This window comes from Gouania willdenowi, chromosome 3 (assembly GCF_900634775.1).
Source record: "Gouania willdenowi chromosome 3, fGouWil2.1, whole genome shotgun sequence".
Taxonomy (NCBI): Eukaryota; Metazoa; Chordata; class Actinopteri; order Blenniiformes; family Gobiesocidae; genus Gouania; species Gouania willdenowi.
Window position 1 is genome coordinate 17,946,517 of NC_041046.1, and position 144,179 is coordinate 18,090,695.

Sequence of the window (144,179 nt, forward strand, 5' to 3'; positions counted from 1 at the left end):
TTTCTTTTTTACCAATGTTAAGTTGGTTATGAAACTTGTAAACAAGATCATTTTTGTTTGGTTGTTTGTAAAATACCAACGAGTATTCTTTGTCAAAGGATATCAACCTATTCTGCTACCCTTTTAAAACTACTTCAAGAAAATAAGAGAAAAATGGAACAAAGAGTGTAAGTTGTCCCTTTGCTTTAATGTTTAGAAGCAAGCCATTTTTCAAGTTTGGCCAAATTTGTGTGAAACCAACACACCTTGATACATACTACTATGAGTACAGATCTATGCAAAGTAGAAATTGAAGAAACCGGGATGATAATATGGGAGAAGAATGTGAAACATAGCACACTATGTAACTGGTTAGTAATTCTGAAACCAGATAATGCCAATTTCCCTTATCAAGACCCAGTAACCAACATCCAGACCTTTATTGTTGGGTGTCACATATTATAAATAGATATGCACCCCAGTATTATGGTGCTAATCAACACAGAAAGAACAATTCAATATATCTGTGACTGAACACTTTGCTTCCTGGGTTAGTTGTTCTTCAACCCCCCCTGCAGCAAACCTGTAGTGATCTGTGGATATATGAAAAAAAAAAAAAGAAATGTAAAGGAACTAAAAATAAAATAACAAGAGTTACTGTGGAACCTCTAGATCGAGACTGACAAACCGGTGATGGCCAACCAGCTGGTAATAGGTTCTGTGGACAAATAACAGAAGAAGGCAGTCAAAACAGATATCACACTCCAAGATGAAGGTGAGAAAGAATAAATACAAAAACCTGGAAAAATAGAGGCTGAAGGAGGATCTGGGGGAAGATATAGAGAATGAAGATAATAATAGTCTTATGTTGGTCTGAGACAGTAGTGGGTAGCGTAAACAACAACTGTACTCAAGTAAAAGTACCGATAACTTCATAATATAATTACTCAAGTAGAAGTAAAAGTACTATATTTATATATATATTAAAAAAAATGTAGCCAGCCTAAAAAAACGGAATGAACGTAATAAAGTGTGTATATCAGTGGTTCCAAACCTATTTCGGGTGATGATACCATTCTTATATCACAAATTTCCGGTGACCCCAGAGACTTTTTTTCTCTAAAATTAGTTTTTTGATCATATTTGTTTTACTGTGTTACAAATACAGAGTAGTAAGGATTAGTGCACAGTGACAATATGAGCGCTCAATTATTTTTTTTTATACTGCATTTTAAACTGAAATATATTTATATTAGAGAAAGTGAAATAGAATAGTTGATTGAGATTGTTTGTGGTGTTTTAATTTGAAAAAGAATAATACATATTTAAGCTCTTTGCGCTTTCTGCCTCTTCCTGCACTGTATGTCTATTTCTGTGATATATTGTATTGTTCTTTTAGTTTCACAAAATAGATAAATTTAAATAAATAAATTATTTTTTTTATTTTTTTTTATTTAGAAATATTAAATGTATTATTTTAATCAGTCATTTATTTCATTTTATTATTACTAGACGCTTCGAGGGATCCCATTTCATTTCCAGGCGTCCCCACATTGGTTCATGACCCTAAGTTTGAAAAACTTTGAAGCGGTCCTTTATCCCCTTGATGATAAGCCTGTGTAATATGGTATGTGTTTATTCCTTAGGTTCTCTAGTTTCACATGATATATGTATCTCCTACATTGCTTTAGATCTGGGACCGCTACACCCACTAAAAGGTGGTTTTATAGTTAAACCAACAGAGGTGGGTTGTGCAGCAGTTCTCATAGTGTTAATGTGTTGTATATATATTTTAAATCACTCCATATTAGATGATTAGCTTTGCTATCATGAGTAACATTTCAGCATACTTACCACCATGTTTTCTCAGATTTGAAATGGAATTTTTAAAAGATTTCCACTGTTTTTGGCTGACAAAGTAGGAAGTGCATTACATGACGTTTTAAGGGCAAACAGGGTGTAACTGCACATTTCCTGGAGGAGACGCCAGTATTTATTGAACTACAGTGAAGTGAAGGGAGGCCGTGGAGGGGCGGGGCCACACTTCCATCCTGCTGTGCTGCTGCTGCTACTGTGATTGGTTAATACTGTCTCTGACAGAGAGCTGCGTCTGAGCTCGTCTGAATTCATTTTTAGACAAATTAATGTAACGACGTGCATGTAGCCCAAAGTAACGGAGTAAAAGTACATACTTTATATTTTCTCACAAATTTACTTGAGTATGAGTAAAATTACTCTGCAAAATGACTACTCCTAAAAGAACAATTTATCAACAAAAAAAAATACTCAAGTACGTGTAACGGAGTAAATGTAACGCGTTACTACCCACCACTGGTCTGAGAGTGAATGCAGCAGGTTCTGTGACGAGATACTGTGTGTGTGTGTGTGTGTGTGCGCGTGTGCGTGGCCAACGCCAACAATCAGCCATTTATTGCTGCGATATAGATGAACTCCAGATTATTCCTCTTGCTGCCTCAGAAGAATGGCTCTTATGTCCTTGCCACCATGTCAAATGGCTGTGTTTTGATGAAGACCTCAGTTACAGCCTCCTGGGTGAGACCGCAGAGCTCATTACAACCAGAGTTGTGAACAGGAAAGAACAGAGCAAAGCAAACAAGTGTGTGCGTGTGCTGGACCAAGTACATGATGTAGAGTGCAGAGTAGTAAAAGTAGTAAATATGTGCAATGAAGAATGCCCTTTGTAAGGTGAAATAAGGGACACTCGGGGACTGAGTGTATAGATTGGACTTGTCTTATTATTAAACTCTTTTTTTTTTTGTGGTCTTACTAAACTGTCAGCAATTGCCTGCCTACTCGGCCTTTACCTGTAAAAGGCCATTGGATTCTTGACAGGCTGCCAAGATGGAACTGTGCAGAAATCATAGTTGCTGCTTTTTCTCCATTTCTACACAATGTCAGGATAGAACTGTAATACATAGTGTTTGTATTACTGTAATGTATAGTGTTTGTATTACAAACTCAATTTTTCAATTGCAAATCCACTTTAGAGTAGTGTTTCTTAATAGCTTACTTTGTCTTTCTGACTCTCGACGAATGTTGTCGTATTTCTAAGATCATCCACAACATTATACGCCTATTCTTGCAGTCTTTTCTGTATTTGTGTATTTTTGTAAACCAATTCAATTTTCTCGTGAAATATTCCTTGCTTAGCTGAGCATGTGATTACTGACATCATTTGTGCGCAACTTAACGCGCTGTGCAACAAGGTTACTTATTGTTGTGGTTTAGTTGGAGTACTCGTAGCATTTGAGATGCAATCTTTTCACTTTATGTTTTTTTTTCACTCTCACATATTGCTTGACACTCCTCCGTCGTGCTCGGTCACACCAAATTTGAAATTGACATTCTGAGAAATTCCTATTACTGGTCTGATAATGTGATGAAAACACCAACTTATTTCCCCTCTCTTCAATACAGTCTGCTGGTCAAGTGCAATGCTTCATAAAATTGTGCCTGTGGTGTTTAATTTTGGACTCGATGTAACAATTTGAGGAACATTATTCATTCCAAAGCCAAAAATAATAGGACACCCCATTAGAAAACAGTCATGTTTTCAAATCTTTTCAATGCAAAATGTTTTAGTCTGTAAAATAATCTTTTATGCAATGAATTTGAAATTATTTCCAGTGAAAGGACATCGAGACAAGAGAAATACACAGGCTAACGGCTAACAAAAGCCATAGATCTGGTGGCGATTAGTTGGGGTGCACGGGACTGGAAGAATAAATACACTGTATATAGTTGTTAGATTTGTCACTTGTTGCTTTTTGGAACAAAATTGTGGTTTCTGAATAGATATTAAATATAGCAAAAAAAGTTGTTAAGTTGGTATGCAGTTAGGGCCAATTTAACATAGTCAAAAACTAATCACTGATCTTTATTAAATTTGACAGGTTGGTTCCAAAAATACCAAACCGATTTTAAAATGGCTTGTCAGGGTAGCCAACTCAAAAAAAAAAAAAAAAAGCAATATAGTGTGATTGTGTTTCCGGTGAGCCTTTGTACAAATAAAAAACACCTCAATTGTTTGCTTGGTTTAATCTTGTTACAATATGGTTTAATAAGAGCCATCATTGTGTTATGTCATGAATTAATTGTATCCTCTTTTAATTTAATGTGGTAATCATACACTGATTGTGCAATGAGAGTGATGAAAGTTACTGTGTTCCCATTACTAATACTAATTGTTTACCAGTTTCCCCCCTCTTGCAACCACAGGCCCTGTCCTTTGTCACCTTTGAAGGTCTAATGTTATCTGTGACTCTTGCATGGCTCTTCATTAATCTCCACCCCTGCCCAATCAAATGGTGACCGACGGCGGACTCGGCCTTGCTCGGCCATCCTCAGGTTGTGGGAGTCTTGGAAAGTTTAGATTTATTATTTTCTTGCTTGGTTATGTCACATTTTTTTTTTTTTTTTTTTTTTTTGCATCTACTGAATACAGAAAGAACACTTTGTGCCATTTGACCCAATGCTAAAACTCCTGCACACACAAGTTCTATTTCAGAAAGGTCAACCAAACCTTTAATGTAGTGACTGAGATTCCTGTTTGTACTGTAATTATATTTCCAACTATTACTCTGTTTATGGAGTGTGATTTGCTCATTTAGTGTTTTCTGTTGCACTTTTCAATCATGTAAAGCACTTTGAATGGCCTCGTGCATGAAATGTGCCATAAATGTACATTTGCCTTGCCTTACCAGTTGTTAGCTTTCTTGAGACATCATTTTCTTAATTACCTTATTGCATTAAATGTCATATACACTTTCTTTTCTCAATCTTTGTGTCTTCAATGTGTGACCCAAAATAAATAAATAAATAATAATAAGTTGCAATGAAACGAGTGGCTGCAAAAGTCATAGATCTGTTATATATATATTTTTTTATTCCAAATGCCTAAAATAAGATTTTTGCCTATATTAAAAGCAAGTAACGTTAATAAATCAAAGTTTCTGGACTAGGGGAGCAGTGCAGGCTCGCAGGAAAGGGGTAAATAAAAGATACAGTGAGGTTTAAAATGTAATACTTGATCTTTGTCAGTTTGGAATAGTAGGAAATAATAAACGCAATCAACTTTACACATCAAATTGCCACATTAGGTTTGTTCAGGAGCGATCGCGGCTCAGGACTCTGAAACGTGAGGAGATGAGTAGTGTAGATGGAAAGACATCCGTTGAAACTCATCAGAATACAAGTGCACATTTTGATTGGCTTAGACATTTGAAGTGCTCCCCCATCAGCCAATAGACTGTGATCTGTGTCCCAGAGCGATCTTCATGTGGATTTCTCCAGGAATATTGTACATTTCCTGGAAAGTGGCCAATACAGGGGCACCCTCTATACCAGGGGTGTCAAATTCATTTTTAGTTCAGGGGTCGAATACAGAGGAGTTGGATCTCAAGTGCGCCACAGTTTTTATGCAAGATTAGTTATTTCAACATGATTTTGCCATAGTCTGCACTTCTACGTATACATAAAATACAAAATTTATAAGAAACCAAGCAATAAGTGACAGATATCACTTCAAATTTCCTAGATTTTGTGACCAGTTTCTATTTAATTATGGGAAATATGTCATTATTTGAGGAAAATTGAAGGATTTTTGAGTTTTTTTTTTTTTTTTTTCCCAACTGGTTAATATTTAAAATGACTAATTATACAATATAAGCATCAGAAAAACTGTGAATCCCCTGCAAATATTGTTTGAGTTTTTGCTGTCATTTTTACTTTCTCCTGTGGGCTGAATTGGATGCTTCAAAGGGCCAGATTTGGCCCCCGTGCCATGAGTTTGACACTTGTGCTCACAGTAATTAGCCACTGAATTGAAGAATTCTCTTGGATAAGATGTGAACGTGTGTGTGTGTGTGTGTACTGGGAGTAGGCTGACTGTAAAGGAAAGGAGGCAGATGAGGCAATAGAAATACTTCACTCTTGTAGCAGCAGAATATAAATCGCAAAATGATGAAACAAATCAACCTTGGGAAGCCCTCGCCCTTAACCAATCCATAGTAATCAGTGGGACTGCATTGAGCTCACTGCACCATGGACTTTTACCAATCAACAGAGAAAACAGAAATCTGTCATACATTTTCCACTGCCCTCTCTTATGGAGACAATGGCTAAAATAAAGTGGACGGGTATGTAAATGGACTAAATGGACTTGATTTTATATAGTGCTTTATCCCCACACTGAAACAGTCTCAAAGCGCTTTACATATCAGCTCATTCACCCATTCACTCTCACATTCACACACCAGTGGGACAGGACTGCCATGCAAGGCGCTAGTCGACCACTGGGCGCAACTTTTGTCTTGCCCAAGGACACTTCGACACATAGTCAGGTACTGGGATCGAACCCCCAACCTCTCGATCAGAAGACGACCCACTACCACCTGAGCCACGGTCGCCTGCGTGCGCATCCCAGTATTTTGCAGCACAGTCACCTTTTTTTAAAGTAGATTTTTTCTCAGTATTATTTGCCAGTCACTCAGCATTCCCCCTCTGGCTGTGATTAGAGGATTGATCAGAGCTTTGAGATAATACACGCCCTCCACTGATGTCAAAACACAGATGGCATGACTCACTGTGCAGCCTTCTAAAAGACATTTTGTTTAATCTTGTCTCTTGAGTTATTCTGGCCAAATGACTTCCAGTGGGATGTCCAGAATCTATTTGTATTGATCTCTATTAATTGCTGTGACAGTGAAATATGACATTTTCCATGAGGTGAATTCTAATTCTGAAATAAATCACTAAAGCCCTCATAAGACGTCGGCGGCACAAAGCTGTCAAGATGCAGACGAGGCAAGTCCCACACGAACCTGTGATATGTTTGGTATGAAGGAGTGTAATAATTGTCCTCATAGGCAGATGATTTGGCAATAGTGTGTTCAGGTTTTCATAACCTTTGGATGAATCCCATCTTTTGCCCTACAGAGAACAGAGGACAAAGCTCTGCCCTATTAGAGATGAATAATGAGCCCGATGGCAAAAGTGACGTTGCTAATGTTTTGTCCAAATATCTCAAATCTGTCCTCAATGATAATGTATTCTACTCCAATGCCAAATAGCTCTATATTTGAGCAGGTGATTACATCCTGGACATGACTTGTAAAATTTCCCATCAGAAAATAAACATAAAAGCATAAAAAAAGAGATTAGTCTTTTCTTGTAATTGATGCTTTGCTGTTGAGTTGCATAGACTTTTTTCTATACTAATGCCTGTGGTGACCTGTTGTTCTACAATATAGCAGGAAAATGGCAGTCAGTTTTTAATCATATATTATGTTCTGCCATTTATACACTATAGAGCAGGTCACCAACCTTTCTGAAACTGTGAGCTACTTCATAGGTACTGAAGGGCTACCAGTTAGAAAAGTGCTTCTTAAATACTAAATGTTTACGGTTTCACTTTAATTAGAGGATAACAGATAATATGAAAGACTAGCAGTCACTTAAAAAAAGTCGGACATGTTTAAGTTTCAACATGCACCACTTCTGTTGCAGTTTAATTTTCATTCCATTTCATAGAAATTTATCATTTTCCTATTTTACTAGTTACAACTTTTAACTAATCTTATAACATTTAGCATTTGTAGAATGTAACTGTTATGTCATTTTTTTTATGAAAATCCACCTTGCGTTTTAAGAAATGTCTTTTATTATACTGTATGTAACATACCACAACCCACACACCATATCTGCAACACCTAAAATCCTAATATTAAATCCTTATCATGTGCAGCAGTATTTAACTTCAGTAATAACTAAAGTTATTACTCATTTGTATTTATCTTTGTGAGTTTGACTCCTGGTAAATAAATCAGATTTTAGATGGAACTCATTGGTGACGAGAGCTCCTGAGGGCCCCTCACATGCTCCATGTGGGCTACCTGGTGCCCGTGGGCACCATGGTGGTAACCGTTGCTATAGCAAAGGTTGTCAAATGTCGCTATTTGAGTTGTGTGTCATATTTCAGTCTGCTTGACTGTGTGTCTATTTAATTGTCACATGACTTGATCAAATGTTTCCTACTCCGTTCTTCTGTACACGCATGTTGGGAATCACTGCTGTATTGCATATGTTGCCAGACACTGCCCTAAAAATAATTATTTCTTAAGCAAAATGCCAACTTACAACACTGAATGCAAATCAAACAATTTGACAGATTCTCATTCCAATTTTGAGTGTTCCTTGTTGTGTTCCAATGGTTCTTGGCTATAATTAGACATCCTGGATGGCAGCGTGTTGGTCCCAAGCTCTATGATCATTTAGGTAGATAAGCACACTGTTTTTAATGGTAATGGAACGAGATAAAAACTGTGGTGCTATAGAAGTACGTTTAAGGGTGTGATGGGGCATTTATGCAGCCATGAAAATGATTAAAGGTCCCGTTGCAGCAGCTGTGATTCTGATGATGCTGGAACAGTTTGCCCAACACACGGCCCTTACCTTGCATTCTGAGAGCCATGTCTTCCAGTGTGTGTAGTGAAACATACGTAGGACCATCCTGTACATGCATACCGACCCAGCAGCTCCTACAAAATATCTGTACTGAAACTGTACCATGGTAACAACAAGGTTTTGGACACTCACCACACTTTAATACCATCATCTTACCTCATAATGTATAAAGTGTGCTTTATTTGTGTATGGTGGAAAAATTGCAACTGTTTCTATTCATGGTTGATTCCGCATTGTGTGCTCAAAGCCTCAAAGGTCAGCTTCAATGAAGTCAGCAAACATTTTTCTTTTTAGGATCAGCAACATTTTACTTTCTCTAATCAACCCCCTTAAGGGTAAGAGACCAGGCTAACAAAGCTGTTCGGCAGGGGAAATTATTGCTTCAAAGAGAAAAAAAAACTCAAAAAAATAAAAATCATTGAATGGGAACACTTTCCTCTCAACATCAGCATTCACACTTGGAAGCAGTTTTTTTTTAAAATGTCAATTCTGTAGTTCTAATTTTTGTTCTGCTCAGTGTAAGTAAATAGATCTGACTGAGTTTTTGTTCCCAGATCTCAGGAGAATGGCATGCACGCTCAGCAGAGAGACCTCTTTCTACAACCTCCCTCTAACATATTGATCAGGAATGGCTATTGGCAGCAGTGCGGTGAATAAAGCGCTGCTCTGCTGTGTTGAATTCCCCACTGGGCGACTGAATGAAGAGACAGAACCTTTTAGCACTTTTTTTTTTTTGAGATTGCTTTTTAGCTCACATCCGAAAGCTAATAACGTCAGCAGCAAACACGAAGAAGGCTAGAATTTAGAAATGTCACTTTGGCAAACACTTTCTGAAATTACTTTATAGGCTTATTTTGTCTATGTATTTCATTGTGTGTCTCAGTGTCTGCAGCAGGCCCAGGAGAAATTATATTATATGAGATGTCCTTTGAAAATAAAGGATGTTTTGTTTTGTAAATCTTTGCTCGGACTTTAATCAGAGGCTCCGGCTTGATGCGTACCTCTTAGCACCTTTTCCTCACGAAAAACTACAACCATCTTAATATTTGAAACAATTGGAACATGGAAAAAGATAATGTTCATCCAGAATGAGCTGCATTATGGACCTAGACTATATAGAATAAAACATTTTCCATCCTTTTGTTTATTGTTACAAACTTGTGAATGCGGTCTAGGGCTTTCTCTTTCATAAATGTTCAAGTTCATTGTCTAAAAAGGCATTTTCTTCTGATTTCTGTTCTTATTTTCTAAGGTGCATAATACATCCCCTGTATGCTCAGTCGCTTCATCCCCCCCCCAACCTCACAATGACTTTCGAGAGTCATAAGGTTTCCCATATATCATTTATTTATTTAGTAATTAATTTGTGTATTAATCTATGAGCTATGTAATTAATATTAAATAATGCACAGTCCATTTCATGGGATTTGCAAGAAACTTCAGGCTTTTTCAGTGGTCCTTTGATTTCTGTTTGGTTGGAACGTAGGGCAGTACCGTTTGGGTGCTCTTGTCAGAGACAGTTTGTGTGCTGCTATTTCGTAACAGTTTTTTGCGGCAGCTGGGGTTTAGGAGACCTTTCCTGGGGAGTGTGTGAGCCCCTATTGTCCCTTTCACAGGCGAAGATATGTAACAAGGATCCAGACAGTTATGATAGAGTGAGTGCTCAGAGGAGGAACGTTTGGGGGCAACAGAGCTGGTCAGGAGGCAGGGCTCAGATTCACTATCTGGTGTAGCACAACCACTCTTGTCCTCTTGTAAGTCCTCTTGCTCCTCCTCCTCGTCATCGTCGCAGCACAGCGCGTGGTACAGTATTTTGTCACTGAAGCGAACTCGTTCTCTTGTGCCAGACGTGCGAGAAGTCTTGTGGCTGTGTGTGGAGCTGCTGGCCTCTTCACTAGATGAATCCGGAGTAATAATGCGCGGGCCATTAGGGATGGGCAGACCCCCGTTCATCTGGGAGTGTGCTGAGGCAGTGGTGGGGGGTGGGGTGGGGGTCTGTGTCTGGGTGGGGATCGTATCGCGGCCCAGCTCCAGCTGTGGATCCCCTGCATGCTCGCAATATCTGCGAGCAGCCGCACCAGTGGCTTCTAGGTAACTGCAGAACTCCCAGCTGTCAGAAAGCACATCTGTATTGAGGAAGTCCAGTCTGTAGGCCTCTCCCAGTCCTCGCTCACTGCTGGATGTGCTGCTGGCTGTGGCCACTGTCCAGTCATCAGGATCCAGGTCAAAGTCAAAGTCAGAGGTTAGTTGATCGATCTGACCCACCACCTGGATCAAACGATTAAACAAATGAGAGGAGAGAAAAAAGAAAAAATTAGATTTTTTTTTACTGTTAATTTTATCGTTCTTGGGGGTCAGTTGTTGGTTCGGACCTTTACCCAACCAATCTTTTCATACACCTGACTGAACTTTCTCTTCCTGCCCTCAATAGGTTGCTAAATAAAGTTTGATTTGATTTTCTGTCATAGATGTAGATATGTTAAGACAATGGTTCCCAACCAGGGGTACGTGTACCCCTAGAGGTAACATTGATGATTCTATTTACAACATGCTGAGTCAATATTATGCCTACTTCAGACATTGTACATGCTCATCCAACGTCTTTTTCATCCATTGACAATAAATGGCATTAATAGAATGAACAATATTGTGGCCTTACTAACATGTTATGCACATTATACTAAAAAATAATGCAGACAAAGCATTTGTGTTCTTCTGATTCGGTGCAAAGATTTGATTCTTTAACCTGGGTGATGTCTCCATTTTCTTTATTTACTTTAATTATTTGAACTGTGAGATGGTCTGAGATGAACAAACTGCTGACCATCACACTATCACAGAGTGTTGGTTCTGCCATGATGAAATGGAAATGCTACATTTTTCCCTGGCATATTTTGCAAACCTTATTTTCCAAATACTCGATTGTATTTACATTTTTAAAACACATTTCAATCTAACTCGGTTTTTAAGTGTTACTGTATCAATATTATTATTGTATTTTAATATGATATACATATTTAATAATTGTAATAGTTTAAATATTAAAATCACATTACTTATAATATTTAAAACCACACACATGTTCACTCAAATGCTCCTGTTAACCTGGCCACGGTTACCTTGACTCATTTGATTACTGATTACAAAACACTTTAGTAGTTACATCTACCAGCTGCCGACAACATCACCTTCCACCTCAACATAAAATGACAACCACTTATGACAATACTCACTTTAATGGAAGTGCTTTTTTAACAATGAGTCAAAAGTCAGCTTTATTGTCAATTATACTGTATGTACAAGATATGTAGAGAATCAAAATGATTGTTCTCTCTGCCAAACACATGTACAACCACAAAAACACGACAATGTAGAATATATAGATTACAAAGACGGGACAAGAACACAACGATTATTAACAGTGGGAGTGCAGATGTGAATATGAAAACAAATATATATATATATATTTAACCCTGGTAGGTACAGCCAATATGTTACTAATGCTAATAAGCAACTAATTAATGGTTAATAGCTGTTCCCTAAACTAAAGTAATACCCTATGGGATATTACAGTAGTACAGAAGTATGAATGAAGGTGCAGAGCAGTCTGACGCTGCACAAAGTGGCTGGTGTTCAACCATGTACAGTATCTCCTGACAAACTTAAACATGTTTTCATAAAAATAAATTAAAGACTTTCTTGACTTCACTTAGCATGAATACTTTTTTTTTAACGTAAAACATAAAGAGTCTTTTTTGACCTGACATATTTTGTCTGTAGCTTTGACTGTCAGGTATGTAACACGTGACTTGTCGCATACGTGAGTCAAATAGCGTAAATAGTGATGCACAGTGACTTGGATAAGTAACTGTAATCTGATCACTGGTTTGGAAATAGTAAAATGCCTCGTTACTAAAATAAAAGTGGTTATTTTAGAGTAACACATTACTTAAGTAACTAGTGTACTGGCATCTATATGGAATCAGAACAGTATCATAATGAATGAACTCTTGTAGGATTTTTCACAAATGCACACAATCTGTTTTGCAAATATCTATTTTATACAAACTTGTAATATAAATTTTGAAATGCACACGCTCCACTTCACAAATATTATTTTGAGGCACGCTTGTAATATAAATGTACGGATAATGTGAATTGCTGAATGTGCATTTACAAAACTGCTTCTGCTGTGAAACCTTTGCGTATTTGTGAGAGAAATCTGTGCGGTGAATTTTGAGAATGCCCTGACATCACGGGTCAACGAACGTCACCATTGGCTGATAAAAACTGATTGACAGATTCATCAGCCAATTAGGTGTGTTTGCTTTCAGCCAATCATATGGCTTCTTACATTGTCTCCACACTTTGAAACCAATCACAGCCCTAGCTGACTAGTCAGGATTTTTGAGGGACGCACTTAAGGTTACGGGGGAGGGGGTCTGCGTCTACGGCCGGGGATTTTACGCAGAACCTCAAATCATCCTTTAAGTCTCTCCATGCTGTCTCTTCTGTCCGCCATTGTAGTCTAACGCGTCTTGTTCTTGTTTGAACACTGAGCATACGCACATATCAGTAGCAATCAACTACAATTGTAATCATGTAAATGACAATTAGTTACAATCATGGCATAGCCTAATTATAATCCTATTGAAAAAAATTATAGCCATTGTAATCCTAATTGAGTTGTAATTGAGTTCAGATAATTGACTTTGTAATTGTAATTAACATGGGAATTATATAACAATTGTCAATTATAATTGAATTAAACACAAAACAGTTATGTGGCTTCAACATATATTTAATATTAAAATATGCATTACATTAAGTTTTCCCACTACCTGCTGTGAATCTTCACACTCATACTGGTGTTAAGGGTTTGAAGGGTTAGTGGGTTAAAGTTAGGATATAATAGGTTTTTTTTAATAGGGATGGTACAGTTTTACAGAGTAACAATACTGTGAATGAAACTGATGTTTACAAAGAGTTTATGGATATTGCTATATTCCAACTGTTGTCCCCAGTTGTACTTTTACATGAGATATTATAATCAGTCTACTAAAATGTAAAGATGCTAAAACAACAACTCTACATGAATAAAAGTTAGTAAAATTGTAATTGAACTTTAGTAATTGAGAATGTAATTGCAATTCACTTTCAGGAGAAAAAATATTATTCTAATGTATTTGTAATTGGAAAAAAATACTAGTTGCCATAATCATAATTTAATTTTAATTGTAATTGACCCCAACCCCGATTATAGTTTGTGTTTATTGCATTTTTTGTTACAAATATAGAATATAAAAAAGTCTTTTTGCACCAAATGCTATGTTAGTGACCTTTGCTATAAATCTCTAAATTCAGAGAGTTTTAAAAAAGTACAAGTTTTTGATGTTTGTTGGATTAAGTGATTAGATTACTTCTGGTCTCCCCCCAGGTGATTCAAGTACAAGCTGTAAAATATCAGCATATTGGATATCTGCCAAAAATCCAATATCGTGCATCACTAAATAACACCTATAGTCAGTGTAGAAAAAGTCATGAAGGAAAGTGTTGCACTCTGAGAAAGCTTATAGAGAAACTAAAGGAAACAAGCACCACTCTTATATGAACACTGAACCACAATGCATTTCACTTTTTGACTTTCTATTTTGTTACATAATTTTAATCTCCAAAAATTGTATTGCTTTTTTTTTATGGGTTTGAAATTGTTTTTTTTAATTCCAGTAAAGTCTCCCATGTACAGGTGAATTCACTTAATACTTTATTAAAACAAGGTTTCAAGAAAAAGATTTTGAGATAACAGTGACATAAACCAAAACTAGAACAATCTCCGTATTTAAGGCTATAAAAACTTTTTTTTTTTCTTCTTTTGTTTGCCTTGTAGCTACTGGAATATACAAGACAAACCATTCCAGGCTTTACAGTATGCAGACTGGCATGCTTTTTATGCTGTGACTTTGATGTTTTAGTACCATTATAAAAACCCATTTCAGACAATGTACCTCTGCTCTGAGTATGTATCGTAGGAAAATTGTTTGATTTATTGTGAGATCAAAATGAACCTCAACGCTTCAGTCATCAGCAGGCAGTGTGCTGAGTGTGTCGTTAATAGAGGGCACTTGAATTGAAACGAGATGGTTTGCTGACACCTAAAATTCAAAAATTCCATACTTGACATTTTTGACTCTTTCAATCAGCATGACATGCTCTCACCAGCCACCTACTGTGTTGTGGAACAAAACACTCAGCATTCATATAGCTTGTAAACAATACAAATGGAAGAAATGTTACGAATAGTGTATCATTGAGTACAAATATCATGATTTGAAGGTTTGTACAAATATTGTCAATTTAAAAAAAATGTATAGGGCAAAAAAAACCAATTGCCAATATGCTTCAGAAAGTCAACTCGGGGTGTGATTCATAAAATTGTATTTGTCATTTTGAGGTTATTAGAGAATAGTGAGAAAATTGTTTATTGGGTATTAAGTTAAGGGGCAGACATATAATAGATTTATTCTTCTTGCTGCTCTTTCCCAATCATGGAAATGTTTCATTTGGACTATGATATTATTTGATGTGGTAATCTGTGTGTTTGCAATTTCATGAAAGGAACACATAAATGAATAAAAGTTTAGACGAGTTGCATTAGAGCAGTGTTTCTCAAATGGGGGTACGTGTATCCCTAAAGGTACGCGATGGCACTACAGGGGGTGAGAGAGAGCGAGAGAGAGAGAAAGAGAGAGATTCACAAATAAAGTGTCAGTCTTGGTCCCACCCCAGGCGTGAGATGACCAGAAATGGTAAAAACTATCAAAATAAATCTATTCATGAGCCACTTAATCAGTGTTTTTCAACCTTGGGGTCAGGACCCCACATGGGGTCACCTGAAAATAGATTTTTGAATTTTTTTTAAAAATAATTAAAACACAATCTTAAACAACTGCATTTCTGTACTTTCACTTTGTGACCCTAGTTCAGCTAAAATGCAATAAAACAAAATAAATCTGAGCTCAAACATGATCAAAAACTAATTCTAGAAAAAAATGTCTTTGGAGAAGAAATCCTTGATATTAAAATGGGGTCACAACTAGGGATGGGCGATATTGACTAAAAAAATATCCTGATAATTTGTGGTATTTCTCACGATAACAATAAATGTCACGATAAATAAAAACTGTAAATAAATACGTAAATAAAATAATTCCTAACCTAAAGTATAAACAGGTTCCTTACAAACACAAGTACATTTAAATACATCAACACTAGACACATTAAAATAGCTGCTGAATCAAAAAGCTCATGAGCTGATATTTTATGGAATATATTAGTGCATGTGGGTCACTCTATTAGTGTTATTGTATGTAATTCATTTATTTCCTCACTTAAAATGAAATCATTTTCTAAAAAAAGCACATCAAAAGCAAAAATAACTCTATTAGTGTTTTTACCGCTGGTGAATCTTGTTTCATTTAACTTATAATGAGTTACATAAAGTTATGGTTAATAAATAACTTTCTGATTTCCTATGATTAAACCAGATCAAGCTGATGATTTAATCATTCAGGATATTCTGGTGTAATAATCATAATAGTTACATTAGTTTAATGGGACCAGCTTTGTCCGTCAACACGTGAAATATAATATAAAAGAATTGTGGGACGGATGAATAGTGACATGATTATTTATGCTAACATTTATTTCACACAACCTTTCATACAAAAGTTCAATTTGACCATAAACAAATCGATGGCTCTCTGTGGTTTTATGACGGTAAGACGTGTTCTTCTTACTTGGTCTATTATTCCTTATATGGAGTGGTTAGCATTAGCTGTGTGTCGGTAGGTTAGCTTAGCATAGTTAGCTTTAGTTGAGTTTCCAGTTCATAATCGTTTCTGCAGGTTCATCTCTGTCCACGTGTTTGTGGAACTTTGGGTGGACATGACGGAGGAATTTGAATTGGTTCACTTTGTTGGATGTTTATCTGGTTTTAACCAAGTAGCGGTCCATGGTGTATCGCAGCACGGCAGCTTCAGGTAGCCGTGACGAGCACCTCTGTCTCTGTGTGTGTGTGTGTGTGTGAGGGCTTGGGGGGGGTGCACACCGAGGCGGCTTTGCGGCGGAGCTACCATGAACAGCGCTCCGCTCCAGAGAATACGAGGTTGTTGTCAACAAACTTGTGGGCAATTTTGGCTCCTGGAACAAGGTTTTTAGGGACATTCTTGGCTAAATTGAGGAACAAGTGGCCCTTGCTAATTTCCAATATTGGTATTTATCGTTTCTATCGTGGGATTACATATTCTTACCGGTGAGAATGTTTTTGACAATATATTGTGAGCGATATATCGCACATTCTTAGTCACAACCTGAAAAAGGTTGGTAAACACTAACCACTGCACTAAATACTGTTTCTTTCCAATTATTAACTAAATAAGATTCTTTGAAATGTGTGTTATCACTCATTCATCTTATCATATTGCTCTATAGTTGTTAAATAGTTTTTTAAGCGAAATGTTGCAGTCAGTCAAAGGGGGTACTACATACAAGTATTGGAGTAGATAATTTTAACTTTAATTTGTATAAACATGAATACACTTCTTTCTATCACCTCTAAGTGACAGTGCTTGGTGTTGTTGTGTCACCAGAAGCTCTATTGTATGTGTAATTAATGATGTGTACAGATTACAACGTAAGGGGCTCTTGCATTAAAATAGGTTCAGTCATGTTAGTTTGAAGTCCAGGTCATTTATGCCGTAATTATAGCATGTCCATGTCCAAACATAAAAGGTGAGGTCATATGCTCATAAATCAAAGCAAACCACCTCACATACTGTCACAGTATCAAGAGCCAATACATGAAGTGATTAATGTTTGCTCCTAAATAAACAATCAATCGGTAGTTTAAATTGTATCTACAGCTACAGATTATTTGTTTTATAAGCTTCCTTCGCCTTCAAATCAGATTTATACATCTGTGCACTGCATCCAGGATAGATTTTAAATGAGCTCTGCAGATTAGCCAGATGTGTTATTGTGTAACTCATAAAAAAATACTCTTTAAAATAAATAAATTCATTAATTAAAAACAGCAGGCTGCCAGAAGGTTGCTAATTTAAATAAGAGGCTTGATTACATTCTGAATATGTTACAATCGTGTCTCCATCAGTATAGTATACATTGAGCCTGTGTGAAATGGAAATACGGACACACACAAGCATGAAGGCAGTTGGAATGAATTAGCACATTAATTTATTTCACAAATGTAGTCAGCATGCCAATAAGTAACAAAACAAATATGAAAAAAACATGTTCAAAATTTTAGTAATTCACCAATTTCACCATTTATAGTGCAAATATTGGGACTAACAATTAAAAAGCAGAAAATTGAATACAGACATAAACAATTACAGTTAAATGACAATTTTTTTCTTCTTCCTTTGCTTGATTATTTAAACACCAAAGTTTCCAAAAATAGATTTTTAGTAAGCTCCACTGAGACAGGCCACTGAGTGTGTTTAACCTGCAGGGTAAGAAAAAAAAAATATTTACTGCTGCACACCAACGATACTCAATATGCATACTCATGCATACTAAGTGGAGCATTTTTAAACAATTTAGGATCACTGTCAGCTCCATCATATCCACAAGAACTCACGTTACTGGAATTGTGTTGCTATTATGGGTACTTATACTTTGTTGAGTAGGTTTCTAAATCAGTAATTTTACTTGTACTGAAGTATGTTTTAAAATAAGTAATTTGCTACATTTCTACACCCAACCGTTACTGATCAACAGACATTGTGAAACTACAAAAAATGAAATGACCAGACAACAATCAAATGCATCACATCATAGCCGACCAATCAGAATAAACGTAACGCACGACGCCAAAACATCAGTAAATGTTCATAAATGTAGCTATACTTAGTCTTAGAGCCTGAGAATTTTTTTTTAATTATGAGTTGGTGTTTCATTTTAAAAATCATTGTACAAATGTTGTACAATTTTGAAAAACCTTTTATTTTGTACAGATGCCTTTGTGAAAAATAAATTGAAAGTAACTAGTAACTTTTACTTTGTGTAGTATTTAATTGAGCTACATTTTACTTGTACTGGGTCCAATTTCATTCAACTGTTCTTCTACTTGAGTAGGATATATCAGTACTCTTTACACCTCTGTGTGTAGATATTTCCATCTGTCCATTTTCTGCGCCTTCTTCCGGCTCGCGGGGGTCTGCTGGTGATCTCCAGCTCTCATTGGGCACTAGGTGGGGGTACACCCTGGACATGGTACCAGTCCATCGCAGAAATCCAAAAAAGGGATCTTTAGCTAAATGAACAAGTGTGCTGGGAATGGAAGCTCTACAATAGTAATAAAAAAGAGTGTAAGTTACAAAAGACACTAATTTGACAACTAACACATTGATTTGACCATAAATCCCAGGGTGTCAAAATTAAACACGTCCCTTTGGAAAATGATCATCTCTGAGCCTCGGTGTAAAGCACTTTGAACAAAAGAATCAAAATAAATCTAATTAAAGAGCTGGAGAACTTGGTTTGGAATTGAAAGCAGGCAAATCAACTGTCTTTGGAAGCATTTGGAGTGCAAGTAAATGTGGAGGTAGAGAAAGAATGAATGGTTTTGGTGGGGGCCAGAGAAGATTAGCTATATATGTGTGTATATGTACTGTGCTATGTATCATATTTCAACCTTATCAAACATATTGTAGATTGGACGTGGGACATTGGTGATATGTTATGAAGTCGCTTGCTTCTTTTTACTTTATATACTTTTATCAGCCAGTTCTTCTGCCTATCCAGGGATTTGAACCACCCAAGCATTATTCCACCTATCTAACATTTAGACCATCACTGCTTTTAACTCTCCCTGCTCATGTTTTATACTCCGAGCATCATAGACCTGATATAATTTTTGAGGTCACCATACAGAAGACGCTTAATGAGACATGAGGAGATGCAATCAGCCCTCAATCAGAAGGTTTGTGATGAGATGATTTGGAGGGCATGAGTACACGAGGAGCATCATTACCACTTTGATCAACGTGTATAAAGAACAACAAAGTTGAAATATAAAGTTGAAAACAGGCAAGAGCATCAGGACAAAAACCCACAATATGCTAAACCCGGTATGGTATTTGTTTTGGTATGGACGAGCAAAAACAAAAATACATATACAATATTTTTGTTTTTTCTTTACATTTCAAGTCAAGGATAAAATGTTTTCTTGTAGTGAAGCTGTTTATCCCATGGATGTTAATGCACCATCAAACGACAAAGTTTATGATGCTTTTCATTGTAACTAAAAACACTATTTTCGCTCTTTCGAGTGTAAATACTTTCCTGTGGAAGTTTATTTTTTCTTATTTGAAATATATCTTATATAGGTTTTGTTTATTCAGACAAGTTTTTTTCAGGAAATTTTTATCTCCTGACATGTTATGACTGTCAATGGCCAGTCTTTCTCCAGAGGTGATTGCTTTGATGTATCCTTTGATACATCAAAGGATACTACCTGAGAGTTCTCTCAGGTAGGAAAACAGGAAAGCCATCAGAAGATGCTTTGATGTTTTCCTTATGATAGAACTTGTAGGGATATATCAAAGCAATCACCTCTGAGGAAGACTGGCAGTTGACAGTCGAAACATGTCGGGAGATAGAATTTTGTGAAAAAAAACCAAAACAAAACCTTAACATATAAAACAATCATACTTTTTTAATTTCAAGGTTTTTGTCAATGTGAACGAGGCCTGTGTGTATTATTAAAACAAACATTTGCTATATCACAAGAGGGATGTAGAAGATAAAGTAAAAGCATTTATTTCACGGTGTATAGTGCTGTGATTGGTGCTGTATTGGTGCAGTCACAAGTCAACTGAAGTCATTGCAGATGATCAACATGGAGTTCAATCTTTTTAGAGCTCTCAGATGTGCTTTAACAGAAGCTGGCTCGGCAGCATTGGCAGGGCTTTTATTACACTACTTCAACACCTGTCTGAGATGATTGGGTTGGGTAATTGAGGGTCAGGGTAAAACAAAGCCCTTGGAGTCTCGTCTGTGACAGAAAGCTAAAGTGAGGATAAAAACAGGCAAGATAATCCAATTCTGATCATTTTAGTAATGTCAAAAATCTTCTAGAGTCTTCCCATGCGAAGCAGTGATCCAGGTAAGAGATCCAGTACTGTATCCCCTATTAATACAAGGGTCCTTCTCCTAGAACCCCAACATCAACAGTGAACAGCTCTCGGTATGTTATTTCACACCTGGTATAAGAATTTGTCTCAAGTGACCACTCGCAATACACTTACAACATCTTATTTGCAAAAAATCACTGTCTAAATATGAATAAAGATTGTGTGTTCTTTGTTTTTACTGTATGTAAAGGAAACTGTTTTTGTAGGCAGTTAATTCCAGTTTTTTTTTTTTACAAATGGTGGCATTGTTTTTTCCTTTCAGATTCTAACATGTTAACTCTCTCTACCCTCCCATGTTGTTTTTGTTTTTTTTCTAGTCGACTAGATGCAGCACAGTGTGTGTGTGTATAGACCATTAACACTCTATCATGTAGACCAGACTCACCAACCTCTCTGAAACTGCGAGCTACTTCAAATGTACTGAATAGTCCAAAGTGTTACCAGTTTGATGTACTTAAATGATCACGGTTTCACTATAATTGGAGGGTAGGATAATGAAGTAAAATTGGCAGTAACTTAAAAAGTAAAAGTAATATAGTTAAGTTTCATTATGCACCACTAACAACTTTTAATAATTGCAATTGATTGTTTTTTTTAAAAACATATTATTACAACCTATACACCAAATCTGTGACCTCAATGTTTCAGTAAAAATAAACATTTAAAGATGTTACTTTAATACAAAAACGAATTAAGTGAAGCAGTATTTAAACCTACTAAGACCATGTTGGTGGGTTTATTTGAAAGGATGTCATGATGACCATATATTAACTGTGTGGTTCTTGTTTCAGACTGACAAAAATTGTCAGTCTTGCAGTAGCACTGAGTAATAATAATAATAATAATAATAATAATAATAATAATAATAATACAAATAAAATATTGACTTTGTGTCTTCATGTCGTATCATTCACGTGAACCGTGTATTGAATTGTCTTGTAAACTCAGCATTTCGCCCTACCCCTGGTGGGCAATGTTAATTTTGTTAGTCTGAACTTAGGCCCTGTTTACACAACCACGTTTTGCTTCTGTTTCCATTTTTGTTTCAAAAATGTTTTGCTTTCACATGGCAATGTTTTCAAAACGATCTCTGCTTACTTGAGACCGTGGGTAACATAATAAACAATGTAGTATACATGCCAGCCCAATAGAAGATGGTGTGATTTTGCAATGAATCAAATTAAGTGAATGCACAGAGAGACTTCCTCTGAACACAAATAAGAGTAGAGCTTAAATCGGACCTACCAAGTTATACCTGACCGGGCCCGAGATGGCCCGAATCCGTCCAAATCCTATTAAAGCCGATTTCTCTTTAAGCCTGAAATCATTGCTGCAACACTATTCAAATCTGTACGCATGTAACACACACAGCTGAGAGAGCTGCGCTCTACATATGTGACAGCTCCACAATGAGTCAAGAACAAGTCGTTTATGCATTTTTTTTTAACATCATTAATTCCTGTACCAGAGGACAGCCATCCATTTATCTCCTCAGCATTCATTTGTGCGTCTTTCTCGCGCTAATCGAAACACATCCGCTGACGGTTCATTTACCGTGCAGCGCCCGAACCGAGTCCAACCAGAGCCTGTGTTAAAAAGTGTTAGAAAGAAATTACGCCCGACCCCGGGTTCAGTCAAATACTGTATTTTAAGTAGGAGTGCAGCACTGTGATTGTCTTCAGAATCTGATGCTCCTCTTATCCAAGTGATAGTGAAGTAAATAAACACTTTGTTGGGGAAGTTCAGTTAAATTCCAAAGAGTGATGGACATGAACAGTGTTCCTTACTCTGAGGGTCTGTTGCCGCAGTGCACATGACCATGACACAGGAAATATTGTTTACCTGTTTTCAAAAACCTCCACTCTGGAGCCCATTTTTAAAATGCCGTTACCATGGAAACAGCCGTAAAGCAACAAAACATTTGCATTTTCACTTGAAAATGTTGTTGTGTAAACGGGGCCTGATTCTCTTCTGTTTTCATCCATGTATTTTGGTTAATTTATGTTTGTAAAATGGTGTAAACTAATCAGAAATGATGCTTTACTTTCATGTAACACTCTATTTAGTTGCCTTTAGCTGCTAGTCTAGTTGCACACCCTTAAAACATTTCAGAGAGTTTAGGAAAGTCCACTGAAGTAGTTGCCCATCACCAAGCAGCTACATCTCCTCACCCTGTCATTTGCTCTCCAAAATTACCTCCTCCAACCACCCTGTTCCAGATCAATCTGTACGCAGTCAGCGGATCAGCCATTTCCTCTAAGCTATCAGATTACACTTTTCAATTATTTACACTGATATTTAGAAACTTCGAATGTAGAAGCACTGCAACAAGGAACACACTTACTGCGACAAGGTGTGCATGTGGGTAAAAATCTAAGTGCAATCTAGCAATTAAAACTTCTTTTTTCACGTATGTGTCAGTTTCTGTGCTGTAAAAATCGGGTTCTTAAGTTATCACTTTTAAGAAGGGAAACTTGCTGAAGTCGTCATGGCAAGGGGTAAAATTACAGCTGAAAAATGTTATGATACCAAGCTCAATAAGAAATAACACAACTTGGACAATGATATAACATTATCTAAGACCAAGCCAAAGCAGATGATAAATGATGCAGCAGTTATGGATTTTATTTGTACCGGTACGTATGAAAAAAACCAAACAAATAAAAAAATTATTCTAATGTTAGTCTGCCTAAAACCTCCTCCCTGTATGAGTTCATTTGAAGTACACACTTTATTATGCTGTTTACATGCTCTCTCTCTCCAAGCATCTGCTTCTACGCCAACCACTATTACACGAGTCGTATTTAGAGAACACTATGGGAATTAAAGTGCTGTTCCTTAATTATGAAGCATATAGTGTTTAGTATAAGTTTTTCTTCTTATTGATTTCTCGGAATAGCTCCAAATGACACTTTTTCATGGATCTCCAGCCAGTCTTTTTGTCGTACTAGTAGCACTGGAAGCAGTTATTGTTAGTGGGGAAGTCTCAGCAATTATCAAAATGGCCTGCCATGCTGACTTTTTAAGGAAATTATTCACAAATATTGCTTTAATGAAGCTAGCTCCTGCAGCTTTGTAGCTCTTTCTTCTCAATTCATTCTCGTCTTCATTTTAACTCTACACAGAAAAGGAGAAAGCAAAGATGCTCAGATTACAATGATAAAAGTTTAAATGCGATCCAAAGCTATATTTTTTTTTTCTGTGATGGAACATCCCAAGGGCAGACCCAAGTTCTTGGTCCAAAAAAAACTGTAAATCTACCAGCAATTAACTAACAAGTGAAAACAGCAATACTTCAAAATCACCATTACTTTCAAACACAAACTATTAAATGAGAAGGAGATGTTATATCTGAATATTCTAGATCAGGCATGGGCAACTGGCAGTCTAATTTTGTGTGACCCCAAAATAAATCCTAAAAATTGTATTTCAAGAAGTTAAAAGAAATATAAAGCCCAACATAATACACCAAATAACTATCAAAACACACAAATTGACAGCAAAATGCACAAAATACACAAAAGCACAAAGATTTCCAAAAATACACAAAATGACTCTTAAAACACACAAACTGTCAACAAAATTTCACAAAATGACAGGAACATACAGAAAACAACAACAAAAATACAGAAAGTGACCCCAACAACTCTGACTGAAAAATACACATAATTACAACAAGAACACAAAAAAAACAAAAACACATAATGACTCACAGATTTTTGTATATCTGTGTTATATTTGTACATTTGTATATTTGTATTTTTTTTTTTTACTGTAATGTGTGAACTTGTATTTAATCCTTATTTTATTAACAGTTTTTTTTTTTACTTAATTGTGTATTTCTTTCTTTCTTTCTTTCTTTCTTTCTTTCTTTCTTTCTTTCTTTCTTTCTTTCTTTCTTATCCTTTTTATTTGTAATATATTTTGAGCCTCTGTAACACAAGTAATTTCACCCTTGGATAAATAAAGTATGATTGTGAAAATGACAGAAAAATACACATAATTACAACAAGAACACAAAAAAATAACAACATACAGAATGACTCCAAAAACGCACAAAATGGCTTCAAACTGAGAAAACGTCTAAACAGACAGACAAAAAAAGATGGAACCTTTCCCCCCCTGTATTAATGATCTGATTGGTCATTATTCTAAATACTGACATAAATGTTGATAATATGGCCCTCGGATCAGATACAATCACATTGGTGTGGCTGTGATAGGGTTGCCCATCCCTGTTCTAGCGGCACACCTGAATGAAATCAAAGTGTGATTCTCAGGCCTGTAGAAGCCCTGCTAATGAGCATCAGATTCAGGTGAGTTCAATTAAGGAGTGATGCGCGGGGTACACAGAGCGGATTCTTTCATATGGACCAGCCTGCTGCACACAGACCATTTAGGATCTATTTCAGCTGCTATCATTACATGATTTCTACCAGCAGTTTTCTGTTACCGTTCCTGTTTTCATGCAGTCTATGGCTGTTTCAGCTTGTTAAAAGTCTTCTTGCTTTTAGGTTTTTCTGTGTAATGTTCCAAATTGTATCAAAATAAACTGGTGGTTGACTATTGACTGTGTTGCTGGTGCAAGAAAAGCAATAGATAATAGGAAATTCACAATAAGAGACTTTAACAATACCAGAGGTGTAAAGAGTACTGATATGACCTATATATATATATATATATATATATATATATATATCTCCTACTCAAGTAGAAGTACTGTTACTTTTTTGTACAAGTAAGTCATACATAAAATACTCAAGCACAAGTAAAAAGTAGCTGAATTAAATGTACTAAACGTAAAAGTTACTAGTTACTTTTATCCACCACATTTATTTTTGGTAATAAATCGTACCACAGTTCCCTTGCATACAGTAAACATCTCATGTATAAACCTAAAAAGGACAAAAAAGACAAAATCTTGCACAATTGGAACTTACTTTATTTTCCACAAAGGCATCTGTATAACATAAAAGGTACAATAATTTTTTTTTAGAATAAAATAACACCAATGAATTCAAAATAACCTCTATTTAATGCTGTTTTGCTGCCGTGCATTACGTTTAATCTGATTGGTCGGCTGTGATTGTCGTCATTTAATTTTTTGTAGGTTCACAATGTCCGTTAATCATTTTAAAACAAAACATATTTTACTCAATAATGGTTGGGTGTAGAAATGTAACAAATGACATTACTTCTTCTAAAAGTACATTCACTGATTTAAAAATATACAAAAAAAAAAACAAGTACCCATAAAGGCAACTCATTTACAGTATTGTGAGTACTTGTTATCCATTACTTTCACCTCTGAACAAAACTAATTACACAGCTTTTGTAAGGGCAGTAAAAAATAAATAATAATAATAATAAAAAAAAAAAAAAAAACACAATCTACCAGAAGCCACGCCTCTACTTTTCTGCACGTGCATTACGGAACATAACAATGTCATATCGAGTCACATTGATATGACTCTATGGGTCAGGTTTGCTGTTGTGACACGCGGCCTTGTTTCCGTGCACAGTTCAGCATTTACTTTGATTGACAGTCTCGAAAACATGAAGTCAAAGCATATTAGATGGACGCTGTCGGTGATCGTTTCCATTTGTATAGGGGTCTGTAGGATGAAGGAGGGACTTATGTGCATGAATGTATATGAATGACCACTGGCAGTAGACTGTAGTAAAAGACTAGTTATGTATTTTTTTGCATTTCAAAAGAATCATACATGAACAGATTTCTCAGAAACTCCAGATATCAGCTTTAATTTCTTGTTTGATATTGTAAATTTGCACATCACCTATTAAGATACAATGGAATACTAGAGTCAATCGGTTTATTACTCCAAAGGAAAAAAAGAAGGTTTTTGTACTCAGTTTTAATCTGGTTTAGTCTACTCCGTGAGTTCAGTTACTAGATGGGTGGAGGACATTGGAGAGAAGCCAGAGAGACCTGATTTAGGTCAGGCCATCTTGATTGGTGAGATGTGTAACGTTGTGTTTGCAAAGGGATGAAGTGTGCTTTGAAGTGTTCGCTGGAAGCATTTGGTGTAATTATCCTGTCATGAGAGGGGCATAAGCCTGAGACTTCATTAGGCACATGCCTGCTGCTTTTTCATCTTTTCTCAAAAAAAAAAAAAACCACAAAAAATGAAGCTTATTTTTATGAAGGCCTAAAAAAGCCAAACAACACTGTGATGAGTACAGGCCCAATACCTACTGACAACTAATCAAAAGCATCATTACAATCTTCAGTGCATAATAGGCTCTGTTTAGCCCCTTGGGGCTTTAAGAGGTGAGCATCTGCAGTCTCTGAGGTCTGAGAAATCAAACACTTAGCCAAAATTTGGCCATTAAATTAGCCTCACATTTTTAGGGGTTACTGCCACCAGCCCGGAGGCCCATGGGCCATACAAACAGCAAGGAATCAAGCTGGGAAGTTGGGTTTCCAGCAATAGAGGGCTCACAGAGACAGCCTGTTTAGAGTTGGCAGAATGCGGCATTACAAGGTTTCCCTTCGTTGCGGCGAACAGTGTTGAGTGCTGGCAATGACCAGCAAAAGATGGTAAGGCCATGCTAGAGACCTGCCCTCTGCCTGTTTCCATGAGATAGTAGGTGGATTAGGTCTGCATAAAGTGTGGTCACGCTGATCTCATGCCAGGGAAAAGGTGCATGAAAGAACCCAATTTATTTTCCCACACTTTTTTTTTTTTTTTTCGCATAAGTATCGCATAGATACTTGCTTTTCAGAGCAAAACCATGTTATTGGGTTCAACACAGTTGTTGCCCTGATTGACGGTTGAATTCTTTACAGAGTGGAAATTCTAAGTCACCAAAAATTCTCGAGCTGTATGTTAGAGGTCTGATGAGATAGCATTATAAAATGAACTACACAATTGTACCAGACATGGGCAACTGGCGGCCCTCGGATTAATTCTGTGCGGCCCTCAAGACAAATCCACCAAAAACTATAATTCAAAAAATTTGGAGTAACATGAAGCCTGACATAATACACAAAATATCTCCAAAAACACACGAAACACCAGCAAAATCACAAAATGTCAACAAAAATACACAAAAACAACAACAAAAACACAAAAAAAAGACTCCTAAATTCAGAAAACAAGAAATTCTAAATGACACCAAAGAAACACAACACTAACAATTACACCAAATGACAAAAAAAATACCCAAAATGAAAAAAAATACTGCTAAAATCCAGAAAATTAACAAAATGCAAACATAACATACAAGAAATAACTAAAACAGTGACTCAGAAAATACACAAAATGCTAGCAGAAATTCCAAAAATGAGACACACAACATGACAAAAAATTTGGTCAAAACTACACAAAAAGACAACAACGATGAAAAACCCTTTTTTTCTTTTTTTTAATAATGCTCAGATCGGTCGTTATTCTTAATACTGGCATGAATGTTGATAATGTGGCCCTTGGATCAGACAATCACATTTCGTGGCCCCGCTGTGATAGCAGTTGCCCATCCCTGAACTACACTAACAAATAAGTGCTAATGTAAATCCTATATATCAGGGGTCCTCTTCCAAAGGGCTGTGGACCGGTACTGGTCCAGGCAACATTTGCTAACAATGAATACATGAAGATCCAACGGGATGGATGTGGTGGTTACAAATCATGACGGCTACATTGGAAATACATTATTTTTTCTGATTTATTTATTCACACTAACAATGATTGGCACATTTTCTATTTTGACTGTAAACAGATTCAGACATTTCAAAGCATCAAATTATGGCAGCGTATATTAAAAAAAGGTTGTTTTTTTTTTTGTTTGTTTTTTTTTAAGCCAAAGCCTGTTTGCAATCTTACATTGTGTAACAGTGACAATACTGACTGATAATAATACAAAAAAATATCTAATTACAGACTGGATTATTATAAGAAATGAATTGGTCTATGCTTTTTGGTGTGTGGGCCATTTATTTAGTTTTATTGACATGAAGAGTTATCCATCAACTCAACCAGCACTTGTTAGTTTAAATTGGTCAAAAACTTGTTAAATATGCCATATAATGTTCTTTAAAGGTCGTTGGCGTTGAATGTTCGCCGCTTCTTCACCAGAGTATATGCCACAATCTACGTAGTTTTGGCATTCAATGGCATTCACAGAGCACCAAAAAAAACTACTCAAAGTCTCTCACTGCAGCTCGGTCCATGTTCTACTCCAACATCATTAACAATAACACTGGAAACTCAAAGCAGCTCTTCACCACAGTAAATACGCTTCTTCAATCTCAGGCTTAGTAACAACACTGACAAACAATGTAATAAATTCATATATTTTTTCTCAACCAAAGTGGGAGATATCCACTCCTCCTTCTGCCAGCCTGTTCAAACTTCACTGGCCGCTGCATCTGGACCTGTACATCACTTCTCTGAGTTTGTAACCATCTCACAGAGTCAAGTGGATCGCATCATCCAAAAGATGAAATCCTCCACCTGTTCGCTGGATCCTATTCCCACAGCACTGCTCAAATCAAACTCTGCCGCCATCAGTCCCTTCATTACACAAATCATAAACAGTTCTCTACAGACCGGAATTGTTCCACCCATGCTAAAGACTGCTTTAATTAGACCTATTTTGAAAAACACCCACCCTGGATCCTGAGACGCTATCTAGCTACAGGCCAATTTCAAATCTTCCGTTCCTCTCTAAAGTTCTAAAGAAAGCTGATGCTGCTCAATTACTGGATTATAATCACTTCCTCAACCTGTTTGAAAAGTTCCAGTCTGGTTTTCACTCAGCCCACAGCACAGAGACAGCCCTGGTCAGGGTCACCAACAATCTCCTGGTGGCCTCTGACCAGGGCTCACCATCACTGCTCATCCTGTTGGATCTTACAGCCACATTTGACACCATTGACCATCACATCCTCCTTCACCGTCTTCATCATATCATCGGACTCTCTGGAACTCTCAAGTGGTTTCACTCCTATCTTTCTGGCAGGACTGAGTTTGTGACCCTTGGTCATTCCAGGTCTCATACACATTAAATCACTTGAAGAGTATCCCAAGGTTCTGTGCTCAGCCCAACCCTGTTTAGCATTTACGTAATTTACAGAACTGCCCCATCATATCTCACAGAACTTCTGTTCCCCCACACCACCACCAGAAGACTCCACTGCACAGGCAGTCACCGCTTCCGCCCACCCAAAACCAATCTCCGCACCATGGGAGACAGGGCCTTTCAGATTACAGTCCTGTGGCTCTAATGCCCTTACAGAACATTCTGTAGACTCTTTTAAAAAAAACTACCTAAAATTCTTATTGAGGTAATGCTATTACTGACTTTTAAACCATAGGCTGATTTTATTCTTTTTGGTACTCTTTGTTTTATTGCCTTTTTACTGTAGCACTTTATATTTGACTAGCAAATCTCAAAGCGCATTATAAATAAAATGTATTATTATTATTATTATTATTATTATTATTATTATTATTATTATTATTATCCCATGAAGTCAATACAAGCCCACAAGGTGGTATAACTGCTACTAAAAATGGAACTTGATTCTGACCGCACACGCTGCGCAGCAGGGAAGCAAACTCTCAACTATCGGCTGAGTCAGCTGTTTGAAACATGAGATGTCCTCCAGTCCTCTTATGACCACAGAAATAGTCCATTTAAGACAATAGTCCATTGTTTTGTCCAACCGCTGCATCGCATTGGGTTACATCCCATAAAGGCGATACAAGGTGATATAACATCGACTAAAAGTGAAATTGTTGTGAGCGCTCTCCTGTTTGTCTATATTCTGGATTATCTATAAACTGAACGTAAAAACCTGCCTTCGCTATGTTTGTTTTACCTGTGAGGTAGTTTGAGAGGGAGGAATTCACATTCTTATGTAGAGTAGGAGGAGCCAGGGTGGTCAGGGGAAGGAGTTTTTGCGTTGTTATTTCACAACACGAGAGAAATCCAACCCGCCTGTTTGGAGCTGACTTTCTATAAAATGTGGAATAGCGAGGGAGGAAACAGAAGTTTTTCAACTTTGGCCCTCTGAATCAAGGATGCACATCACTATGGCAAAATTATTGTAAAGTAAATTTTTCATAATACTGCCCCTTTAAGCCAAGAAATTTTTTTTAAATAACAACAATCTGGTTATAACACATATTTTTATCAGGGAAAGAAAGCAATTCAGGCTTAATTTATAATCTATCCATATCTTGGTGGGCAAAAATTGCCTCGAGTCAAATCTTGTTCAGCATTAGAGTTGATTTGAAAATTCACACAGTGATGTTATCACTCAACACCCTCACTCTCTGTCTTCCCGTCCTACACACACGTCTCTGTACGCACCACCAATGCCTTTGTTATACAAGTGGATGAAAGTGCAGGCAACCATATCAGCAAAAATGTAGTTGCTGTATTCAGCAACAAGTCTGTATCTGAATTTAGGATTTGTGTGAAAAAATATCCATGAATGAAGTTGTACCTGCTGCTTTGGTTATTAAAGCTAATATCATCATTTTAATGTTGTTTCCTATTCCAGTCCATTGGTATTACAACATATTCTACTGTGCTGTAAATAGGTATGAAATAAAATTGCACACCCACCACAACATTACTTTAATGTGTGATTGTATGATAAATAATCTGTTAACACTTCTTTACACGTTTGCTTGACTGTGCGTCAGCAAGTCGCTATCTTTGTTAACACTTCTACGCTATTTTGTGGCAGGTAAAAAATAAATTCTTACTGATTGCTTTCTTGTGGTTGTAATTTGCTGAGTTGCTGCTGATTAATCCAATAAAACAGAATATCTTTACAAGTTCTGCAATAAGAAATGCCTAACAGTCTCCATTGTATGTACTTTCTTCGCAAGACTCTCTCCTTGTTGACCTATAACAACCTTAAACTGCCTGCTGCTGAGTAAGAACAGCCATTACTTCCCTAAACTCAAAAGGTCAGTGGTCAGCAAAACATGTACAAAGGTGTTTGAAACAGTTGTAGGGCTGTGGGTGAAACCAGCATCTACAACACCCAGTACACTGCATCTACTCCTGTGACACCCCATCTACAGATAATATTCCAGTGTTGAGAAGTCACTCTTACTTGAGACACAAATGTAAAGTGTTGCACAGCTCTCTACCATACATTGTTAATGCTGGGCATTAAATGGCACAGATTATGTCTGTCTTTACTATCAAATGTCAGTCATGACTCTGCTGTGTCTGACTGTAACTTCTTTGCAGCAGTAGTGATGTCTGAGTGAGCAGGATCTGTTCCCCTACATAATTCATTAGCTTTTAAAAAGGCAGTAAGAAAAATGTAACCCATATCCATTATCAACGCTAAAACACTGAATTCTACTGTCACCAATAGAATGTTGGATAGCCAACCAATGTAACTCAGACTCAGAGTCCTCAGGCTGTCATGCAATACGGTTACAGGCTGCTTTAAAACTCATATAGTACTGGACTCAGGCTAAATGGGTCGAAAACCAGCTGAAACTTAATTTTTTTGTAACATTTAAACAGAAATGAGAGGAAGGAAGAGGGTGTCATCTATTGGTCAAAGCAAGCACAGACATTCTGCCTTCTCTTTCTGCTTTTTCACAACATTCAACATTGGAGCAGCAACAAATTGACATGCCTCTGGTGGTTTTGATGTTTTATTGCACGCCAGACCACCCAGAACGCCGCGCGCTCTACAACACTTCCTGTGTTTGATCCAAGACATCAGCATTTGTATTTACGTTTCAACTGAAGCGTTCTAGACTTTCGATTGGGAATGCTCCAAGTACCACCAAAACAAACCTTCTACAATTTTCCTGATCTGCTCCAGACATAGATTGCGTGTTCACACCATCCAAACAAAGCAGACTATCTGAATAAACAAATTTCAAAGCATTTTAAATGAAGGTGGGAACAGGTCGCTGCTTCTCAAGTCTCAAGTCATGTCACTAATGTCCCTAGTCAAGGCTGCTCAAGTCCAAGTCAAGTCAAAAGTGCTTCACAAGTCTTAAAAAGTCATGAGTACATAATGTACCAGAGCTAGTTCCATTTTACAGAGTAAGTACCCAATATAAACAATGAATTACTTGAACAGAGAACATATTTGTCAAATAACAGTGATATAATCTGATATAATGCTTTTATAAACAAATCAATCCGGCATCTAGATCTTTCTAGATTTTAAAATTCCCAGAGTTCTTCTGTTAACTAAATGAACAATGGAAGTGGAACAAGTTATACTTTTTCCAAATCAATTATTAATCATGGTATAAGCTTTAAATCCAAAGGATATCACTATTGGAATAATTTTGTCTGTTAGTGCACGCACGTCTCAGCTCAGCTTGATGTTGTCAGCTGCATCCTGATTGGCTGTCAGTTTGTTTAAAGGTGGACTGGTCACTCAAAGTCCTGTTTGGCTTTGGATGGCAGTGTGCCATCCAGCAGAGGTTTGAGCAGACTTATTGATCATTAATTATAATTGCATTTTATGGAAGGGTAGGAAGTCAAATCTTCCTGAGTCAAAAGACTCAAGTTGTCACGAGTCATTTTTTTTCAAGTCGAAGTGGAGTTGCAAATTTTTTGTGATTTTGTCAAGTCGAGTCTAAAATATCAAATTTATGACTCGAGTCCAAGTCATGTAACTCAAGTCCACAACTCTGGTTCTAAATGTTAATTTATGTACACCATAAAACATAAATCACCTTTACTTTTTCCTGTTTTTAGCCACAAATCTGATATAAATGTTAGTTAATAATCCATGAACCGATGCCTCACTTTACAATTAATTAAAATATGTATACAGTATATAGTTTTCAACTGATGACACAACATTTTAGTGAGAATACTTCTGTATTTGGTGGTGACCTCAACAGCCCGCTTTGCAATATAAAGCCTGAATTAAAAGCCAGACATCATTAGTGCAGTGGAAGATCTATAACAACAGCCCCGAAGCTGCACTGCTCAGTGCACCTCAAATGTCAAATTTCAGCTTGACAGCACATGTTCTATTTCCTTGCTGCTTTTTGTTGTCAGAGCACAGCTCCAGAAGAACTGTCCAAGCTTGAGAGAGCAGCAGCTATCCTTACTATTAATACAGGTCATGCCATCAATATACCAGTGGCATTTTTAGGTTTCCTATAGCTGCAATGCTCATTTCAGCTACCTACTTTCTCTAGATGTGGCAATACATACATTGTTTATCTCAGATATGTAAAGAAAACAAATTACATAATATAATATCAATATAATATTTGTTAAGGTTGTATTATTTTTCCTGAATTTTAATTTACATCAATTTACATATAGAAATACTAAATTGCTGTGTTTTTCCACCATCCTTATTGTGTACTTTTTTTCTGGAGGGCAATTATTAGCAATTTTAGATTCCCAGCGTCAATACTTTTCCTATGCTTAACAACTGAGGAGCACTGGCTGTACATTACTGTGCAGAATATCTTGATTGGAAAGGAAAATTACTCCTTCCTTTCATCCCTTTCATTACCTGAAAAACCCATTTGGCCCATGGAGCATTTTGTCGCTGAAAGATTGTGTCCAAGTCAAGACGCATGTGATCAGAATAAGGATACATCATTTGTAGCTTTGAAAAGCTTCTTACCATGCATGGCAACAAATGAACCATAACCCTCAATTTCAGATAATGGCAAACTTCATGCAATGTTTTTTTTTTTTTTTTTGTTGGCACAAGCACCCACACATACAACACATTGTTGTAATCCCTTTTATTTTCAAAGCCACTGCACTTGTTGCTTACTTCTAGCCAAAATTGTCTTGAATAGGTCTCCACTGACCTTCCATCAGGAAAGCTTTTTCACCCTCAGCCCTCAGCTTGTGATTTACAGTCAGCTGTTGACCAGGGACTGGCTTTATCTTTATATGGTGATAAATACGCTGCTTTTAATTTAGGTTTGTGTTAAATTGGTAATAAAACATTGTTGCGATGTTGAGTTTAAATTAGGTTTTAACTTGGCTTTCTAATAAAAATCTAACCTCACTTTTTGTGCTAAAGTCTCATGCCCACATCCAAAATAGTATATTGTATACATGAGCCTTTATTAAGCCACAAATGATAGGAGAATAAAATTGTGGTGGCTCAATTAAAAATAATTGCTATTGTTTGGTCTTACTTTAACTTAATACAGTGATCACCAATGCTCAAATGTACCTTTCAAGGTTTGTGTGGGTGTCACAAATATCTTGAGTGATGCTACCCACAACACCTGGATGAGGTAGACAAGACATATAGGTGTACCTTTCTATTTCTCACTTCTTTATCTCAAACAATTTGTCTTTGTTTTCAGGATTCCGCCAATTCTAAATCTGATACTCTATAGGACAGTCGTACCAGAGGGTGACAAAACATGTCACAGTGCATCACTCTCCGTCTGTCCCTGTGTATGTCTCTCTACCACTCTCTCTCTCTTTCTCTCTCACTAGCGAGCGGCAGGTCATCTTTGTGTTGGCAGCACCTTTATCAGATTTGGCACTTGGTAAAGCTCTGCCTATAACAGCAAGCACGTCGGAGGAGAGTGGATGACTTTACAGGGAACTATTTACAAACAAAATCGCTTGGAGACATTCCCCACAAGGGACCATCTGGCTGCCACATACACCTGCCTCTATCAGTCCCTTGCCATCACTGGCATCTATATTAATAGATGCTCACTTGTCCTCCATCCTACACACTGAGATGTGTTGGGGGAAAAAAAATGCAACCAAATTCTGTGATTAGATTATCTAAATTTCCACCAGGTGATTGGTCATCAGGGTTACAGATGTCAACACATCTCTTCATAACAATATGAATTAATAATCACCTCCATCTTTGCAGACCCCGTGAGTACGGCACTGACCTGTCTCTAGGCTTATTTTTTAGCTCCGTGTTGGAGTAAGTTATTAGATGAGCATTGAAATAGTCAGATTCACCATAGCTTAGCAAGGTGAGCTTTATTATTATTTAGCCTTGTTCACCAGGCTGCTGTTTTTGCAAGGAAGCTGTCGGCATTCATTGGCCTATCAAAATTATCAATAAAGCAATTAGTTTCTCATCCCGAAAGAAAAGGCTTCTGTTCTGAGTGTTTCTATTATAATATTGAGTGTGCATTCCCGAGCGAGGGAATAACATGAAAGTGCCTGACACTGACATTAGCGTGTAAGCATGTCAGACATTTGCTGAATTTTGATGGTGTTCAATGACATTCTACGACACTGAAGAAAATCATCACAATGGATTACAGTTTAAAAAAGAGACATTAAAAAAAAAAGAATTCAGGGGCTAAATATATAGCTGCATCTCTAATAGATCTGGATCCAATCAAAATAACCCCCATGTTTATATGGACAGCTCTTTGTTTCCATTTTAGTTTGTCAACCTAAAGCCAAACGTAAACTTTTAGAAAACTGTAGTTTGAAATGCGGACTTTGAATCTAAAATAGTCATAAAAATATTCCAGATGTTCTCCATTTAGAATGTTTAACAGCCACTTTTGTTTTTCAGCTTTCCCTTCATCTCTTTTTGGCAAGAGTTCATCATTCATCGGGTTGGGAGCACAATCACTCAATGCACACCAACAGTTTCTTCAATTACAGATTGAAAATCCTTTCATAACCTAAAAAAAACATATTGATTACTTGCCTGAAATTTGCTTAGGACACATGCATGTTCCCTTCTAAGCAACATTATCACCCATTTTCCTCTAGACAAGACTCTTGATTTGATTTTTGAGCGCTCTGTGTTAATTCCTGGATGCGTATGTATTGCACAGTTTGGCAGGGTAGCATGCTGTGCCTTGCAAAGAGCTGCTACCTCCGTGGCAGAAGTGCTTCTGGCATGTGGAGCCTCGGTAAACAAATCGCACCAAAAAGAATGAAGAAAATCTGTTTATCTGGGGCAGCATCTTAACACATGATTTAATTCATGCTCAACCTTTTTTTTTTTTTTTTTTTCTTTCCCATAGTGTGAATTATCATAGGTCATGGTTTCTTATATTTTATTGTTTTTTTTTTCTTCACACAAGTCACATGCTGTTTAAGGGATATACATTTGAAGGTCATAGGGCTGCAGTAATGTTTATATCACATTATATTATGTCAGCTATTGTAAATCCATCAGATTGTTTTCTTCTATGCACAGTTGCTCTGGCTGCATTCACAGGGAACATAAAAAGCCCAATTAAATCAGTACTGCAATGGTGACGAATGGAAGGGGCAATTTTCTAGCTATTCTGTTTCTCACTTCATGTCTTGTATTCACACTTTAAAGTGCCAGAACACTTACAGTGGGCCTTTTGTACTGTAGTGTTGATTTAAATTTGAAAGGGTAAATAATAGTGAATAATTGTTCATTGTAAAGCATTTCATCCTTTCAGTATGAGGTCTGTATTGCATCGAAGTATATATATATATATATATATATATATATATATATATATATATATATATATATATATATAGTAGGGAGCCATGCACAATCAGCATTGTGAGCTATGGTACGGATGCTTCCTCGGGCCATTTGAAGGGAAAGTTGATGTCTACAAAATTGCATCACTGCTGTCTTCTTCTTTCCCTTTTACCCACTAGAAAATTATCCTGCTCGATTATTAGTATTGTGCCTGAGTCAACAGTTGGTGTTTGCGTAAGATGCCAGGCTTCCTCTTCTCCCGCACGACTTTGGTTTGCACTACTAACCAGAAGAGACACCGAACTTAAGGTGAAATTCTTTGTTAGTGACTGTTGTTGCTGCTGTCAGGGTTTTTCTCAGGCAATAGCCAGCTGTTATTGATAACAACAGAATGAGTGGTGAAATCCTAGAGCTGGATACAAAGAGAACTGACTGAGAATGACTCAGTTTGTAGGAGAGTTGGCCTAGAGGAAGACAATGCGACAGCATTGCAATAGAGAAAGAGAGAGAGTGAAGGTATCGTGAGGTAAATGAGGCCTTGCGGTTTGGTAGCGTACATAGCTTCATCATCCTTGCCTCATATTTGAGAGTCAAACATGCCTGGACAAATGTTGGTTTATTTGAGGAGAAAAACATCACGGAGTCAAAGTGATGTGACCAAACACACAGCGGGGCCTCGCTAGCAGCATTCTGTGTAATCAATCTACTGTGGGAGGACGGGAAAACAACACAAAAACAACAGGCAGCAGCACACACCCACATCCAGCACAAACCACACAACCCTTAATGCACACTGCTAACCTCATATCTTGTGGCGTGTAGTTACACACCCACACAAACGTGCATAATCACTATCGCTAACAGAAGAAAACTTTAGACAGAGTCGTGCTGACTTCCAGGCTGTTTCAACATAGTCTGATATTGAAGGAAACCAGTAAATGTCTGTATAGCGGCATGTGCATTACACCAGAGGTAAAAATGATGGATTACAAAAACTTGCGTTACTGTAATTGAGCTGCTTTTCAGAGTAGTTTTACTTTAAGTATATTTTTAAATTAGTAATTTTACTGGTACTTAAGTATGTTTTAAAATAAGTAAAGTAATTCATTACATTTCTACACCCAACCGTTCCTGAGTAATTTTTTTATTTTTTTTGTTAAAAAATGATCAACAGACATTCTGAAACTACAAAAAATGAGATGACCAGACAACAACCAAATGCATCACATGATAGCTGGAATAACAACGTTTGTTTTAATCTAATCTAATTTAAACTAATTACTGTTTACACCGTTTCAACGCCGTTAACGTTACTGAACGTTAAATGCGGTGCGTTACATACATGATTGAATAAACTGTTATCCGAAAGTAACCCTGGCTTCTTATGCAGCTGAAGTGAGGATTAAAAACAAGGTGAGCGATTATGATTGGCTTAGGCGGCTTCATGTGTCATGGGAGCCAATCAGAGCCATTGTTTTTACACATGTGCCAGCAGACACACACACACACTACAGATTTGATGAAGCAGCAGAGATGGCGAGCGTGGAGCAATCTGACGAAAAGTTGTCATTTTTAAAGGAGACATATCATGCTTTTAAATCCTTCCTTTTTTAGATATAAATCATACAGTTGTGGTCTATATAAAGCGGAACTGCAATGCTTGGGTCTGAATTCCTCATTATTATAGCTCCTCAGGCCCCTTTTCTACCCCTTTTCTGATGTGCTTCTGAGAGCAACTCGTTTTGGTGCTGTCTCTTTAAATGCAAAGGAGACACTTCATACCCCGCCCCCTCTCCAGGTTGCACAAGTGACACTCGGTTCAACTCCACCCTGTTCGGCCATTTTTGTAGTTTGATAGAAGAGATACGGCTATGTAGCAGTGCAGAAAACTTTTTATTCACACGTTATTTTCAAAATGTCCACAACAGAAGACTTGTCCATCCAGCTTTACATGTTCGAGCCAGAGTCGGACCCAGAGGAGCGAGATGAAAATGATGATGAACCTGCAGAACAATGTCTTCATATGGATGTTAACAAGTGAGCTAACGCAAGCGCCGAGCTAACGCTAGCGCCAGCTAACGTCACGAAATGCATTTTAATACAGTCTTTTCGGAGACAAAAACGGCAAAATAAAATGACTAATGAAAACTTTAAACTTAAATTAAATCACGTAGGCCATATCATCAAGGATCTAAAACGAGCACACAGCGCGAACATATGAAGACGGTGCAACTGCTAATGCTAACAAAACAATGACAGGGACGTCTTATCATCACACTTTTTAGCGTTATTTACAGCTTACCGAAGTGCTCTGTTCGTCGTCTCCAAAGATAGAAGGAATTGAACCCTCAATCAGACGGAGTCTTTCGGCAAATCCTTCTTTATACTGGTGGAGGTTGATGAAGCAGTCATCCTTGAAGTGCTTCGCGCACACAAAAATGACCTTACCCACAGATGTGGGTACATTTCTGTGAAAAATAAAACTCAACCAGGCACTTTGAAAAGGTTCTGATGCTGGGAGACGTTGTAATGAAGCGTGTGGGTTACTACATCCAACAACCAAACATTTTGACTTATCCTCTCGTAACTTCATACATACATGTAGATGAGCCTGAGATTTTTTTTTTCATTATGAACTGAATTAATTGGTGTCATTTTTTTTTAAAAAAAGGTATTGTACATTTTGACTAATCTTTTTTTTTTTATTTGATACCTTTTGTGGAAAATAAATTAAGTTTCAATTGTGCTAGATTTTGTCTCTTCCACTTTAACTTTAGACATGAGATGTTTTCAAGGTTTATTACCAAAAATAAACGTGGGGGGTGAAAGTAAGAGTAACTTCTACTTTGAGTATTATTTAATTAAGCTACTTTTTGCTTGTACTTTTTTGTTTAAATTACATTTTCCCATGTTGTTGAAAGTCCCGCTGCAACCACGTTCACTGTTTTGTAGTTTGTTCTGCTATCGTGATTCCACAATGTTACGATAATTTTTTTTTTAAACAAATGTTTTCATTTATTTTGAAATGTAAGTATAATTCCAATTATAAAATCATACTTATGAGTTAAAAATGTAGACTTTTGAAACATTGATTTAAGACATTTTAATGACAATTAAGGCCTTATTTTTAGATTCTTGAATTGAATGCCTGTTAAGACTTTCTAAGGATCCGCGGGAACCCTGTTGAGTATTTTATCTATGACTTACTTTTACTTGTACTCAATTATAATTACAATCAAGTAACAATACTTCTGCATGAGTAGGATATATCAGTACACTTTACACCTCTGCATATCACCTCTGGGCTTTATTTTTAGGCCACCATATCTCTTAAAATGTGTGTAGCAGCTTTTGCTTCTTTTATGACCGCAATCACGTAAATTCCCTATTGTATGGCCTTGAATTTTAGGCTGTGAGGCAGCTACAGAGAGATGGTGCAATGCGATCAGGTTGGTCACGGTGGAATAAATGCGCCCCCATCCCCTCCTCTGTTGTAGACATCATTCATTTGTCATGGGGACTTTTGTCACAAGGTGATGCATTAACTGTAATTTCAGAGTGTTGTTGAGTGTGGTGTGGACACTGAGATTGGAGGGAGGGGGGGGGGATTTAAATTTGGCGCGTACACCCGTTTTAAATAGCCCCAGATTTAATCTGCAGACAGCAGCAGAGTTCTGACAGATCCTGCCTTTGTGCCTCCTCCCACGAGGTGACACATTATTTATTTTTTCCACTCCTCCACTATGGTATTCACTCCATGAAGCAATGGCCCCTCAAGCTAGTATCAGTTCATTTCTCCTTCCATGTCTATAAAAACAAAAATGGATTTACAGGGCTTGCTGTTGACCCCTCCCATTTTTGCGTGGATGAAAGTGGCAGAATACTTTTTCTCGGCTGTTTCTCTTTGTGATAATTTTGTCATTCATCCACCTGGGTTGATGTATTAACTATAACATGTTGGTATATCTAGCTATATCTATGTGTCTTGACCTTTGTTCAATAAAGTGCTTTTTCAACATAATTTTAAAAAGTTATGCAGCTTTCACCTAAAGCCTTTTTTCCCTTCTTTCTTATGTGGGTCTATTTGTCATTTCACATATTCACAAACCCATCACTTTGTCATAACAGTATTTACAAGAACTTTAGAAAACGCTATTTTTACATTGCCGTTGGATCATCAAATTCAATTTCCTCAACATTTGTTTGTAGCAGTTTTGAAAAGCAGTGACTAACAACCTCATGCAGTGATGGGGGTGTCAGGTCTGCTTGTTGTTTTTGAGGGTGGAGAATATTTCAGTCTATTTGTAGTACTGGACCTGTGCTTCTACAGGAGTGTTCCACCCCTCACACCAGAAGGCAACTTAGTCACTGTAATGAATATGATGGACGGAACAGGAGGAAAATCCAATGATTGAAAAAACATTAAAAAAACTGTCAGATATTAACATCACAATCATGGGAGCAGGAGAGAGAATAAAGTAACCCTGCAAATATTTTAGACATCCTCTTTTACCTGGATATGTCTACCAAAATGTGTTTTGTGCAGTTCATCCTGGTATTTTAAATACAGAAGGATATCAGGTTTTTTTTTGGTATTTTTTCAAGGACCATTAGACAATTCTTTCAACTGAATGACACTTTGTACAGAACACTGTTACTTTTTGTGTGTGATGTAATTCCCAAAAGCCCACTCCAGCTGTACGCTATTGAAATTTTACCAAGTGGTAGGTGTGCATCTCCTCTCCTTTTCCCAGGTGTCGATCACCTTAGAAAACCCAGTGCATGTTTGCATTCACATCAATATTTGATGAACCATCTCTGTCTTCGACTCTACCGATGTGTCCGAACCCACAATCACACACCAACACCAGCTGCTCAGCTTCCCACAGATGGAAACAGATCAGCAACACAACGACACACGCTCAGACACTCGTTATATCACAGGCGATCATGTGTGTACGAACATACTGCACTATGGGTACTCTCATGCACTCAAACCTGTGTCCATATGAGCAAGCTCAACTAAGCAGATCGTACACATGCAAACAACCACAGTGTAATACTACACCTGATCTAATCAAATGAATTGACAAAATAGAAGTGAGAAAACCAATGGGTTGCTGAATCTTTTTCTACCTTGCTATCCTTTCCTAAACCTTTTTAAAATACAATTATTTCTATTAATTGCTTGTTACCTCTGCCAATGAATGAATATTTCCACCAATGTTGATTAATTTATTTGTTTTTGTCTATTGGTGACAGGTAACGCAGGTAAAATTGTTAAATTAAAGAAAAACAAAAAACTTAATAGAGATAAAAATTTGACTCATAACATGTCATCCAAAGAGTCCACCAGTGTCTCCCGTAAAGTCTTTAAAATGAGCTCTTCTTAATGTTAGATCTCTTGTTAACAAGTCACTACTAATTAATGATATTATTTTGACACATCACTTGGACTTTTTACTTCTTAATGAAACGTGGTTGAATGATGGTATCAATAATACTATTCTCAATGAAAGTGCACCACAAGACTATTTATTTCAATAAGTACTTGCAGGAAAGGTGGTGGAGTTGCTGCCATCTTTAAATCAACATTTCAGTGCAAATAAATAACATTTGGCGATTTTATCTCCTTTGAATATATGTTGTTCTTACTGAAGGGTGATTCAAGAGTTCTGTTTTTAGTCGTTTATAGACCCCCAAAATATTCTGGAGAATTCATGGATGAGTTTTCTGAACTGCTGTCAGTTGTATGCACTGATTACAACTTTTCACAGGGGACTTAAATATTCATGTAGACAATAACATGGACAATACTGCCAAAGAACTGTATGCTTTAATGGACACTTTTGGTCTTATACAACATGTGACTGGTCTGGCACTCGGGTTGGGCATCATTTGGATTTTAACGATTCTGACTCCGATTCTCAATTTCGATTCCTGTTCTAAACGATTCTCGATTCCGAGAGTTGTGCAGGTCAACAGGCCATTTTTATTAATTAACTTAGTTGATACAGTTTAATTTGATTGCTGTAATGTAACTAGGGTATTCAATTAAAGCCCAGGTAGATGTGAAACTAAATAAAACAAACTCAAACCCTGGAGCAGTCATGTGACAAATCAATCAACAGTTCTTATTGAGAAAGATTATTATTATTCTGGATACAGTGGAAACAGAAACAATAAAAATAGTTATATTATGAACCTATTTATATTGTAGGGAACATATTATATACAAATATGTAATTGGAGTCTAAAGCAACAAAAAAACAACACTTTAAAATGAAAATAGACTAATATAAGACCTCTTTACTCTCATTTGGGTCATTCTGCGCTTGTGCGTCTTGCGGCGATGACGCGCTGGTGACTCGGACTACAGCCGACACTATTTAATAAAAGCCTTAAAAGAGTGGATGGAAAGAGGGATAATCTTGCAGACTCTCACACGGACACACACGAACTTACTAAATACACACGGACCTCGGTAAACGGACCAGGCTTCACTGGACGGCAGGCACAGGGAGTAAATGTGTCCCCCGTACTGTAATCACAGGCCATAATATCACCAGTTTATCAGTTTACCAGTTGTTAGAGCTACTATATTTACCAGGGAGCAATTATTTATTCCTGGTTATTGTTTTCCGGAGTTTTACTGGGCTTTTTACTGGTGATTAGTTTCTATCTCCCTTCCAAACTGAAATCGTGGCCGTGCGCGCACGCATATACATTGCATCTTGTGAACGCATCTTATACAAACCCTGAGGAAACAAACAGAGCAAGCCGTGGAAAAAAACTAGCGCGGGCATTTAGGAATCGAAAAAAAGAATTGAAATGCAAACAACTTCGTAACGGTTCTGGAACCGGACGTACCGAACCGGTTCTGATTTGGAACCGGTTCTCTGTGCCCAACCCTATCCGACACACACTCAAGGTCACACTTTGGATCTGGTTATTTCTAAAGGTGTTGATATCTCTGCTGTTGACGTAAGAAACTTAGCTCTATCTGATAATTTCTGTCTCTTTTTTGACTTAAAGACTGTAACATCTGTTCCCCTTACGTCTGTGTGTTTAAAGAAAAGGTACATAAATGACAACACTTGCACAGTTTATGGAAGGCATAGCAATGACACCAACCTTGAGTGCTGAGACAGTTGATAATCTTTTGGATGAGTTTAATACAAAAATCTGTAATGTCATAGATGTGGTGGCTCCAATCAAAACTAAGAGAAAACCAAACACACAGAAAACACCTTGGAGGATGACTGAGATAATGCAGAATTTGAAATCTGACTGTAGAAGAGCTGAGCGTAAGCGGAGATCAACAAAACTTCAAATTCATCTAGAACTATACAAAATAAGTCTGCGAAAATTCAATGATGGCTTGTTCAATGCGAGGCAGCAATACTTTTCTGAAATTATTGCCAAAATGTCAACAACTCTCGCACATTGTTTTCTGTAAATGAAAATCTCACACCCCCTAGATCAGATAGCCCCTGAATTACTGTCAGCTGGAAAATGCAATGAATTTGCTGTATATTTCAATGAAAAAATACAATCAATAAGGTCAAACATCAGAACAAACCAGAAAAATAACAAAAAGCTTGAAGAGCTTCAACCACTGAGGGATGAATTACAGTGAACCCAAAAACAATAGAGAAAACTGTTCAGCAGCTGAATCCATCAATGTGTTGCCTTGACACAATACCCTCAAACTTCTTTAAAACTGTTGTAAAGTCAATTGTCACTGATTTTTGCCAGATAATTAACTTCTCATTCCAATCAGGCACCGTACCAAAATCCCTGAAAGTATCTGCTTTGAAACCTCTGTTAAAAAAGAGAACACTGGATGCCTCTATACTGGCTAACTATAGACCAATCAGCAACCTTCCATCCATAGCCAAGATCATTGAGAAGGTGGTCTTCAACCAAATGAGTCAATTCTTAACATTCAACAAAATATTTGATAACTTTCAGTCAGGTTTTCGTTCTCATCACAGCACAGAAATTGCTCTTATCAAAGTGATCAATGACATAAGGTTGAACACTGATTCAGGAAAAGTATCTGTTCTCATTCTATTGAATCTAAGTTCTGCATTTGACACTGTAGATAATACAATTTTGTTGCACAGATTGCAAACATGGGTTGGACTAAATGGAAAAGTAATGCATTGGTTTAAGTCATACTGGGAGGAGCGAAGTTATTTTGGAAGCATTGGAAACTTTGAATCTGACAGATTACCAATGTCATGTGGGGTTCCTCAGGGATCTGTTCTTGGACCCCTTCTATTTAGCCTTTATATGCTTCCTTTAGGACAAATTTTACAGAACTGTAAGGTTGATTATCAGAGCTACGCAGATGACACACAACTATGTCTATCACTGAACCCAGATGACTAGGGTCCCATTGAGATGTTGTGTGACTGCTTTGAAAAAGTAAACTGCTGGATGAGTGAAAACTTCTTTCAACTAAACCATGACAAGATGGAGGCGATTATCTTTGGTAACAAAGAAAAGAGGACTGCTGTCAGCAAGAATCTTGAGTCTCGATTTTTAAAAGCTAAAGACCAAGTCAAAAACCTTGGTGTTCTGATTGACTCAGATCTTACATTCAGCAGTCAGATCAAATCTATCACAAAAACATCCTTCTACCATCTAAAGAACATCTCCAGAGTGAAAGGTTTAATGACTCAGAAAGATCAGGAGAAACTGGTCCATGCTTTTATATCCAGCAGACTGGACTATTGTAATGGTCTTCTGACAGGAATCCCCCAAAAGAGCATCAAACAGCTACAGCTGGTTCAGAACGCTGCAGCTCGGGTCTTAACCAGAACAAAGAGGTCAGAACACATTACTCCAGTTTTAAAGTCTTTACACGAGCTCCCAGTCAGCCTCAGAATAGACTTTAAAGTTCTGCTGCCGGTGTATAAATCTGTGAATGGGTTTGGTCCAGAATACATCAGTGACATGTTAGTCAGGTATGAACCCAGCAGGTCTCTCAGATCTATGGACACAGGTCAGATAGTGGAGCTCAGAGCTCACAGTAAACATGGTGATGCTGCTTTTAGTTGTTATGCTGCAAAGAAGTGGAACCAACTGCCAGCAGAGCTGAAGTCAGCATCCAATGTGAACATTTTTAAATCAAAGTTACTTGTTTTCTCTACTGCATATGATTGAGAGATTTTGGGTCATGTTGTTGATGTAATGTGTTTGTTGATGATTTTAATTGATTTTACTGATGATTTTAAATGTTCTTATTGATTTTAAGCTGTTGAATGTTTTATAATGTAAAGCACATTGAGTTGCCTTGTGTATGAAATGCGCTATGCAAATAAATTTGTCTATAGACGGGACACTGACTTCCTGCTCCCCGCATGGTGACGTAGGGTCAGAGGACGACCCGCCCTCCTCCCACCCACTCCATAGCCGAGTTCATGCTGCTTTATAAACATGAGACAGCGCGTGGGGGCGGGGCGTTTGCTGGTACATACATAGACTGTAGAAAATATATACATAGCACTGCGCGAAAGACGCTGAAATGCTCACCTTTGTGGGCGTGTCTGTTTACATGACAATCATGGCAGAGAGCTTCCTGGAGGCGCTGCTTCTCCAGCTCAGTGCCGCGTCAAATTCGTCATCAAAATGGGAACGCGTCATCAAATTGGAGCAAGGTGTTTTCGGCTCACCCTGCAGTAAGAAAGGAGCAAATGACCCTCTGACTAACATTAGAGGGAATCAATGAAAAAAACACTTTGGGCGTGTGTATGAAGCCCTCATAGCACTTTATGATGTTTCAAGCACAGAAAAGTAAATTTAGCTTAACATGGGCCCTTTAAGTGTTGTTCGTTACCCTAAAGCTACATAACCCCACTAGATCCCTCCCTCCACCTAACATTGAAAATGTCAACATAACTCCAATGGTGTAATAATTTAGTGAACGACACTTAATCACAGCCTTCATGACACCATATATTCACACTAATGAGAGGTGTAATGTCAACCTCAAGTATAAAACTTCAAATATTGTGTTACCGCTATGCCATGTAAGACTACATTACATTTTGGAGGGGATCCAGATTAATAAACTGATTCTGGATCAGTTTCAAAACTTGAAAAATCCCTATCTCTTTATTGGCGACATTTCAAAAAATCTTATCTTTGTTTGGAATTGACTGATCTTTGTGAATTTTTACTTCGTTACATTGGGTTGGCTCGAACTACTGTATTGTAATTAATTGGGATGGAAATTTCTTTCAAGCTTGTTTTTTTAAGTGTGAGTAATCATGTACCATGATCAGGATCACTGATTCAGATAACTGAATATCTGCCAGAGGAGATTTGGCACTTGGTGGAGGTTTCCACTCTCTGAATGCTCTCGTTTCACAGTTTTATCTTTTTTTCTTAAGTTTTGTTATTTTTTTCAAGTCTTTTGGTAAATGGTAATGCAACGAATCAATGCCCATCACCAGATATTTTTTGATTTAACTAAGAAGTACAATGCTTTCTCATTTTCATAGAATTTTCAAAAAATATCTTGATTTCAGATAGATTTATGTCTCATTATTACAATTATAAGACAAGCGTATATTTTGTGGTTGTATAGTTTCATGCATTCCAAACCGATATGACAAGATATTAACTAACAAGGGTTCCATACAATTTTTTTCTCCTCCCAAGACAATTTCATGGTAAAAAACACAATTTCTCTGTGATCTTTTAAAATCTTTGACAGTAACTTTCAGTGTGTGGTTCTGTCTCTTTGGATGAGTATCCGTTCCTGTTTCACCTCACAGCTTAAATGTTCAGGCATTAACAACCAGTAGAGCAGCATATGACTTCAAAGCCATTGTATAATCCTTAAGGCACTAGTCTCATCATATGTTGGCATGTATCACCATTTTATGGAAAATTCCACACATTCCACAACATTTTTTTTTCCACTGACAAGCCTGGAATTTTGCTAATATGTAATTCCGCACCATATCAATGCAATTTCGTATTCCAAGGGAGGAAGCAGCAATGTGGATATCCTGCGACGAAAGTAATGAAAACAGGAAATATCATTTTATTTCACTCTATTGTGTGATGGCATTTTGGAATCCATTTGTATAAGATACTGCATTCGCTTAGCCCCCACACTCCATGTGCAATTATTTTGGTACAAGCTAGGAGCATAAATCCTTCATGATTATGCTGTTTTCAGTACAACAGCAATGAAAATTTCCATTTTCTCATGAGTCAAGAACACCGAGAGAGGTATTGGCACGTTTTTGCTGCATCGGCAGAATTTATCAATTTAAGTGTGTGTAGCCTGCATGTGATCATGTGCTTTTGTTGGTTGGGGTATCATAAATTGGTTAAAGTTGTTATAAATATGCACTATGTGTATGCACAAGGAAAACGAGACACTTTTATGCAATGGTTTCTCAGTTTTCGTCAATGGATTAGTGTCAAACGGAGCCTCTTGAGCTGTCTGAAACTACAATAGGAACATATCATAGAAAACAGCTTTGCTTTCTCGCCCTAAAAAACACAAGCTCAAATAAAGCACCATTGTTCAAACTGGAAAGGAGCCAGTTGTTGTGACTTAATAGATGGGCTTGGCTAGACATCTGTGAGGTAACTGCTAGCTGGCAGCGCCAGCTAGGAAGGTTTTGCAGATTCTAAGTAGACATGTACTTTGCTTCCTTCTGTGTGCAGTGGTCAGTAGAAATGATGAAGCACCTTGAATCTACTGCATTCCCTGTCAGCAGCTCCACCTTCCCAACCTTATTCTGACTTTCAACACACGTGAGGACCATCCTGCTCGGGCCCCTAAACCCACACACTCAAGTGGATTGTCTTGACTAGTGCTAAGGGGCTCAGGGAATAAAAGAGAATCGAGAGGCAAAGTATGCCAGCATGGGAATATAAATCCAAAGACAAGACCATTTAGTGGCTAGCAAAAAAAAAAGTGACACTAGCTGTTTCCAATACCCTTGGAAATGTGCAAAATCTAAATTGAAAAAAACTGGTGATGGAAATTAAAAAAAAAAAACAAAAAACAAAAATATCACTAAAAAGTTTTTACGCTTTCATGAGGAGGAATTTCAGACATTTTGATATCAAAATGTGTCAGAAAAGCGCTCTACTGAATACTTTTTCTGCAAATTATTGGCGCAGTACGTGCAAACAGAAGAGGAGACCGAGACATTTCTTAGCATAAGACTTAAAAATGATTACTGCCACACTAGACGTGAAACAATAAAGGAATATGGAGTGTTATAAGGAGGTTCTGAGCATCCATTTTCCTGCAGCGAAGTTTCGCAAGATGAGATTTCACGGGAGTTGCGAGGCTCCTGGCCAAAACAACGTTCAATGGAAACACGTTCAAAGCACAATTATACTTTGTCAACATTTAGAAATATTGGCTTTTATTTTATGAAAATCTGTAATGGAAATTCAGCTAGAGATGAAACCGTGCACCTACCGACATGGCTTGTGATCTTAACCCTGAGAGGGAAATCAGTTCCTGACATTAAATGGCATGCTAAAAAATGTCCGTTGCTCTAAATATTCACGCACCGTGTCCTAGTTTTTGCTAGTTCTTCTTTCACTACTGCTCTGCTCAGTGGTTTCACATTGCACCTGCTCTCATTTCCCAAGCAGAAAAAAAAAGAAAAAAGAGCGGAGGAGGATAACTGGAGTTTGTATGCTAAATCATCCATTACCATCTTTCTTGTATTCTTTTCTTTTTCTTTTCAATGTGACTGGTGTTGAACAGAGACTTTGGTCAAAAATAAGCTTGAAAAACTCACCGGCCATATTTATCAAAAGAAGCTAGATTTGCTTTTACGCAGGCAGAATATATTTAATCAATGAATGTGTTTTTGCATGTTTTTTTTTTTTTGGAAGTGACTTCTAGAACATGTTACACCTGGTTGACTATTCATAGATTCAGGGCAACGCTTTGGTATAAAACACACCAAAATTGTCAATATCAGCTAATACTGCACAGAGTGGACAAAAAAGCTTTTACTCGGAAATGTGATTGATCAGTAAAAAGTACATGCGTAGTTTTCCATCTGCAACTCCAACTGTTCAATGATGTATGCAAGTATACTGTACCTATTCAATAATTAATGTAGTCAAACAAATGAATGATTGAGCCAAAGAACTCTACTCGCTCTCTCTAATGCAAAATGGAAGGAAATTGGCGTATGCAAGCAAAGCAATAAATAATAGGTAATGTTAGCAGAGCTTCTGATAGATCCCATCAAGATTCACATGAAATATTCATTTAATGGGTCACACTTTATTTAAATAGTCCAATGGTGAAAACTGCATCCCATTAGGTGACCTAAATGTGTCACTAAAATGTCTGGGGTGTTTCAAAAGCTGCTCGTAATTGTGACAGAAGCAGTCGATATATCAGTGGGTTACAGTTAAATCTTGTGACTTCAAGCAGTACAATGTCCTAAAAGCTAGAAAGCTTTAATGCAGTGCTAAAAGGAGAGGAAAATGGGAGTGGAGTATCTCACAGCTCCCTCTTTGGCTTTTCACCGGCCTGATTAGTATTCTATCTGCAGCAGAGGACACTTGGTCTATATTTAAACCAGCAAGAAAAAAAGAGGAAACTGGACTCGCCCATACCTCAATTTCTTCTACAAATGCTTGATGACCAATGTTTGTTTTCTTTTTTCTCTATAGTTATAATGTTAAGGCATTAGAGAACCACTTGATTTAGTGCAATATTCAACTTTAAAGCTCTCAATGCCATTATAACAACAAGTATACTAAAGAGTTTATTGCCTAGAAATATGTTATTATGGAGAAAAAGGATAACAGGGGTGAGTCCATTTAATATTGGGATAGATGGATGGATAGTGTATTATCCTTAAGTCTTTATTAGGCTACGGCATCAAGAGGAAAGACGAAAATATATTGATTTAAAAAATAAATAAATTAATAAAAGATTCCTTGTGTGACACTGACAAAGTAACTAAAAAAACAAGAACTCTAAGAGAGTCAATCCTACGCCGAGTGCCGAATTTCTTTGCCAGATAGTGGCACTTCTCTTGATCAGTTTTCCTGTTCATAATACCGTGATCATTCATACTTAAAAGCCTTGTGAGAAAGTTTTTTCTCCATTAATAACCATACAATAGGCCCAAATGTATGGGTACAGCAATTTTTGGAAAAATCAGGATGAAATGTGCGGTTCGGATTTGATCCAAGCTCGGTAGAGTAATTGAGGAACCAATTCACTGCCCTCTCTTTTTATGTCTTCCCTCTGATAACGTTTTGCTTCCCCTTCCTTGGGGAAGACTGGTAATGGTCACATTTATGCAATAAAATAAATGTTTATTTCATTGCAATAATAAAACATGCATAGTTTTTGTGAATATATTGCACTAGATGCAGTGTTGACCTTCTACAGCATGTGCAGACACGGAAAAAAAAAGAAGAAAAAAAGAGAAACCTTTGGGCTGAGATTTGTGCCACTAGAAACTGAATTTGAATGGTTGTTATTGAATTTGAACGTAACAACTTGAAATTGACTTTACTGTTTTGAAACTAGTGGCACAAATCTCAGCCCATAGATATAACAGAGTCAAATGGAATAAAGATCAGTTAATTACGTAATGAGATATACATTTTTGAAAATTTGCCAATAATAAGGGGACATTTTTGAAACTGATCCAAAATCAGTAAATTAGATCATCTTCCAAAATTTAATTAATCTTCTGTGGTGTAAGGTCTATATTTGGTTACAATTTAGTCAAAATCCATGAAGTACTTTTGTAGCCATACCAGCCTGTCATTGCACGATCTCGTTAGATCTCTGAAGCTAAGCAGGTCTGGGCCTAGGTATTAGTTGGATGGGAGACCACTGAGAATTCCTGTTGCCACAGTGGGGGACAGTCGCTCTAGTGGTATCTGTCATTGTGTCCTTGGGCAAGACACTTCACCCATATTGGCTAGTATGAATGTAGTGTGTGAGTGAGTGTTGGTGGTGGTCGGAGGGGCTGATGGTGCACTATGGCAGCCTCGTTTCCGTCAGTCTGCCCCAGGGCAGCTGTGGCTACAATAGTAGCTTAGTGAAAGAATAATGCCTTAATTCTGTAAAGCGACTTTGAGTGTCTATGAAAAAGCGCTATATAAAATCCAATGCATTGACTAATGTCATGCTAACAGACAAAGACAAACAAACAAGCAAAAGTACTGTATACATAAACCCCTGTGAAAATACAACCTCTTTGGCGAAGGTTAAAAAACCCAGAGAATAAAAAAGAAAATTCTTAAAAAGTAAAATCAAAACAACTCATAATAGGAATATAAGCCAGAATAATAAAATTGGTCAAAACATATACTTGAATGATAGAAAAAACCAATATGCATCCATCAATTATGTAAGTTGGATACAGAGGTAGGAATATGATAGAGTATGGTTGAGGTTAGCTACGTATGACAGAAAAAGGTTTGCTCATCATATCCATCACATGATTTTTACTCCTGCTGAGCATCTAGTTCAGAGAACTTCCCAACCATGAGTCATTAGATCTGAGGTATATAAAATGAAGAGAAAGGGAGTTTGTACAGTTAATTTCCTCAGGAAATGTGTCTTCGGACACGGATCAAAGAAGCATTGCAGACAGGTGTCTCCAACCACTTTTAAGAGCAGTTCAGGTGCAGCCTGAAACTAAACACCACCTGCCGCGGCAGCCTGAAAATAGGAAGTGAACCAAATATGAAAAAGAGCCCAGTTTCCTTTTGGATTGAAAGACAAACTGCTTGCAAAACACGTACAAAAGTACCTTGTCACAGTTTTATTTGAAATTTTTAAAGTAGTATTTGCGATAATAAATCAGTGTGAGAAAAAAATCACTATCAGTTTACCAACCTCTAACTGCTACTGCTGATACCACCCAGGCAGTTTGTTCATATCCATTTCAAAAAGTGAAACCCCAAGAATAGGTTGGATTAAAAAGCATTCACCCTTAAGCAGAAGCAGATAAAAGTAACCTGATAGTTTGAGAGGTGGGTGGTAAACACAGAGACTGGAGTGACTAAGGTTTACTGCAACACTGCCTAGAGCTTTAATGCCCACTGTAACATGACGTCTCAGAATGAGAATCTTCTTTAGCTTCCTGTGGTACGGTAATCAAATAAATGGTCTTAGTGAATCAAACTGGTACAAAGTAGCATTTCCTACTTGAATGTACTTAATTAAAAAAAAAACCTCACATTTGATCTTTTGTTTTTTGGAAATTAGATGCTTCTGACAGTAATTATGACAATGTGCTAAGGGAGCAAGGTAAGTAGTGAGTGGGTGGGCACAGCAACAACATGATGGCTTGCTAGCGCTCCTTTGTTTTGTAATTGCTCAATAGCCCTAAAAAGAAGATATTTGAGACTGCCAAGGATTGTCGTTTCTTGGTCTTTCTTTGAAGGTTGAAAGCCACATAATAGTTGTCTCTGTTTTTATCATCATAATCTTCAGATAACATTACATTGCACACCTCTGTAGAATGTTTAAAAAAACTACTGTCATTCATTTGTTCAATGTTGTGCTATTGGAAAAGGCTGCTCCAGCTTATTCATGAACCACCACTTTACATGTATTTGTGAGGCCCATTCCGGGGGTGCAATTTCATAAAATTTGGAAGGATGATATAGTTTAGTGAAAAATGTACCGTGTAGTTGATGCAATTTTAAGATTTGATAGCGCCAACTGGAGTTTGTAACTTTTGACTGGTTTAAATTAGCTGGATGGCATTCAGTAGGTATACTGTATGCAATGCATGACTAGCAAAAATCTAATTTTGACCTATAGCCTAAGTCCAACAGGTAGTCTGGTTTTTTTTCCAAACTGCTTTTTTCATTTTGGTCTTTTTTTTTTAAATTCTTTCCAATCGTCCCGTATTGTTATTGTAAGCCCAGTATCGTATATCGTCTTGTGGACTTTATATATCATCCCACCCATAATGAACGTACAAATGGAATATCCTTTCTATTGAGTAGTCCGGTAAACCAATTGGCGCTCAAAAAAAAAAAGCTATAGCTTGTGATGGCTTTGCTGCACTTGCCTATATTTAAACTCATACACGTACATATATATTGTGCTTGGACAGATAGGCAGCACTGGACTGCATGTATGTCTAATTCCCAGATCACCAACAGTTACAGTCAGAGTCAACTCTACTTTTCTGTTGTTTAGCATCCTGTATTTCTCAGTCTCTGAGTCAACCTGTTTTGAGCCCCTGTGGAGGCGGGACAAATGACCCAAATACACACAGTGAGTAGAGACCACAGCCAGCCTTGTGCAATGCGTCAATCAGGCAGAGACTGTCTCAATGTATTTAAGCGCTTCAAGGCGTTGCTACTTCTTCTGCAAAGTTTGGCAGCAGTGCCGTTTCCCATTTGCCAATGCTTTGTCCGTGCAATTAGATAAAGGGGGAAATAATAGTGTCACTCTCTTCTGATTGGATGGTCAAGAAGAGGAAAGGGGAATTGACAGGGTGAAAATTTCTCCAGGGTCAAAGCCAACACAATAAAATGAACAAGTCAGCTGCAGGCATCAATTAGAGAAGTTGAAAAGCTTTGTGTGAGATTTGCATTCACAGCTATGTAATATGTAAATGTCATGCTGTCTTTTATGCAAAGATATTTGGACATCATTATTCCTTGCGGGTCCTCTTATCTTTATTTTTATTCAACTGAAAAATAACAGATTAACACTTTTAGATCCCCCAAATATATTTTAATAGCAGTGACGGCAAAATGAAGGCGAATGAGTGGTTTGCTGTCCGTACAATCAACACAAGAGCAACTTCAGGGTTTGTATGCTCATCTGAGCAGTGTTATGATAAACACAGAATGAGGCATCCCCTATTTTATTTTCCAAACTATTTCAGAATCATTATTTTGTTTAACAACCAGAGCTTTACTGAGCATTAAATAATATTCAAAATTTGAGTGAAAAAGTACTTCAATTAAACCAAATATATAGAAGCTGCTCTTTCTACACTCCTGGGGGTTACTACAGTATAGATGACAAACATTAAATCAGATCAAATAAAGTAAAAAAAAAACCATCTAATTTTCCTTTGAGTTTTGATTTCTTAGTGGTTTTGCTGTTGTTTTTGATTTATGAATATTTATTAGAGTTCATCTTCCGTAAGGAGAATTGTTACGAGCATGGGGAATAAGATTTCTCGGATTTATTCATTTGTGTTGTAAATTATCTATTGAGTATACTTATGGGTTGTTCAAAGTCACTGGAACTTCCAACACAGACTTGGCTGGATGTGGTTTCTTTAATTTGGCAAGCCTTATTTACCATTAGGTTATTATTATATCATATAAATCTGTTTATTGATACAAAGGCCTTGACATTGATTGTTATAATTGAAACAGTTTAAATGATCAAACTTTCACGTGTAACTTTGTGTGTCTATCACAAAGGTGTAAAAAGCTTTTTTACCTTAGTGGCCACATACGGTCCAATTAGATCTCAAGCAGGCCAGACCCAAAATAACAGCTCTTTAAATAAATGGAACTATAAATGTATGTCTTTGTTTTAGTCATATCATACAAACATGTTAGGCTTAGATGTTTAGGTGACCTATTATCTCTGATACTCTCGGTTGTTATGGCGACACATCGGTCCGTCACATCCTCAGGGTCTTAGGAGTTAGTCAGTTCTGAGTTGAGTTCTATAGGTAGTTGCTGCCTTATGTGTGTTACTAGTGTTTTGATAATAACTATATATATATATATATATGGGTGTTGCTCTTGAAGCAGGAAGCTCGAAAACCAGCATTGATCTTTTAAAAAGAAAGATTCTCGATCCCCTCGATTTGCCGAGCATAAAACCATGTGGTTCTCAGAGTTCGCCATCATTACATTACAAACACACGACTGCCATGTCTCTCCAGGTTATAATTCAGGGCAAGACTTCCATTTTAATGTTGCTTATAAACTGGAGAATTCTCGTAACCTTTAACCTCCCTTTAAAGTGTAACTAAACCCCCAGTTTTCTGCTGACATGCAACTAGAGGGCAAATTCAAAAAATGTATCCCAACATGAAATGCACACCCATGCACAGACAAACCCATAGACCCTTCCAGCCCTGGAACCCCACCTCACACACACACACACACACACACACACACGAACCAAGAAGACGCCTACACACCAACAAAAAGTAAACGTGGGGCCAACACTGACAGTTACTGACGCACAATGGTCGAAATGACGTCACATATTCTTTCCCAGCCAATAGCAAAATTAGTAGCTTTAATAGCCAGCTTTCAACCCTTAGAGGGAAGTCACTCTGACATTATACAATATATGCAAAATTAAAATGCTTTTACTGAAATGTCAAAAATTAGACTAGGATCAATCAACAGCACTCCTAAATACCCCAAATACATTTGCATTCAGCAGAAAAAAGTGGGTTTTGGGTTTAGCTACTCTGTAATTTTTTTCCTCCCAAATAAATTCTGGTTTACAATTTCCCAGGGAAGGCTGGTAATGATTGAGCAGAAATAATGAAGTTTTTAATTTATGTTTTGCTAGATTAAAACATACATAGCTGTCACAACAAGATTGCACTGCTTGCAGACATGATAATAATAAGATATAATTAGAACAAATATATATATATATATATATATTACTTTGAGAGAGATAATAATTTCAAGTGTCAGTGAGATAATTGTATACTATAGATTGAGAACTAAGCAAATATAGTTTAAAGCTGAAATTCGGAGTTTCCGAGAAACATCTCGATGTCCCGCCCTCAACAGCTTCATTTCCTCCAACTGCTTCTGCAATCTACCAGAAGCCACGCCTCTACTTTTCTGCATGTGCATCGCGGAACATAACAAGGTTGTATTGGGTTGCATTGATATAGGTCTATGGGTCAGGAAAGAGCCAAAATCATATTTACTTGTTTGCTGTTGTGACATACGGCCTTGTTTCCGTGCACAGTTCCGCATTCACTATGATTGACAGTCTCAAAAACAGGAAGTCAAAGCCTATTGGCTCTTGTTTCCATTTGTATAGGGGTCTATAGGACGAAGGAGGGACTTATGTACATTAATGTATATGAATGACCACCGGCAGTAGACCATAGTAAAAGACTAGTTTGGTATTTTTTTGCATTTCAAAAAAATGATACATAAACATAGATTTCTCAGAAACTCCGGATATCAGCTTTAAGTAGTACGATCAATAAAGGATAGATACATTTCCATATAATTTCCTATAATTTTCCCAACACTTTATTTATAAGACTAATTTAACGGAGATACTCACAAATCATGTATTTAACATGACAATCTCCATGTTTTTTTGTTTATCAAAAAATATGAACAGCAAGGAAACCCTGTGCTCATATGTCTGGCTTTCCCTGGATCTTGAGACCAACTTTTCATATCATCAATCCCTTCCACAAAATCTCTTTTAAAAAAAAAGTGCTAGGTGGTCTCATACATCTACTTTAAGTGTATTTTACTGTGCTGCTATCTGTTCTGATTAAAAAAAAAAAAAAAAAAAAAATGGCAACATTTTTTCCTAAATAAACACCGTGGCTTTTAAAAAGGCTGCATTGCTCGTAGGTTTAAATCAACTCTATCTACAATGTCGGGTGACTAAGAAAACTGATGACAAACCCTGTTCAAATCATATCTGTTTATATCAAAATAATAAACACATCTTTTTCAATATTTCTTCTACTCTTACAAGAACCAGCTGTCAGCAGTCAAGTGTGTAACACCGTGCAAATACATGATAAATAACCAAATAAAGAATAAGAATAATATTTAAAATAAACAAAATTGTAGAAAAAAAAAAAAAAAGTTATAGGCTATTCTGAGGTGTATTAATCTCTCTTTTGCATTTAAATTTCACTTAATGAAACTAATATTTTCACTGAAGTGTGCACTTAAATTTAGCAACACATTAAGGAGGTCATAGTGAATGTCCTAGACCAGTGTTTCTCAAACTACCTCCTTTCTCTTATTTCTGAATCAAAGTTCCCCCTTTGTCCGATTACAACATTTTGCTTAGGAAACTATTTAAAAACAAATATAGATCCTAATGATCGAATAAAAGTGATATAACACATTTTAAATAATTTCATTTTATAAATAAGTGGAAAGAAAAAGTATTTAATGCAGTGGTTCCCAAACTTTTTTGGATAGTGACCCCATTTTGATATATCAAGAATTTCTGGCGACCCCATAATTAGTTTTTGATCATATTTGCACTAGAACTAGATTCACAAAGTGAAAGTATAGAAATACAGTTCATTAAGATTGTGTTGTTTTATTTTGAATAATGATTAAACATTTTTCACAAAAATCTATCTGAATTGTTCTGAAATTTCAGGTGACCCCATTTACGGTCCCATTATCTCACGCCTGCGGTGGGACCAAAGCTGACATTTAATTTGATAATTTTCAACTCTCTCTCACTCGCTTTCTCAAGTACCCCCTTTAGTGCCATTGCGTACCCCTAGGGGTACACGTAACCCCATTTGAGAAACACTGTCCAAGACTAAACATTGTCTTAGTTGCAATAAATCAATATGCTAAAAGTAAAGCAAAAACACCATTAAAAAAAAGAAAAAAAAAACCTCCAACTGGTGGGGGAAAGTCGGATAAAGATGAATGTTGCATGCTGTTTAGGCAACCTTAGTAAATACACTTTGACAATCAGGAGTTCCAGGCATAACTCACAACAGCAAAGCTGCACATGCCAGAGTGACAGGTGTTAAATAGGTTGACCTTTTTTTTCTTCCTACTGTTGTGCATCTCGCAACACATTTGCAGCTATATAATTATTGGATGAACTGCTGACCTTCTGGCTGATGTGCCCTAAAAAAAGAATTTGGTACCATTCCCCCGGCAATCTGCACACAGCACTGAAAACAAACTGTTGTCTGCAGGCCAAGAGATAAGCCTCTTTCAGCCTGACTTTCTTTCTTCCCTTTTAATCGCCCCTTCCTGGCTCCTCCTGTCTCCTGATTTCTCTTTCACACCTCCACCTTTTTTCTATTTCATATTTATGTTCCGAAAATATTTTTTCCTACAGACACATTCTCACAAACACCCACAGACAGGCACACCGATATAGACTGCAACTTTGTTACGCCCTGCTGCACTTTATATACTGTATTTGTTTTGTGCTGACAAGCCCCCGCTAAAATCCAACAATAGATGACCTGTGTGTCTTCACCCTCACCCGAGTCCGAAAGTCCTGACTGTGGGCAAACCACTCCATCACGCTGCCCTCTTTGCCAACGTCAACACCTGATTGTACGAGTTATAATTCCAGCTCTGACCTTGACAGACCCTCTTAAGGTCACAGTTCTTTCTCCATTCTTATCACCGTCGCTTCTCTTTTCCATCTAATTTACGTCAATGTCTCTGATGCCAAATGAGGACAAGCTCTAAACATTAGGTTAATTAGTTACGTATTTTGCTTTTTGGCAAGCAATAGATACAGACAGAATTTGTAATAAACCTCAAGCTGAAGAGCCAGCGCTATGATTTATGTGGTCGGGCCAGAAAATTATGCTCTGCGAGTGTCATTGGAGTCATGATTAACCTCATGTCCTTGGTTGGACACAAATCACACCACCATTTTTTTTTTCTTTAGACTGAGCACACACATTGGCTGCATTGGACTTGAATTTACAGGCGTTCCTTTCACACACCCTACACGCACGTAGACCAAATTAAATTAAATGGACATTCATCCTTGGGCTGCTTAGTAGAGCCTTGAGTAGCACTGCTGACAGCTATAAGGTCAAAGAGTTTATTCCAGGTTGCAACGGTTGAATCCAAAAACATGTAAAACAACTGATTATTAAATTAGTCAGAGGAATGAACATTTGAATGTGCATTTGCAAATGCGTATGGGATAAACTAGGGACTGGTCCTAGGTGTAGCCTGCATCCAATTTAAGATTAAATAAATTCCTGGACCAATGGTTTAGATCAGTGGTTCTCAAACTTTTTTGGCTCAAGTACCCCCTTTCTCTTATTTCCGAATCCAAGTGCCCCCTTTTGTCTGACAACATCATTTTGCTCAGAATTCTGTGCTGAAACAACTATAGATCATTATGATGGAATGAATGAGTGATAACACATTTTAAAGAATCTCATTTTGTAAATAAGTGGAATTAAACAGTATTTAGTGCCTCCTGAATAGATTTAGTTCTATAGTTTTTATCATTTACGGTCATCTCCCTCCTGATGTGGGACCAAGACTGACTTTTGTATTTTTAGTTCATGTTCCAATCCACGATAACTTCTATCATCATTTTGTGTTTTTTTGGTGTCGTTTTTTGAGTTGCTGGTAATATTTAGTATGATTATCGTTTTTAACTAAAAATAAACAAAAAAAAAAAAAAAAAAAAAAAAAAAAATAAACATTATAAAACCAAATATTTTCAATGCTTTTACTTTGTAAATTTTTCTCTCTTTCTCTCAAGTACCCCCATTTGAGAAACACTGGTTTAGAACAGTGACATTACAGTATATACTGTACGTATGAATTTGGCTTTAATTTATCATAGTCATCAAGATTTTTTGTCATTTTCAATCTTCAGTTCAAGCTACAAATCTATAATCTATTTTTTTGAAATTTCGCTTCATATGAGGTATAAGGATTTTTAGATTATTGAAACTGATCCAGATTCTGGATGTTGAGACAAATCATCCCAAGAAAAACCAATTACATCTGATGCCTAATTCGACAATTGAAGTTCCACAACTTTTGACTGATGGCTGATTGGATATTAGTATTAGAGGTAAAAAAGTGAAAAAGAATACACAGTAAATCTCTGTCACTGTCGGTGTGAGTGGAGATTATTGTCCTGATGAGCTTTAAAGTTAAACTTTGAGGCTGTTTGATCGCACACATAGAGACTTGGTCTCCAATTATTGAATCGTCTGTTAGGCAAACAATATGGAGAGTAAAGGTGACAATTAGCCTGATTATACATAACACAATTTTATTAATACAGTTATCACATAATCTGGGACCATTCAAAAATCAACTTGATTTGCAAAAAAAAAAAAAGCTTAACAATCAAAATAGGTCTACATTGGTCTCGTGAACTCCCAGTTGTACAGCATATAGTTGTGTCTACATCATGATGACGAAAGGACAGTTTGCAAGTGGAATTTTAATTAAAATAAAACCAGTAAGAGCACTCATTAATTTCTTTATTCAAGGGACTATTAGAGCCTATCTAAGCTAAGCACCCTGCTAATCCTAATCAATCAATATCATGTATAATGATATATTTTACAGAACAATTTTGACAAGGACGAAGGTACAGAATACAGAAGTGTGAAATGCAGGATCACCAGACTGAGGAACCCCCTCTTTCCCTTTGCCATCAGACTCAACAGCTGATAAACTGAATATGATTCACAATGCACAATACACTTTATATTTGACTTTTTATCTTTTCTAACTTGTAAATATATATCTTTGATGATAATGATGATAATTATTGTTACAATTTTCTTTTATTTGTTTGGTTTTGTTCTTTGTTTCAAATTACTTTTTTTGTGTTTTTTTCTGGCATCCAGTGTGGACAGCAAAGTAGGAATTTAATTGTGCAGGAAAACATGTTTCTTTACTGTGCAGATGACAATAAACACTTTGAATCTTGAAAGATGTAGTGGGCTATAAAAGTATAGAAGTGTTTAAACCTTGACATTTTAAAAGTGCATGTTATTGGCAAATCTCTTTCCAATCCTGTTTGTGTGTGCAATCAAAAAATAGTGTTTTTGATATATTTATCTTGTTTATGGACCCCATAACACACTTTTTTTTAAGCTTACATTATTATAGTTCTATTCCCAGGAAATAATGCCATAAATCGTCATACATATATATGGTAGCTATATTGTCATAGCTACCATATTCACATGCAGCTTCACTACCTGCTCTAAACTTAGTGTTGTGCAGACCATCCTGCAGCTCTGGGACATATGACATAACCAGTCCAAAGAAATGAAAACACACAATATTTATCCACAATCCCTGTGTGACATTAAACTTATCTCACAACAGCAAAATTCATCTCTTTAACTGAACAAAACATTGTATCCATTACATTGTTTTTAAATTCTTAAGTTTGGTTTACGTCATTCTTTTAGTTTATTGAATAATGCAGCCATCTGCGAGGCATTTACACATTTTTGTATTCCATCTATCTATACTATAATTCAAGGATGGTCTGTGTGTGTGTGTGTGTGTGTGTGTGTGTGTGTGTGTGTGTGTGTGTGTGTGTGTGTGTGTGTGTGTGTGTGTGGAGCAAATATCTCCCCGACGCGGTGCGAGTTGGACCTGAAACTCGGTCGACGGGTTCCAAATACCCCGAGTGTGTGTATCTGTTATTTTGGAGTAATTTGCTCATTTCAAAATGTTTATTTTAATTTTATTTCACTTCTGGACGGCCCCGAAATGAAACCTATTCAGATTTTGACCTCAGGGTGTGAGGGGGCGCTAGCGCACCATCTATATCTATTTCACAGCACAGCTCACTTCCGGTGTGTGCATGAGCTCCCGTGGACTTCTCTTTTCTCTTTTGAGGAAAAATACTTTTTTACTGTTATTCATATGGTGATGACATTTCGAAACGTTTATTTTCATGTTAGTTTGACCGTTCGCTATTTAGACCGGACGGACCTCACCCGGAAGTTGTATAACGGACCACCATTTAGTCCGGTTACAGTCTGTGTCACGACACACGTCCGTAGCGTGGTAGTGAGCTCCCGTGGACTTCTCTTTTTACTGTTTCTTATTTGGTGATAATGTTTCAAAACGTTTATTTTCATGTTAGTTTGACCGTTCGCTATTTAGACCGGACAGACCTCACCGGACCACCATTTAGTCCGGATACAGTCTGTGTCACGACACCCGTCCATAGGGTGGTATTGACTGTAGTGTTATGCTCTGAGTCAGATCTAAGTGTTTACATGTTGCTACATAGTGAAGGTCACCTGATTACTGCAGCTTCTCTCACAACACACCTGCCACTACATCTAACTACTGACAGTAGAGAAGTTTATTGAAAGTTAGGCAGGTACACGTGGATGGACTGGTGCGCATGAATTTAGAATGGATTCCCTCCCTCCGCCCCCCAAACACACACCAAACAACAAAAATATGAAAATGACTCAAAATACACAAAACTAAATGTTTAAACAATGTTTAAACAACAATGGTGGAATAATGAATTCCAAGTTAAAAAACATCATGTAACCGTGGTCAATGTGATGTCATGACATTGACAATAACAATAAAAAAGGCCCAAAATAAGTTTTCTAAAACACGTCCCCAAACCCTTTAGCTGGGTTAAGGTGCATCCCTGTTGTGTGGGTTAGCCTACACTGCTCTGAGCACCATCTTTAAATTCAAAACAGAGTTTCAGTTTCTCTTTAAAAATTCATTGACTTGTTGAAATATACCTTAATATATTGCATGAAGTATTTCTGTATGCTTAAAATTCTAAGCCAGAGCAGTCAGACTGCCTAATATAGAGAAGGCTGTCCCTCTGCCAATACTTTGACACAATAAAATGATGGAACTATTCTTAGAGGCTGCTTGTGCTCTTCGATGGATGTCATTTTTCACACCATTAACTGCACCTACTGGTTTTATTCACAGGAAAGAGATAGGCTAAAACAATCCAAAATACGCCCACGAATCAGTGCAATTGCAACAATTGATCTAAGCTGTTCCACCCAGTCTGTCGTAATTCAATGTAGCAGAGATACCATTATCTCCATCCGCCCTTCATTTCTCCCTCTCATTTTCTGTCTTGCGCCTATTGGTTGTCCTTTTATTCTGTGACTTTACCATCCCTCTCTTCTATTTAATTTTATTCAGGTTTTTTTATTCGCTTGAGACAGGCCAAAACACAAAGTATTGCATGCTTGTTCAAATAAGCTGTTTTATTTGTGAGTAGCTCACAGTGTGTAAGTTGGTTGATAAAAATCAATGAGCACAACAACGGTAATTCTTCTGGATAGTTTAACGCAGCAGAGGTCTAACCTGAAGCCCTCATTACAGTCTGTGCTGAGTGTGGCGTTCTTGGAGGAAGGCTGAGCTCAAAGGGCCAGCTAATCCAGCGGGTCTTACAGGCATGATGGGCTCGTCAATTTGCTGGGCCTGCATCCTTAAGATGCCGGAGCTCCACAGGGGAGCTTGGTAAAAGAGGCTCAGGGGAATGCAAAGTGTGATGCACTTCTTATTCTTTACCCAGCTCTCAAGGTTAAATGCTTTGTAAGTCTTTACTTGTTGTTTACCGGTCATTCCCCTTTTTCTTGAATCTTCTTTCATTTTCTGACATATAGCCTCCTTTTAGATATTATGAAATAAATTTTTGTTGCAACTGTATGCTGGGCATTTTGGACAAAGTTCAAACCCCCTGTTTTAGTCAGATAATAATAAAGGATTACAAGGTATTCACATCTTAATCACAAACCGGCCTCATCAGTCTTAAGAATAACCTCATTCCTAATTCATTCCGAGGATGAGTGAGTTTAGTATTTGGAGCACAGCTAAAGGCAGCAACGCAGGTGTGAAAGTTGGAGGTGGTGTTTTGTATGCAGCAAAGAATAGATAAGGCTTCAGGTTCTTTGCGTTTGTTTGTCTAGCGTGCAAAGAGGACTCTGCTCAAGGCACGCCACTAGGTTTAATTCAGGAATTTAATTTTCTCTCACTAAAGAGGTCAGACAAGGAGGAACAAAAAACAAGACACAGCCGGGTGGATACTTGTTATTTCCCTCTAAATAGACTTTTATAAGAACAAACCCTTGTGCCTACATGTTCAGGTTGAAGGGTACTTTGCACCATGTGTGTTTCAGAAAGCATGAATAGCCTGACTTGGACAGGTTGGCCTGTTCATGTGTCAGATAAAGGGCCAAACCCTGCTTTGATCTTCAGTGAATGGATTCTGTATTGGAGAACAGATTCAACTATCCCTGGTGGAGATTACTGGGCCGTGGTCAGCTGGGCAGTGAACGCAGCACTGGGTGCCAAATCAAAATAATCGCTTTGTTAAATATGATCTATGAGAACTCTGCTTTGTGACCGATTCTAATTACTGATTGTAGACATTCATTTAAACAAACAGGACTGTATTAAACTGCCAAGCTTGTCTTTCACAGTTACCTTTTCAGTCACATTTTAGCTAAATCAATTGAGCTATTAGGGTCCAATCCGGTTTACTCTTACCCTAAAATCTACACATTTTAAAAAGATGTTGTTTTAAAGACAGACGTTATATTAAGCTTAGCTTATTGAAGAACATTTTAGAAAGTGCATGGCTGAGAGGGAAAATCCTGTTTTTCATGGTCATTTGAATAGTTCTTCTTCCTAAATGAAAGCCGGTGCTAAAACATCCGGTTCTAGTTATAGTTATAGTTAGATGCCACTATTTTTTTTTCTCTGCACATCAACAGGGTCACTAGCAGAAAGGTGACATGAAACAGGTTAAGTCTCCTTCGGGAGAAAAAATGGCCATCATTTTCAGTTGACTCGTCCTTGGACTTCCACTGACTTGTGTTGGAACAGATGTGGTTCACTACTGTCCATGAGCAAATGCCCAGTTTGGATGTGTCAAAACCAGTTTCACTCTTGATCGAGAGACACCAGTGGCTTGTTCAATTGCCTGCAAGGCTTGACTGATCTGCTGCCAGGTGTTTGGAAAGCTTTCAATGCACAGAAGGCTTCCAACAGTTCAACAATTTAAATGCGCCACAGGCATGAAAGAATTGGTGCTTCACTCATCAGTTATTTATCCGAGAATTTACTTTAACAGATACCATTTAAACATAAATCCTTCAATTTGGCGAGCAACCCATTGAGATCATGTGGGTGATAAACAAGAATTGAATGGACCACCCAGTCATGCCACAATCATCTGGCAGTTCTTGGTAGACTAAGCTTATAGAGGAGTAATTCCTTTCAAAAGCAACTGTAACCTTAAGTTATGGATAAAATCTCTCATGGTGATTCTATTGTTGTAATACATTTCAGCCTACTTACAAAAGGTGACTTTTTCATTTCATTCAAAGGTAAGGGGACACTAATGTTTTGGTTCCAGCTTTGCCCTGGTTATTTTTAAGGGTGTGTGTAAGTAAATGTCCAGTAGCTATTCATATGCAGAAGATGCAAAAAAAAAAAAAAGAGAGAGAGAGAAAAAAAATGTACTGGTCGCTGAAAGAGTCCTGCTCGAGTTTTGTGATAATTGCCCCTTGTGCAGCTTTTATCTGGTCTGCTGTCTCAGATCTTTAATTTTAAGAGTCTTGATTGCCTTCCTGTGCTCATTTGTCTTGAGAGGAGCACAGACACGAAGCTTTTTCTGCTTGTACTATCATTCTGCATAATAACTACATTCACATAATAACAGTCCATCATTCCTGTTCAGTTTAATATAAAGATGTGTAGCTCAGTGCCGACCTTCTACCTCAAGTCCATACTATTCCGCTGATTCTCTCTCTTCCAGTTTTTTTTGCCAACCTCTCAGCGCTTCATTACATTTTTTCAATTTACCTGTCTGAATCCCTCTGACCAACATCAGGGCACTTTTGTATTTGTTGCCATAGCTGCCTTTTTTTTATTTGCAGTTCCGTCTTTAGTTAAGGTGCCAACTTTTATAGGTTACTCTGAATTTTGCTTGGTTGCTATTGTTTTCCTGACTTGTTTGTCTTTAGACTTCCAGAAAGTCCAAGGTTGACACCATATCCAAATGAATTATTTCCTTTAGAGTTGCCACTCTTGACAGTATTATTATTACAAATGGAGTAGTTTATCAGTATATTACCTCCCAACATCCTTTCTTTTGGTTTTTCTCATTTTAGCTGTCATGAAGCCAGTAATGGGATATGCAAGTAAGACAAGCTGCATTTGACAGTAATGGGCGGGGATGGAAGCAATCTTGAAAAACTGCCTGGGCTCTGTTACGTTTTTCTCTTTCACATGCATAGAGGACTTGTTGACTGATATTGTGCTGCAGCTTAGACTGGAACACTGTTTATCTACATAAAACTGAGTGCAAAAGTTATATAATTATACTCATATCAAGAGGTTGGTTGATGTTCTGTGTATCATAAAATGTGTATGGCCGTAGGTTTTAAAGAGGGCTCTAAGTAAATAGAAAGTTTACAAATGCAAAAATTAGACAATTGTTGGTTAGTTATAGTTGTTTACATACAAATGCACTAATATTCCATTTGCTGGTCCTTAATTTTGACTATTTTCTTTCTTCTATGTTTTTACACTGAATACCATTTTGTTTACTATCCCTTTTGTTGTGATACATAATGCCTGAAGATTTACTGGGTGTATCATACTGGCTGTTTTGTTTTTTAATTCAGGCTAACTTTTAAAATTATATGTTCTTGTCTTTTGCATTTATATGTTAACTTTTACATGCTACATTTTAGTGATTTAATGTAATTTTAGTATGTGTAAAATTTTCCTCTATGATCTACTTTGGTTCACTCTGCTAGTACAGAATGTTTCTATACTAAATAGTATATACCTATACTATATCATATCTTCTTGGCTAGATGTTCTGATAATGCTTTTGTGTATCTCCATCAATGTGACGAACAACAATATTGCTTGAGGGGCAAAGTGTACAGAGCTTGTTCACTTCAAAATAATGAATCTTCAGGTATTGCTTTTTCTATTTATTTTTATTTTTTATTTCCATGTTTACCTAGACTTTGACTTGGGAAATTGAATTATTAGAAAAACATTTCTCTATTTCTGCTGCTGTTGTAATCATTTTGAAAGCATAGATTTGGATTTTCTTGCCATTGTCCTAACAGACTAAGAGTTTTCTTGCTGAATGTGTTTAGACTTACTCAAACACACAAACAAAACAGTGAGGAGGGTGAGATTTTTTTTGGTTTCATAAGCAAAAATATTTCTTGATTTTACAAACTCATACTACATACTAGGTAGATATAAATATAAAAGCACTAAGTGTAAACCTATGAAGTCGATAAAAGCTACCACTTTATGATGTCACAAGAGGATGATGAGGAACATTTGCTACGATTCCTCTAACGTGGTAGAGGGTCTTCTTAAAATGAGTTGGCTGTTATGGCGCTGACTTCGGTCATACAGAAGTTTTATCAGTGCCACACATGCTGAGATGAGGTGCCTCCATGGTTACTTTTGAAAACAGTGCATGCCTGCATTGTCACGTATTACCTCAGGATCTCTTTTGCTCATGTGGGTCATTTTAGGCCGAGATGGCTCGACACGAGCCATAGAGAGAGAGCGGAAAATTAACAAATAAAGTGTCACTCTTGGTCCCAGCCCAGGCGTGAGATGACCGGAAATTATAAAAACTATAGAAATAAATCAATTCAGGAGTTGAATCAGATTTTTTCAACCTTGTGGTCGGGACCCCATGTTGGGTCACCTCGAGTTTAAATGGGGTCACGTGAAATTTCTGAAAAATTAAAATAGACTTTTGAAATTTTTTCAATATTATTATTGTTTTTTAAATGAAAATGACGCAATCGTAAACAACTGTATTTCTATACTTTCACTTTGTAAATTACTGATAGAAGACAAATTTAATGTGTAATATGAGTACACAAAAAAATATTTCCTCAAAAAATGTAAATTGTGCATTTTAAGACCTGCTGTCTGAATGTAGCCAAAGTGTCTTGGGCTTGACAGTAAATCCTAAATTGCTCCCAATGGTATATTAGCAACTTGTATGGCAGCCATGTCACCATTGGTGTGATAATGTGAATGTGTGAAATGATTAGGGAGGTGGTAATTAAAACACTATTTAAATCATTGTACACGTCATCGATTTTTGCTCAGCATTGTTTCTCTAAGCTTCACTTTTAACTGCTGAGGGCTTTGCAGTTTGTTACGAATCCTAAAGACAATGTGGTTAACCATTTACTGCTTCAGCATGTTTTATACTCAATGAGTGAGCACTACATCATTTGCATGACAGTTGTACTCTAATGTGGTTTCATCAAACTTTGGCCTTCCGTTTCATATGTACCTATGCTAATTTTGGCTGACAGTCTGTAATCTCACAAGTGATTTAATTGCAGGTTGCTGATGCACGTGTCATGTTTGAGTGTGTTTGTGAAATTTTAAGAGTAGAAATGTTACTTTTGTAATAAAAGATGACCTTTCAGCCTCTTTGTTGCTTCCTCATCATTGAGGTCTGATCATAAGTATGGCATACCCTGTGCTTTCTGTTTATAAATAACTTCAGCCAGTATTATTCCACTTCCACTCGTCCCATAACAATCAATCATTCCTGCACGGTGACCAGTTTGTCCTGCTCACCAGAGAGAAGGTTGCCTTCCGAGCTGTGCCCTTGCGCCTCCAACTGTGCTACTACATAAAGTGGAGCATATAGTCAGTGTGATCCAGGGAGAAGAAAAAGGCTTTTTGTGCTGTACTAGAGTGAGCAATGAATGGCCGCTTTATCCCTGGCTGCCTCTTTGCCATGTTTTTCATTTACATACAGTATAAGCATCTCTGATCAGAGGAAGGTAGTAAGGTAATCATGTATGTTTGGAGGAGGATGCACAATGGTTTCCTCATCCTTCATTTGTCTCTGTCGTACTATCATGCCTTCATCTCCTCTTGCAATTCTCCTGCGCATGAAGAGTTTATAGCTTTAGGGGAAAATCCCCAAGAGATTTGGCTCTTTCACACATGTACAGATGTACTCTGATTACCAGTCATCTAGTGCACAAGTCTACTTATTTGTACATGGTGTAGCGGAACATGAGTAGAACACTTACACAACATTGACAAGTAATCAAATATGACTAATACAGCATAACTTAAGCTGACTTTTTAGAAATGGTTATTAAACAATCACAACACAAAGTGCAGTATCGAAATATGCCTTCTGTCTTTTGTATGAACCCTTCACATATGCATCCCACAAGACACCACTAAAGACATAAAGGACATTTTGTAATTGCCAGTAAGGGAATGTTGAATGTAAATGGAAAACAGCTGCACCTTAGTGGAAATCAACCATATTGCCCCTCAGACACACACACAGAACCAAAGAAGTGAGATCTTATCTTGATCTCTGCCTCAAAAAATTATTCTAAAGCCCACTCTCCTTGCAATACCTTTTTCCTCCCTTACTTCCTCTTTTTCTTGCCCTGATGCCCCGCTAAGCCTTTTGCCACAAGCCTTATGCGTGTAAGCCAATTTTAACTCTCACCTCCCGGAGTTCCTTGGCCACATCTTTGAGCTCTATGAGAATGCCTTCCAGCTGGTCAATCACCATCTTCATGTGCCTGCGGATGCGTTCTCTCGGGCTGGGGGTCTCAGAGGTATCCCGGGCCGGAGCTTTGCTGAGGGACATCCTTTACAAGGCGACGTGGGGCCAGTGGCCAATAGGCTGAGGGCGTGGGGGAGCCGAGTCGGGGTCCATGGCTTTGGCTACTGGGAGCCTCAGTGCTACTGATCCGAACAGGGGCCACGGCCACGCAGGGAGACCTCAACATCTTAAAAGCACCTGTGCAGCCAAAACACCTTGCCTCGCCCGCACACTCGACATTGGGTCACGCTCCGGCATCCAGGTCTCCTTGTAAACGCTTCCAAATATGAAAATGTAAGCGTCATGGGATGAGTAGGATGTGGTAAATCCATTGAGAAAGAAGAGGCAAGATGCATGGGTTCAAGCTGGTATGTGACTTACATAATCAAGTTGAGCCAACTCATCTCATGTGACAGTGTGAAATGGTTCAGAGAAGACGCAGTTTAAATTGTCAGTCTGTTCATAGCAAAATACTCTTTTCCCTTCTTTCTCTTGTCCTTGACACACAGACTTTTGAAAAACATTAACACAATGGCAGGCTAGCAAACTGAGTAAAGGCCAAAAAGGGGGTCATTTGGACCATGATTAGAGGAGGCTATCTTACATTGATAGAAAAATAAAACTCTTAGCCACTGCTAGAAGATTGTTCTATTTTATTGGTAGCCAGTGGGGACAAGATTTTCTTTCTAAATATAGTCCCCTAGTGAGGACTGCCATTGTATAAGAAAAAAAAAATTGACTGATCTTGCTGAAGAAAGGAAATACTCCACTGTGCTGTACAAGGTTTCTTCCTCATGGGAATAAAAAAAGATCCTCAATAAGAACTTGCATTAAAATAAGCTTTATATACTTTCTTTTGCAGAAGATAACTTAAATCATCATTTGTTTCTCTTCAGTTGAAAACGGGGGAAGACATAGGTGTAGTTTCGTTCAAAGATTTAGATTTTAGAAGGTGCAAGATCAGCATAAACCGATCTCTGAGCCAGCTGAAGATGACTTGTCAGGACTTTGATGATTAAAAAAAAATCATTGTGCAAATATGCACTGTGGAATCAAAAGGGAGCTGGGAGGTATAACAGATGCTCTCACTGAAATTATGGCTCCTAGCTTGTCTCATGCACCATGGTTCATCTTATCGCCTTGTGGAAAAATGAGATAAATTGAAAACTGACCCACATCAGTCCACAGGGGTGTGTCCAAAAACCAAGACAGTAGAAAGAAAAGGTTTCTTCTCTCTCTGTTGTTGCTAAGGGAACCCGGTCTGCCTACTTGAGCTGTTATTGGATAATTATTTCACTTCTCATCCATGGATTGTATGTTTCCTCAGTGGACTTTTACAGAGCTGCAAAGAGCTCTGTATCATCAAGGAGGATGAGATAAATCCCAAAAAATCTTTCCATAGGAGCTCCAGAGAAATAGCAGGGTGGAGAGCTTCCCGTCAACTCCAGGGTGATGCTGGTGCTAGTGTGCAGGCCAATCACACATGGCACCTAGATAGAAAGGGAAGGGAGGGAAAAGCAATCACTTATCTCTCATGTGTCATTTCTTTTTTTTTCAGTTTTTCATCAAAACGGCAAGAAAAACTACACACACACACACACACAAAGCACACAGTTGCTGGGACACACACTCACTTACCTTTCCCTTGCACTTCTTTCCTGTTGCTATGTTCAGAGCTCACTCAACAGACACAGCACAGTCATTTAAGCACCACACAACCAGCTTGTTCATTACAAGTTCCACTGTTGAACACACACTAATGTCCTCTCTCTTCTTGATGTCTTGGTTTTGTCCTCATCTCTTTAATCCTTTCACTCGCATGCACACACACACTTTCCCATCCCCTACTTACTGTCTTGACAGAGAGAGGCTTCTATCAGCTGGGTTATTTCACTCTGTGGCTTTGGCTCATCACAGGAGGAGTAGAAGTGTAGGATGAAGCAGTGTAGGAGGAGGAGGCATGAGATGGGAACAATGAATGGCTCCTGATAGCACTCTTTGGAGGTTGAAGATGACTAAGAGCCAGAGCAGCGAGGAGAGCTCCAGCTTCAGATTGCGATACCTCTGCCACCGTCTCAGCTGCTCCCATCACTCAGATAACTGCGCTGCCAAGAACACTCCACCAGTCATCCCCCTCCTGTCTGCAGTTGCCCGCATCTAAAGGCAAGCAGACAGACAAAAAGAGGCTGAAGAACTGCTGTGCAGAAAGAGCTGTATAATTTTAATGACAGCCTCTCCCTCCTTTTCTACTGGGCTGTCTCACTCTGTCCTCCTATCTCTTTCTCCACCTCTGTATGTCACTCTTTCTCCATCCCTGTCTTCCTGCCCCTGCGCCCTGACTGTGTCCTCGCTTACTGCCGGATGAAAGGAAGCTGATGCCAGAGTTTATCGTGGAGCTTAGGCTCCTGCCAGCATCACTCGGCTCCTCAGCGCTGCTCGGCTGTGTGGAGGAGGAGGAGCGTGGCGTTAAAGGCACAGTGTTTATCGGCCAGTCCCTCCTCTCGTCTCACTGCTCTCCTCTCCTCTCCGCTGGCATCGACACTCCCTCGCTATCTCCCCACACACTGCCTATCTAGCCTTTGTCACAGTTCTGTTGGGAGCGTTATCTCTCTCTTAAATCAAGATGAAGTCTTCCTCTGCCGCCAGCCAAGCAGCATTCTCCAGGGACAGGGTGTCCAAAGAATCTTGGCTGTTACATCACTAATATACAAAGTAGGTTGGTGCTTTGATGACCTCATCTGACTGAGAAGCAAAAATATGCGTGTCTTTCTTTTCCCCTGTCCTCTTCATTAGTACAACACACAATTCTCTAGAAGTCGTACCTTGATTCAAATTAAGTGTCCCAAAGCACATCTGAAATGCAAACTTCCTTATAGCATGTGAGAGAGGTTTTAGTGAGCTGTGGTTTGGGAACATGGTAAAGAGCCAGGGGCAAAATACATTCCTCTGCATAACTGTAAAGAGAAATATGTAATGGATTCAGGTTAGATAGGTTTCTCATGCAGATGAATTTGTTCAGGGTTCCTCTGTGGTTTCCACTGCCTGATCACAGACACGCTGATGCTACAGGGCTAATTAGGAGAATATTCTGCTGTATAATGAATTGTCTTTGGGTTATTTTTTTGATTAATAAATGATCAAGTTTGGTTTAGAAAATATGGAGATGCATTATGTTATATGTTCTCAAAACGTTTGGTCACATTTTCAGGCTGAGACCTCATCCCATTTGTAGCTTGTCATCACACAGTAAAACCCACTGTGGCTCCATGCAGAGTGAGAGGACTGCCAAAGGATGCTGTGTCTTTCTTGCCTTTACACATGGCTGCAGTAGAGTTGCACTGACAAGGTGCTTTAAAAAAAAAAAAAAAAAACATTGCTATAAGAAACGGGTGTCCTTGAGCATTTTTTCTTTGTAACTTCATTGCTTGGCATCTATTGGAATCATCCTCCTTAGAGCAAGGCAACAGCATGCCACATTTTTAGCACTTGATTTCTTCTCTGTGACACATCAAAAAACCAAAAAAATAAAACATTTAGCAGAGCTCTGTCTCTAAGATGGATTGTAAACTAAATGACCTTTTGGTTGACAAGCCCAAATAGACAGTACTGACAGACAAAAGAATTCCCACCAACCAAAGCACAACTTTGTAAAGCTAAAGAATTTTTGGATTTTTAAAAAAGCTGGTGTGGTATAGACAAAATGCGTTCCTTTAATATTACTTTTCTATACTTGCTATTGTTTATTTGTGGGAAAAACTTTACAGAACATATTCCTTTTCTTGTTATGAACAGGCGGCTAAAGCACCAAAAAGCATAAATACAATATTACATACAGATAAATATCAGTATGGGCAGTCCACCTATTTGTATTGCAAAATGTGAACTGTACTTATGTTTTATGATGTTGTGTAGAGCGGTGAGCAGCAGCAATCGATATATATAAACACACACTCCATTCGCCCTCTGTGGACACAGTACACACATGCCAGATTACATGGCTTGGTAGGTTGAGCTGATGTGTTCTGTGCATTTATAAGCAGGCTCCTTCTGTCAAGTTTTGTAAAGAAATAAAATCATCAAGGATTGTAAATACAATATGAATTAAAAACAAACAAACAAAAAAACATATATTTATGTGAACTAAATTGAAATGCCATTTATGGTCAACATATTATGAGTAAAATCAATATGAATAAAATCACTGTAAACAGAGCTACTGATCTTAAGCAATTATTTTTGATACAAACATCTGACAAAAAAAATAAATTAATACATGTTGAGTAACATTAGCTACAAACATGTTTACTATACATGTTTCTGCAGCAAAAATAAAATGTAAATTAATGTCTAAGGCAAGGCAAATGTATTTGTATAGCGCATTTCATACACAAGGCAACTCAATGTGCCTTACATGATCAAAAAGTGCAACAGAAAACATTCAACACCTTAAAATCAATAAGAACATTAAAATTGGCATAAAAAAACATTTAAAATCATCAGTAAAAAAATGTAAAATTATCAAGAAAGACATTACATCAACAAACAACATGCCCAAAAATCTCCCTCTCAATCATACACAGTAGAGAAAAAATAATACCTTTGATTTAAAAATGTTCACATCGGATGCTGACTTCAGCTCTACTGGCAGTTTGTTCCACTTCTTTGCAGCATAGCAACTAAAAGCAGCATCACCATGTTTACTGTGAACTCTGGGCTCCACTATCTGACCTGTGTCCATAGATCGGAGAGACCTGCTGGTTTCATACCTGACTAACATGTCACTGATGTGTTCTGGACCAAATCCATTCACATATTTATACACCAGCAGCAGAACTTTAAAGTCTGTTCTGAGGCTGACTGGGAGCCAATGTAAAGACTTTAAAACTGGAGTAGTGTGTTCTGACCTCTTTGTTCTGGTTAAGACCCGAGCTGCAGCGTTCTGAACCAGCTGTAGCTGTGTAGGGAAACAAGCCCCTTTCAAGTTGAACTTTAGCCTAAAGACTCCTCTCTAACAGAATGTACCAAGGACCCTGTTTCTTTGTCACTAACTGTTTACAGAATGCTGTTCCAGTAACTTTGAGGTGCCTATCTAACCCCACTATGCTTCCTTTGAATCCAATAATGGAGCCAAGGAGATTGGCTCTAACACTTTGCACTTTTCGGTTCAAACTCTTTTTATGACTTCACACAGGGGGAAAAACCCTGTTCTTTCCCCCTTCCACAAACAGGTACCTTTGGACACTGTAAGATTACAAAACTTGTCCCATTGATCCCTGACCACCTGTGGTGAACTGTCCCCTCGGACACATCCCAGGCCTCCCCTAAGAGACTGGGTGGAGAAACACTAATTGTTTTTCCCTCCAAAATGAGAACAAAGAAACTGTTACTATGTTTGGAAAGTCACAAAAGAAAACATTATTGGAATGGTTCCTGCAGAAATTTAAATTGCAAATATTGTCTGTCCTATGCCACTCTTTCCAGGTAATTTTGTCCCCAACAGAAAGCTATTTTAGATGTTCATCATTTAAAAAGTGCTTAAAATACCAGAAAACATCACGGAAGTTTGTTTATGGTATTAAAGGTTAACCATATAGCAAGTAAAATATGAACTTGATGTTTAATAAGAATATTTCACTGTTAAAACTCACAACTTGGGATGTAACGATTCACTCAACTCCCGATACGATTCAATTCACGATACTGGGTTCACGATACGATTCTCTCACGATTTATTTTACAAAATGGGACTGTAGACATATGACTGAAAAAAATCCTTATTTTGTATTATTTTCCTTTTATTTTTCATTGTCAAAAGAATCCCTTGATAAACTATTCAAAACAATGCAATTTAACTAAAAATAAATCTTGAATGAAATAAATAAAGGAATAATACAAATGAAGAAGAAGCCTATTAATTTAAATTCTGGTTCTATAGTAAACAATGCAAAACTACATAATAGTTATTTTTCTTTTTAAAAGTGCAACTGAAAATGTATTTTGTGCCTTAACAATTGGACTTTAAAAAAAAAAAAAAAATGTCATTGCACTGATTTACGTCAGATACTTGTTTGGACCAGCAGAGGGCGCTGGTAACCCAGTGGTCGGTTGGCATGCAGAAATTCTTGCAGTGAAGAAGAGATGCTATGCTAGCAGACAGAGCTAATAGAAAAACGTGACTTTTACAGATATTCACGTAATATTACAGATATTCTTTTGGTGCTAAAGGGGTAAGGAATCATTTATTAACATGTTTAAGTGTAGAAGGTGGCCAGAAGGAAAGTAGTAGCAGATTCCGCCCGCCGGTACACTGCTGGACAAGAGAAGGGATAAATATATAGCGCCCTTTGCTGTTTAAAAAAAGTACTGCGATTCAATTTTCAAAGTATCGATGTCAATCGTGATACCTATGAATCGATTTTTAACTGGCTTACGATTAATCGTTACATCCCTACTCACAACCAATTTCTTCAGCAATACTTTGGTACTTCCTAGTGATGTTTGGTATCAGTGTCCCATAATACATTATATTTCAAGATATGATTTTGGAAAAAAAAAAATCATTTGAAATACGTGAAGTCATTATGATTCATGGGTTATATTTTAGAGCTCCCTTTGTTTGTTCATCACATACATATGCACTCAAAACACGCCCACACGACTGGACGTTGACACCATGAAACAGATCACCAAATCACAGAAGTGGTCTTTGAATAATTAATAAAACCCATCCTAGAATGGGTCTGATCCAACTCTCTAAGAATTTTGCGTCCTCCAGAAAACTTTAGTTTTTGGGCATTAAAGAAGCTGCATTAACTCCATAAGGCCCCAACTTTTTCTGGTTGTTCCTACAAATATAGGTATTGCAGTCCAGACCCAGCACACATCAGACATGTGTCGCTCTAAGTTGCGCACAGCTGGCTGTTTGGATCATGCTCTTATCATCCTGAGGAGAAGAGTGATCCTGGGCCTGGTATTGTCGAGGAGGGATGGGTGGTGCTGATTGGTTCTTTAGGAGCGAGAAGATGGGACCATGGTGGGGTAAAGGGTGGGTTGTCAGTCTTGTGCCAGCAAGAACCAGCTTGTTCATCTGGGCAGTTTATTCCAGGAAGGCAGGGGTTGGAGAGAAGCTAGATGAGGTGGAAGTAGGTGAATTTTGGGGTGAAGCAGGTGGGTCTTCATTTTGGTGATTTTGATTTTCATTTCTTGATGGAAGCTCATCAACGTCATGTTTTTTTCTTGTCGTTTTGTTCTTCAATGGTACATGTTGTCCTTTGTCTTTATTGGGACTGATAGCAATGTGACTGGTGACAAAAAATAAGTTGAATGTGAAAAATTTCACTCCAGCCTTGTTTAGACAGTCCATCTGCTCTAAAAAGATGACGACATTCCCAAAAAATCTGAAAATGTTCTATCAAATTTAGTGAAAGGGCAGCACAAACCGAAGACAAAAATGTCTTCAGTGAGTAAATCCTTGAGAATTTCAGATCTCCTTTGCGGACTGGAGGTATCGAGCCACTGATGAACACTTCACTTTCACATTGCTGCTGAACATCTTCTGAGCATCTTTAACAGAAACGTCTCCCAGTATCAGTGTGTGAGGTCATCATTTTGGCTTACCATGTAGCTTTTGTTTTCCTGAAGCGCTCTCAGTCCTCACAGTTCCAGAAGGTTATGTGTTTTCCTCTTTAGAGCAGGAGCCTCGGTCATTCAGCAGTGGGGCAAATCGATTGTCCAGTTCTACATGAAACTGCCTTTAACAGATGTCCACTTTTGTGTGTGAACAGACAAGGAAGTTGAAGTCGAGGCTCCGGTCTAAAAAGAGACTAAATTCCAGTCTATATCATTACTGATATCTGGGCGGTTTGCTCGGTCCGTTAGCCTTTGAAGTGAATATGACTTTCTCTTAGGTTTAGCTCCAATATTTTACCAGGGAGGACTCGCACCTGTTGGCTTATCAACAGGAACAGGACCCCCCCTAGCTCTGATAGCCTCCCCGCTGTTTTGAAACAGCGGCACAGTCGTTTCATTCCCATATCCACAGTGTCCATTAATCTCTATGTTTTGTTGTATTCCTCGCACTGAAGTCTCCAGTTCAGTAATCTTTTGGAGAAGGCTGCTGTATTCTGTTGTGGAAATAGCTATTCTTCTGCTAGTTAGCTTGCTACTTGTAGCTAGTTAGGTTGCTACTTAGCTTTCCAGTTGAGCCAGCAAAGAAAAAAGGAGTAGATGACTACCTCAGAGCCAGTCAGATGGTAAATGATAGTTTGTTGTGAAATGAAGTATTGTATCCTTTCTCAGAAAAAAAAGTTCCTGTTTAGTAAAAAATTTCCTGTGTGTGCTCAGCTCTGCTCTTTTGCTGCCGGAAGTACCTAAAACAGAGCAGGATTACTATTGCAACAACACATCATCAGTAGGGTAAAACTAACCTGTCTGTTATGTTGTATTTAGCCAGTAGAGCGTGGTATTTAATACACCTAATTATTCATATATTGATTTTATATTGACTTGATATATATGTGTAGGCTATATATTTAAAAAATGTATTACTGTAATACACATGCTGTGTAGATCTACCAGCCTGGTGGTTGTAAATGCATATTTACTGGGTAATATCAAGACTATACAAGTTGACTTAACGATATGTTACATTAAAGAAGGGATATTTGTTGGTTTACTGGTGTTTTGATGAAATTGGCATACTTTTAAAGCCAAAGTGTTCACTGAACGGTTGAGTCTTCTAACATCTCTTAAAAGTAAAAAAAGGGACAGTGTGGATCGAATTAAGTTGGGTAAATCATTTCACCATTTAGGAACAACAGAGGGCGAAAGTCTAACTCGAGATTTAGAGCAATGCTTGACTGGAAGCACCAAGAGTTTTTCACTGGCATAGCGTAGCAGGTGAGAGGGAGTGTTGGTTTTGAGGTGAGAGTCCAGGTAGGCAGAAGTCGCTCTTGTCACTATTTTGTATGCCAGGAGAAGAGTTTTGAATTTGATTTGAGCTGCTACTGGAAGCCAGTGAAGAGAAATTAACAGCGAATTGCTGTTTTGGGCTGGTTAAGGACCAGACGTGCCGCTGCATTTTGGATCATCTGCAGACGCAGGGAGGTCTGCCAGAAGGGAGATGGCATAGTCAGTGAATGAAATCACAAGAGCCTGTACCAGAAGCTGTGTGGCCTATTGTGTCCTGAGGTTACAGAGGGCATATTGACAAGACCTCAAAATTTACCTTAAATGACCCTGAAAGGTCAGTTGGTCATTAATCATGACACCCAGATTTCTGGCAGGGTTTGTGGGCACAAGTAGATTGAGCTATGGTTGAACTGTGGGACAGGCTGAAAAGACAATGAGCTCAGTATTGGACAGATTTAGTTGAAGGTGGCGTTCCTTCATCCTTGTGGCGATATCAGCCAAACACGCTGATATCCGAGTTGTGACCATCAGGTCATCAGGTGGGAAAGCTCGGAAAAGCTGATTGTCATGAGCATAGCAATGATAAAAGAAGCCATCGGAGCAGATCACTGTACCATTGTTTGAATATGATCATTGCCTTGTGCTCTACGATCTGCCCTTCTCTTCAGTTCAAAACAGTAACTTTTCAGATCCCCCTTGAGACTTTTTTTGCAGTGACTTTTTCAGAAAAAACTATTAATATACATGTAATGTGACTACTGTCCAGTGTAGTAACAGTGTGGTAATGTAGTAACAGTAATGAAATTGTTGTCCAGTTACATTACTGTGCTGGATGGCCCGTTCATCAGAGCCAATATATTTCTATCTATTGTTATTGTTAGCCATCTTTGTTGTGAATTTATTTTGTCTGGTCATTCATTCATCCACTAACATGCCCAATTTTTGATCGGAAGACAATCAGTGATTCCAATGATTACATAAACAAGCAACTAACCCTGCTATCTGGAAAGTCTAGAAACTATATATATCAACAAAAATATATATATTATACTTTAGTGCATGGTATGCATGTGTGAGCTAAAGAGAAGACAGAGAAGCTAGAATTAGACTAGGTTTGGACATAGTTATCAACTAAAAGCCAGAAAATGTTTGCATGGATCTTCAAAAAGTTATTTTCAAGAGATGCTCTAAATTAAAAAAAAAAAAAAAAAAAGTTTATTAGACTTTTACAATTCTGTTTCTGAAAATATAATATTTTGTAAAAAAACAAAACAAAAAAAACAACTTTGCATTAAAATCTCAATGCAATGTTGAAATTGAAATCTCAAATAAAAATAGGTTTTCACCTACCATTAACTCTATCACATTATTATTATTATTAAGTTGACAGTGACATCCACATGATGTGATGAGGTAAAGGGTACGCTGTGGTTTAGCCGATCTTATTGTAGGTCACAGTGGTTTTCACTTGCTATGAGGATGCAGTAGATAGAGATGAGCATAGAATACTGAGACACACTGGCCTCCATTACATTTGCTTTCACTGCCTTAAGGATGGGCACCCATGTGTGTAAAGAATCCTGAATAAATTGGCAAAAACTGTCACTTGCTGATGAATCACTAGGAAATTGTATGTAACTTTTTGCAAAGCTATCTTACAGTGGACATCCGAGTCAGTCAATAACTAATATATATTAGTTACAGAAACAAAAAAATAATGAGGTGGGAGGAGCATCCATTGAGGCTTCCTATTGGCTCCCCTGTCCAAAATGCATGTGTGTGCGCAAGATAACTTGAAACGTTATAAACGGATTTGGATGAAATTTTCAGGAAAATTGATACATTTTGTAATTCTGTTTTAATAAGCCGACCCTAAAAAGACTCCAGACCCTAAACCGACTCCAGATTGTACAGAACGATACTGCCAGACTTTTAACTGGTGCTCCCTAAACATCCCACATCACACCCATTCTTTCTACTCTGCACTGGCTTCCAGTCAAGTTTCGAAGAGAGTATAAAATCTTAGTTCTGACTTTCCGAACGTTACATGGCCAGGCCCCTCAATATATCTCGGACTTGTTGTGCCCCTACACTTCGGCGCGCAGGCTTCGATCTTCAGGCCAGGGTCTCCTAAAGATCCCAAGAAATAAATTTAAAACCAGAGGAGAGCCGGCGTTCCAGGCTGTGGCCCCCCAGTCTCTGGAATAACCTGCACCAGTCTCTCAGGGAGCTCAACTGTGTGGACATTTTTAAGAAACTGTTGAAGAGTTTGCTTTTCAGAAAAGCTTTTAGTTAACTGGATTTTACATTATTTTTATCCTTTTATGATGCTGCTCCTATGTTGTATATGCACCCATGTTTTATGGTGCTTTTATGATGTTGCACTTGTATTAATTTCCCCACAGCTGGCCAAATTTCCACTGGTACCTGTAGGTCAACAGCATCAATGGTGTCATTTGAGTGATTTGCATGTTTAGTTTGGAATAGGTTCTATGTTGGATCTCCTTCCTGCATTTCTCCGGGCTTGGGAGTGACACAAGGAAGACACTGGGCTGTGCCCCCTTAAGGCTGCGTTCTTTAATTCCCTTTTTCAATTGAACTTTTTTTATATAATATCAATTACAAGAATAAGTCATCTCAGGATCATTTTAAAGCATCAATATGGAGATGAAGGTTGAGATAGAGTGAAATAAAGTGCTCAGTGCATGAGAAAAGCTTCCCAATATCACCTGAATATGATTAGTGCGTGGTTTATGTATTGTTAATGTTATCAATCCTAATGTAAACCCACATTTGCTCTCTTTTCTTTTTTTTCATTGAATGAATGTTAAGGGTCCTCTTTTTCTCATCATCTTTTCAGTTCAAGCTTTAATTGATTTAATGCCTTTGTGACAATTGTGGAATTTATTTCATTTTTATATGACTTTGTATTTGTTTTTCTTTCATTGTATGAGCCCCAATAATAATTATTCAATTGCTTGTCAACTACCGTGCATGCTTTCAAATTGCTAAATATTCACTAGGTCTACTTTTACAGTTTGGTCTGTTAGTGTGAGATAAGTTATTCAGCTGCTTCTCTACACAAAATCTACTAAGTCTATTAACTGACCATGTTTTTAAATGTCTATCTCTATTTTATTTGTTAGCATTGTGCCCTCTAAGTCTCCTCATAAAATGTTAGGGCAGTCTTTTACCCACCCCTGTTCTTGGAAACTATAAAAGTCTTTAGTGTCCTGTTTGCCAGGAGGTATAAACAAATGTAATACATCTGCAGAGGTAAGAGTCAAAATAGAAAATACCTCATTTTCAATCACTCCTAGCTACAGAGCAGTGTACTAACAAGCTCTGCACCATCACTGCAAATTCCAAGTTGCATCAAATGTGGGTCATTTCAGAAGTTGTTTTTTTTTCTTCTTGTCCTTTATATCCAGATACTTTTTTACACACCTGTTGCCTTTTTTGACACTCAACATCTGTCTTAGAGGCACTGTAGTTGAAAGGTGTGAATGTTAGGGTGACTGTGTGAAATATGATGGGTTTCTATTACTTAAAGGTCCAGTATTATGCTATTTTTCACATTTCCATTTATCATAAGAACCCCAAAAACACAGTATTTGAGGTTTATTTTCCCAAACTAGCCGCTTTTCTGGAGTTGTAGTCCTCTTAAAAGTCACTTTCATGACGCTTCTAAAAACAGGCTGTTTTGGGTCCTTCATGCATATGCATGAGTGGGAGTGTCAGTAGACGTTGACTCCATACCACAGCTGATCACTATAGCAATTTTCTTTTGCTATCCACATATTCTTGTTATTGTTTTCAGTCAATAAACTGCACATTACAGTAAAACACATGGCTATTTAAGCGGCTATTGTGACTTTGAGTCAGACAAATGCTGCTTCAGGGTGTGTGTTTATCACATCAGCAAACACTCACTGGAGCTGCTACATCGCTTTCTTGTCATCCTCTCCACTACTGATTACAGGAATAGTCCATTCAAGACAATAGTCTAATGGTTTGTCCTACAATTGTGTCGCATTGGGTCATAAACACATCAGATCATCTTAAAGGTGAAAAGAGGCAGTATAACGGGTACAAAAAATTGAACTGATTGTAACCTCCCCCTGGGTGCTACACCATGGTTGCCCACTGCTCCTCAGAGAGGGGTTAAATGCAGACGACACATTTTTTTGTATTTAGCTATACATGTATGATCATTAAGTATAACGTATTTTCTATATTAAACCGCAGTGTTTGTTTAACCTGTGGTAGGGGAGTAGCTCACATTCTCAAATTCTTATATACTGTAGGGTAGGAGGAGCCAGGATTGTGAGGAGAAGGAGTTTCCGCGATGTGATGTCACAAAGCGAGAAAAATCTAACTCACCGGTTTGGAGCTGACTTTTTATGAAATGTGGAATAACAAGCGAATAAGGCTAAAGGGAGGTACAGTATATCACTGTAGCAAAACCATTATAGTGTTTTTTTTTCATAATACTGCCCCTTTAAGACAGTTATTTAAATTACCCCTCCCCCAAACAAATAAATAGATAAATAGAAATGTATTAGTGTGAGCAACAACCGTAAAGGTAACATTTTTTGCACTATGGCTTAGTGACCAATCATTGTGCTCCTTTGACCATTGAGTACTCATTTATTGTCATTCAAAATAAACAATTTGTAAAACATTAATTCTCCAATAAAACAATGTTATTTTTTAAAAAGCATTGAGATTGAACAACAACATATAACATTAAATAAAGAGTTATATATTTTTTGAAAATATATACTCAAATGATAAGAGCAAATGCTTCAGATTTGTTTTTGCTCGTAAACATTTGAGCACAACTGTAAATGTGACCCAGCAGTTTTCTCTTGTGTTTACATCCATTACGTGCTCTCCTACTAACAGATTGAAATGGCGATTAGCCTCATTCTGATGAATTGCCGACCTACAGGACTGAAGTGTGTAACCTTCCGAAGCCCATCCTCGATAGTTCTGCTCCGACGAGCTTGAAAATACAAATTTGGACTAAATAAATTTTCTTGTAGTTTTTTTTTTTTTTTTTTTAAATAATCTGCTTCTTTATTGTACGTCTTGATTTACAGGCCTTTATTAGGCATAGCTTGTTTAGTTTTTGAATGTAATATGTGTAAAATGTATTAGGTACAAAGTGTAGTTTGTGCCAGTTGTGGGCATTTTTAGCTTCTAGTTTGTCATGTAATGCAACCCCTGTATAGCTTAACAACCCTGGCAGCAAAACAAAGATACAGAATGAGTTTCCACAGTGAGAAAATATCCAACTTTGTTTTAACTCATCTCATTTAGCCAAAATCCAGCTTTGTGGGAAAGGTCCAACTTGTAATTTCATTCTCACCGCTAACACTCAACCCTGACAATTACACAGTATTGTACACAGTGTAATGTAAGCCACTATGATGAAAAACATGTTTTGTCAAAACAAGTAAAAAGGCACATGTTACACATTAAACATGTGCCTGATACCCTCATTAAATCTAATACACAAAGCAACCCCAGAGACTGTTTTCCTAATCAGCATTGACAAAGTCCTCACAGCACTCTATTCCTGGTCATCAGGGTACGCCTAATGATGCCTTTTTAATTCCTCAAGAGGAGTCATTAGTTGCTTTGGATTTTTATGGGGTCTGAAATGGAAAATGTATTTAGGCAGTGGAAGAATATATAGGTTTCTCTGATAAATGTGCCACTAAAATCATAAATATGTGAATATACTGCGATACAGTGGTTGAATTATTAAGCTTAAACTGAGCAAGTTCCATTCTCAATGTCATGAGTTATGGAATATGCCAGGAATGAAATGGAACGTATTAGGAGCAAACATTCACAAAATTGAAAATTATTTTAGAATGTTTATAAGTTTTGAAATAAATGATTTGAGGATAGGTGCTACAAAAATAAAATGTATTATAATTTGTATTGCAACTCACTTGTCTAAAATTCACACTAATATTAGCATCTTTACATGTGTTAAACCCCTAAATGGTATAGACCAGGGGTCACCAGCACAGTGCCCATGGGCACCAGGTAGCCCTCATGAACCATGTGAGGGGCCCTCAGGAGCTGTAGTCACCAATGAGCTTCATCTAAAATCTGATTTACTTTCCAGGATTCAAACTCACAAAGATAAATACATATGACAGATGTAGTTGGTACTTAGTAGAGTTAAATACTGCTGCACCTGATTACGTTTTAGTATCGAAAGAGCCATTTTTAAATGTCTATTTTCATTTAAACATTGTTACAGTGTTGCAGATTTGATGTATGTGTTGTTGCATTTTATATATGTATAATATAAGACACTCTTTTTTATCTTTTTTAAATCAAAGTGTATTTTAATTGCATTTTATTTATTGGTTTATTTAACAGGGGCAGTGTACATTAAAGCTGATATCTGGAGTTTCTGAGAAACATCTCCATGTCCCACCCTAAACAGCTTCACTTCCTCTCACTGCCTCTACCAGAAGCCACGCCTCTACTTTTCTGCACACGCATCGCGGAACATAACAAGGTCGCATTGATATAGATCTATGGTCAGGTAAGAGCCAAAATCATATTTACTTGTTTGCTGTTGTGACGTGCGGCCTTGTTTCCCTGCACAGTTCCACATTCACTTTGATTGACAGTTTCAAAAACAGGAAGTCAAAGCCTATTGGCTGGGCGCACTCGGTGATTGTTTCCATTTGTATAGAGGTCTATAGGAAGAAGGAGGGACTTATATACATTAATGTATATGAATGACCACCAGCAGTAGACCATAGTAAAAGACTAGTTAGGCATTTTTTCGCATTTCAAAAAAATCATACATAAACATAAATTTCTCAGAAACACCGGATATCAGCTTCAATATAAATACCGAAAATATACCAGAATTAGCCAATATCAAATTTTTCATCTGCAGTCCCTGGACAGAATGATTTTAATAAAATATGACTACCTAATTGTTACATTTTTACGAAGGTTACATGTGTTACGATTTCTTAAAAGTTGCTTGTTAGTTGGTAGTAAAACAGGAAGATGGTGATTTTCTATGAGATTGAAACAATTGCATAAACTAGGAGAAATAAAGTGTTTCATGTTGAAACTTAAACATCTTCTACCTTTTCTGGTTACTGCTCGCCTTCCTTATTATTCAACCCTCTAAATAAAGTGAGACCGTGAACATTTAGTATTTAAGAAGTGCTTTTCTAACTGGTAGCTCTTCACACTGTACCTGCCTAGTACCTATGAAGTAGCTCACAGTTTCACAAAGGTTGGTGACCCCTGGATTAAAAGCATGTGATGAATCATTGTGACGCTTGCACAGGGGTCAGTCAAACAGCAATAAAAAATATTACATTTTGAAATGATTGTAGAAAGGATGATAGAAAGTACAGTGAAAAATTAGAAATCACACTTGTACTACTACCTAAAAAAAGCTCCTCTCTGAAGTCTCAGAACAGCAGATTTTCGGCCAAATGAAGCGTTCGCCTCCTGCTTTTGCCACTCTCATCAACACATCACATAGACTGATGTGCCCCTCTATCCCGCACGGTCCTCTTCAACGACTCATCACAACTGCTCAACATGTGTCAGGATCGCCAGCGGCCTCCATCTGTCTCCCTGAGAGGCAGCCAGCCATGTCTGTCTCTGAGTCGCACGGGCAGAGAGAGAAAGTAATTCCCAAGACAAAGTGTGTTATGCCATGCAGCCGTTCCCTTTGAAAATGAGAACTCCATTTGGGGAGCCTGGGTAGTTTAACAGACAGGCTACTTGCATGTGTGTCATGGAAGCTGCAAAACATGGCCCTAGCTGCTCAATAAAGTGCTGTATAGCTTTAGATAGTGAGAGAAGATTTGTCATCCTGAGCCCTGATAAAAGGTAAAATAGGACAATCCACAGAGGGCTTCAGAAGTACCTACAGTATGTGCAAAAGGCCAATGTGGAAACACATAGGGGCCATTATATATCTACAAATACCATTTTCAAATACACTCAGTGTCACTTTAGTAGGTGGACCCTTGTTTTTGTTGGATTGTGACTTGACTTTTTTTTTAACTTTCAGAACAGTTCTTCCCAGCATGGTGAAGTAAATATGATTGAATATTTATTCTTTTCTAATTTTGATGCTTGGTTTGCACAACAATGCATATTCATCAGGTACTACATCTACACCACTTAAATAGCTTTGTTTCCTTTTCATTGGCGAATGAATATAAGGGTGAGACGATAATAAAGCATCTATCAAAAATGTATTTATAAAGTGCTTTTCAAACAAAATAATGCAACTCAAAAGTGATTTTACAATGTTAAATAGATAGACGATCAGATTGATGATGAACTCGCAATAATACAATGTATTTGGAAAGGAAAAAGACATTTGGAAAAATATTTATGCTTTTATTTGACTTAATTCTATACGTACTTGTATATTTACTTTCAACCTAATAGGAATATAAAAAACATAACAAACTGGTGTGTGGTAGACCGTGTAAATTTTCTTTTAAATTTTTATGTTACACTCAGATATTGGAATTTTGCAGTACCTTACATTACATGATTTCTTCCCACCCTTAATAATGAGGCATGTATACAAACTATAAATAATTGTTGGTGAATGCATATTACTGAGTTTCTCAGATGTTGAGATAAATAACAGAACGTCAAGATAAGTTCATGCACACACACACACACACACACACACACACTCATCTATCATGATAATAAGCTTATTGTTAAATAATCAAATACGTTTAGAGATCTGTACAGCAGCAACGATTTCTGTTGCACATAAATCATTATTTGTGATTAAAAGGCATTAATTCGGCTTTTTAAATAATGAAATAAACTTGGCTAACGTTGAGAATTAAACTTTTATTTGTATACAAACTTAGCAAAAATAAATAAAACGGGCCGGGTGTGTTAGTAAACTCACAGTTGGCACTCACACCATGTGCAACCTAATCTCTCTGATGTACACACACACACACACACGCACACACACTGTTACATGTAAGCGAAGCTTAAGCACTGTGTCTCAGTAGATAGTGGTAGATATCCCAGATTAGTACCCACTGTGTGTTGTCTTTAGAGATTTAAGATTTGCAAAGTCCAAAATGCATGAAACAGACATTTATACCTCCTCCCCACAGTGCCAATCAGAGCGTGAATAACTTGGACAATGATATGGAGCATAGACAAAGGGGTATTTCTGGAAAGTGCTTAAAGGAGCTGTTAGTGAGTAGGTATGAGAGTGTCACAATGATTTTGCAAAGTGGAAAACAAGCTGTGTAGTTTTCCCAATTAATGTCCTAATCTGTCCACTAGGGGTCAGATGACTTTAGTAAGAGTAGTTTTAGATCAGCCCAAGTTTAAGTCTAAGCCCAGCCGAAGTGGCAAGTAAAAGTAGAGATAGTTGAATAAAAGATGTTTCTGGTAAAAGTAATGACGTTGCTCCTTTACTTCAGTAAAATTAAAAAAGTACATGCAACTAAATGTACTTAAAAAAAAAAAAAAAAGAAAAGTAAAACAAAAATCTCTTCACTAATAAAACAGTGTTTTTAAAGCAACAAATTTCATGTCTTTAATTATTTGTAGAATACTGGTACAAGGAAACAAGTTTAATCTGTTACCTTTCAACACCTGGAGAATTTAGCACTCATTATAGATACAATTTGCAAATTAAATGTGTCAAGAAAAATAAGTGCAAATGCCCAATTAAACCCAGAGCAGCTTTGAGTTTAACATTTTAAGAACTTGGTACATGAAAATAAAATAAATCTGTTACACTTCATGAACACCTGGAGAATTTAGTACTCATTTTAGATTAAAAAATGTACATATAATGTTTAAAAAAAAAAAATGCAAATGCTCAAATAATTTTTTAAAACTTATAAATGTTAACCATAAAACTAAAGGACCTGCCGAACAGAAAAAAGCTCAAACTACCAAAATCGTGCATCTTTTTATGTCGTGGCATCATCTTCGAAGGTCTTAAAGATTACGAGCTCATTTTCTAAATATCAGGAGTAGAAAGTACAGATATTTGTTTAAAAAAGTAAGGAGTAAAAGGAAAAAGTCATCAAAAAAATAAATAAAAAAATAAAGTAAATTACAAAAGTATAAATTAGGTACAGTAACAATGTAATTGTACTACATTACTTGTCACCTGGAGCCTAATATACCCAGGTTAGTGTCATTAATATTAAACTAGCAACAAATTTAGAAAATGCATCTCACGCGTCATTACCCTTGGAAATACACAAAATCTAAAAATTGGTAATGGAAACGCCTGAGTTTCGGAAAATCACTCAAATATCTCTAAAAAGTTTTTACACTTTCATGAGGAGGAATTTCAGATGTTTTTATATTGAAATATGTTGCAAAAGCCCTATGGAAATTCTTTTTCCGCAAATACACGTCACGGAACGTGACGTACATGGTCACATGACATGGTGCAGTACGTGTAAACAGAAGAGGGGACCGAGACATTTCTTAGCATTAGACCTTAAAATTAAAAGTGTCTGGAGGTACGTTAAACGTTGCCATAGCCCCCAGGACTATAGCTACATTTCCGGATCTCACTGCTAACTGGGTTTTTCTAATGTGGGTTTTTCTAATGTGGGTTTGAATCCCACATTTGACAAATACTTTTTTCATTTTAACATATTTAACACGGCAAATTCCACCTTTAAAAATACAAAAATAAACATTTTAGGGTTAGGGTTAGGGTTAGGGATAGAGTTACAGTTAGGGTTAAAGCTAAAATAAAAGGGTTAGCGGGTAGCTAAAAATAAATCTGAGCTAAAATACAAATGATGGAACTTTAAGGCATGTGGTTCACCTATCACGTGACCTAAACTGGCCAATGAGGGGTGCTGCGTATGCATAGAGTGGCAGTCTACGGATACGTTTAAAGTACCCGTAGCCACGGCCTTAAAATTATTACTGCACTGAGTGTTATAAGGAGGTTTGGAGCGTCCATCATCCTGCAGCATAGTCTTGCGGTATGAAATTTTACAGGAGTAACGAGGCTCCAAAACAACCTTCAATGGAAACACGTTCAAAGCACAATTATACTTTGTCAACATTTAGAAATATCGTTCATATTTCGCAAAAATCTGCAATGGAAACCCAGCTACAAACAGACATGCTAAAATGTTTAACTAAACAATATAATTAATGAAACAACAGCTTTGTGAGTAGGGATAAAGAAATACCCCCTCATAGTCATAATAAAGCCCTCTGGTGTTTTATAAATCTTGCTGTGTTGAGTTTCAGCGTTAAAAAGCACCACTCAAAAAGGTGCAAGGTGTCACATTTTGTTACTTTAAAACTCCATTGCCTGTCTCATCACTTTCCTATGGAGCATTTTTTTTTTTTACTAAAACTGAAGGATGGACTAAATGTGAGACCCTGAATGTAGTTCTGTGTTCTCAAATGAATATGTGGACAGGCCTGCTGACTTTGTGCATTTGAAGTCCCCTATGTATTACAGCTTGCTCAGTGATGATGCTGATGGTTTGTCTGTGGGGAGAAATGAAGCTTTAAGGGAATCTTGCTGACATAGGTTGGAACCAGGTTTGCTAATGACTAATAATCCAAAAGAGGGAACATTTATTACAGCCCCCTCCGAATTTGAATATTTTTTGCATTAATCACAGACCTCTCTCCAGTTGAAGGTTCTCTCAGTTTAAATAAAAGGTTTTTACTGAGTTTCTTAGCTGGGGAAATGCATGAGCTCCTGGGTGTGTGTCTTTGCATTTTTAAAGGCATCACTGCACTCACTTATGCATTCACAATCCCTGTATGAGGGGAAAGAAAATGAAGGAAAAAAAAAGCAAAAGAGTTCTATTATATGTTGTTACTGAAAGCAGCCAGCGATGCCAAGTAAGTGCATGAATGCCACAGCTGTGAAAAACATCCATACACAGATCTGTGCTGTTTGCGTGCATACGCGTGTACGTGTGCGTGTACATGTGCATGTGTGTGTGTTTAAAGAGAGGTTTTCGAAAGTGAAAACGCCCATTTCTGCCAACACTGCTCATGTGTGGATTTGTAAGCCTCTGCATGAATCCAACCCATTTCCATGCATGGGATCCAGTTGCATTTGCAGGGATAATTATTTTCACATGTGGAGGTGTGTATGAGTGGGTGTGCAGGCTAGATTATTCCTCATCTCAATACAGCCTACTTTTGAGGGTCAGGTTAAAGACAACATGGGTCCAAAAAAAGGCTTCAGTCAGTCATTGGAAGGATCTGTCAGTCATTCCAATGAATCTGTCTCCTCATTGCTCACATTCTGCCTTTGGCTCAGCTGTCTCACTGACGAGCAAAAGATGAAAAGTGACAGCCAAGGACAACCCTGTCCTCAGCCACAGTACTGGTAGTAAGTCATCATGCAGTTAACATTAAAGTACACTAAAAAGAACCCAAAAAAACATAAACACAAAAACCCAATACACATCATGTGTATTTCAACATTATTTCAAAAATTTAGAACACCACACTTTTTCTGTTTTTTTACTGAAAATTATTCAGTTTATTGTGTCATTGCAGTCTCAAATGAAAGCATAGAACAAATAAGCAATTTGAGCTGAAAAAAATCATGGAATCCATGAACAATATTGTTCACCTGATGCCCATGAGGGTTTGGTACCACCGTGTGTTCCAACACTGCTTTTATGCAGACAGAGGACGTTGGAAGTAACCAAGAAAAGTTGGAACACCTGTAGAAATTAATAGCACCAGCTTTCAAGGGTGATTCAACCTTCATTGCTGCAGAACAGCTTTACATTGTTAACCCACTTCATGTTCCCTGAAAAAGGCCTATTTGTATAATTCTGAAATGTACAATATTTTTCAGTTTTGGGTAACCAAACCTTTTTTTTAACCTCTGGCTGTTCAGTACTTACCTTTGCACCATTTCAAGATATTCATTGTACTTGCAAAATTAGGGTGTTCTAAAGCTTTTGACTGGTAGTGTACACACATATATATATATATATATATATATATATATATATATATATATATATATATAATACCCTGCAGGAATAATAAGCTGGCCAAAGGATGAGATACAGACCACAGATGTTAAGACGCAAAAGCTCCTAACCATGCACGGAGGGTTCCACCCCAAATCCAGCACTCTGAGACTGTACGCTAGCCGGAAGGAAGGAGGATGACAACTAGTGAGTGTGAGAGCCACTATCCAGGATGAAACATCCAAGATCCATAAGTACATCAAGGACAAGGCTCCAACAGATGACGTGCTCAGTGAATGTCTCAGACAATGGGGAACAGAAGATGAGGTGCTGGAGGTTCCGTCATGGGAGGACAAGCCCCTACACGGGATGTACCACCGAAACATAACTGACGTGGCGGATACCAAGAAATCGTACCAATGGCTCGACAGAGCCGGACTAAAGGACAGCACAGAGGCACTCATCATGGCTGCACAGGAACAGGTCTTGAGCACCAGAGCCATAGAGGCAGAGATCTACCACACCAGACAAGACCCCAGGTGTAGACTGTGCAAAAATGCCCCTGAAACAATCCAGCACATAACTGCAGGGTGTAAGATGCTGGCAGGGAACGCTTACATGGAGCACCATAACCAAGTGGCTGGTATAGTGTACAGGAACATCTGTGCAGATTATGGGCTGGAAACCCCAAGGTCAAAGTGGGAAACACCTCCAAAGGTGGTAGAGAATGACCGAGCCAAGATCCTGTGGGACTTCCAGATACAGACGGACAGAATGGTAATGGTGAACCAACCGGACATTGTGGTGGTGGACAAAGAGCAGAGGAGAGCCGTTGGTTGACATCGCAATACCGAGTGACTGCAACATCAGGAAAAAGGAACACGAGAAACTAGCGAAATACCAGGGGCTCAGAGAAGAGTTGGAGAAAACCTGGAGGGTGAAGGCATCAGTGGTGCCCGTGGCCATCGGGGCACTCGGGGCAGTGACCCCCAAACTGGAGGAGTGGCTCCAGCAGATCCCAGGAAATACATCAGACATCTCGGTCCAGAAAAGTGCAGTTCTAGGAACAGCAAAGATACTGCACAGAACCCTCAAGCTCCCAGGCCTCTGGTAGAGGACCCAAGCTTGGAGGAAAAAAGAGACCGCCCGCGGAGGGTGAGGAAGAGTTTTTTTTATTTTTATATATATGCTCACTTAGATATTTCAGCATTTTTTTATAAAAATGAAAACTTCAACAACGTTGCTATGATCAGTGTTTTGTAGCTGTGTTTAATTGCAATCAAGCAATAATTCACTTTTTAATTTTAGAAAGTAAACACTCAATGATCATTGACATCATGGGTCTTGCTTTGCATGATTACTCGGGATATTTTTTGCAGCATTTACTTCAAATTTTAACTAAAATATTCCGCAACATGTAACTTAGGCTTTTGCTATTGAAATCAGTTGAGGAAACACCCCTGCATAATTTGATAAACTAAATATCTGTGCAGCAGCACAAATGAATCCCCAGTCTGGACATTATGGGGTTAGATTTTACCCGTTGGTAAATTATGGCCTATGCTAATTTGTGCTCTGGGGTATTAATTGGCAGACAATATGCAAATACTTACCCCCATGGGCCTGATTATATTCCCATGATATTAGTTGTATTGAGTGATAGACACAAGACTTACTTTAACACAGATTACACATTTATGAACATTATTTGCAGTGGTGGCAGTAACATATAATTAGGGGTTCAGTATACACTAATCCCTCGCTATAACGCGGTTCACCTTTCACGGCCTCAGTGTTAAGCTGATTTTTTTTTTTTTTACAGTGCAATTCTGGATGCATTTTTTTACAGCGTATGAACTCGCATTGTGTTCTGCATCCTGATTGGCTAATGCTGCGTTCACCCTCCAGCGACACATCCAACTCGGTGAGTTTCACTGCCTGCTGAAGTGAGGAGCTGCGCTCCTTTTTCTCCTCTCATAAACATAAACCACCAGTGAAAAAAGGCGGTGTGATTAGCGGCTAATGCTATCCTAGCTCAGTGCTACAGAGATAACTTTTACCTGCTACTACCACCTCCTCACTGATTCTCCTCCACACCAAAACCTTCCTACTCCGGTCCGGGTTATAAAGACCATGTCATACAGCTCCAGGTGGTCACACACAGCTTCTAATCCATGGTTGAATGGGTGAACAGACCGGTGTCCATGTTGACGTCCTGACGTCATCGTCAACAAAGACTCTGAATGCGTTCAACATCAATGTCAGATCACTAGTAGTGTGACTCCGAAGTGCTGTATGTTTGAAAACAGGTTTATGTTTTAAAATCTACAAAGGTTTGAACTTTGAGTGTTTAAACAAGAGAGAAATGTTAATTCCTGTCTGAGGAAAGTGTATAAAGTATGTGGTGAGGGGTTTTATAGCCTTAAGACATGTATAATAACTGTAAAAAATAAAGTTGACTACTTTGCGGATTTCGCCTATTGTGGGTTAATTTTAGAACTCAACCCCCGCGATAAAGGTGGGACTACTGTAATGGTACAAATTATTTAAAAGGGTTTGTTCTACCATAACAATATTAAAATTTGAGCAGATTATTATAAAAACCCATTTTTAGAAAAGTACAGTATAAGTGCATTTTGGAAAAGAGCAAACGTAATCAAAAAATAAAAAACATGTCTAAACCAGATTCGTTTTAATCCAGTTACTGTGAGTTACAGAAATCAAGAATGGAGAGGCTGAAATATCCCCTTAGTGATGATGTTATTGGAAGTAATGTTTTTACCGACCTTTATTAATTTGTTTGTTATCAGGATTACATCAAAAGTGCTAAATTGAACAAAAGGTAGATTACATTATATTTTGGAGGGGATTTGAATTAATATACTGATTCTGGATCAGTTTAAAAGAATTCTAAAATCTCTAATCATCTGCAAAATTTTGAAATATCAAATCTTGGTTCACAATTTACCAATCTTTATGATATTTGACTGAGTTATGTTGGGTCAGACATATTTTTCAACACAAATCTTGCCATTCTATTTCTGCACTTCTCTGCATGTATGTTGGATGAGGAAGTCCTTAAAATAAACACTGTATCATAATCTCCCCTTCACCAAACTGTACACTTTGTATAATAAAGTCAGAACAGCACTGTTTGCCTGGCAACCACAATGCCAAGAGTCCATCAGCCAATGCCAGATGGAGAAGTTTAAATCATCACTACAGAGAAGACCAGTCCAATGGCAAAGTGAAGTAATTCTAACAACTGTAGTGATACATTGCAGACTTCAGAGTCGATACTCAGACACAATGCATATTCTTATCCCTTCTATTGATACAGCCACTCTTAAATGCAAGTTGATCACTGCAAACATGTGATGTGTATAATACTTTGTGTTTGTGTATGCATGTGTGCATCTGAACATATAGCCTAAAGTCATACACTTTATTGTCTAACATACTTATCCATAGAATTTGAGAAATTGAGGTAAAAGCGACCGTTACAATGGTGGATTCCACCTGTATTTTTAGACAATTTGGTCAATATTGCGAGCAAATTGCAATTAAATGACAAAAGAGAGCTAATGCTGATATTAATGGTAGCATCTCAGTTACGTTTACCCATTCCTTTGATGGCAGTTTAAGTGGAAACTGAAAAGAAATGCCTACAGTAATTTGAGTGTTGTAAGCCATCCAGACAATTCAATAAAAATGAACAAACCTTTTACTGAAGGAGAATTGTGCACTTATACAAGGGCTCTATTTTTCAGTCTCAGGTAAAACAAGTGGGAAGAAAATGTTAATCCTTATGTGAACAAAGACAATGACCGTGAGAAAATAGCCTTTCTACAGATGCTTGGATCTTGCAGAGGCGCTGACACTTTTAGACATGAAAGAAGTATGTCTGGGATGACTTCACTAACTCCAGTGAGTTCCAGCAGTAGCTGGCTCCCCAGGGGCACAATAGAGATCGTGCCTCACACATGTTGGATTGCGTGAGGCCACAAAGATGCTTGGCCTTGGTACACAGGCCCTGAGGCCTCGAGGGCTGAGACTGCAAGCAACAGACAATGATGCTCGCTAGTTGTCTTTCCTCAAAGCCGATTAGAGCACTGGGGGCCTTGGCATAGTAGCTATACCATCCCTGTCTGTCTTGAAAGAGCCTTTTCTCTGCCAGAACACAAGGCACAAAATGACAGTGCTCTGAGGAAGGCAGCTGAAATCACACAAAGTAGAGCAGTTTAGGAAGCTTTGATTGATTGTGGAGCCGTTAACCTTGAGGGATGAGTATTTGCCTCAATCAATCCAATTAGTGGGTGAGACTGGTCACAAAAACAAAGTAGGTAGTTTAAAAGTTTTTCTTATTTTTTGTTTGTTTCTGGCTTGCCCTGTTGAAACTGTCTGTGACAAATCAAAAAGTAAACAAACTAACTTGATGAGTTAATTTGCAAGGTCGGTCTTTAGAAGAAGAGAACTTGTTATTTAGATTTCACAATCTAACATGATATTATATTCTTAGTGAACTTGCTCAATCCATTTTGGTTCTTGTGTTTGTTTGTTTTTCCGTCCATATGCAGAGTGAAAAGATGGACAGTTGAGTAAAGTCTTAGCATTAATATTTACTGTATATATCAGGGGTCACCAACCTTCCTGAAATTGTTGCTTCAAAGGTACTAAATCATCCAAAGGGCCACCGGTTTGATATACACTTCTTAAATACAACATTTTCACAGATTCACTTTAATTAAAGGGTATGATAAGGAAAACCAGCATTAACTTAAAAAGCTAAGCAATGTTTCAACATGCACCACTTTTTTTCTTATTGTTTCGTTTTCATTACATTTCATAAGAAATCTTTGTTCCTATTTTACCAGCCACTAACTACTAACTATTTAACCAAGCATAAACATGTAACATTTGTACAATTTAACAATGTTCTACTATTTTACAAGATTCCACTTTGAATTTGTTTTAATTTTTTTTAGCATATCTTATCACAATCTGCAGCTTCTTTAACAAAATCCTATCTGCAATACTTAAACATTATTGTCCCAATGTCTGTTAATATAAAAATTTACTCTATTAAAGATCTGACTACATCTGTCACCTGTATTTATCTCTGTGAGTTTGAAGCCTGGCAAGTAAATCCGATTTCAGATAAATCTCATTGGTTAATAGTGCTCCTGTTCAAAGAAGCCTGAGGGCACCTCTTATGTTCCATGTTGGTGACCCCTGGTGTATATTATACTTAATATCAGTGCCACACACATGCTGAGATGGGATTCTTCAATATTTACTTGTCTGGAGGTTTCTTTCTTTCTTTCAGGCAGCTTGGCGGCTGCTATATGGTCACTCTGTGTGCTGGTTGGCTGTGGAGAGCTGACGGGCTTGGTTTGAACAAGCAGCTCTTCCTCCAGGATTTTCAGAGTTTTATGGGTTGACACCAGTGTTGTTTTTGGCAGCTTTTTTAGTTTTTGTCTTAGTCTTATGGACGAAAATGTTTATTCGTGTTAGTCACATTGTAGTCATTTCAAAATGTGATAGATTTAGTAGACGAAAAGTTAAAAAGGTTTTAGTCTAATTTTATTTTTATTTATTTTTTTTAGTGTTAGTCTTTTTACATTAATTTATGTCAATAACTGTTTGAAAGTGGAATGAATAATTACAGGTTGCACTGAAAGTTTAAGTGCATGGCTCCTTTAAGGCTTTAAGAGAATGCATGTGTGTGGATAAGCAAGAGAGCGCGTGAGCGCTAGAGCCGAGAGTGAATGTAGCAGGATGCGAGAGTTGGTTGAATTATTAGAGGAAAATTATTTAGTTTAGCTGCAAATGTTTTGAGTATCAGTTAATGTAATAAAGGCTGCAGCGTTTCTCAGACAGACCTGTGTGAAGGAGGTTAACCCTGGAGTGAATGACAATAACTTCAGCCCTGGAGAATCAACCTCCCTGTGCTTTTTCACCACTGTCATGCTGCGGAACAGGAACGGTTACAAATAAATCACTCGTTTCTGACCACCAAGCCTTTGTTGAAGCTGCCATCATGCTCCATCAATGACTTCATAAACACTGTATAGATTTTACTGGGGATTTTACAGTAAACACTTGGCAAAAAAAGCCAATAAAGTATTGTAAACATCACATTTAATTACTGTAAAAACAATTACAGTATAAAACTTTATAACTTTTACATGCTTTTATTGTATATGATATGAATGACAACAATTTATTGTATTTTTTACAGAAAAGTGGTATTTTGTTGTATTGCATGTTTTATCTTGTAATTCAAATTACAGAAATTAACTGGCAACTAAATTTGCCAGTAAATAGCTATAACTTCACATATTTTACAGTTAATTCTATTTTTTTTACATCTTTCTTTACATTAGCAGCTTTTAAAAAATATGCATATTGTGAAGCATTCTGTATCATTCCCTTCACCTGTTAAATAAAACCAGAGTCAGAGCTGTATAGAACATAACATTTATTAAAAACATACAGTTTTACTGTAAACCTTTAGAACCTGAGGAGTCTTGCCTGAGGTTTTTTCTGAACAACTCCTAAAACACACACAGCTCAGCCTGGTAGGCTGTGAGCATGGAGACCGAGAGGTCAGACTGGAGACGGTCCGCTTTGGTCGACAGGCTCGGTCTTCAGGGGACACCGCAGACAGCCGCGGGAGCAGGTGTGCCGCGACGAGTGCTTCCACCGGGGAGAGGGGCTGGTGTGCTTTCCCCATCCTGTTGTGATGAAGACGTCATCCTCCTCTTCTTCTCCTGATACGTGTAGGTCAGAGGAGGCGTTGTCATCATCCCCGCATCCAACACGTGGACGTCCTCCTTGTGTTGGAGGATAGCAGCTGGTCCAGCTGGAGCCATGTGCCTCCGCAGTATCCATGAAGGTCCCCGTCTCTTCTCCTGCTGCGACGGCCACACCATGAGGGGGAGATAGGGGTCCTACTCAGACTGGCTAGCTTGGTGTGATAGTCTTCTGTGGAGGCTTTTGACTGGGAACACCACACAGTCAATGAGTGGATGAAATCTGTTCCCTCTTCAAATCGCCATGTGTGCATGAGGGAGGTCCCACATAAACAATAATAAACTGTAATACACACTTTACAGGGAGAGCACAGATTTCCTGTAGTTTTACAATATCTTTCTGCAGAATATTGATGCTAACTACTGTAATTATTTTTTTTTTACCCATGATGCACTGCAGTACACAGTTAAACTTTGTAAAACACAAAAACAACAAGTTACTGTATATTCTTAATGTAGAAACTACAGCAATCGGTTACAGTGAACTCAATCGCACGTATGTGTGACTAGTGACCAGGGCATTGCTGTTATATTTTTTTTAGCTTTTGACAGACAGGTTACCCGCACAGTAGTAAGATGTCGTGTCAAGGCTGACTGGCCTCGGATCCACCAGGATGCTGTGTAACCTGGTGAAGGAGGTATGGCAGTCGTTGCCAGGGCGGTTGCACGCCTTTGCCCAGAACAGAGAATTTGCTGAGCAATGGAGTGATGGACAGCAGTACAGCTTTCCATCCTGCGGTAGGCGAGTGGGAGGAGTAGAAGGGCGTGCTGCTGAAATTCAATTCAACATCAGCTCTCTTAAAGGAGTGCGGGAGTCTAAATAGACAGACACTTTGGGTTCAAATTCTTCCCCCAATGGCATCCCCTAAGGAGCTAGCTTTGACTCAAGCACTGCGGAGGGGTTGTCCGTTTTGTCCCTGTTCATCTTTGGTCCTAAATATACCCCCAAGAAAAGACAAATCCAGATTTTAATGAATTTTATTTTTGCTAGTGCTAAGCTGGCCCTTTGGAAAAGCCGTAAAAATAAACTGTTGAAGGGTTTTGTTGCTCCACGTCTGAGGGTGGAACACTCATTTTTTAACTTGACTGGTAATTTGGATGGTTTTGTAAATGTGTGGGCTGTCATAGGGTGCTGTGTTCACTGGACAAACATGGCTCCTTGGTGCTAACTTTTTAGATCAATTTGTGATTTTATAAGTATCTGTGTAAATTGTTTATTATGTAATTTTTTAAGCTAGTCTGTGAAAATGTATGAAAGTGTTTCATAATAAAGTTATTGTAAATGTCAAAAGTCTTTCTTTTTTCTTTCACCTGCATCAATAGTAACAAAATGAAATGAAATGTCAGACAACAGATTCATACATAAACTTAAAGGCCCAAACATTCTCGGGCAGAACCTAGGCGAAGCGGATTCCGTGCGACTCTGTAGTCCTTGTACTTTCTGGGATGTCTTCTGAATGGGCGACCGTGGCTCAGGTGGTAGAGGGTCGTGTTCTGATCAAGAGGTTGGGGGTTCGATCCCAGTACCTGACTATGTGTCGAAGTGTCCTTGGACAAGACACTGAACCCTAAGTTGCTCCCAGTGGTTGACTAGCGCCTTGCATGGCAGTCCTGTCCCACTGGTGTGTGAATGTGAGAGTGATTGGGTGAATGAGCTGATATGTAAAACTGCTTCAGTGTGTATATAGCGCTATATAAATCAAGTCCATTTACTAGGGATGTAACGATTCACTCAACTCCCGATACGATTCGATTCACGATACTGGGTTCACGATACGATTCTCTCACGATTTATTTTACAAAATGGGACTATAGACAAATTTTTTTTTGGGAAAAAAACTAGAAAATACGGTACTATTTTCCTTTTATTTTTCATTGTCAAAAGAATTCCTTGATAAACTATTCAAAACAATGCAATTTAACTAAAAATAAATCTTGAATGAAATAAATAAAGGAATAATACAAATGAAAATGAAGCCTATTAATTTAAATTCTGGTTCTATAATAAACAATGCAAAACTGAATAATAGTTCTTTTTCTTTTTAAAAGTGCAACTGAAAATGTATTTTGTGCCTTAACAATTGGACTTTAAAAAAAAAAAAAAAAAACGTAATTTCACTGATTTACGTCATATTTGTTTGGACCAGCAGAGGGCGCTGGTAACACAGTGGTCGGTTGGCATGCAGTTATTCTAGCAGTGAAGAAAAGAAGCTATGCTAGCAGACAGAGCTAATAGAAAAACGTGACTTTTACAGATATTCAAGTAATATTACAGATATTATTTCAGTGCTAAAGGGGTAAGGAATCATTTATTGACATATTTAAGAGTAGAAGGCCGCCAGAAAGAAAGTATTAGCAGACTCCGCCCGCCGCCTACACTTGTGGATAGCGCCCTCTGCTGGTTAAAAAAAGTACTGAAATTAAATTTTCAGAAAATCGATATCAACCGTGATACCTATGAATCGACTTTTAACTGCCTTACGATTAATCGTTACATCCCTACCATTTACCATTTAGTCCATTTAAATGTGTCTGTCATCTGCCAGTCTCTCATCAAAGCTCGTGTCCATCCCTCCCGCTTTGTTTCAGCAGGCGGGTGATATGCAGGTCGGTGTTGCATTTAAAGGTACCTATAGTAGAAATGTATATAACAAAAAATGTGTTTAATGTATTACCAATAAAATACGTGCAACTTTTTAATAGAAAAACAGAAATGAAGTAGTGCTCTGATATAGTACGGTTACGAGCTGCATTGAAAGACTTTCTGTGAAGAAATTCTGTCGGGACTGCGTCTGTTTTCGGACATAATTTTGGCATCGTGCCCATTCGCTCAGCCCACAGATCCCTGTCAAAGCAGTTCGGCTTGAAGTGGTCCTCGCATATCACCAAATTTCATCCTAATGGAAATGTTTTAAGTGTGTATCCCATACTGATATTATGAAGCCAACGTCTGGATAACTCTGACTTAGTGTCCTTATTTGGCTTAGAGACGCAAAATAAATGTTTCTGTTGGATTTTTCTCTTGTTGCTGTAGCAACCATTGGCTTTACACTCCGCTATCGTTCAGAAACTGTAGACCAGGGATGCCGGTGTCACGGTCTGAGTTTACCTTGTGCTGAGATCGATTATGAGCATGCGCACTACCGTAAAATGAATTTATGCTACTTCCGCTTAGCTTTTTTCTACTTCCGCCGTGGTGAGATTAAAAATTTAATTTCAAAGCTAAGGTTCAAAGCTAATGTTATTTGATGAGTGCTGAATGGCTCCTTTTCTTGGGGAAAGATATACAACTGCTCAATATACGAGGCCGGAGAAATATATTTTATCATGTATTCTATGCAGGTTTTTTTTATTATTACATGTATTGAGTTTGTATTTAAAAAAAAAAAAAAGTTTTATAAATTAATTCAATGCAGTTTTTTTTTTAATTATTACTTGTATTCTGTTTGGATAAAAATAAAACACATTTTGGAAAAAACATGATTGTAATAAAACTCCATACGAAAAGAAAAAAAATTATTAAAAAAAAAAAAAAACATGATTATAATATACATTGCAGTAAATAACAGTCAACTTAATGTACATCTCAGTTCCTAGCAGTCACGCACTGAGATTTTAAGAGAATCTCAGCACGGAGGGAAACTCAGACTGTGACACCGAGGTGAAATTGGTCAGGGGGACTTTTTTTTTTTTTTCAAGTGAGACATCAGGAGGCCGAATGACACTTTCGGCCTGAAAGACCAAACACTGACTCAACACATGGATACGCTGCTTGAAATTATGCATGAAGTCCTACACATCAAAAATAAATTGCATTGGCACCACAAAAGCCTCACAATGAGGCCTACAATTACATATCAGCCTAAAGGAAGTTACCCTCTAAAAACATAGCATTGTCCTATCCATGCATGTAGCCTACATTTATAAATTAGGAATGCAACAAAATAGACAAAACATGTGGTGTGTAGTTCAGTGGGTTGAGCGCCCGCCCCATGTACAGAGGCTATAGTTCCTCACCTACAGCGGGTCCAGGTTCGATTCCCGGCCTGGGACCCCTTCCTGCGTGTCATTCCCTGCTCTCTCCAACCCCCTTCCTGTCAAGCAACTGTCATATAAAGGCCACTAGAGCCCAAAAAATCCTTTAAAAAAAAAAAAAAATAGACAAAACATATTTCCTATAAATAACAAGTGTAAACTGTAAATTACTTTAATCATATTTATTGAAGGCTTGCACGAGAACATGCCAATGCATAATTAGGCCAATTAAAAGAAGGCCAGACCAAGTAGGCCTAAATGATTCACAGAAAGTGTCAGAATAAAGTAATCCAACAATAGACCAAGTGACTGAATATCCAGTAGGAATTAGTAAAATAAAAAGGTTCTTGAAAAAATAGCCAAATATGACCCTATCTTAAAACATTACATTGGCTCAATAACAGATGGCACATTAACTTTGTCAGTCATCACCAGTAAACTCCAACCCACATTTCTACACACCCATGTCTACTAGCCTACTGTACAGCCTACATCAGTCAACCCCACCCCCTTTTATTCCCTCCCACCCATATCACACAGGATTATGTTAAATGTAGAGACAAGCCTTCTTCAGCTATATTTTACTTGTCAAAGCCAGACACCTTTTAACTTTCACCAGTTTAGCTCAGCTGCAGCTGAGGCGGGCAGCAGCAACAGACCAACTGATGGATTCCACCAAAATTAAAAGGCACATATAGTATTATGCTATTTTTCACCCATCTCCATTTGTTCTTAGAACCCAAACAACATAGTATTTGAGGTTTATTTTCCCAAACCTGCCTGTTTTCTGGAGTTTTAGCCTCTGAAAGGTGACTTTCTGACCAATTCTAATACCAGGCTGTTTGAGTGGGCGTGTCTATAGACGCGGACTCCACATATGGCTCCACACAGCAGTTGATCACTAGCAACTTTCTTTTGATATTCACACACTCTTTTTGTTGTTTTCAGCCAAAAAACTGCACATTACAGTAAAACACATGGCTATATAGTCAGATATTGTGATTGTGATTAAGAAAAACGCTGTTTCATGAAGTGTATGCGTTGTGCAGCAGCAGCAGCTTCAACAGCAAAAGCAGCTGTTTCAGCTGCTTCAAACACTTACCGGAGCTGCTACTTTCCTTTATTGTCATCATCTCATGTAGAGATTACAGGAATAGTCCATTCAAGACCGCTGTTTTGTCCAAACCGCTGTGTCGCATTGTGTCACAAGCGCAGTGCAGTGTTGGCAGATTCGTGGTTCATGTTTGGGCTGTTCTAAGAAGTGATTGGGCTGGAAATTGTCAATCTGATCTGGCAACACTGATTCCCAATTTTACGTGTGATGTCACAAATGTAGAAAATTTGAAACGGAGCAATTTTTTCTCTGTCATAAGACTTACACAGACCACAAACAAATGACTTGATGGTTTTATTTCACATTTTGTGTGCTGGTGGACACAAAAAAAAAATAAAAAACTAGATTAAAATAAATAAATACATGTTCTCCCATATCAACCATGTACCGGATGTGATGTACAATTGGCATCACTGCTGTAGACCACTGGAACACTGTTGCCTAGCAACAGCTAACAGCAATCAATGGACTTGCATCATATCCTGACCAAAATAACGGCTCTCCATATTTTATACCCGAAGGTAATAAAACGTTCTAAATAGTACTTTTAATATGTTTTTTTCTTTCTTTTGAAAAAAAAGGTCATACATTAAACACATTTGGTAATACATTAAACACATTTTTTCATTATATACATTTTCACTACAGGTACCCTTTAATGCGAAGCAATGTGAAAAATACACGCTGAGCAGTGGTTTGTGTGACAGCAGGTATGCAAAGTGAAAATTTGAGCTTGGTGTTAATTGGCCTGGCGGACATCCACGTGGACCTCTGTGGAGTCCTCTACTCTCCTCGTACATGTTGCTCCACTGCCTCACCCAGGTGTAACACTGCCCTCTCTTTTTATATTCTCCCTTTAATAAAGTGTTTCTTACCCTTCCTTAGGGAGGGCTGGTGATGGTCACAATTATGCAATAAAATAATGCAGTTTATTTAATTGCAATAACAAAAAATGCATTGCTGTCTAAAAATAATTGCACTTCTTGTAGTGTTGACCTTTGACAGCATGTGCAGATAAGTAAAAAAAGAACAGATGCTAACAGAAAGCTAACACAAGAGGAAGGTTAACTTTTATTAGGTTATTTTTTTTTCAGACTCAGTAAATGTGATTAATTGTAATTGAACTTTTAGTAATCGAGAACGTAATAGTAATTGAATTTCTGAGAATAAAAAATGTATATGTAATTTAAATGTAATTGGAAAAAATTGCTGGTCACTGTAATTGTAACTGAATTTTAATTGAACATGGGTAATTGAAGACATAATTGTAACTGAAAAATATAGTTGACCCCAACCAGGTTAGTGACCTACAGTGACCCCTAGGGCTGTGGGGTAGCAACTGAATCCACAGCAGGTCAACACAGATAAAATATAAATGGTAAAATAAAAATATTTTTTTATGTTTGAATGTCCTCTCTCACTGCAAAATTTTCCAACTGGTCCAGTGTAATATGCATTTCAAATATATGGTCCAGCCATGTTTTAAATGTCAAGAGTTTTTGGCCTGGATGTTGTTCCTCATATTTCAAAAGTTATAATATTGTTATAATGCATATTTATGACTTCGTCATTGCAAAAGTCATTTGGGGTTTTAGTTCAAATGTGATGTTACTCATGTTAAACCTTGCTTTAAATGTGAGTCAGGAAAAAACATTTTTACTCACTGCTCAGGCTCAAAAGTCATACAGCTAGTACTTTATGTGCTGTGACAATATGCTCTTTTTGTGTAATTTACAAGTATTGTGCATTTTGAATAAAGGTGGAGCTCTGAAAGTTATTAAATGCCCCAGCTTTGATTAGAAACAAACTAACTAAGAAATGGTACAAATTAAACTATAGCAATGGTACTCTGTGGCTTAAATTGGATCATGTAATATTGTATAATGACATGATTTCTCCTTATATATCAAAATGGTAGTGTCAAAAATTAGCGGTGAAAGGATATTTTACCAAATCTTTCCAGAGAATTGTTGATTGCATCCCTTCATAGTCAAAGTGTACCAGTGTTTTGATGACATCACCCATCAACATACCATTCACTACATGATGTAAAATCATCAGACCTGCAGTAACTGATATATAAATGTAAATGTGGTTCAAAAGTTTCAAAGAATGATTTCCAACATCTAATTTTCTCTGTGCCATAAAGGTTATGGGTGTTTAAAAGGCAAACATAAGGTTCAACCGTGTAAAGTGCATCGAGAGCATAACTTGAAGTTAAAGTAGCACTTACTGTATTTTTGTTTGAATAGCACAAAAAGCAATATATATTTGCTGAGAGCAATCAAGCCTGATCCCTAATATTTTCAACTCAATATAAAAAAAAATCACACTATAAAGTCATACTATGCTTGCTCTTTCTGTAAATGTCATTAATAAAACAAATACATAATACTGTACTGTGTTTGGTCAAAATGAAATATAAGAACGATTTGAGCATAATAAATGCAAAAGTATGCGTTGAACAGTGGTTTTGGAGAAAATGACAGGGCATGCTGGAAAATAGTTATTAAAGGTTTTTTTCTTCTCATATTTGGCTTTTAATGGAAGTCAAAATTGCCAAATTGGGATGGATTTGTTTACTGTTTATACTGAGTTTAGCTGATATTGAGCTAATTTTAAATGATTGGAGCTAATTGGTTTGAGGACTTTTCTAAACAAGCAAGGAAGGATGTGCTGGAAGTGAAGACTTAAACCCCACTGAGTCGAGAAGTGTTTGTGCCACTCTGGTTCCAAAGCTAATTTATATTCTATGCCTTCATCTTTAACAAGATAAAGGTTTGGCAAACTTTATTTCTCACACACACACAGAGGAACTGATAAAAAAATCAACTTAAAATCATTGTGAGACTTTTTTGTCTTTCCAGAATCATCTGGGGGAGGATATTTATCAGTCTACTTTTCTATTTACGAGTTGTCTCTGTTTGTCTGTGAATCTGACTGATGTGTGATGAAAAAGCTCACACAGTAAAATGAGCCAAAGCAATCCCAGGGTCTTGTTTTGGCGTTCCCTTATTGTTCTGCTGACTTGGAGGAAAAAACAAAACCAACCTGCTTTATTAACGCTCCAATCAGACTCCTAATACTCTGTTCTCATCAAGATGGAAAACTCTCACTTTATTGTTGTATACTCTGTAACCTTCATCATTGTTTTTCTTGCCTTTTGTCTCTTTCATATGGTTGTTTTGTATTGCTCATTGCTCAAACTGAAACACTTACTCCCAATCATGCATATGACAATTCAATAACTAAAGAAGTTCGAAAATGCTTCGAGAATTTTTCAAATATTCAATATCGTCCAACATTTAATTACCCAAATTCTGATATTAACCAATGCCAAGTTAAGCCTACTTTTCTTGTGATGCCCCACTTTATGTAATCCACATAAACATCAACTATGCAAATAATAATAATAAAATAAAATAATAATAATGAACACACCCCATCTATGTCTAACATGTTGTGTCTAAACAAAAGGAAATATAGATTTTTCCAATATTGGTGAGAAAAAAAAACTGCTGTCTCTTTAAAGCTGATATCCGGAGAAACTCCGAATAACAGCTTTAAGTATTTCCCCCAATAAAGATTTTCTTAGCTTTCCTTAGGGAGGGCTGTGTTGGTGCAAATTATTTAAAAGATTGCACTACATGTATCAACCTAACACAAACAAATGTAGATTTAAGAAAAACAGAAAATCAATACAAAGGTCACCAATATTACATCTGCAGATATCAGTGGTCGATTACATTGCTTATCTCTAAATATAACTTTTGTTCAGTTAAATTTGACCTTTAGAATTTTCAAAACACTAGTTTCCTTTTGTTTGTTTTTTAATAAGGGCTTTAGCACGACTCACAACCATGACCTCTGCACTGAGAGGCAGTGACTGCAACCACCCTTTTCCCACGTCTTCATCAGTGTTGGGAACGTTACTTTAAAAAAGTAATTAGTTATAGTTACTCCCTACTTGTTTAAAAAAGTAACTGCGTTAGTAACTAAATTACTCTATAATAAAAGTAACTCATTACCAGGTAAAGTAACTATTTGCGTTACTATTAAAAAAAAAAAAAAAAAAAAAGTTGCTCTATGTCATTTAATTCACATTTTTTAGATGCATGTGTCATGAGGTGCTTCATTAATTTTGTGTTGCTTACAACAGATGTGGACAAAGTCTTCTCTCCTGGATATAATGAACACTTCACATACACGTTCTTGTCTTTGACCACAATTAATTTAAAGTAGTGTTTGTATCGTCACCTTAAAAATGTCAACTTTTCATCAGACTGCTCCATGCTCACCATCTCTGCTGCTTCATCCAATCTGTAGTATGTGTGTGTGTGTGTGTGTCGCGGGTGCTGGCACGTCGCCTTAGCCAATCATAATCGCTCACCTTGTTTTTAACCCGCCTCCTCTTGCCGGCACATGTGTAAAAACACTGGCTCTGATTGGCTACCATGAAACATGACGCCGCCTACGCCAATCATAATCACTCACCTTGTTTTTAACCCACCTCCTCACAACAGCTGAATCAGAAGCCGGGGATGCTTTCGTATAACATTTTATTTAATCAATGCATGTAACGCACCGCATTTAAGGTTCAGTAACGATAACGGCGTTGTAACGGCGTAAAAAGTAATTAGTTAGATTACCCCGTTACTGAAAAACAAACGTCGTTACCTAACGCCGTTACTTTAAACGCCGTTATTCCAAACACTGGTCTTTATTCATTCAAAGTACAGTCAGGAGTATTGCAGTTGTGTTTTCTACATCTTGCAACACTATCATATTTTATCCACAATAACCTAGCCTTTCAGAAAAATATAGTAACCTCTGACTTGAAAAGGTATAGTTTTCTGTAGGTCTAAACGGAATCTGACAGACGTCTGTGTTGTATTTCTTGATTGTATTTGCTTCTCTAACTTCAATTCACTTTAGTCACCCCAAGGCTTTCAGTAATTCTTAATTTCCAAGCGTGCATCCTTAAACATAGGGATCATCTATAACATGTTCTGAGCAGAGTAAGAGCCAACATCAAGGTAACTATAGTAGCTCTGTGTTTTGGTTATTGCATGAAATGTAATTGTTTTAATTTAAAACAATCTGTTTTAGTCAACAGAAAAGTACATTTTATTTGAAAAAGCATCAATTAAGATAATTAATTTTCTTTCTCTCCACAATAGAAAAAAGTCCTAATTATGGGCCTTTGGTTTGTATTAATATATTGGCCGCATTAGTGTTAAAAATAGTCAATCAGACACACTGTCCTTTTGTTATAGAATGTTTTTTTAAAGGGTTTAGAATATAATTGACAGCCTATAATCTATTTTAGCCTTTGCTCCTCATTGTATGCAGTTTCAGTAAACAGAGTAAAGTAGTTTTGTGAACCTGCTACTGTCAAATGAAAGGAGGCAACAAAAAACATGCGTATTATAAGAAAGTCGGCCATAATTTACATCTGTGTTTCAGTTCCATGGGGGGGCATTGTCCTGCATGTTTTCAATGTCTTCTTGCCCCAGCCGCTCTCTATTAGGAGTGTGACAATATCTCGATACGGCGATAAATCACCTAATCGTTTATCGATATGCTCCCGCTAAGTATCGTTTTTTAAAAAAAAAAAATTCCAAAACCTTTTCTGCTTTTTCACTAGGTACGTCTTCACAGAAATTTTGTCACTGTTTGTTGAAGGAACCAATACATTGTTTACTGGAATATTGCACTATACTGGTGTCACTGGTAAGAAAGACCCTATTTATTGTTTACAGAAAGCACTATTGGAGATACTTATTCGTTTACATTGGTATGTTGACTCTCTATAATCAGGTGTTTGTAGACATTATAAAGCAGCCATCCCTCCAGGACTGGAATTTTACATCTGTGATTTATGGTCTGATTTATTTTCAACAATCTGGTGAAGATTCTGAATAAAAAGTGTGCAAAAAAAATGTTTCTTTAATAAACTGTTGTTTTAAGAAAACTAGACTTGGAATAGAACTGTGGACAGAGTTAGAGGCCACATCCTTTTTTCAATCCTATCAGTAAAGACCAACTTTTTAAAAATATAACTCTTTATACTGTATGTACTGATGTATCACAAATTACAGACATTGGTTTGCCTTTTTTCCAATTTTTAATGATCACTTTATTGAAGAGTAGCAATTGACTTTATGAAATTTGGATTTAGACTAATTATATCATGTCAGTATGAACTTATTTTGAATGGACATCAAACATTGTGATGTAGATGAGCTTATTATGGAGTGGAAGTTTGAGCTATTTTGTTGGGGGCATTTTGCCCCAGGTTGGGTCATTCAAAGCACATTGGGCGTAAGCAAATAGGCAGCAAAAGTATGGTTTCAAAGACTCTAAAAGGAGAAGATTGAGAGCCTGTGTACCAGTCCGCCTTGTAGCCGTGCCTGTAACACTGACCCATAAGCCTTTTCATAGGTCGAGAGGGATATAAACGTCAACAAGCTCGTTTACTCTGTTGATAATTCCACCCTAACAGCGTTTGTAATTTAATTCCAGAAATATTTAGCATTTTGATAGTGTTTATATTATTAATATGAGACATTCAGACTCGAGGGAGGGAACAGGGCTTACCCCGGTGAATGAAAACACCAACTACCTGGGTCTCCATTGGGTGAAATTCGGACTCTACCCGGGAACAATGCACATATACAAGCACTTTGTGAAACCGAAAAGCAGTATAGACCTCCCTTGTTCCTACTCCTGTATGTTCTGTATTTACCTTGGATAAGTTGAATGCTCGGCTCGCAAGTTGAAAGGCCTTATTGGATCACCTGCTGAGAGACCAGGACTAAATGGCTATTGAAATTGAGCTAGTCTGATCATCTTTGGCTCCCAAAGCCAGCCGCTCAAGATTGCCTCTGCTGTTTTGCAGAATGACGCTCCGTCATTGATTATTGGAGTATTGGAATGACCAAGGACAAATAGGGCTGGTAGTTAAATGTTGTGACTAGCTCATCTGAAGACAAATATCTTCTCATCAGTCTCACTCTCAACCTTGAATGTATGCAGATCTGACGCTCCGTCCCGTCGCTTATCTGACGTGTTTGTGACACAAATCAATGCAGCGGTTAAACAAAACAAATGATTATAACCTTTTAAATGCACTATTCCTGTAGTTAGAAAAGCAGAGGAGGAGAATAAGTGAGTGTGTGCGAAACGGGGTGACAGGGGAGAGAGAGAGCTCATCTTCTCCCAGCACTTATCATTAACAGCGCCGCTTTTACAGTGTAAATGATCAACTTACGGATTTGCTAAAATATGAGTTCACTCAAAATTACAGGGGGTATTAAACCTCTTCTGTTGCTTAATTGATGTTATGTTTTGACCAAACCACCAGTACAGATATGTCATTTAGAACACAGGGAAATGTTTTATAAGTTGTTCATAATATGTCCCCTTTAAAAGGGGGATCAGAGGGTTGAGCTGAATATTTTGCTTGAACCCGACAGGATCTGATGAGCCGGTTATGTTTTGTTCTTGATTTCTATTATTGTACACAGGCTTGGCTTGTCTCTGGGTGCTTCGTGGTAAATGAGTGGCTAGGTGATGCATTTCGATTCGCGCAAGAAATTTCACTTAATACTTCACAAGATACATCAGTGTTTCTTAAGAAAAAATCCAGGAGTAGTGTTGACCTTCAATAAAAAACAAGTTTCCAGAAAAAAAAAAAAAAAAGAATGTATGTGAAAAGCATGCAGATTAAATAGTCTTGTTACAGCTTCCAGCACTTGTTTTTTTTTTATCATAACCTTCCATTATTTGTAGCTTCATTTACTGATAATCAACTTTGCTTTAATTTTGAAAGGGCTTCAAAGTACTGTTAGAAACAATACGTGAGTGGAGTAGCGTGGAAGGCCTGCTAATGGGACTTGTTTAAGGGCAGTATTCAGGCTAGCTGTTTAAATAAGCATTGCTAATGTACCTCTGCGGTTTGGCGATGGGTATTATCTACCAAACACGGCTCCATCTGGCAGAGGCACAAAGATTTTTGTTAGTATTCCCTTCTGTTTTCAATCTGGTTTGTTTTATAGAAGATGGGGCAACAGAATTGTAGCTTTGTTCTTTATTTTGGTGTTCAAATGGGTCCTTAGAAACAAAAATGAATGTCTGTGCTGAGTCTAATGTATATCAAATGAAGTTGGTCTACACATCCTCATTCAAGCATAATTGCGTACGTGCAAAACCATGATTGGATACAACAGGCACTTTTCTCAGGGCTTGATTTGGGTTTTTACAATAGATCTTGGTTGCCAGTTTGGAAAACATGGAGAAAATCACAGTCCCCAGAGCAAGGTATTTTAATGAGGCTGCCACAGCTGTGTTTGCTCAGCTCCAGGGGGTATATCTTGCCACAAGCCCAAGAACTGGAGGCAGTGCTGTTAAGCCTGTGAGGTCTATGTTCAGCTTGGACAGTTTCTCTTTGACTTCAATCAGAATCTTTGTTAGAGAAATTTAATTTGCATCACACGCCTCACCGGTCAAGTCCATTTTATCACAGCATTTTCTGAGGCATTGCCCTGTACTGCCTACTTTCAGTCTCTTCTAAAATCCACTTTAGCATTTAGGCTTTAAGATGAACTCTAAGTGGTGAAAATGATTACTTGTCTATTTCGTATCAAAAATGATTACATTGGTATAATTGCATGTACTCTATGTTATAGTTGTATTGATATGCACATGATGGCAGACACAGGCTAAAGATTAGAGCACACCTTTATATCCAACACTCTGCAACCCATATAAATATATTTAAGTTTTTCTCTTTTCCATCACTTCCTGTCCAACCCAGTCTCACAGCAAAATGTGTAACAGCAACGTTTGTCCTCAAGCAATATTGTAAGCATTTTACGTAGAACATAATATGCTTACAATTTGTTTCGCCCAGTCTTTTTAACGGGCTGTGGTCAGGTCACGTGACTGCTGACTCCACAGCTTGCCTCCAATAAAAAACATGGTGGACATCATGTATATTTTAGTGGCAAATTGCCTCTAAAAAAAATGATTCACATTGTTTGATCATTACAAGGGTTCAAACAGTTAAATTACACTTTAGCCTTGAGGTGTGAAAATATATTCAAATGTGTATTCATTTAAATAATAATTAAAATGATGGTAGTCAGGAGTCATGTGACCAGACTGGGCTGATCAAACTGTAAGCATCTTACGTTCTACGAGCATCATACATGAAATCCTTACAATATTGCTTGTGGATAAATGTTGTGGTTACACATTTTGCTGTGAGCTATGTCAGGGACTGCATCACTCTCTGCTAAACTAAGAAGACATGAAATGCTATTACTGCCAATAGGTACTTTGGTTGAAGTTGATTGGGGCTTGTCATTACAGATACTCATCACCTGATTGAAGATGGGTGAGCATGGATTATCTTTGCTGCTTGAGATAATGATGAATTCAAACAGCTGAAATCTCTGCATGTCAGCTCAATCCAGCCTTCTCTGGGGATGATGTATAAGGGAAGGCAAGATCTCTCCACCAGAGCACTGAAAATCCCTCCATTTATTATTAGATTTTACAATAATGAAATATGAGTGCCCCTAACTCAAGGCTCACTAGCTGTGTTTCCATTACAGATTTTTGCTAAATAAAACCGATATTTCTAAATGTCGACAAAGTATAAATCTCATCCCACGATACTTCAGTACAGGAAGACGGAAGCTCCAAACGTCCTTATAGCACTCTGCATTTCTTTGTTGTTTCACGTCTAATGGCTAATAATTTTAAAGTATAATGCTAAGAAAGATCTTGGTCTCCTTTTGTTTACATGTACCGTGACATCTTTTATCTGAGGGAAGTGGTCATGTGACCAGGTACGTCACGTCCTGTGATGTGTATTTATAAAAACGTCTGAAAATCCTTCTCATGAAAGTGTAAAAACTTAATGCGATATTTTCAGTGTTTTTTTTTTTTCGAAATTCAGGTCATTAGTTTTTATTGCACTATTTATATTTTGTGCTTTTTCAAGGGTTATGGAAACGCAGCTAATATTAGTTTTTTTGATTTTCGGTTTTTTGAGAGAGGTTAATTCTAGATTTTGTTTTCCAGTAATAAAAGTCAAACTTGCTTGTTGCAAAAATGGAATGGCAGGAATGAGCCATGTCCAACTCCATCTGCTGTGACATCTCTGACAATGCCTTTGTCATTTGCTGGTTTTGAACAGAAGAAAGCTTCCACATAATTAGGATAAACCATGGAACACACATTACGCAAACAAAGAGAAGCTGCAGAAGCACCTGATTGTCCACACAGACCTCAGTAAAATAGATATAAATTGGTAGTCCATTGTATGAGTTCAGCTTTCTGATCAGAATCCCTTTGAGGAGTGGTATATTTGTTAGTTTTCTGTGAAAGAAAAAATATTTCATTAAATGCTTTTGTTACAATTCAATGTATTTCATGTTTTCTTCAATGCCATGCATCATTTTGATAGTATTGCATTGCAAATGAGTTTGACATCTAATGTGAAGCACAGTACAAAGACTGCTCTGTGTACAATACACAGATGAACATGTATTGGGCTTGTACTGTAGGTATTGGTTCAAACATTGCAGAGGAGCAAAGGTTATTCTTGCTATAAAAAGATATATTGATTGTAAGTACTGTGTGACTATTAACGAACAGGAAAGAGTTTAGTCAAGTGTTTGTAAGTTATGACTAACTGGATTTGAAATGAATGATCTTATTGACTTTGCTTGGGGTTTTAGTTACTGTCAGATCGGATCGATTTTTAACATGAAGACTGTAATGGATCATTTCCTAATTTCCTTTTGTGATTATGTTAAATTCGACTGCAAATGTTGTTATAGGTTTAATTTTTGTGTTAAAATTTAGTTTTTCTTCTGCTTTTAATTTATTAATTAGAAATAACGTTCATTTTGGTGTAGTTCACTAACAATAATTATTACTCCATGTTATCCTGTTCCCATTTTTCTTCTTAATTGCTGATTTGACATCATGCACCGCCTCTGCAGACACACTTGTCTAGATATCAACATTCACAAACTAAGTAGATGACACTTTAATTCATTTATTACTTTGTTCACAATACCAATTGTTTTTATTACCTCCACTAAGCGCAAAGTGCAGAGCTATAAGGTTATGTTTGACCTACCGTTTGTCTGTCAGTCAGTCAGTCTGTCTGTTAGCAAGACAACTTAAGTTATGAACGGATTTGAATGAAATTTTCAGGAAAATTGAGAAATGGGACAAGGAACAGGTGATAAAAGAATATATATTCATTTTCCCATCCACACTATGGAACTTTTTGTCGATGATGTCATAGGCTCTCTGAGAATCAACAACTCAATGTTGACTGGTAGTCATGGTAATCCTGAGTTTACCCTGTTACGATGACCAGTGCGTGGTAGCTGAGCTTGAGCTGCTTGGCGGAGCTCTGCGCTCTCTGAGTGCTTTTCTAATACAAGAAAAAGTTGTCAAGTTACTGCCTGAAAGAAAATTGATAATGAAGAAGCTTATGAAACACCACTCTTGTGTTATAGCTGTTTATAAATAGTGTAATTCACACAAGGCACACCTATTTTGAATCTTAAAGATATAATATTAAACTATTCCAGATGTATCTGTAGTTCAAAACAAAATGTGGTGTAAAGTGATGAAAGCCTGGCAATTGAGCCTAACCAAATGTCAGTGTTGTTGGCCAGATTGAATACCTTAGGTATAACGTTCTCTACCACCCGAGGCACAAATTAGATCATTCAAATCAAGGGTTCTCAACCGGTCTCACCCTGGGACCCACATTTTGCCACGGTCATTAAATCGTGACCCACTTTTTTTTTTAAATTCACCCAACCAAATTTTGTTTTTCAAAAATAGCTGTTAAAAACACACATAATAAATATTTTTTAAAACATAAATCTATATATTTTTTCCATGCAACATGTATTCACAGTATGCTGTCAAAAAGAAAAGCATCTTTCACAATAAAAAGACAAGTCCAACATGAAAACATAAACCTCTTAAACCCCAGCCACTTTTCTCTGAAAATCCCCTAAAAAATAATGTTTTTCTAAACTTCTACAAAACACAATTTTTTTTTTTTCAGATTGAAGTAGAACTGTTAGTGGTTACAGATGATGTGACATTTTGGAAATACATGATACTGAGTGACAATAAATCATGTTTTAAATACAGAAATCTGTCGTCCGCCCCCAAAAAACTGGAGATTTACTGTACATTAAATATAAAACAAATTCTCATTATCAAAGGCTGTAAAAGAATAAATATTTGAACTAATGTATGGACATCAACTGCAGCAAGTTTTGTGATAATACTAAACATTAGGCCAAAGATACACATGTTTTGTAAAGTTCCAATAGTTTCCACAAGTTTATAACTGTAATATGTCAGTCAAATTGATTCCAATCATTGTTAGTCTTATGTTTTACCACTAGGTTTTGCAATTTGGTTTGAAATAAACACATATCTGATTTTATTCAGGTTTCTGCTGTGCCTTGCGTAGTGCTGTTTTTGGTTCCACTCTTTGGTGCCGTTATGCATGACTCTTATTCAGCAATGCTTGACCAATGATAATGTTTGACACAGCATTGCAAAGCTGAGAGCCTGTAGAAATTTGTCATATCAAACACTATGGGAGTGGGCTTTTGCCCTGGCCAATCAGCGCTGGTAAAGGAGGGACTGACAGATTTCTCAACTGAGAAGTGTTCAGATGTGCATAATGGCAGTATTTGCCTGACTACATGTTTTAGATATATCAAAATATGTAATTTGGAGCAACTTTTGATAAGAAACAACAAATGTAGGACAGTATTTGTCATCTTTACTTATATTTGTTGTGGTGTATTTTCTGAGTTTGTGGCGGTGTTTTGGTACGTAACATACCCAACTTGTATACCAATGGATTTACCTCGGCCTGTAGTTTCAAGTAGGCTATTGTTACTAAGCGCTGTATTTATTTTGTAACTCACAGCAGTGGAAAAAAAGTTTGTCGAGTAGTCAACTTTGAACATAATGGCCTGGTGTGTGTGCTGTGGTCTTTTGTTCTGAATGTGGGTTGGCTCCAGATTTAGCTGAGTTTCTTAGGATTACGGAGAGGTATAGAATGTGAGAATTTATTAATTCTTTCCAACATTATGACCCATGAGAATCAAGGAAGCTGGAGCTGCCCCCGCCGGCGGGTCTGTTGGGGTTGAAGAGGTTAAGTATCTATAATTTTTAACCAGCTGTCCGCGACCCACCCAGTACAGGTCCACAACCCACATTTGGGTCCCGACTCACAAGTTGAAAATTGCTGAAGATAATACAAATTGGATTATTTATTCATTTTTTAATCTTCTGTTGGACAGTATTGATTTGAGCTCTAAAATATCTGCACCTCTGGAAAAAAACCTGATTGTGACTGACGGATGACATCATCTTCTGGTGTGTCATTTAGAGGACAAATGTGTTGATTATAGTCGAGCTTAGTTTGCGTGTGTGTTAGTGAGAGTGCATTTGTGTGTTGAGGAAGTAGCCAGCTCAGGCGTTGGAGAGTGATGAGCCATAGAAAGTATTAGACATGTAATCAGTCAGGCTGTTCATCTCTCCATTTGGGTAAGTGAAATCCTGAGGGGCAAGCATGGCGAGAGGATACCCCCCACAGGGATTGGAGCACCGTAGCCTCTCATGCTTGCCTTAGCTGCGCCTCATAATGCTCACACAACAGAGTAGCTGATGTAACAAGAAAGGACCCGGCAGAATAGATTTTCTTTCATATCACTCTCTTTCCCATTGCATCTGCTCAGCCCCGCATATCATTTCACACAGTCTCTTTTACTTTGCCCCTTAAGACTGTCTACCTATTTCGTCTTGTCTCTTCTCACTTACACAGCTCTTCCTCTTCTTGTCCAGCCATTTCATTATGCTGTTTTTGAATATACTGTTCGCGTTTGTGCTTAAGGAGTTGCTTAGCTGTAAAATGAAAATATGACCTCATCTTTCAGAGGTCATGGGCAATAAACACATGACAAGAGGGTGTGCCAATGGAGCTTCAAATTCTAATTTTCTCTTAGTACCTTGTTGGTTAGCAGGGTCAGTATGCTCCCCCTCCCTGTGGTCAGTCTGAGCCACAGAGTGAAAACCATTGCATTTCCATGCCTCGGCCACCACTTCTATCTCGAGTACCAAGATTTATTGATAGTGACCTTTTGCTGAAATTAAGCGTGTAGATCCCTAAGCAGCAAGAGCAAAGTTTAAACCAATTAAAGAGTACTTCACCAATCAGCGAGCCAGGGCCAAAGCTGTCTGGCAGGCTGGCCAGGTGAAATTAAAACCATTTGCACTGTATCAAAACCTGGTCACAGGGAGCACCAGGGCCTGAGTAATGTGATTAGGAGAATCGTCTAAAAAAAGAAGAGCACAGGATCACTTTGGCTCTGTATGATAACAGTGATTACAAAAAAGCAGTTTAGCACCTAATGCCCTTTTAAGGATTTTATGACTGTTAATAATTTATGCAATATAATAAAAGGAAACTACCTTTTATTATGGTGGTCATTATGTATTTAGCGCATTTCCAATTGAATAGGTACTTGTAAGTCGAACTGATCTGAAAAAGATGTTTTTGAAATGTTGCAGCTAAACATCTTCTGGTATGAATAACTTCTAGTTGCATAACTTTAAAATGCTTAGTTTTCATAAATCAAAGAAGCGGTAGAGATTATAATAAGTTATATTACTGTGTAATTCAGGGCTCGCAATAACCAATATGTTTCATTGTTTCTGTTTTAGAAACAGTGATGGTAAAATGTTATTTATTTCAATATCAAGATTATTAGATTAGGGTTCCGGAGAAGTTGAATTTCTAAGCAGAGCAAAGCCTGTTTGAAAAATGGATTTTGGAAAATATGGATAACTCGAATTATGTAAAAATGTTATCAGTAATTTGTTTTCGGATTATGTTAAATCATGATATCTCGCTCAGAATATATTATACAAACACAATCACAGCCACAATCTTACCTACATTCAGACTTGCAATATAAAGCTATTTGAGGGAGAAGATATAACTATTTTTAGAAAAGGAAACCCTTTTTGGAAAACTGTATTTGGTCGTGATTGTCAGAAGCCTCCATTTGACCTTTTCACTCACTGGTTTGAGTGTTGGCTGACAGCCTAGCAGCCACTCTCCCAAATAGTTTTGCGTGTCCCCGTTTCACTGCCATGACAGTACTTGCTGTCTTTGAGAATGAGGCCAAGCTTCAGTGTCCTTCATGCATGTCACTCCTTTCACACACCTCATCTTTTTCCCTTGAGCTTTATTAGGACAATCTCTCTTTTTAAAAGCTATACCTGTATTTTTATTAAAAGTTGTACTCATTCACTTGATGCCAATGTAAAGCCAAAAACACTGCCAAAGTGACATGTTTCTGATGTTTGCACGGATTGAAAGTTGTGCCAAAACAATGGCGGATGTTGATATTCCGGCTTCCAGAAAAATATAGTCATTCGGGGTGACGTCATATTATGGGGAACACCGAAAACAAACCAGAACAGAAATGGCATCAGTGGAATCATTGTCCTCCTCAAAAAATCACAGTCAGAATGAAGTAAAAACACTTCTTAAAGCTGATATCCTATTTCTGAGAAACGTTTTGATGTCCCGCCCTAAACAACCTCACTTCCTCCCATTGCCTCTCCCAATCTACCAGAAGCCACGCCTCCACTGTTCTGCTCACATATCGGGGAACGTAACAAGGTTGCAGCGAGTCACATTGATATAGATCTATGTGTCAGGTAAGAGCCAAAATCACATTTACCTGTTTGCTGTTGTGACGCGAGGCCTTGTTTCCGTGCACAGTTCCACATTCACTTTGATTGACAGTCTCAAAAACAGGAAGTCAAAGCCTATTGGCTGGGCGCACTCGGCGATCGTTTTCATTTGTATAGGGGTCTATAGGACGAAGGAGGGACTTGTATACATTAATGTATGTGAATGACCACCAGCAGTAGACCATAGTAAAAGAGTAGTTAGATATTTTTTAGCATTTCAAAAAAATCATACATAAACATAGATTTCTCAGAAACTCTGGATATCAGCTTTAAATATAATGTAAATTTGAACATTCTATGAAATTCCCAACATTTTTCCAAAGTTCCAGTCACATGACCAATAGGTTCACTTTGTGATGGAGTAAAATACAAACTTACAAGTGGCAATTTCAACCGTCAACATTTGTTTGTGAGTAAATCCTCACATTTTTCGGAAGAAATACCTTTCATGTATTGATCTATGATGCCTAAAATATGTCTATATGTGTGTTATAAAAAAAAAAGAATTCTGCTCCCACACAGCTTTAGATAGTAAATCAAGTTTTAGAGAGGCTGGTCAGTATACCTGCATCAATACATTTAATGTTTACTACCATTATACATTTTTTTTTTCTTTTGTGGAGATGATTATATATGATGGCAGCTAATGGGGAATAAACATGTCTTTTCCACTCTGGTGTAGCTGAAATTTTCAAGTCTGCTCTATGGCCCTGCAAACTGTGTGTTGTGCATACAAACAACCCTGTCAACTGTGGCATACAGTTCAACGCAGAGCAACCGGCAGAATCCCAAGAAGCTTTTACCAGGAAAAGAAATTACTTCAGTGCATGTAACTACTTGACTTTCTTTCTTTTTTTTCAACAACCAATGCTGCAAAGATAACTTAATATTAGACAAATTGGCTTACGTATGCTAATTTTTATTCAATGGATTCCATATTTTCCCAGAAAAATATGTTTTGGTTTCAAATGTACTCTGAATAATAGAATTACATTTTCACATGATTCATTTGCATTAATGCGTATACACACACGTACGTATTGTAACAGGAAATCTGTAGTATTAGAAGCTCCATTAGCTGCACTGCAAAAAAAAAAATGGTAAAAGCACTGGCAGCAAAGTTTCCAAATGAATACGTAAAATTAAAAGATTTTAAAGTCAAATTCATTAAAATACAGTGTATTATAGATGATAAATGCCTTTTATACTGTAAAATAACATACATATTATGTCAAAAAACATAAAAAAATAGATTCCTTTCAGGTTAATCTCTGTAATTTCATTGTATAAATTATTTGATTTAGGAAACAATGTACAATAACAAAGTTAGAACGTATAAAAACAAACTACAATCAATACATGTGCTAACAGGAGACTTTTTTAAGTGCTGTATTTACATTAAAAAAAAAAAAAAAAAAAAAATTATTTCTCATTTCAACTACCAACAAGAATAATGACAAAGGCTGTATAAAGTATAAACATTGTTTGAATATAACGTAATACTTTAACATTTAAACCAGAAGAGCTAATGAATCCGTGTACCCTTCGTTCTTTGGTTATTTCGTTTCAAAACCAAATTAAAAAATAGAAAAAACGGATTGTTTGTTTTGTTTTAATAATTTCGAACCAGAAGCAGGAAAATGGAAAAAACCAAACAAGCAGCGTTTTTCTGTTTTAAAATTAAATCTGGTTCTGTTTGTGTGATATTTGGATATTTAAGGGGATGACGTTTCGTTAAAGTTATTGATGCTGGAAGGCCGAATCTGTGAATATCTGCCAACTTTACTCCTGGTGTGGACATAAAAAGAAGCAACGCATAAGTCATATTATTGGTGAATTGAAACGTTATTAATACATAAATAAATCAAAACCAAAATAATGGGTGTCACGTAAAACATGCACATGATATGTGGAACCAGAGGCGGTGTAATAACTTTACTGGTGCTCCTCGTTTCTTGAGATCAACTTCTGAATGTGTTGACGGCTGCCGTCATTTCACTGCCCTCAAAAATGCTGTAATTGTTTTTGCAAAAATGTCAAATGGTAGAAGTTCTAACATCTATCTACCAGCCTCACAGTTGATAGTCAGTCACCAGTTTATTTGGATACTATTTGGACCGTGACACTGCAAAACAAAACATAAACGTGAGCAGCTTTTTACAAACTAAAACATCCAGACTGAATGAAAACATGAGCAGGACCAAAAAAACTGCTGAAATAAATCCTAAACGGTCCTAATCTCTGGAGCTTAACTAGAGTGATCATCATGTATATATGTAGGTGAAAGAGATGTATAGCCTTTATGAACATATTTTAATATTTACATTAAATACCTGACAGGATGGTTGATGAATTAAGTATATTTTAAATTATCCATGTAGATCCATGCATGGAGGAATGGCTGTAGATATACTAGGCATTTGTATTAACATAATATTATTTTGTAAATATGAGCTGTCGAGGTGGGTTTGGGGTGGGTTGGTGAATGGGGTAAAAAGAAAAAAATGGGATGGAGGTATATGTAAACATAATATGCACTGTACTCACATTTCTTCAATAAAATTGTTTTTAGAAAATAGAAATGTGCATCTCCGGAAATAAATGATAGATGTTGCTGCAGTGCATGCTCTCTGTAGAAAATGTTGCTTGCTTTTAATTGGCGGTTGTTAAAAAAATACACATGGTTCCTATTAAATTTGTGGTACACTATTTTTCACAAAATATATTAAATTATTGAGAGTGAGTGGTTGTTTGTCTGTGTTGCCCTGCGATGGACTGGCACCCTGTCCAGGGTGTACCCCCGCCCAGCGCCCAATGAGAGCTGGAGATTGGCACCGGCAGACCCCCGTGACCCTGTAAAACAGGAGCAAGTGAGTTTCAAAATGGATGGATGGATGGATATTAAATTATTATCTTTAAGATAATCAATTATGACCACCTAACCATGGAAAACACTAAAGATCTGTAAAATAACGTCACATTTTATGTAAAATCACATTAGAATATTAAAGAAATATGTTGAATTACCTTAATAAGAAAAACGTGTTAACAGTGTAATATCATATTATGGTTAAGTACTTGTAATTCTAAAGGTAAATCTTTAAATTACTGCTAGTAACTGTTAATTTACACTTAAATTGTGTTATGAAAAATAGTCATAAACTTGTAAAAAAAAAATACAGAAAATTGTATGTAAAATTACAGTTAAAGATGCACAAATGCAATAAAGTGTCATTAAAAAACATAATAATTATGTAATCTTACATTATGGTTAATTAACTGTAATTTTAAACATAAAATGTAAAATTACTGAAAATGTCTGTAAATCTACTTTATTGGAAAACTGGAAAAATCTGTTGAAAATGAAAGAACATTTCCTGCAAATTTACATTTTTTTTTACAGTGTGGGCATTCAGAGTCACTGATATTTTTAACATATTGTATCGTATATTCAAACCAAATTACCCTCAGTCATTTTTTAAGGTGAGGCAGTCAAATGAGGCTCAAAGTTTTCAGACATCCCTTGTCGCAGTGAATGTTAAAGAAAACTTTACAAATGGTAATGAATCGATTTATGTAAAAAAAAACTGCACTTTTATTTATGAAATGAAGGGGGTGTAATAATTGAGCACTTGTAAATCACATTTTGATTGAACAACATGAATTCTACTTGGATGAGAAAATTAAGCAAAGAAGGAAATGCACATGAAGCTGTGGGATCCTTTCTAAAATACAATAGATTGTAATCATGAATACAACTTGTTCATAGTTAAAACCAATGGAAATAATCACTCCTAATTTTTTTGTGCTTCAGGCAATTCAGTCCACCCAAGGAAAGTGCAAAATAGCTGCTCATTACAGTCGTCCATAATAATTTCTAGGCCTAGAGAGCCTCTTTCCTGCATAATTTCAGCAAGTTCAATGTCTTCTTTTTGTAAATATATGTTAAGGTTTTGTTTATTCAGACAAGGTTTTTCCGGAAATGTTTTATCTCCTGACATGTTTTGACAGTCTTCCTCAGAGGCGATTGTTTTGATGTAACCCTACGAGTTGTCTCATAAGGAAAGCATCATAGCATCTTCTGATAGTTTTCATGTGTCCTTGTGAATTCTAATATAAACTCATAAGGACACATGAAAGTCATCAGAGGACGCTTTGATGCTTTCCTTGTGAGGGAACTCGTAGGGTTACATCAAAGCAATCACCTCTGAGGAAGACTGGAAGTTGACAGTCGAAACATGTCAGGAGATAAAAATATCTCTTTCCTGCATGATTTAGGTGTTACTACTAGGAATGAGGAATCTTAGAATGAGGAAAATTAGATTAAGATATTTTTGAACTTTTATTCAAAAAACGTCTAGATGGTAGAAGTTCTGCTGTTTCTTAGTGAACTCCTCCACCATCATTTGTCAAGCCACCTCCGGCTCAGTTTTCTGTCAGCCTTGTTCTGGTTCTTCAGACCATCAATCTGCTGCTTTAAAGCCATAACCTCACTCTCACGCTGGCTGCTAAGAGCTGCCATTTTTACTGTAGAGTTTTGTTCAGATCTTTCTCCATCTGCAGCTCTTTGTTTAGATGTTCCTGGGGAGTGATGTATCCAACATTAAGTTCCTCGTATTCCTTGGAAACTAATACGAAGGTGTCCTGGATCTGCTCGGCTAGCTTGACGAAGCTGAGAGTTCCTAGGTCGTGTGTTTCTCCACCTGTTCCAGCTGTTGTTTTGCCCCTCCTTCTTCATGGACAATTCTTTCAGGGATCTCTCTTGTACAAAATCTGCTTTCTCCAGTTCCCGAGACAGCTCCTCTGATCGACACTGTGCATTCCAGAAATTACTCTTTTCCATCTTGACCTCTGTAGTCAGTCACTGTTTTTCACCTTCGTAGTCCTGGTTGGTCCAGCGGATGCGGTTTCTAAAGGTGTACAGCTCGGTTGAAGTCCTCGAACCTCTTTTGTAGCTTGATATGTTAATTTCAGAGCTAGAAAAGATTGTTGATAAAGTATCACAAATATTAATTGCTAGGGATGTAACGATTCACTCAACTCCCGATATATTCAAAACAATGCAATTGAAATAAATGAAGGAATAATACAAATGAAGAAGAAGCCTATTAATTTAAATTCTGGTTCTATAGTAAGCAATGCAAAACTTTTTCTTTTTAAAAGTGCAACTGAAAATGTTTTTTTGTGCCTTAATTGGACTTTTAAAAAAAATAGTCATTGCACTGTATTTATGTCAGATATTTGTTTGGACCAGCAGAGGGCGCTGGTAACCCAGTGATCGGTTGGCATGCAGATATTCTTGCAGTGAAGAAGAGATGCTATGCTAGCAGACAGAGCTAATAGAAAAACGTGACTTTTATGGATATTCACGTAATATTACAGATATTATTTTGGTGCTAAAGGGGTAAGGCAGGGCTATTCAATTAAAAATTAACTCGGGCCAAGTTTTCAGACTGAGGATATGAGCTGGGCCTGATATTTTTAGCAGACAGTGAGCAAAGTTAACCATTTAAAATAAACACAAATAGAAAAGATAAACACGCTAGATGTTAATTGATGTATTGCCACATTCAAAAGGACATAAACAGAACAGAAGAGCAGTGCTTAACTAAACCTGTGCTGAAATACTGTTTCTTTCAAACACATAAACACATTTTGGTACAATATAATATAAGCACATGTTAAGGTGCATGTGAACATAAAAACAAAGTGCAGATTAGAAACGACATCTTTAGTTTTGGTCACATCTGAAAGTGCAAAAATAAGTAACTTGCTTGACAGCCACTTTTCAGAACTTGAGGTAGTTTTCTTCTCTTGAAATAACAAAAAACAGAGTTGTCCATATTTGGTCTCATCTGAGACAGTCATATATAAGAAAAAAAAAATAAACAGTGTGCACGGTGACACAGTTACTATCCCTTTGAAATGAAATAAAGCTGACATCAATGTGCATGATAAAGTGCAACTAAGTGAAATAATAAGTTAAAAGAAAATAGTCACATAAATACATAAAACTACATTTTGTTCCTGCTATAGCACACTACTTTGTTGCACTTAACATTAGGCATTACATCTCAGCTTATGTCGATGTGTGTGTAACATTTCCCTTGTTTTGAACAAGAACATGGATGTTTGGCTCATAAGATGTCAATACAATCCAAAGGCAGTAGTCAAGAGTACTGTCAGTCAGAGAGCAACGAGAGCTGTTTTTTTTTTTTTTTATCATGTTCATGTGTGAAAAGCTTGATTCACATGTGTATGTTGATTCAAACATACTGAGCAAGTGGACTGCAACTTTCTTAATTGTAAGAAACTGGTTTACATTGACATTACACCAGAACCTTGCAGGTCCATTGCTGCATATTCAGGATGACTGCATATCAACAAGCTCAAGTATGAATTTCTCCTCATCAGTAGAGGGGACCACTTGCTTTGCTTTGGTGGATAAGTCCTGGTGTGTTGCAGCAGTGAAGGGGTTTTTGGCAAAGCTCATTACATCTGTGGGCAGAACAAGCCTATCGAGTCGACTGTTAAAGTTCTCTTTCAGTCGTGCAATGAAACCTGTCATCACGTCAGTGATTTGGAAGGTGGATGGGATGCATTTGCGTAGTGTGGGAAAATGCAGCATTCTCCCAGTGCTTAAGTCAGTTGTGGAAATGTCCAGTTTGACTTGGAAGGCACCCATCTGTTCAACAATATCGATGACAGTTTTATCCCTACCCTGCAATCCCACATTTAGATCATTAAGATGCCTAAATATGTCACACAGAAAGTACACATCAGCCATGAAGTTGTCGTCCAATATTTCAGTTAAGTATGTCTCTGCTCTTTTTAACTTGCTGTGGAGGAGGAGGAAAGCCGTTATCTCCTCCTTGAGATCACAGAAACGCTCCAGTGCTTTGCCTTTGGGGAGCCACCTTACGTCGTTTTGAAACACTAGGAACACTAGGTTCCTCCAGAATTTGGTCTACGTCATCATCAAACTGCTTCCATACTGAGGACATGCTAGCTGCCGGCCATTTAATCCACCTCCTGTCAGACTTGATGCTTAAGGGATTAGCGTCCAACACTTGGAGGTTCCGGGTTAGGGTTTACAAATAAAGTCGATTTGAATTGAATTAACAAGCCAGCAGAAACATATGAAATTGTCATTGGTGGTCTCGATTTGCAACGTGCCTACCCAACCCTAGTGGTCATGACAAGTCACTGTTTTTAGCCATAGGTTAAGCTGTTTTTGAAATATCAGGCCTGAAGTGAACCTAACATCACAGTTTTGCGGCTCATCTGAATGGGAGAATCCTCAGCTTGTCTTTTCAGTCCTTAAAATATTGTCTTCATTCTCTCGTCCTCCTGGTCACATGAAATTGCACACGTTTATAGACATTCATCAGGATTCATACAATGGTTTTGGTTTTTTGGAAACTTTTACAACTTAGCCACAATTTAGATTTGTTCAGAGGCTTCTCCTGCCTGGATTTCATTGTTATTTCACACTGGTCTGTATGTCTGTGATGTTAACAGCTGTCAGCAGTTGTCATGGTTACAGCTTGAGTGACAGGTACTGGCAGCATGAACCCTGATTGTCCTGCCTATACTGGGTCTGTTACTAGTTTTTAATGTTATACTGGGTTTATACTGGTACTAGTGTTTATGGTAGAGTTTTCAATAATTCTACTGTTATTGATGGGGTTCTTACTGTTTCTACTGGTTATACTGGGGTTATACTGGTTTTGCTTATCATACTGGGTTTTATACTGGTACTACCATTTGTACCAGCTTTCTTACTGATTTTTCTGGTTTTAATTGGTTCATGCTGGGTTTTATACTGGTACTACTGTTCGTCATTTTCAGCCATTTTTAGAATTTTTACCCCCCTCAGTGACAGTCGTTTTCAAGCATTTTGACAAATTTTTAAAGACCCACAAAATTTTTTGTACTGTGACAATCTGAAATCTGACACCAGATTCTGAAAGATTAAAGTCTCTACTTTCATCAAAACAAGTTTGTTGCTTGTTTAGTTCTTTCGTAATCAGCAGTTGAATAGAGCAAGTTTTACACAAATCTCTAGTTTCAGAACAAAAAGCTGAGAAAACAGGCTTTTCCTAAAAAAAAAATCTGTCACTGACTTTGAAGCAATTTTTTGTTTTTACTTTTTGCTTCATTGAAAACTATAACATCTGAAGATTGTTTCCTTCTAAAGAAAAATAATAATAATAACACCAGGGCTGCTAAGTTTCAGAAAATTACAAGAGTGAGGCTTTAGTGACGTGATGTGTTTCAGCAAAAAAAAATGTGGCCTTTTTTAACATGGCTTTGGCCTGTTTTAATGTTGATTTATACCTTAAGACTGATGTCCTCACCTCCATGCCAGTGGTTCTCCCTGCACTGTGACTTCCTAATGCTAGATTTAATCAACCAGAAATTGGAAATGAAAACTAACAAGAATTTTGACAAAATACATTTATTTGTCAATATTTTATTTCAACCAACTCCCCATCATTTAGCTGGGGACATGTCTCATGTTCAAGGTGTTGGTCACAGATTTTGATGCCTTGATGACAGAGGCAGGGGGCTCCCACTTAAAACACTGTGGCAGTGCTACCTTTTCCTCAGCTCTCCTTGTCTGCAACAGAAAGGAGGCCATTAAAAAGCAAATCAATTAAAAAGCATTAAAACATCAAGTTATTTGTGATTGAATGAATGTCTTAGCTGCAGACTCAATGCCCATAGAAAGACACTATTACATACACAAATAATTACAAGAACAGTTCAAATGAACATTAGATTAGACAAGGCATGTGACAAGTGCAATTTAGCTCCTAGCAGTGTTCATAACAGGACAGGGCAGGATTTAGAAATCAGACTCAATAGTGACACCACGATGGTTAATGTAACTACAGCCCTCAGCCAAGCCATCTCGGGAACGCGCATATAATGTTTGTTTATTAACGGAGCACAGCTGATACTAGAGAATGGATACCTGACCAAACCCTGACGGGACTTGAGGGCACCAGATAGGTCAGGTTCGGACAGATATTTAGAACTAGTCGTCGGGTACGGTCACATAATGTCGTTTGCGCTGCAGCATTCTTCTTTTACTGTAGCAGCAGCCACGCACTGATCTGTGGTGGATGTAGATCGCAGCAGAGGACCATTTTAAAGGAATACACCGTTGAAACGTTCCTTTTACTGCACAGTAACATGGATTATCTTATTTTTGATACATGGATTATGTAAATAGATCCGATGGGTCTCTCGTGTGCACTGCGCCTCTGTTTGTGTTTCATTTTCGCTTTACTGTATAATCGTGCGCTGATCTGATGTTGACATTAATAGTTGTTTGTTAATAAAATCGGTGCTTATCACTAAAAGTGATAAATATTTAATTTCTTTGAGAAAAAAAATTAGTTTTTCACTGTTGGGTCAGACTCGGATGATAAAATGTGGCCTGATCCGCATTCCAACTGTGACGTGGTTATTTATTTACTCTCCGTTCATTGATTGTTTACTGCAAGACCTGTGCATATGCCTCTGCATACATCTCTGGAACCAAACTGTAGTTTAGTCCACCGTGTTTGTCTCCAAGCCATTTTTTTCTCATTCTTTTTTTATTTTTGGGTTAATGGGATGGCTCTCCAAGCCATTTTGAACGTGCACCAGAGTCATTTGACGTCACCATCAGCAATATTTGACTCCACGTCCGCAGAACTGGACGTGAAAATCAGACCCCGCAAAGCAGTACAAAATGTATCACACAATCTTTTCAAGGCAATAGGTAGAAATGTGTGTGAACTCATTCTCTTTGGTTTAGAGCGCTTCATCACACATTGGCATTAATTTTTTTTTTTTTTCTCAAATCCTGCCCTATGCTTCTTTAAATCTACCATTAAATATTTTGCTAAACATTTAACCATTCAGATCATCATGTAATCCTTTTTTTCAACTTTTAATCCTTCAACCGATCATTTAAAGGGCCCATGTTATGCTAAATCAACTTTTCTGTGCTTTAAACATCATCAAAGTGCTATATGGGCTTCATACACGTGCTCCTTTCTTACTGCAGGGCGATGCCCAAACACTTTGCTCCAATTTGATGACGCGTTCCCACTTTGATGACAAATTTGATGCGGCACTGAGCTGAATAAGCCGTGCCTCCAGGAAGCTCTCTGCCGTGATTGACATGTAAACAGACACGCCCACAAAGGTGAGCATTTCAGCGTCCTTTACGCAGTGCTATGTAAATGGACTTGATTTATATAGCGCTTTATCACCACACTGAAGCAGTCTCAAAGCGCTATACACCCAATTCACCCAATCACTCTCACATTCACACACCAGTGGGACAGGACTGCCATGCAAGGCGCTAGTCGACCACTGGGAGCAACTTAGGGTTCAGTGTCTTGCCCAAGGACAGTTCGACACATAGTCAGGTACTGGGATCGAACCCCCAACATCTCAATCAGAAGACGACCCTCTACCACCTGAGCCACGGTCGCCCTATGTTGTATGAATTTTCTACAGTCTATGTATGTACCGGTGAACGTCCCGCCCCCACGCTCTGTCTTGTGTTTACAAAGCAGCATGAGCTCGGCTACGGAGTGGGTGGGAGGAGGGCGGGCCCTCTTCTGGCCTGTCTATGGCCCACTCATGAATATGCATAAGCAGGACGCAAATCAGCCCGTTTATGTAGAGTTGCTCAGAAAGTGACTTCTCAGAGGCTGAAACTCTAGAAAACCGGCAAGTTTGGGAAAATAAACCTCAAATACTATGTTTTTGGGGTTCTTAGAACAAATATCACGACGTGGGACCTTCAACAGTTTTCTTGCACACATTTTCTGCATTTCTTCATGCAGCGTTTAGCAATATGGGTCAACACCTACATCCTCCAATTCATTTTCTTTAGGAAATGCAAATAATGTGGTTTCTATTGAGACATCAGCTATTTTAACTTTTAACTGAATCTTTGAACTTCAGCTGTTCACCCATTCTTTAATCAATTCAAATCATTAAGTTTTCAAAATGTTGCGCTACTTGACCTCTTTCAACCAATACCTTCAGGTTCATTCTGACTAAACTGTTCCTCCTTCAAATACAGTGAGTTGTTACTATTTTTCAGATTTTTAGAGATAGAAGCTTGGTTAGGCCAGAGAGTAGCAGCTGCAGTCTTCACCTAAAAACCTTTGTGAACAAATCGTCAGAACATTCTCAGAAGTAGTAGGTATATTTGTCTTGTTGCTCACAATACCACCTTTTGAGCCATTGGTTATGCGGTTTATAAGCCATAAATCTTCAAATGCAGCAAAAAAGACGCATTTGGACAAATGAAAGGCAGAATCAGAAGCTGCTTTAATCATTAAAACATTCACATTATCTCTCGTCCTCCCTGTCAGAGGTTTCGTCCCTCAAACAAATGACATATGTTCATTAAGACATCCATCAGGATTCATAAAAAAATTAACTTTTTCAGAAAACCCTTACGGTTTAGCTACAATTGAGATTAAAGATTAAAAAAATTACAATATTAAATGTTTTACTGTATCCTACTCATGTATACAAAATAAATGATAATGATAACTGGCTGGTCTAATGAAAGATGGTTAAATATTTTTTTTCTCCAATGAAAAGACAGTGCATTTAAGTTCTGGCCCTTCCTCCTGCTAAGCAGGGGAGGGGTCAGGTGGAAGCCCCTCCCACTTGTGAGTGTGCACACCTGATTTCTAATGACACTAACCTGTCGTTATGGGTGAACTGGGGCAATGGCAGCGTTTGTTTATCTGCTACAGAGGAAATGGTTCTTTGGGACTGAACTTTGATGTAAAGACTCTTCACGTGTTTGGATGGACAGCTGGTAAGCGCCTCAAAGTAACCATGGGTTTCATATAAACTTCTGTTGTTTGGACAAGTAATTCAAAAGGTTGAATGCATTTCTTATTCATTAATTTGTAAAGTTTGGCAGATTGTTTATTGGTTAAGAGGAATGTTTATTGGGTTTGATGTCGTTCTTTAATTTAATGATTTATTAAGCTTATTTCAAGTACCCTGTTAACTGTGTAGTTAACACTAGAGGTGGTTAATGTGAAATAGAAATAAGTTCAGATAAAATGGTTAAAATAATAGTTTAGAAATTATCTACATTGCTTAAAAATGCTGTGGTTCTAAACTCTTTAAAAATACATAGATTAAAGTACATTAAGGTAACTTACTTTTAACAATTTGATTTTGTTAAAAACAAGTGGTTAAAAATAATGATTATATACATATATTTGATTAGTTTTGTTACTTTTGTTAATACTATAAAATGTTAAATACTGTAAAAATGTGACTGTTTAAATGCAAGTAAATTACTAATAATTTAATTTAATCAATTAAGATTGGAAGAAAAAAATAGTACTGATTTAAAACTGTAAAATAAAATGTAATACTTGGCAAAGGTTCATAGGCAAAATGTATTTTGCTGAATATTGTTCTTGTACCGTGTATTTTCTTTTGAGGTTTTTCCCCACGCTGAATACCTACCTGCAAACAATACGTTGAATAAAAGGAAAGAAGTAATTGAAGGTCTGGTTCTGTGAATGAAGTCCAGTAAAACACATCCAATGAAGAGAAGTTCTTAAATAAATGACGGTCAAGTGATGTGTTTCAAATAGTGAATGAATCGAATTGAATCGAATATAAAAAATATAAAAAAACTTGTTCTGGAGCTTATAGTTGTATGCAGAATGAGTGGCTGGTAAATAAAGCTGAGTTATTAAAGAAACTGGCCTCTGATTATTCTACATGTGCATGCACAGATGTGAATAGTGTTGGGCTGTAACGTGCTCAGGCTTAAAGAGATTGGCTTCATTCGGGTCGTATTCCGTCGGGCTCGGGCCGGGTCTAATATTTTTTCTCGACTTGCGATTATACTTTTCATTGTTTTCGTTTGGAAGATACTTTAATGCTCAGATGTATTGAACCAGATAGCATGCATACGCCTCAGATCATGCGTCGGCATTTTACTCTTAATGCGTCATTTTATGTTTTTTTCCCCCCAAATCAGTGATACCACTTATAAAATTGTAGAACTCTCAAATGTCATATCCATGAAGCTGTTTTTGTGCTGGGGCTCTTTAGGCTATGCTGCTGAAAATACATTTATGATCATGAACTGTCTCTCTCGTTATTTTGTCTACACACAATAAGCTATTTAGTGGTAGTATATTGTGTTTTTTGTTGTTGTTGTTGTGATATAGTCATATTCCTATCAGATTTAAGTAAATACTCTACTATGGATATGGAGATATTTACTAATAAAGTGATCAGAGCTAAATAAAGGTTAATATAAGCTGTAGAGAGTTTGCGCTGATTATATAGACGAGCACTAGCAGGTCGCAGCTTTTGCTGCATCATCATTTAATCCTGTTTCGGCTCGGTAATTTCGGTGATAAGTGTTTCGGTGAAAACTGAAAATGCACTTTTTGGGCCATTTTTGGCCGAATATTTTCTGTGCACCAATAGTTAAGACTATGAAATTGATTCAAAAGACAGCTATGGAGAGTTGTGACATTCACAAACAAATCGTTCTTTTTTTAAATTTAATTTCTTTATTGCTGTGTTTTACACAGATGCAAACACCAGCTCCTTATTTGTTACTTTTACATCTTGCATGCAAATATCAAATGGTGTTTTTTTATTGTCTATTTTTAGGTGTTGCATGAATACCAAAAGTCAAGTAGCTTTATTCACACACATACGAAAAAAAGTATTACCAAGTAAATCAGACTCGGCTTCATTGAAGTTGCAGGTCAAAAAAGTTCAGCATTCAGCAATAAACTTTGCACAATATTTTAAAGGACCTTCTGTACTGCAATAATAATAAGGTTGGTTGTTGTTTTTTTTGTTTTTTTTTTCCATGGAGAAGATGCTTAGAGGCTTCCTCTCATTTGGATTTGTTCAGGCAGCTTCAGCGTGAGCCACAACTAAAAAAACATACTGTCATTTCAACCATGAAATAATGTGGCCAGTAGCATTTAGTTCATTGCTTTAGACTTTAAAAACATTCACATGAACGTGACCACATGAACAATACTACAGAAATAAGAAATCAAGCAAGTAGCGTGTAAGTAGGAAACATGAATAAATGCGCATATTAACTGAGGAGGCAAAATGTCAAACAAACCATGGCTGCAAACTTATTAAAACTTAGTGTTGAAGATGTAGACGGATCCGCTTTGTTTTATTAAAAGATGGGAACATTTTCCTGTTTTTGCTCTAAGATGAATTTTGCACAGTATGATCCCATTTCTTGTTAATTCATAATTTTGTTTTGGGTTATTTGCAGATATAAAATAAAATCCCCAAATAAAGTAGAAATCTAATTTCCTTTACAAATGCTGGTCTAGCTCCTCTTGTGAAACACTAAGTGTCCAATGGGATGCTCTGTGGGGTGGGGCAAGCATTGGATCTTGTAAAAGGGCATAACATCATCTTCTCACATAACCTAAATATATGTTTTGGTAGATATCTGATCATCTACAACTCTGTCAACAACTTGACTAAATGAAGCAGGTGAATAAACGTATCTATTTTTTCAATATTAATCAATTGTTCAATTAAGTAAATTAAAGAATGTCTGGGTCAAAGTTTGTGAACAGTTCTGCATCTGCAACATGGAAGGTTTAACATCACTGAGCAACCAACTCACACATGGGTGTGCACAGTGTTTAATTACTATCAATCCTAATACACTCATTTTTAGAACTTGTGCTTTCAGAAGAACACTGAGTCACAAAATAGAAAAGGACATATTTGTTGGAATCATTTTATGCTCTGGTCTCTTTTTCACATGCTCACAATATGGCTCCTTGACGAGGACACAGGTCTTTTTTAGAACAAAATGTCTAATGAAAAAAAATCTGGCTCGTGGCATTCATCATATTATATGTGGGCTATAGCAACCCACAGGAAACTTTATAAACTTTTCAGGTTCCTGTACAAGAAAATGAGAACTGTTTGATGTTAGAAGCAAGAAGTGAAATAAAAGGTGGATCTCGTTCTTTCAGGCGCACATCAAATACAACAGATCAAAGTCCAACATTAAGAACAGAAATTCATCTCTGAACTTTTTCCCCACAGCGAGAGTGTGTACATGTTTCAGTCTGTTTTGGTGTTTGCGTTTCTTTCTCTCTTTCTCATTTTTCTGACATGAAAACATCAGAGATACAATGTTGCCTTCAAAAGGTTCTTTCTGAAACATAAAAGCAGTTCACCTGCTGGAATTGCTTCCCACTGTATTTAGTTTTTTCCATTTTTTTTATTTATTTTTTGTTACAATCCACAGCAATCTACTAGTACATGCAAGAGTTGAGTTGTTGTCATTGTTGTTTTTCAAATTCACTTTGGAAACACATCCTTTTTGTCCCAAATCTCACAGAGCTCGACATGTAATGCAATCCAGTGTAAAAGTGCATAGTGATCTATCTGGGTGTTTACAACCTTCTCATATAACATTGATCGAAGCTGCATGGCTGCACAGGAGGCTTAGTGTATACTTTGTATGCTTGGCACTGGACTGCTTCTGACCTTATATTGACAGTTCTTAACTGGGTGTCACCTTGTGAATCAACCCTCCTCCCTCCCACAGCTGCAAAAACTAAATGTCACTCTACCTCTGGGGAGCCTGTTGTACATGGCAAGTCAAAATTCCATATGGATGATGGAGAAGTGGGTAAGGTAAAGAATATCCCACTGCTCCCACTCCCCATGCCTGGAATAAATCTGCCCGTAAACCATGATTCCAATCAGAAACATAATCTCCTAAATGTTTTCGTCAACCTCTCCTAATCCAAGCCTTCTGCCCATTTCTCATTGGCATGCCCAACCTAAACGCTGCTATCCCCATAAAAGTCATGAATATTTAATGCTGTTGTTGACTCATAGAAGCACTATTTTCATGCCAGCACCTAACAAAAGATTTCTGTTTTTTTAACATGTAAATATGCCAAAGACAATTACAAAGCAAGAACAAGAGGCTGTTATTCCATCAGTGATTCACAACTCTAATCCTTCCTCTCAGGCATTTTGTCCTCCCACTGATGGAGAATGGAAATGTGACATGTCGTATGAGCGTATGGCCCAAACCTCCATACCATATTCAAACAGTATGTGTTTATTATTCTGTCCCACCTTTATTTTCCCTCAGCCCTGTGACAAATCATGTTTAATATGAAATGCTTCGACGACTACACACCACTGTGTGTTTTGAATATATTGTAGTAAGCCTTGTAGCTTACGTAAAATGTTCTCTAATGGCACATAAAGAAATCTAGTCATACTGGGCCACACTATATTTCATGTGGACTTGACTTAAAGTAAGCAAACTCATAGAAGTGGACTCCTCATTTATAAACCCTGCGTACGTACAAAAGGAAGCGTACGCCACTTATAAGCAACGTTTGGGATTCATAAAAAACAAACTTGGCGAGACAATGTGCGCACCTCCACGGCTGCTCTGGTTCTGCCGTACGCACGAAATCATGAGAAACGGGAAACTCCGCCCCCAACGATGATGAAATTAAAGACAGCTCTGAGAAATTGATACATTTGTGTTAAATAATCGAACATTGTGCATTTCACCACATCATATATGAAAGATATATTTTCAAAAACAAAGGAGGAAAAAATTATGCTTAAGCAGCAGGGCGTGCATGAGTGAACCTGTGTGTGCCTACAAATACAGTTTTATATTATCAATAATATCTGTAATTAAAATGACAGGACAAACTTCTGATCAACTGGCTACAATACCCATAGCTATTATAAAAAGGCACTCACTCACAATGCGTAAAGACTAAGAATGTGCGTTATATCGTCGTTCACAATATATTGTCAAAAACATTTTCACCGGTAAGAATGTCATCGCACGATAGAAACGATAAATGCCCATGTCGGAAATTAGCAGGGGCCACGGCTCAATTTAGCCAGAAATGCCCCGAAAAAACCTTGTTCCAGGAGGAAAAAATTACCCACAAGTTTGTTGTCAACAACCTAGTATTCTGTAGAGCGGAGAGCTGTTCACGGCACCACCGCCGCTCCTGCCACCAGCCCTCACACACACACAGAGACGGCGGTGCTCGTCACGGCTACCTGAAGCTGCCGTGCTGCGATACAACACGGACCGCTACTTGGTTAAGATCAGACAACCATCCAACAAAGTGAACCAATCCAAGTTCCTCCATCAGATCCACCCAAAGTTCCACAAACATGGGTACAGAGATGAACCCCCAGCAACAATTATGAACTGGAAACTCAATTAAAGCTAACTATGCTAAGCTAACCTACCGACTCACAGACTGGGCTAAGCGCTAATGCTAACCTCTCCATATAAGGAATAGACCAAGTAAAAAGAACACGTCTTACTGTCATAAAACCACAAAGAGCCATCGATTTGTTTATGGTCATATTTAACACTTTACTATGAAAGATTAAAAACATGTCACATGTTGTGTGAAATAAATGTTAGCATAAATAATAATGTCACTATTCATCCATCCCAACTAGTGAAACGCAATATTTTTTAATTATATTTCACACGTTCACAAGACAAAGCTGGTCCCATTAAACTAATGTAACTATTTAGATTATTACACATAAATATCCTGAATGATTAAATCATCAGCTTGATCTGGTTTAATTATTGGAAATCAGAGAGATATTTATCAACCATAACTTCATGTAACTCATAAGTTAAATGAAACAAGATTAAGCAACAATAAAAACACTGATGGAGTGATTTTTGCTTTTCATGTGCTTGCTATTTTTTAGAAAATAATTTCATTTTAAGTGAGAAAATAAATGAATTACATACAATAACACTAATAGAGTGACCCACATGCACTAATATATTCCTTAAAATATCAGCTCATGAGCTCTTAAAGTCAGCAGTTATTGTAGCCTTTTTTAATGTGTTTACTGTTGATGTATTCAGATATATTTGTGTTTGTAAGGAACCTGTTTACACTTTAAGTTGGAAATTGCTTTTTTTTTTTTTTTTCATCTTGATGTTTACCGTTATCGTGATATATACCAGAAATTATCGGGATATTTTTTTTTAGTCCGTATCGCCCATCCCTAGTAAAGTCGCTTTTTCTTGGCACTGCTGGAGGACGTGCTGTATGGGAGATTTTGGAGGGAGAGGATCTTCAGAGACCAGCAAGACCTATTGGCAGGACCCTTCTTTTTCACCTTAGTCACAGTCTGACGCTCTGAGGCAATGCAACTCATCTGCCTTTCTGGCACTTGTGTCACCAAATTACTCTCTCCTGCATGTGTCCACCTTAACAATTACACTTTTAATAAAATTGTTGAGCTTTTAACCTTGTTACAATGTTAATTCCTTATCAAAAATACTCCCAAAGTATTATTGGCATTCCTTCATTCATCTCTGAGAAATAGTCAATAATTCTGCTTTCTGAGCTGCTTCTCTGCCTTCTTCTGAAAACTGAGCGGTTCAAATTCTAGTGGTTACTAGAATTCTGAACCGTCCCCTCCAGCAAGTGTCTGCTGGCGGTACCGCACCTCCACAGTGAACATACACACCCATTCTCTCTGGTGCTACAGGCATGCGTGCGGCCGAAGAACATCTGTTTGGATGGTCATTGTCCTTTCTTATCCAGTCTGCACAGGGAAAATAAACATACTTTGTTTTAATAATAATGTCCGGTAACCAAAAATGCGTGTTTGACTGCGGAAGTCCTCGGAAATTGTTCAAACTTCCCAAAGAAGAGTCGACTTTCCAAAAGTGGTTGTAATTTATCTCTGGGAACTCGCAACACGCCATCCATCATCTGTGACTGTCACTTTACAGAAGACTGCTTGGCCAGTTCCAAAGTGGGTCGTCCAGTAAATTACGTCTTCAAACCGGAACAATTCCCACAATAAAACCCACTGATGGAGAAGCCACAGCCTTAAGTACAAATAAATCTCTAGCGAAATGTTAGCCATACTTACTTCTTTGTCTTTTTATTTGAACGCTCCTACATCTCTGGAACTGTTTACAAAGTTTGGTGGGCGTGCATGTTGCCCATGCTGCCGAGGCTCTAGGGCTACGTCATGAAATGGGAGGAGAGGCGGCGCTCTGAGAAACTGTGAACTTCCGGGTTGAAAGAAAATAATTCTTTCCTAATAAATGAATATTTTACGTAAAACATTCCCCATATGTGGCTGTAGTTGATTTTGGAAGGTATTAATATAGCATGATATAGGACCTTTAATACCTCCACCTCGCATTGAGTAAATCCTGTTTTATTCGCTCGTTTTTCCGCTCGGTCCATCATGAAATTTGTATCAGTGAATGTTCATCAAGGGCGTTCACTGGACCTGTTATAGGCACAATATGGGTCGAGAAACGCATTTTCTCATGTACGACAACCTGAGAGTAGGTTGTGATTGAGTTGCGTATGCACTTCCTGGTTTTTAGCGTATACCAGCTAAAGTGATCTATCTATGAACAGTTTTATAAATGAGGCCCCAGGAGTCGCGTTAAGAATGAGAGAGGCAGCACCATCAGTTTATCTCTGTTTAAAGCAAGCTTCGTTACTATTCTCTCATGAAGATGTACTGTTGAAGTTGGAGCAATGATCACCGTAAGCAAGGACTGTTTTAACCTAGTTTCACAGGTGTAATCAGTGGCTTTTTGAAGTAAGTGGAAGGCCTCTAGTAGCATGAGAAATATGATTGTTTCAAGACCTTATGGCAAAAAATGAATCTTCATGTAGAGCAGCAACCGTATACTGGGTCGAAAGCCTTGTTCAATTTTTAACAATGGTTTTGCATGACTATGTCATCAAAGTAGCTTTTTTCTCAGATTTTTTACAATGAGCAACTGTTCCCTTATTTTATTTAAATTTTCTGGGGAAGAGGTATTTGTTTATTTGTTTATTTTTTCATTGGATCACCAATAGCTTCCACCATGGGGGTTGCTAATCTTCCTGGGGCCCATAAAAAAGATTTTAGTACATAAGAGAACAGAAAAATTGAAGACAGTTAAAATATACAGAAACATTACATAAAAAGGTACATCAAGACACATTTTCATTACACCAACAAATAGATTAAAAAAAAATACATGATATGTACATTAAGATTGTTAAAAATATGATATTAAAGATTTTTTTAAATATGCATGAAGTTGACATGTCTTTCAGGTCCCTAGGAAATTTGTTCCATGAGTTAAAGGTTCTAAAAAAGACAGACAATTGTAAGTATTTGTTTTTTTTTTTTTTTTTTTTTTTTTTTTTTTTTTTTTTTTTTTTTTTTTTTTAGAATATATTCTGCGCATTATGTTGTGTAATCGAGCCAGTATAGTGACAAGAGTGAAGCTTAGCTATAATGGTGGTGGCTGTGGACAGGGGAAATGAGTGAGTGGTACCTAAAACAGGTATTTGGGATTAATGTGTCTAAAGTTAAGCCCAGTATGAGTTTTATCCCACATCCCAAGGCGTGCCAGTGCATTGTATACCAGTATATGTGCAAAAAACCGCTACCGCAAATCCAGGAACTGCCCCGGGCTCGCAGATACAGCCAGGCCAGCAGAAAGAGTGGGGGCCAGGGAGCCCCAGGCCACCCCCCCACGGCCGAGCTACCCCCCAGACGCCCCCAAGATCGCAGGCTGAGAGGCAGCCACCGCTCCCCCACACACACCTCCGAGGAAGCCCCAAGCAGCCGAGCACCCAGCGCATCCCGCCACCGACCCCAACCCCCAACCCCAAGGCCCCCCACCCCCCCCACCCACCCACACCCGAGCACCCAACCACCGAAGGGAGGGCCTAGAGAGCCCCCCGCCCGAGACCCCAGCAGCGGAGCCAAGGCCCACGCCCAGCAGACGGCCAGGCTGGCCCAGAGCCAGCAGGGACCAGACCCCAGGCCAGAAGGACCCGGAGCGGAAGCAGCACCAAGAGCAGCATCCCCAGGGACAGCGACCACGCCCATAGTCGCCGAGGGCACCAAGGGGATGCTGCAAGTTGCCCCGCCGGCCCACAGGCACACCGACCAGGCACCCCAGAGTGCGCCAGATTGCCTTTCCTTGATGCCGCCCGCGCAATGAGCTCTAGAAAGCCCCCACCAACCAAAGGGCCCAGCCACACAGCAGAGCCCAGCTCACAGGGCGCCGCACCCACAGGCATGGTAGGGCACGGCCCGCACCACCTGCCCTGGAAGACCCCCGCCAGGACCGGCCCGGCCAGGCCCGCCGGACCCCAAGGGCACCACCACAGCACAGGGAACCCCCAAGGGCGAGCCCCCGGGCCAAACCCCCATGGGGGGCGCCCCCCACCCCAGCCCACGAACAGAACACAGCCCAGCAAGACCGCACAGCCCCAGACGGTGCAAGAACAGCAGCCCAGGCCCCGCCCCCCCACAGGACAGCGCAAAGGCGACCAGCTGCCGCCACCACGGGAGCGAGGCACCCCAACGGCACACAACCGATGCGGAGCAGCAGCCCCCCGCCAAAGACGCAGAACCCACCCACCTGCCCGCCCGCAGATAGCAGGACAGACCTACCAAGCGGCCGATACCAACCTCAACCACCGGAACAGCTAGAGCCGCCCCCCAGCAAAGAGCACCATCCCGGAGTGCTAAGCAACCCCGCCCCAACCCCGTCGCAGAGGCCAGCACCCCCCAGCGCGCCCACCCCCCACACTGGCGCGACAGGCCACCCCAAACCTACACGCCGCAAGGCGTGCCCCCAAGGCAACCAGGAGACGAGACAAGCACCAAGCCTCACCCGTAGGGAAGGGGCACCCCCACGCCCCACCAGGCCGGCACCGCCCGGAGAGACCCCGCAAAGAGAGCCCCCAGCAACACCCCCCACGCCCCCCAGAGACCCACCGCCCCGCCATGCCCAACCGCACCCTCCCGATCCCCACACGGCGCCCCAGTCATCAACAGAGGGGCCCGGCCCCCACCCGACAGGCCCAAATGTGTGAAGTTACCCACCACCCTGTTATGGTGCCTCTCCATTCCCCAGCTTAGAGATGTTTCTCAAATGGAAAAAACAGTTCCTGATGAGCCGTTTAGAATGCCGTTCTAGGGACATCCCTTCATCAAAGGTTACTCCAAGGTTTCTCAGACTACCTTTTACAGAGCTACTTAGGGTGCCAAGGTGCTGCTTAATAAGAGGCACAATACTGTCCGGGACAACGACTCGGAAATCTGTTTTACAGGAAATCAGCTGGAGGCTATTTTCACTTAGCCATTGCTTTATTTTGGCCAGGTAGTTTGTGAGTGAAACCAGTCTCTGAGGTTTGGAGGACTTGAAAGAGCAGTACAGCTGGAGATCATCAGCATACAGGTGATAGGAGACCTCACTGAACTGCTGGATTAGCTCGCCAAGAGGAAGTAAATAAATCAGGAATGAAATCGGCCCAAGGACCGAACCCTGGGGTACATCCCACTTTAAGTCTGCAGTTTCTGACATCATATTGTTAGAGGACACTGTTATGCACCCATCTAGGAGGTAGGTACACACCATACTACACAGGAAGATATTTGTCCCCAGTCCCCAAATAAATGATTAAACAAACAAACATAAGGGATATTTACAATTTATAGGTGTTTCAAAAGTATTTTACAAAGCAATAAAGAACAAAAAGCAGGATCAAAACTAAGGAGGCAGTCTAACACTCACTTTTCTAAAGCTCCAGAAAATCACTGACGAAAATAACAAAGGCAGAGAAAATGAACAAAGTCATAACTACAATCAAAGGTCTCAGTCTTTGGAGGCTGGGGACAACGAGGTGTGCTGCTGTCAGAGGTTCCTCCTGAAGTCAGCTGCATGCTGCCTTTTATTGGTGGAGGACCAATCAGTGCAGCTTGTCTCCTCCAATCAGACAGCACCACCTGGAACACAAAGATCCACTCACAGCACTCACTCACACTGGAAAAAAAGAGACAGAAAAAGATTCACACGACGACAGAGCACTCACTCTCCTCCAAAAACAGAATACAAGATAAAAACAGAATACAAAACTCCCCTTACGGCCACAGTCGCAACATACACAGAGAACGTTCTACTAGTCAGGTGAGATCTGAACCACTCTAACACAGGGCCAGACATGCCGACCACATCCCGCAGTCGCTTAAACAAGATTCCGTGATCGACCGTGTCAAACGCAGACGACAGGTCTAACAGGACTAAAACGGAACATTTACCAGAGTCGGCAGCCTTCATGATGTCACCGGACACTTTCAGCAGTGCTGTTTCAGTGGACGTAGCCTATTGATAGGGATATATTTATTGTCTCCAACAAAGATGGGCAGACTAGGGGAACAACTTCTTTAAACAGCTTAGTTGGGATCGGATCTGAAAGGCAGGTCGATGGTTTGGAGGATGAAATAATAGAGTTAAGTTCCTGAAGTCCTATATGTGTGAAACAGTTTAGGTTAGGCCTATTTACATTTAATGGTACAGCAGGCCCAGGTGAAGGCAGGGAGTGGCTAATTTTATCTCCAATCTTATGAATTTTATCGTTAAAAAATGTCATAAAGTCCTCACAGCTGAGGGCTAGAGGAATCATGGGCTCAATAGAGCTCTGACTTTGTGTTAGCCTGGCTACAGTGCTGAAAAGGTACCTCGGATTATTTTTATTTTCTTCAATTAGTGAGGAATAGTATGTAGATCGACTATGTCGTAAGGCTGTCATATATTTACTATGGCTTTCTTGCCAGAGTATTCGTGACTCCTCCATTTTATTGGAGCGCCACATTCTCTCTAATTTACGGGTTGTTTGTTTGAGTGTGTGAGTTTCAGAGCTAAACCACGGAGCTTTCCTCTGACGTTTAATAGTTTTTTCCCTCAATGGGGCAATTGAGTCCAAGGTGGATTTTAGTAGACTAGCAGAGCTATCGACAAGCAGATCCAGTTGAGAGGGGTTATAATTAATATCATAGTTATTTATTGGATGGTGCACTGAGTTTAAGGCAGCAGGAATGGCCTCTTTAAATTTAGCCACAGCACTATTGGACAGATTTCTACTCGTAACTATTTT

At 37.9% G+C, this 144,179-nt stretch overlaps 1 protein-coding gene across 1 annotated transcript; it reads right to left on the bottom strand.

Moving 5' to 3' along the window:
* Positions 1-9,644: 9,644 nt before the first annotated feature.
* Positions 9,645-73,115, bottom strand: insyn1 (inhibitory synaptic factor 1). The gene is made up of 4 exons (XM_028443273.1): positions 72,736-73,115; positions 72,300-72,604; positions 70,349-71,937; positions 9,645-10,731 (listed from the first exon to the last, which is right to left on the bottom strand). Exons 3-4 carry the CDS (start codon positions 70,490-70,492, stop codon positions 9,913-9,915), a joined length of 963 nt encoding a protein of 320 aa, XP_028299074.1. The 5' UTR covers positions 70,493-71,937; positions 72,300-72,604; positions 72,736-73,115; the 3' UTR covers positions 9,645-9,912.
* Positions 73,116-144,179: the final 71,064 nt, after the last annotated feature.

Coding starts and splice junctions, on each gene's coding strand:
- insyn1 (XM_028443273.1), bottom strand. CDS start 70,492: ATGTCCCTCAGCAAAGCTCCGGCCCGGGATACCTCTGAGACCCCCAGC. Junction 10,732..70,348: donor TGGCCAAGGAACTCCGGGAG/GTGAGAGTTAAA, acceptor CGTTTGATCCAG/GTGGTGGGTCAGATCGATCA.